The sequence below is a fragment of the Spermophilus citellus genome (genome assembly GCF_964194105.1).
Source record: "Spermophilus citellus genome assembly, chromosome: 15".
NCBI lineage: Eukaryota > Metazoa > Chordata > Mammalia > Rodentia > Sciuridae > Spermophilus > Spermophilus citellus.
In genome coordinates, this window is record NC_138195.1 from 84922539 (window position 1) to 85065639 (window position 143101).

At 48.7% G+C, this 143101-nt stretch overlaps 1 protein-coding gene and 1 long non-coding RNA gene across 4 annotated transcripts; one reads left to right on the forward strand and one right to left on the reverse strand.

The window, feature by feature from the left end:
* Positions 1-4984: 4984 nt before the first annotated feature.
* On the reverse strand, positions 4985-63760 carry LOC308634024. 2 transcript variants are annotated; one of them, XR_014018951.1, is made up of 8 exons: positions 62943-63760; positions 46445-46582; positions 18358-19361; positions 17208-17336; positions 11961-12051; positions 11519-11676; positions 10056-10347; positions 4985-5992 (listed from the first exon to the last, which is right to left on the reverse strand). It is a non-coding gene; the product is annotated as an uncharacterized lncRNA (long non-coding RNA). The 2 variants fall into 2 exon arrangements; XR_014018952.1 differs by lacking the exons at positions 4985-5992; positions 10056-10347; positions 11519-11676; positions 11961-12051; positions 17208-17336 and adding an exon at positions 17947-18041.
* A 162-nt stretch (positions 63761-63922) lies between these two features.
* Positions 63923-70300, forward strand: EMX2 (empty spiracles homeobox 2). 2 transcript variants are annotated; one of them, XM_081267598.1, is made up of 3 exons: positions 63923-64479; positions 66438-66622; positions 68789-70300. In XM_081267598.1, exons 1-3 carry the CDS (start codon positions 64071-64073, stop codon positions 68954-68956), a joined length of 762 nt encoding a protein of 253 aa, XP_081123724.1. In that variant the 5' UTR covers positions 63923-64070; the 3' UTR covers positions 68957-70300. The 2 variants fall into 2 exon arrangements, with proteins under 2 accessions (XP_081123724.1, XP_081123725.1); XM_081267599.1 differs by lacking the exon at positions 66438-66622.
* The last annotated feature ends 72801 nt before the right edge of the window (positions 70301-143101 follow it).

Sequence of the window (143101 nt, forward strand, 5' to 3'; positions counted from 1 at the left end):
TTTACTTTGCCTTTTCTGAAGACTAGTTAGTGGCTGAGTGTCAGGGCTGCTCATCTGTCTCTCGATGGCCCCAGATTCAATCCACATGGAATTAAATCTGGAATGAAAATGCACGGCTTGTTCTGACTGGAAGGCCGACTCAGCCCTTTCCCTCAGGGTACGAGGAAAGCCCAAGACCGGCTTGAGAGGGCAGTTTGGCTGGGGTCTGCTGGGGTGATGGGCTGTCTGCTGCAGGGTGGGAGGAGACAGAGCCCCTGTCATCAGGGGATTTACACATGGAAGAGCCCAGAGGGGCACAGGAGGCTAAAGGACCACGGCTGGAGGCAGCCTCCCACCCTCCTGCAGGGAGGGCACCTCTGCCCCTGCCTCATGGCCTCCACTATAGGTGGCCACCTGCTTTCCCTTCTCTGCATCCCTTCCCAGAAAGCCCTGTGCCCAAGGCAGGAGGAAGGCAGGGGCCAGGGAGGCCCAGGCTGGAGGCTGCAAGGCTCTTTTTTAGACCTGGGTGTCTTCTTTTCCCCCCACTCAGGCCAGCTCCCTGGGTACCCGGTGTGTAGGCCAAACCTGGGGGATCCCACGTAAGGAATCTGCTCTTGGCAGGAGGCGGGGTAGTGGAGTGGTCAATCCCAGAAGAGCTGCTTGGGTCCTGGGTCTACCGCACAGTGGCTGCTCACCCAGGCAATGCAGCCTCCTTCCACATGCTTCACTTTTTTTGTTTGTAAAATGGGAAGGACGAGGGTCGCCATCCTGCGGCTGCCCCCAGTTACTGTCATTAATGCATCAAATAATTCAGGAGGGGAAAGCTCCTGATTTTAGAGCTTGAACTGCAACACTGGCTCTGCTGGGTCTGCTGGGATGGGGAGGCAGCACAGGATGGAATCAGTGCTTTTCAGAGGCCCTCGGTTGTGTGGATTGTGATATCCTCATTTACTGTAATTGGCTAGAGGAGGCCCTGCGACCCCATGGGTGGTGTCATCAGCTGGCGGAGGTGATCCCTGCACAGGTTGCCTGGTACGCGACCTGGAGCCGCTTTCTGAATTCCCCTTCCTTGCTTTTTTTCCTGGACAAAACTCCTATTGGTTGGAAACTCCTATTGATCAGGAAAGCCACAGAAGTGGAGTTGATGGTGGCACCATGACAGAATTCCCGGCCTGTTTTGGAGAGGCCCCACAGATGGAGGCAGGCAAGGTTTGGTCTCAGGACTCGGAGTGACATTATTGCCACATAGGGCCTGCCAATGGTCAAGGCCCTGCAAAATTCAAGAGAGACTTATTTTCAAGTCATTGTCCCCAGAAAGAACTCACAGAGGAAGGCCCCATGCCCCGGACACCAACCCCAGCCTAAGTGGGGCACCCAGTTTTTAGCTCTCCCTGGTTTCAAATGGGCCCAACTCTTTCCCTCCAGATTTGGAGTGGATCTTTGCCTTCCGTTTTCTTCAGATGCCTGTATTGCTTCATTTTGTCACTTTACTGGGCTGTGGGGTGCCCAAATACTGGATCACATTATTCTGTGTGCTACAGGAGATTAACATTTGAACTGGAACACTGAGCTAAGAAAATTGCCCACCCCTATGTGGGTGGGCTTTGCCCCATCAGTCCAAGGCCTTCCCTGTGTAAGGGGGGACTCCTGCCCGACAGCCTTCAAGCTGGGACACCGGTTTGTTCTTGCGTTTTGTCTTAAACTGAGACAATGACTCTCCTGGTTCTCCAGTTTGCCCACTCTTCCTGCAGATAGTGGGACTTCTTTCCCTCCCAAACTGTGGGAACCTTCTCACGGCTTCTCCTAGAGGCCCAGGACTCCTGCATACAAGGCTCCTCCAGTGTCCTACGGCTTCCAAAGGGGCCTGTCCTTTGTGCCCCTGTGCCCACGACCTGCCTCACCTATGAATGCCTATTTTCTGAGGCATTGGTGGGAGCACCCTGCCAGTCCCTGCTCCCTCGGGCTTCCTTGCAGGACAGACAGCAAATCTGATGACTAGAACCCACGAAGAATCCTGACCTGGTCTTGGTGGGAAGGTCCTGTGACAAAGCAAAGTCACCCTTAAGTAAATGAATGACCTCTATTTGGAGACAGTGTTTGTCCAATTGAATCTTCTGTGGGTTGAATTTCCTCATATGTGTAAAAATCATATTTGGGATTAAGTTTTCACTGCGCTGAATGCATTACTGGATTTCTGCTTCTGTCATTAGGAAGGGGGCGTCACCTTCGCTGCTGCGGTCTGCGGGGACCCTGGACGGCTGGCGTTCTGGCCGAGCGCTGACTGACCACGGGGATTAGGGCCGAACACAACTCATTTCCCACTGAAAATAAGCCGATTTGTTTTTGTTTTTAAATAAGCCTTATTAAAAACTGGCTGCGCTCATGTAGGATCTGCAGAAGCATCCTGGGGCAGGCTGCGATTTCCCAGCCTTGGCAGATAGCAAAACAATCGCTTTTTCCTGCTCCAAATTCAGGAATAATCTAGAAAGACTTGCTACTGTCCAGGGTCCTGGAGGAGGTCCAGAAGCTGGAGTCCCAGGGAGTGGTGGAGCGTGGGCAGCTTTGGGCCTAGTTGTCAAATTGAGGGAGACCCTGGGCGTGGGCTGGGTAGGCACAGCCAGCTTCTTGGGTCTTCTTCTCTCTGCAGCCATTGGCCTTCCTGTGGGTCCCCAGGGCGCGTCCCATTAGGAGGCTATCTTCTCCCCTTCCCCTCCTCGCCGCTGTCCGGCCCCTCTAGGACCCAACAGATGGGCTGTTCCCAGTGTGTTCTGGGGTGCACGGGAGATCTCAGGAGATTCCAGGAGATCCATAAAGTGAGAGCTGTTTCCTTTTCCCTTTCATTCCTTCTCGAGTGAGTGGCAGAGTTTTCCAGAGGCTGTAAGCCACGTGGCTGATGTTTCCCCTCCGGCAGCCGATGGAGGGGCTCTGGGTGGTTCTTGTTTGCTAAACATTTCCTAGTTTTAATATTGAATGTGAAAAATGTCAATAGATACAAACCATGCAATCCCAGATTTTGGGGAGGGTTTTAATTGTGGTTTAAAGAATGTTAAAAAAAAATATTGAGATCAAAAACTTAGCCCTTGTTCTAGATCTTTCTTTCTTCTCTTCAAGGAGAGGTGCTGTATTTACTTAAAGATTTATGTATGTCTTAACTGTTTACTGCAAGTAGAACTGCATTACTGTTTTTATTAGTGCAGAATCGAAAGAGGTTTTCCTTGTGGCCTCAACACCTTCTTTCTCATGAATGCTCTAATTTTTATTGTGTGATTTTTGATCACTGTTGTGTCTCCAGAGCGCCTTTCATCTGGCAAAACTAAATCTCTGTGCCCCTTAAACCCTAACTCCCTGTTGCCCCCCACCTCCAGGCCCTGGCAACCTCCATTCTGTCCTCTGTCTAGGAACGTGACCTCAGCATGAGACTGAAATGCCTTAGATTCCTCCTCTGTAAAATCAGGACTTACTCCTTTCTGGGGGTTGTGAAGATTAAAAATAAATAAATAAATACGATGGAGGAGAAGGAAGGGATGTTGGTGGGTGGTGTCAAGAAAGCCTGGGAGAGGAAGAGAATGGCACAGGGAGGGGCTGGGGACAGGAGCAGGTGGCAGAAACTCAGCTTGCCAAGTGTGGAGTCAAAGGTGAGAAGCACTGAGGCGCCACATTGTGAAGGGTCCTGTGGCTTTGTGACTTCATTCAGAGGGCCATGGGGAGCCATGGAAAGCTTTAGTCAGAGAGAAGACCGTCAGATTTGCATTTCAGGAAGGTCACCCCTTCAGTCCTTCACTGGAGTGGACAATGCCTTGCTGGGGGTCCAGTGAGGGACCAGGGAGGAAGCCACTGCCGTGTCCTGGGTGATAGATGTTAGGATTCAGCAAAATGCTATGAAAGTCCCCTTGAAACCTCTTTTTTCTTTCCTCAAAGTTCCTCTTCCCTTCCTCTCCTTTCTCTTTTACTCTATGGTCTGTAAAACCTTCTAGATTATTCTGAGCAATCCTGCTTTCACTCTTGACTCTCACTCCCTTTCCAAGTGAGTTAAGGGCTTAGCTGGAAACCACCTCTGCTTCCTCAAGCATGTCCTTGGGGGTCTCCCTGCCCCCCACTCCAGTCGAAGAGCTTATCAAAGTATCCACCCAAGAAATCGGCTGCCTGTGAGGGCAGCTCGGCCAGCAGACTCGGAGTTGACGTGGGTGCTCCTGATTTCCTATTGTCCTGTCGCCCTCCCCCATTTGGGACAGTGGGACCGTCACCTCCAAGGAGAAACATCACCCTGCAATGCAGAGAACAAGAGTTACATTTTTGATGTTAGATTTTGAAAGCCAAGGGCAAAGTGAAACAAAAGATCTGGAAGACTGATCCCTGAGCCTGTCCCCTGCTCCTCAGAGAGGAGACCCAGTGTGCCCAGCAAGGGCTGGGCAGGGGCCAAGAAGGGAAACATGGGCTTTAGTTGTAGGGCTCCCTGCCCTGGTCAAGTCCCTGTGTACATTTTGAGCAGGGAGAGGTGAGACAGAGGGACGCATCAGAACCTTAAGTCAGGTTTTTTTTTTTTCAAAGTACAACAACTTTTAATACACCATTAATACTAATGATTAAAAATTATTGCATAGTCTTATGCATTTACCCTAAAACATTTTCTGAAAGTTAACGAATTATATAAAAGACAAATAACCCTTTAAAATATGGATGGCCTTTACTACCTCGATCTTCTCTCTTTTTTTGTCTTTTCAGTACTTTTGTCCATTGTTTTCTCATTATCTCCCCTGCACTTTGGGCAATACCATTTCCCCTTTGGTTTATAGGTAAGTGAAACACATGAAAAGTGAAACCATTCAATTGGACACTGTTCATTGTCAATTGTCACTGTTCATTGTCACATTTCCCCATAAGACACTTGGTTACACAAACAGTATGTAGGTTCATTGGGATCTATTGCAAACTCAACAGGTGAGGCTTCCCTTTGCTGCTTGGCCTTTGAGCGTTTCTTTTTCTTGGCTGACTTCGATTTCTTTTATTTAGGTGGCTGATCGTCACAGTCTTCAATCCCATTTGTCATGTGACATAAATCACGGCTTTCACTGGTTCTCTGCCTGCGGGGTCTTCTTGAAGATCTTTCTGGCTGGCTAGAATCCATTTTTGCTTTATCTGATGCTCGTTCATTTTCAGCAGGATCTTGAAGACACTGTGAGTGTAACTCCATTTGTCTTGCTTGATTTTCCACCAATTCGAGCATTTGTGTGACAATCTGAATTTTTTCATCTCCTAATTCTTGACTATTGATTAATGCTCTCTGGAGATGCTGCTGTAGGCGTTTTTTCTGGTTTGAATCATCTTCTTTCTTATATTTTTCATAGACATCATCAATTTCCTTTAATGTTTGCGGAGCCAGGGTCAGCGATGGTCCCAGTAGCAGCGTCCCCGTCGATTCATTGGGTGGCAAAAAGAAAAACGAAACATCACAACAAACACATCGCCAGCCCCGCTGACTAACTGTTAGGGCCCAACTAATGCCTCTCACGGCCCGGATCTCCCTAAGCAGTCAGCATCGTCCTCTCCTGTAGCCACCAGCCGTGTTCGAGGCCAGCGGGAGCGCGCGCGTTCGCGCCCCTCCCTTTAAGTCAGGTTTGAGGAGCTGAGTGCATGTGCCTGGGAAGGGGGCCAGACCCTAGAGTTCCCTCTGTCCAGTGTAAAGCCAGAGAAGTATCTGGACAGATGATGATAACCAAGGACTAGATGCATTCTGACCCCCAGGAGTGCTTATGGGACAGATGAACAATCTGTGTGATGTAGGAGGCTGCTTCTCAAAAGTAACAGGAAATACTCCTCTTGGCTTAAATGATAAAGAGATTTTATTGGTTCAAGTAAATGAAAAGGTCCAGAATAGGACGGTCTTCAGGTGCAGTTTGATCCAGATATTCAGCAAGGCATCAGGATGTGGCTCTATTTCTCTCATTCTCTCAGCTTTGTGTTCCTTTCTATTGTCTTTTGCTCATACTAACAAGATGCCACATGCTTCTTTGTCCTGGGGGTGACAGCAGAGAAAGAAAGAGGTTGTATTTTTCTTCCCCTAATGATTGAACAAAAGCCCAAAATTTACCCTGTTGAACTAACATGCCTGTGGCTACGATCTGCCGAAGGGAAGGAATGGTGGGAAGTGAGGTCCCAGAGGTGGGAAGGGGTCTGCTGTGGTCAGAAAGCCATGGGAAGGGTTTGAATTCTACTCTAATGACTGGGGAAGACAGTGGGTTGGGGCTGGGTATGATAAAAGCTGATTTGCATTTTTAAAGAACACTCAGCTAAGGATGGAGAATGCTTAAGTGTATGAAGCTTTTGGGTGTAGGAAGGAGTGAGAACTTTCGGCTACTTACAACCCTTGGGTCTGTCCTGGTAAGGGAGAATCCCCTTGCATGAAAGAACTTTCTGTCCTGAGCTGGCAAACTCAGGGAGCAGAGGCTGGTCAGGACTGAATTTCAGTGTGTGAGAAAAAGGAAGGATTGTATTGTAATTTTTAGCTGCTGTTCTTCTGAGACAGCGGACAGGGATTGGGGGAGAGAGAGATGAACCAAGTAGAAATCAGAAGGCTATCGCTGGGGCTTCCAGAACTTTGGGGGCAATTAGAGAAATAGGTTTATTGAACTTGGACTTTTAAGTTGTATGGATCCTAAGCTGTAAATCCTTCCATTTCCCTGAAGCTTCAGTAGTCTGCACATTTATGAATAACTGGATGTGAGAGAAGTGTGTGTTTGTGTGTGTATGTGTGTGTGTATGTGCACGCGCACACAGATGCATGTTATGGAAAAGGGCTCAGTCCCAAGTCCAGGTTAGTGTCCTCTGGACAGACTAGCATGCATGGGATTAGAAGGTGGATCCAAATGAGATGATTTCAGGCTCATCTAGAATGAGGAGTCACAGGTGACCCTAAAACTGCAAGCTCTTTCCTCTCCCAAGAGGAATTTCCAGAAACCTTGGTTGGGGCATTGACTTAGGGAATCTGCAGAATGGGAATTGAAGCTTCTAACTTAGAATTCAAGGGGAAGCCACCACCAACTGATATCTGAGCTGTAACTGCTTTAGAGTTTATAAAGTAATTTCACATGTTTTACCTAAAGATGAAGTGAAATTTAAAAAAGGATTTCCATGAGAGATTGATGGTCACCCTCTGGTTTGAGAGTTGAGGACTTATTCTGAAGGAGTGAGATCACAAGATCTTTCTGGGCTGCTCTCTAGTAGCGCCTACTACCGTTTAAGCACCTGTCGCCCCTGGTGCAATAATCTCACTTGTAGGACTCTGACCTAGGACATAAAACCCCATCCAGCAGGAGGAAATCCACAGTGAGTGCTCAGGGTCATTTACAGAACAGCAAAAACAAAAACAAAACAAAACAAAAAAACAATAAACAAAAATAAAACTCAAAAAAGCCCCCCCCAACCTCAAACAAACAACAAACAAACCCCACCATTCAAACAAATCCAAAACCCAACCTGAAACAATCCAGATGTCCTTTAACAGGAGATGGAGCAGTTAAGTCATGGTACCTCCACCCAGTGGGAGGGGATGCAGCTGTTAAAAAGGGGGCGGGAATATAGTAGAGCGCTTGGCTCGCACAGGGCCCTGGGTTTGATCCCCAGCACCACACACACAGGAAAGAAAGAAAGAAAGAAAGAAAAGAAAGAAAGAAAGAAAGAAAGAAAGAAAGAAAGAAAGAAAGAAAGGGTCAGGCCAGCACTGTGACACATGGCTGTAATCCCAGTGGCTCTGGGAGGCTGAGACAGGAGGGTCGTGAGGGGTTCGCAAGTTCAAAGCCAGCCTCAGCAAAATAGTGAGGCACAGGCTGGGGCTGTGGCTCAGTGGCAGAGGGCTTGCCTCACGTGTATGAGGCACTGGGTTCGATTCTCATCACCACATAAAAATAAAAAATATATAGGCATGCTGTCCAACTACAAAACAACAAAAGTGAGGCCCTATGCAACTCAGTGAGACCCTGTCTCTGTATAAAATACAAAATAGGGCAGGGGATGTGGCTCAGTGGTCGGGTGCTCCCGAGTTCAATCCCTGGTACCCCATCCCCCCCAAAAAAAAAAGTTGGGTCAGATCCATGTCTCATGAGCCAGAACAATAGAAAGGATGTATTGTCACATTTTAGAAAAGCAAGTTTTGAGATAACACGTGGCCTACCTAGTTTTGTCAGGGGGGAAAAGACAGTAAGTGAATGTGTATTTATAAGTATTAAAAAACAACAAAACACAATCATTAATGATGCACAACAAACTAGTAATTCTCAGAGGGGCGGGACTCAGAGACAGGGGAAAACCACGAACTCACTCTATATACCAATATAAAACTTTATTTATTATGTGATTTGATTCCATATTTATGAAAAAAAAATCCGGACTCACTCTGAGGAGGAGCTGCCATTGTATTGTGGGAGAAATGTTCTGGGCTCTGTGGATGGCTGGTACTTTTCTGTGTGTCGCAGCAGGAAGTATCTTCTGTGCAAGAGGGTATTAGTGTATGTGTGGGGTGCGTGGGAGGGAGGGCCTAGCTCAAGCCAGTAACTGGAAGTGATTTATCTCACCCATCCTTATCCATAAAACCTTCTGAATAACAAATAAACAAAAGAAGAAAAAAGAAAAGGAAGGAAGAAAAGCCAATGTTGAGGGTGGGGTTTCTAAGATGGAGGCTGGTTTTCCACAGCTTAAATTCTCCTCATCCCTTCTCAAGGGAGACCCACTTGGCAAAGGAATGTTCAGCCATATTGGCTCCCCCATTGGACAATTTCCACTTCCTGTTTCCATCTTCCATTTTCCTTCTTGGTCTCCACTTCCTGCCTTTCTACTTCTTGCTTTTCTTCTTCTTCTTACAGGTATCTGAACCTTCTGATCAATATTGTAGGAGTACAGATCCTCCATCTTGGTCTCAGTCCTTGTAGAATTGGGCCCTTGAAGGAGGATTGTGCCCAGGTAAAGGCCTCTTTGATTCCACAGAGTGACACGGATTAGAGTTTAACCAGCTGGATTCCTTTCTGTCTTTAGTACTCACCCCCATTTTTTTTTTTTTTTTTGAAGCACCAGGGGAAGAGAGGTTAGGAAGAAGAGAGGCTTTGAGAGACTTCTCCACTAGGTAAACTAGGACTTGGACTGGAAGAAAAGCTGGGTAGACGTCGGGGTAGCAATGGACAGCAGATGGCTGAAGGTCCCCAGGTTTCCCCAACCCTGAAGGTTTCACAGGAGGCCACTGGACACTGTCTTTTTAGACAGTGTCTGCCAGGAAGCTTCCTAAACTGAACCTACTGCCCAAGGGTCCCGGGTGGAGCCTCACAGACCCAGGCTTGGGGCCTTCCGCATACAAACATATTAAATGGACAATGCCTCTGCAGTGAGTGGCCACTTTCCACTGGGGAAAATTTGTTTTCCCCTTGAAAAGCTAATGAAAAGCAGTCATGGTGAGAAACTCAGCCAAAGAAAGAATTGAAGCTTGTTTTCTAAGAGGAGAACACTACCAATTTCCGGGTGGTTCTTTGTGGAATCCAGACTGAGGGAGAAGAGGCAGCTGGGCCACTCAGAGTCCCTCAAACTCTGGGTGGAAGATGGGCTTCAGGGCCAGTCCGAAAATGTACTGGGGTTGGCAAAGCCCAGGGGAGCCCAGGAAACATGTGCGTTCTTCTGGGTATGATGAGGAATGCCTGTGCGGAGAGGAATTCCGGAGCATCTGAATAGAGTAAGACAGACAGTGAGAGAGCCTGAGCTGTTTTAACAAATCCAACACATTCTTGCCATGCCTCCTTGCTCTGGGCGGGGGCCTGACTGGAACCATCAGAGTGCCCTGTCTCCAGGAGCCCTGGCTCACCCCGCCTATTGCTCTTCTCCCACATCACCCAGAGAACGGACAACAGAGCCCACTTCTGGCCTGAGATCTTTTCGATTCCTGCTTAACACCTTCACCATCTCCCTGTTGCCTCCAGAAATTCCACTTTCTAGGTTGCTGTTCAAAGCTCTTTGTAACCACACTTCTGTCTCTGTTCACCACTGCATCTCCTCTACCACCTCACAAGCCTCTTGGGTTGCAGAATTAACAAATGACTCACCACACCCAGGTGCCTTGCACACGATGTTCCTGCTCCAGGAATTTGCATCTCTTCCACCTTGTGCTGGGGATCCCTGAATGCTCCACGAGGCTCAGGTCCTGTTATTCCATTAGTGCAACTTGTACTGCCCTGAACCATTAGAGCAGGAGGCTTTCAGAGTCAGGATGCCCATGGTTCAACTCCCAGCCCTTCCAGGAACAAGCTGCTGGGCCTCAGACAAGACTCTTGCACTCTTTGCACCTGTTTACTCATCTGTAAAATGGGCACGGTAATGGTGCCTGCCTTGCAAGACCTGTGAGCATCAAGGAGAGAATGCACATTCAGTGCTTGGTGGCCATCCAGCCTCCTAGAAGGCCTTTGCTAAAATTAGATGCATAATTGACAGCTGAGGAAAGGGACGCTTGGCCTTGGGGTGACCTGCTGCCTCCCAGCTGCCCCTGATGCAACATCTTTCCTTGCTGGCCAGACATAACTTTCCAGTTCCTAGGAAGCTTGTCTGGCTGATGTAGCTGGAGCTCTAATATGCATTCAGCTAAAAAGCAAAGCAAATGAACAGCTGCAAGATCAAGGTGAAGAATACTATGTACAACATGCACATCTGGATTAAGCTTCTATGGACGCAGGTGCTTAGAGATGCACGCAAGCATCTCTGGGAGGTCAGCAGGTCAGCAGGGACAGTGGCTGCCTCTGAAGAAGCTGTCTGGGGTCTGGGGACCAGGAGGGGTACGCTGCTTTCCTCAGCGTGTCCTTTGTTGCTTGGATCACTGTCCACACTCCCCACCTTCCCTGTAACTTCTCCCACAGCAAGGGGGACTGGGAGAGGTGGCTTGAGCTGGTGAGGCCAGGGCACAGGGCCTCCTCACTGTCCCCTGGACCCGGGTGATGACACCTGTGCCTGGCCCCACCCCTGGATGTCCAGGCCTCTGCTTGGTGCTGTTGCAAGAGCTCTGTGGAATTCCGAGTCAGGGCACACAGTCGCCAGCTCAGGGCACCAAGGGCCCTGAGACCTTAGAATTCTCCCACTGGCAGCTTTCCTCTTTGCTGAGCACCTACTGAGTGCCAAGGTTGAGCACACCCCGTGGAGTTGTCGGTGGTGGGGATTAGGACAATAGAGAAGTGGACACCCTGACTGTGTGGTCAGTGTCCCGGTCAGGCATGCTGCAGCGGCAACACAAGAGGGCCTCAGGGCTGTGGCCGCAGGGGTCAGGGCGAGCAGGTGATGTTCAGGCTGAGAGCTGAGGTGAGAAGGGGCAGCAGGGAGAGGTGGGGCAGAGCGCTGGCTGAGGGACATGCATGGTGGCCCCATGGAGGATAGACCAGAAGGACCACAGGCAGCCAATGAGGCCAAAGAGTGATGAGTAGGGACAGCAGGGAGCCCGGTGAGCTGTGGGGAGGGAGGAGGGAGGCCACAGTCCTGCAGATCTGATGGGCTCAGCTGTTGGGTTGGGGCTATGATGGCCCACCTCCCTAGGGGCTGCAGGTGCCTTTTCTTGGCTCCCCCTGACCCCGGCTTCCATCCAGGTGGGTGTAACCGCCCCACTGTTCCTAGGAGGATGGGACTCTGGCTAGTTCCTGCCCGCTGGCTTTGCTCGTCATAAGAGGCATGTTCTGGATCCAACTTCTGAGAATGGGGTGATGTGAAAAACAGGGTGTAAGGGCCTTGCTTAGCATCTGGACGGCCATCATAAGTGACAGCCACCATTTTAAGAAAAAAATTCACTTTCCCACCCAAGGCTGTCTCTGAGAAAGGCTCCCCACTCCCTCCTACCAACTCCACCCTTCACTGCTGGCATTAGGACCCGCCCAGCTCTAATCCCTGAGCCTGCCCCATAAAAGTACCGAACCCCAAGCCTGTTTTGCCTCTCTCTGTCTGTGGAAAGATGGCCTTTGTTTGTCACTTCTAACCAATAAACTCTGGTGTGTATCTCTGCCTGGTCTCCGTCGTTCATTTCTCGCTCGCCAGTCTCCCAGTTCCTCGCTTTCCTTTCAGGGGGCTCTGTAACAGATTGGTTAGATTACGTTTGACTGCATGGGACAGAAAATGCTAGCTCATGTAGCTTAAACAAGATAGATTTTTTTTTCAGGTCAACAAGATCTGGAGGTAAATCTAGTCCAAGATCACCCATGAGAAACTAACTCATGATTCAAGATAGCTGCTCAAACACCTGCAATCACAACTACAGTTCAAACAGGAGGAGGAAGGTGTGGAAAAGAGGAGGGCATACCTCTTCTCTGTAAGGCCCCTTCCTGGAAGTCATACATGATTTACTTCTGTCTGTATTTCATTGTCCAGAAATTATGGCAGGGCTGCACCCTGCTGCAGGGAAAGCTGGGAAATGTAGTAGCCATATGCCATGCTAATAATACTGGGGATTGTATGTCTTAGAAAGGAGGGGAAAATGGAAAATGCAAGTCACAACGTTCTCTGTTGCATGTGAGCAAATAAATTTGAGAACTACTTGGCTAAATAAAGTTAAAGTGTTCCTTTACGAGGAAGCATCCTGTAGTCTTTAGGGCACCAACAGGCACTGTTAACCTGCAAAAGGGGCTGTAGTATGGAGCGTTTGCAAAATGCATTAAGTTATGGAATTGGGGTGTGTGTGTGTGTGTGTGTGTGTGTGTGCGCGCACGTGCACACATGTATGTGATGTGCTTTACAGAATTGTTCTGCAGAATACACTCAGGTAAACTCAGTCTTTGATGATCCAAAAATGACAGAACCAGGCAGCACTCTTCATTTTCCAGACCAAATGCAAAGCCTTCAGTAAACCTAGGGTAGCTGCCCTGGATCAGAAGGTCTTGGCGAGGTGCTGGCCGGTAGAGAGGGGTCATGCTGGCAGGTAGATATGAGTCATGTTTTCCACTCTCAGTAAGTTCAAAGTCAGGTGAGACACAGTCTCAGCAAAAGAATTACAACAATACCCAGTGGAACGTGAACTTGGAGGTGTGACATTGGCCTGCAGAAGCCGGTGGTGATGGAGGTAAAGGGGGAAGAGGGCTGGCGTGGGGAATGAGGGACCTTGCAGAGTGGGGCAACAGCACGGACTAGGCGGATGGAAAAGGGCTTGTTAATGGGGACGAGGGGCAAATGCCTCCCAGACTGGAATTAGCCTATGAAGGTACAGAAGGGCCATTGCCTAGGAGTGAAGTCCAGGCCTCTCCTGCTCCCCGCCTCCTGGCTCGCGGCTCCCAGCCCACTGTCAGTATTGAGGGCTTCTCCCTGCCCCACCCCAGGCACTTTGGTCCAAAAGCACACAGCCCTTGGCAGGTCACGCAGCTCTGTCACTTTCCTTCCCTCGATCTCATAAAGAACCAGAACCAGCAAGGACGGGGAGGCCATTCTCACCCCCACTCCTCAGAATTTGGATGGCGCCAACGTCACCCCCTTCCAGGGACAGGGTGCAAAGGGGGAAACTTCAGCCGGTTGCTGGGGAGTGTGGGGCGAGGAGGCTGAGGCTGAAGTCCCTCTGAGGCCAGCCTGGGCTCTGCAGACTCTTCCCAGCCCTGACGAAGGCGCCCGGAGGCCGCTGCACTGGGCAGCAGGAAGGACTCCCGTCTGGGTTTCCTGGGCTGCCAAAGTGCCACAAACCACGTGAACAGACAATTGAAATATGTCCTCTCCCTGTTCTGGAGACCAGAAGAATGGAGTCAAGGTGTGGGCAGGGCCTGCTCTGAGGGACCTAGGGAGGAGACCTCCTGCCCCTTCCAGCCTTTGGCCGTGGGGGACTGACTGACTACCCTTGGCTTATAGATGCGTGGCCCCAATCTCTGCCTCTGCCGTCTCACACGGTTCCCTGTGTGTGTGCATCTCTGTCTTCGAACAGCTTCCTCCTCTTTGGGTGTCTGCCCAAAGTTCCCTTGTCTAAAGACCTTGGAGGAGAGCCCTCTGAATCCAGTATGCCTCCCCCTTACGTGGTTACCTCTGCAAAGACCCCATTTCCACATTCAGAGTCTAGGACTTCAACCTTTTTTTTTTTTTATGGGGATACAATTCAGCCTACAACAGTGGTGATGTTTCCCCTCTTGGACTCACACTCCAGCCAGCCCAGAGCCATGGAAAGGACCCTGTGCCGACACTGGATCCTGCAGCTCTAACCACCAGCAAATCAACAAATCCCACTTATTTCTAATTTATTAGCTTTGCATTGATCTAACGCCCTTCAGTACAAAGCCCTATAAACACACACTGTTTTCCTACTGACTCCCGGCCAGGTATGTGGTGGGGAGCTGGGCCAGCTGGCAGGGAGCACCACCCTGGCCAGGGAGGCAGGCAGGGATGCAGCCAAGTTTTCCTCCTCTGCTCCTCTGCCTGGCCAGGGCACTCATCTGCAATCAGGCAGGGGACAAGCTGGTTTTGTAGGCAGCCTGGGTAACCCCTGCAGCCCGGGTACCCCCTGCAGCCCACCTCCCCACCCTGGTCAGCTGCATCACGTTTAACAGCTTTGCAAGTGACAGCCATGGGAGGGGTAGGGGGTGCTCAGGTTCTGTTCATTTCAACTGGCAGCAAGTTTGCTTTCTGTGTGCCACACAAATTCCTGCTGTCTGTCGACACTGTATCAATTTGCTAGTGCTGCTGTAACAAAGATTCACAAGGTAAGTATTTCAACAACAGAAATGGTAATGCCTCTGTTCTGGAGGCTGAAGCCTGAAATCAAGGTCAGCAGGGTTGCTTCCTTCTGAGGTTCTTGTCTCCTCCTGCTGCCCATGAGGGAGAATCTGTTTCATGCCTCTCTCCCAGGTTCTGGCAGGATTAGGCATTTCTTGGCTTGTGGACGCTTCACCTGATCTCTGCCTTGTCTTCACATGGCATTCTCCCTGTGTGCATGCAGCTTACCCCCAGCACAGGGTAAGCAAAATGACCCAACCCTGGAGGAGAGTGCATCTTTGTTTAAAACAATCATCAGTTTTTGGAACCATTTGAGACTCTCCCTGTCTGTTTTGGGTGTCAAGGGAAGTGGCCAGGCAGAGCCATCTGGGGCTCTAAAAATGCACATAAACACTGGCCACATTGAAGGGCCCCTTTGGAACCTGGATTTAGGAAACAAAGTTGTCTTCAAATTTAAACTCTAAGACAAACAAAGCTAAGGTCAGAGAGCGACCAAGACTTTGTTTCACTAGATTGACAGACAGTATTAACACCCTCCTAAAAATGCGGTCGTCAGATGTAAGTGTGTGTGTGTGTGTGTGTGTGTGAGTAGAAGCATGTCTGTGGATGTGTGAGTTTGTGTGATTTGCACAATCGTGTGTGCAATCATGTGTGTAGCGAGGGGACAGCCAGGGAGGCCCAGGACAGAGTAGCTACCCTTCCCTGGGGACAACCGTCCCTGTCTCTGATTAACTGGTACTTTGTTCACTCTTGGAGTGGACAGTTAGGGCAGGAGTTGGATACCAAGTTCTCTCAACAGCCATGTGGGCTCCTTCTTCATTAGTTTGGAGGGCAGTGTCCCTGAGCATGGTTGGCATCCTCTGATTCCAAGTGTGTTCCAGGGACCAGCAAAATCAACCTGAGCGAGGGGCTTGTTCAAAATGCAGAAGACAGGGCCAGATCCATGGAATCCCAGCCTACCTTCCAAGCAGGTCCAGGGTAGCCATGTGCATAGTAAGCTGTGAGGCTGCTGCTCTGGAGGAGGCGCCATGGGGACCTAGAGTTTGGTCATTGCTAAAAGAAACTCCAGCATTTGAGAACTGTTCCTTCTTCCCCCTCCAGAAGGTGTGTCCACGTAACAGATCCACCCAGACAAGGCAGCCCTGGGTAGGTGCAGGCCCTGGCTTTTTGCTTCTTGTCTCCCCTCTCCCCTCCCCTCTTTTCAAACTCTTTCACCTGTCAACAACCAAACTGTTACTCTGGTCAACAGCCTGGTTTTCCTCATGATGATAATGAAACACTTCTCTGCTGTCTGCTGACTGATTGGTCTCTACTGATTTTAAATTCCACGGGAATCATCGTCAAGGCAAGTTATACTGCAGACAGTTTTACTGTCCCTCTGTGGGACCGGCCCAGGCCCTGGCATGCACCTTGTGATGCCTGAGGAGCTAACGGCCTCCTCAGCCTTCCTCCGCACCTCGCCTCCCTCCCAGCTGAGATGGGAGGGAGATGGCACCGGGGCACTCCCTGCCTTGGTTCTTCCCCCTCTTACCTGCTTTGGAAAAAATACAAGCAACGACAATGGCAATACACTAAAACCTGATGACAGCCAGAGAACTCCTAAATCTTCCCAATTGCCACCTGCACTTCCTCTAACTTGATGCCCTGGCATGCCCGCCCCGCCCTCCCCCATCGGGTCCCAACTTTGTAATCTGCCGCCTGCTCCTCCAGCCGCTTCGGGGAAATGCTGGAGCTCCAGGTGCCAGCCTGTTCCCTGCACACCGTCCCAGAGTGGGATGCAGGTAAGGAGCGGGGACCCCGTGGGGTGTCAGGAGACAGTGTGGCCTAGAACGCGCCCAGATCCAGCTCACTGGGAAGGCCCCTTTGGCTTCCCACATGGAAAACCAGCCAAGAAATGAAGGAATCCAGTGCATCTTTCACAGGTCAAAAAAAGAACTCCTGGTGGGTGGGAAGGGAGCAAGGAGAAGCTACCTTCTTCCTGCACAGCCCCATGCTAGGTGTGGGAACTCAAAAGGAAGGTTAGAATTTTCCTCCAGCAACTAGAGATTAAGCCTCTGCCCGGGGTTCAAGTTGAACAGAGAATCTAGTTTTCTGGTGTCAACTTTGCCAGAGAAAGGGGGTGGAGAAAGCCCTTGGCTTGGCATTGACATGACCTGCAGCTGACTCCTGGCCCCAGCACTGGTAAAGGGCTTTGGGAGACCTGTGCTCCCCGAGGGCCCCTCACTCGTCATAGGTGCAGAGGCCAGCCCTTGACCGCCAGTGCTCCTTTGATTTTAGAGAAGGTAGGGAGAAGCAAGGCCATTTAGTCTTCATTTCTTAATGAAGAATGTTGTTGTTTTAAACCTTCCTGTCCCTTTTACCAGTTGACCCTGTCATTACAGCGAGATCACTCTTTCTATGTCATCTCCCCATCGAGGTCCATTAGTTAGGACCTAAACAAGAGGGCACTTTTATATCAGGAGGCTTTAAGGACCATTTACAAGGGTGTGGGTGAGGTACTGGGAAACTAAAGGGCATGCTACAGGGTCCGGGGGTCAGTAACTTACCGTGAGGCTCTTTCCACCCTGGACCTGAGGGCTGCTGACAGGGGCGCACTTTCTGGATTAGGTAGAAGATGATCAAGGAGAGCCTCAGAGGAACCTTCAGCCCAGGGGTGCAGCTGGCCTGAGATGACCCTGCGAGGAGGGAGACAAGGAAGTGATCCTAGCCTCACCTTCTCCCTTCCCTGCTGTCTTATACCAAAGTTCCTTGTGACTGGACTCACCCGAGAGGCAGGGTGGGAGGAGCCTGGGATGTGGCATGCCCAGGGCAGAGGGCAGGATGGAGAAGGTCAAGAATGGATCAGGAGGGGCCAAGAGGAGCCACCTGGCCCCCAGGCTGCCCTTCCATCCATCCATTCTGGCCCCATCGGATTCAATCCGTGCAGCCATGTAGACAGCTGGTCATTTTACTCTTGCACTGTCCACTTCTTGTCATCAACATCACTGTACACTGCCAGAGAGCCCATTGGCCGAGGCAGCTCATAAGCTTTTCAGGGACAGAGATCACATCTACCTTAGATTCTTTCTTGGTCTTGGGTGCCTCCTTTGGACAAGAGAGGCCAGTGCATGTGTACACACATGCACGTGTGCACATGGGAGCATCAGCAAGGATAGGTGATATTGCAGTGACTACCACTAGATCTCAGTAGCTTTGTACAATAAATGTTTTTTCCTGTTCACATTACCCATCTGTCTTAGTCCGTCTTCTGTTGATATAACAGAATACATGAGACTGGTAAATTATAAAAGAAAAAATTTTATTTTTCTCCATGGTTTTGGAAGCTGGGAGTCCAAGAACATGGTAGCAGCTGGCTTGGCTTCATGTATCACGTTCGTGTGCTGAGTTATAACATGTTGGGAGGCCAGAAGGAATCACATGGTAAAAGAGGATGAGAGAAAAGCCAAGGAAACCAGTCACTTATCACTTTCCCACTAGCTCCCTCCACCTGAGAATTAACCCTCTCCTTTGAGAAAGGAGTGACTCCCTCTTCACCTGATCGCCCTTTAAACGCCCCACCTCCCAATGCTACCCCCAGTGACCTCCAAATTCCACAAGAGCTTGGGAGGAGGCAAGCCACATTCAGTCCACAGCGACAACCATTGTGGCTCTGCAGGTCATAATACTTTGGGACCTGTGATGGCTTCATCGAGATACCTGCATCCACAAGAAGATGAAGAAGATGGAGCAGATTGCATGCTGGCCTGAAGTTTCTGTCAGGTGGGTCACTTCACACATTTCATTGTCCAAAGCTTCATGGCCACACCTTTTACAGGCAGGAAGGCAAAATCCTTGCATACTCAGAAAAGAGAGCAGAAATATCTTGTGAGTAGTCCCCACAGTGGGTGAGGGTGGTCTCCACAGGGAGCTATGAAGGAGTGGGTGATGTTTTTGAATTTAATTTAACAGCAATTGTTAATAAAAATTAAACTTAAAACTAACCTATTGTCTTTTTGACATACTCAATTTTAGTTGTTCTCAACAATAGCAACAAAAAGTTAAGTGTTCAAGAATTACAGAAATCAGAAGATTTTTTAAATGCACAGACTGGTTTACATTACAATGCTTTATTTTGGGCTGGTTTTCACATAGTCTGTTTTGTTTGATAGGAATTGAATTGTCCCTAGAGAATGGATTCTTCACCCCTCCCCCCAATCAGGTTATCATTTTCCAGATTCTCACATCCTTGGCTGTTCTTTAAGTCTTGAATAGATTGACATAGGTCTGCTTACCAGCCTTGATCCCTTTGGCTCAGATCTAAGGACACTCCCTTCTCTGCCACTTGTGGAGCACACCCAGAAATGGTACCTGCAATGTCCCCAGGTACTGGGTTTTAAACTTGCTCAAGTCTGGGTCCCCAAGAAATCCTGGACCTTGCAGGAAATCACCTTATCTCAAAAGGGGGGAAAAGTGAAAAGATGTGAAGACCTAGGCAATTGCTCCATTGAATGAAAATTTTAAAAGCCAACAGACAGACAAATACCCCCCCCCCAAAAAAAAAAACCATCAAAACCAGTTCTTACCATTATTGTCAAAAGTAGAAAAGCATCTTCACCCATCTTCAGAGATTTTCCACATCTAGGAACTGTTTGGGTGGTGACCCTAGCCAGCTGGGGTAATCATCCAATTGGCTCATCCAATCAGTTTCCCAAAGGGTTTACCTAATGAAAACAGGAAGAGATTGCGGCTGAAGGTGAAAAAGATGGTTATATTAAGAATAACAAAAAACAAACAATAAAAAACCCTACAAAAAACAAATATCTCTTCTCTGTTCTCTCCTACTTTTTAGTTATCTTTTAAGCCCTGAAGTTAAATGCCAACACTACTTCCCCAAAGTGTCAAAGTAATTTTGATGGGTGGATTTAGAAAGAAGTTTCATCTAATTCATGGGATCTCAAGGGGCTCTCCACAGTGAGGAGAGAAAGTCTGAAATGGACCCTGGGGTTCAGGGTGCACAGGACTTCAATGATAAGGTGTTTGCTGCAACTATTACAGAAGCATATGCCAGTTGAGTGGCTAGCTGCATCCTCCCCCGACCCAAGGCCTGGGGCAATTTAGCTCTGGGACCTCCTGGAGGGTCATTTTGTGACCCTGCTTCTCATCCTCAGTTTTTTCACTAGTTCAAATTCTGATATAACCTGTCAGGGAGGGTGGGAACCATCAGAAAGAGCAATCCTCACTTTTATAATTCCTTTACTTGATGGTAAAAGTAGTGTATGCTCATTGCAGAGAATTTGAAAACTATAAAATGTAAGAGGAGAAAATAAGAAGAAGCTGTGTTGCTCCACCTAGTGATGATCACCATTGATTTTTCTCGTATCTCCCATCCCCTTTTTGATTTTTAAATTAAATATTTTAATCATTCACCCATCTTTACTTATTGATCATCTACTTTTGCCCTGTTCTCAGTTTGAGTGATATAAATAGTAGAAGAAATGGACAGTCCTGTTCTCACGGGGATACAACCTCAAATATTTTGAGGTGATTATTGAAATTCAGTGGACAGAAAGACAACAAGAAAATCTCCAAACCCTCCGAAGTTCAACAGCATATCACTGAATACTTCATAGGTCAGAGAATCTCAAAGAAAATAAGAAATGCTTGGCACTCTGAGGTGCAACTAAAAATGCTAACCTTAGAGCACAGGAAATCAACCAATAGTCAAAGTTCTCACTTCAGGAAATGAGAAAAAAAGGCACAAAATTACAGTCAAGACAAGTAGAAAAGGGAAATCAAAATAGGAGCAGAATCAATGAAATCAAAAGTGGGAAAATAATAGGAAAAAACAATGGAACAGAAAGAGCTGATAAATCTCTAGGAAGATGGACACAAGTTAAAAATGAGTATTAGCAACTACTAGTATCAGCAATTACACAAAGGATATCACCACAGATCCTGCTGTCATTAAAAATATAATAAGCAGATACTTTGAGTAACTCTATGCTCATAAATTCAACACACCTTAAAAGAAATGGGCCAATTCCTCAAACACTGCAAATTACACAAATCCATCCAAGATGAAGCAGACTACCTGAATAGCCCTGTAACCATTACAGAGGCAGAGTTCGTAATGTAATAGGATTCCAAGGTAGCTTTACTGGAGGACTCTTGCAGACGTTTAAATAATTAATACTAATTTTACACCCCTTTTTTTCAGAAAATAGAAGAGGAAGGGACATTTCCCAACTCATTTTTGAAACTAGTGTCACCCTGATTCCAAAATAGTTATGGATGGTACGAGAGAACCACTGCCCACCATCTCTCATGAACTTAGGTGCAAAAGTCCTCAACAAAATAGGAGCAATTTGAATCCAGCAAAGTGTACTGAGAAAATGAAATGGCAGGCCGAAGAAGTCAGTGCAAGTTATCATTTTCCATATTTGTCTCTGTTTATTTCTTAAAGAGAAATGGAATGTCGTGGATATAGTCAATGTCTACTTCCATGGTGGGTGTTAGCATGAAGTGGTTAGAGTGTATCTTTCTGTTCCAGATTTTAATAGTATTGCTACTCAGATATATGCTAGGTGTAATTTGTACATCATTATGTGCCTCTTTTAAAAGAACATAAGTGGCATTATATAGTATCTATCTCTTAACAATCATTCTTTTAATGTGAGTGTAGACCTACACATAGTTTTAACAATCAGGAGCATATGGAATATGTACTTTAGAAGACTGAACACCTGTTTTTGAAAATTCAACATTGTATGCCAGTCAACCTTACATCCAACTGGAATATAACTTATTATGTTTTCAGCACACATGGGCATATGGCACATAGTAGGTGCTCAGTAAATATCAAAGACATGAATAATGGATTGATTTCTTTATTCCCCACAACTACTCAGGAGTTGGGTAGTGACCTTCCCATTGAGGTGGAACCAGGGAGATGGGGTGGAAGTGGCAGGGCAGGGAGTCGGAGCCACACTACTGGCCTCCCAAGCTTTCACCTCTCTGCACTGCAGCCAGTATTAGTCAGGTGTCCAGTGAGCCAGCAGATGGTCACCTCATTGCAGGCAGGGCCGTAAAGGTCTCCCCAGCCCTGCTGCCTCCATGGGAGCCCAGGTGGAGGCCTGGCTCCCGTCCTCAGAAGGGTGGATGGTGGAAGTGCGAGGAGCAGGAGGAGAGGCTGAAGAAGAGGGAGCACAGCCTGCTGGAGGCAGAGGATGGGCTGGGGCTCCTGGGCCTGGGCAGAGGTGTGGGGACAGGAGAGGTGGGGCTCTGGGGGGAGGCCAGCAGGTTCTGGGAAGCGGGTGCTCAGGCAGGTGCTCTGGGTGCAGGTTGCTGTGTGGGGCCGGCGCTAGGGACAGAATGACGCCTCAGATCCTCGGTGAGCGTTTGCTCAGCATCACACCCATCATGGTGTGAGGTGCACCCAGTTCACACCCACACTGGCACAGATGGTTTGACTTAGTTTCCCCCCATTTTATTTACATATTCACAGAATAAAGAGACTTGCTGGAGGGGCCAGTGTTGTTGATGTCCAAGTTTTCTGGATGTCTTGGCGTTGGGGTCTCTCTCTTCCTTCTCTGCAGCAAAAGCCAATGTTACAGACTCACAGTTGGTCCTTCCCCTCTAGATGTGCGCACTGAGGAAATGCACAGAGAGAGGGAAGTGGTCTGCAGGCCAGGAAGAGCCCTCCCGGAAGCCCAGCTGGCCAGCACCTCCCTGATCTTGATCTTGACGTCCAGGCTCTAGAACTGTGAAGAAATAAATCCTGAGTTTCTGTCACCCAGCCTGGGGTATTTGTTACAGCAGCCAGAGCAGACGAGTGAAGCCAGGTTCTTACCCGTGGCCTGTGAGACCCCACTCTTCTCTCCAGTCACCTCTCAGACTCCTCCTCTCAGGCTCCCTCCCTCCAGCCACCAGCGTCCTTGGGACTCCCTGATGCAGGGAGTCCATGCCAATCTCAGGGCTTGGCACTTCCATCCTCTCTGCTGCCGGTGACTCTCCTTCCATGGCGCAAATCCCGTCACTTCCTTCAAGTCATTTCTCAAAAACTGATAACTACTTAAATTTGCAACTCACCTTTCCCACCCCCCAGCACTTCCAATCCCTTTGCATATCCTACTTTTTAATTTTTTCCATGCACTTATCACTCTGCAAGAATATTACCCAGAAGAACAGGGATATGCATCTGTTTTGCTTTGTGATAAGTCCCCAGCACCCAGGACTATGACCTTGTTCCTTTTCCGTCATTATTTCCGTGGCTGAGTCAATGAGCCTCTTCATCTCCGGAGAATTAGCCTGCCAGCTGGGAGACCATGCCATGCCAGCACTTCCCAGCAGAGGGCAGCCGACGCACACCAGACTGGAGCTCAAGGTTTTCCCAAAGAAGTGTAAGAAAACCACCTGGGAGACGAAATCCTTTTGGACTTTTCTCCTAACCCAGACTCCTCTGTGTGCCCAAGAGGCTGAATGTAGGAGGTGAGCTGGTGAGCCAATAAAGCCATTAGCTAGCACAAGAGGCTGTTTACCCAAAATTCTGAGGTAAAAATTGAAACTGCTGTTGAAAAGAAACAAGCTCATTCTTCTCATGGTGGAGAAGGACTGTGGTCATGGATCTGTGTCACTCCTCCAAATGATGGGAAAATGACACTTGCCCACTACTACCAAGGAAGAAAAGTCAGCCCCTAACCCACCACTGGGGTGTGATGATTCTGGTCGTACCCCCAGCACACCAGAAGATGCTTGTCATGGGAACTTCAAGTCTCCCTCTGGGTGCCTGCAGAGGTGACCTCTTCCCAGGTGCTTCTGTTACCCATTCAATCAGGAACTGAGTAGCAGTTGACCATAGGCCCTTCAAAAGCCAAGTTCAAGCTGAAACTACCTTAGATCCAAGTCAGCATTCGAGTGTCAAGTTAGGGTGAGGTTCCAAGGCAGATACTGCTCAAGAATCTGAGTCTAGGGGGCTCAGTTGGTAGAGTGCTTGCCTTGCATGCACAAGGCCCTGGGTTGAATCCTCAGCAACACACACACACACACACACACACACACACACAAAGAATCTGAATTTACCAACCCAAAACAATCCAGCCAGTTGCTCATCTTGTTACTACTACAATGACTACGAGAGCCACAATTTATCGAGCTCTTTCTTTGGGCAGGGTGGGTGTGTCACCTGCATTGCTGGGCTCATTCTCCTGGCAACTCTCTAAGTCCACATTCTTCTCCTCCTCATCTTGCAGGTGACATAAGATAGGTTGTCATTCACCCAGGGACCCAGCTAGTTGCTTTGCAGTTCAGCCTCAACCCTTGGGAGGAAAGAATCTGCTGAACAGATGCACCATAGGTGCTGTCAATGTCGGGGAGCACCTATACCAGCCCCCTCTGTGACCATACGAGAAGCTGAGGAAGGGAACTGGCTCCAGTTCATACAGAGAAGCCCAAAGCCTAGGCACAAAGAAGCATCCTGAGCCTTCACATCCCCGACTAGCAATGTGAGGTAAACCGCAGGTGTTTGTTTTGCCTTCCATATTTGCATCAGTCTTTGCTGGCACTAGATTCTTCTAAGATTTGTGAAAACAACAATTTGTCTTTTACTTTAGGAGTTTTGTCAACCAGTAGACTGTCCAGCTGGAAAAATCCACTGGCCTCTCACATGGTGAATTTGCTTCTGTGGCTCTTAGCTGGTGTCCTGGTCAAGCCCGTCAATCTGCAAGCTGGTTCATTCATTGGGAAGAAGGTTAATGCTAGTCACCTAAGGATGCCTTGGATTCTAGGCCAGGGATTCCAGCGCAAATGGGAGCTGCAAATGCAGGCCACCTATGTAATCTTAAATTTTCTAGTGGCCACATCAAAAAGAAATAAAAAGAGCAGGTGAATCAATGCACCTGGCACCACTCACCAGCTTTAATTTTTACAATTGTTTTACTTAACTCAATATCTTCAAAATATCAGCAGGTCAATAGGCAATTGTTAGTGAGATCCTTTATGTTTTGATTTCACATCAAGCCTTCTCGATCTGGTGTGTATTTTTCATCAACAGCACATCTGATTTGCACCAGCCACGTTTCAAATGCTCCAGAGGCACGCATGGCTAGTGGCTACTGTATTGGACAGTCCTGTCTTAGGTCCTTCTCTGACCTCCGCAGGTACCTTTGGAAACCGTCCCTGCCCAAATTCCTCTCCCCCAGTGTCACCGACAGGACTTGTGGCTTCCCTGCAGAAGTTCATCTGGTCCTCTGTCTCCCTGCAGCAGGAGTTTTTGTAATAAGCAGGACAGACTGTGATACAGGGAGATGGGAAGGCCCAGGAGGGTGAGGTGATGGGACAATTGGAAGAGTCAGTCCTTCCCAAGGAGGGGGCTGGCCCCAGGGGTCCTGGAGCCAGGGCTCTGGGCACCATGAGACCTGGGCACTAAACCAGCTTAGAAGCTCCCCTCAGTCCACCCCACTCAACTCTGTGGCCTGAACAGAAACACCCTCATTACAAGAGCACCCCACCTCTGTGGCCATTCTGATATTTGGTAATTATCGCGTGGAAGGCCTGCGATTGTGCATGGGCTGCGCTCTGAGAAATGTAAAAAGGCCCAAGCCAGGCTTCAGCCTCCAGGGGTTGGGGTGGGGGATGGGAGGCAGTGTTGCCTGGGTTCTCCTGATGGCAGTGGTTCCTGGGCCTCCTAGAGAGGGTCAAGGTCAGGCCAGTGGTGCTGGAGCCACAGAGGACTGAGAGCCCAGACTGGGACCTAGTGGGAAGCGCAGATGGGCCTGTTCACACACAGGGCTTTCCAGCACACCTGGGGATGACAGACACCCATCACTCTCCCTTCACCCCCAGCTTCCAGATGGTACCTCCTTTTTTCTGGAAGGCAGTGGCTGGTGCCCAAAGTCTGCATTCAGACTGCCTGGGTTCAAATCCTAACTCTTCCACTCATTGTGTGAATCCAGCAATTATCTCTCTTAGCCTTGGTCCTCATCTGGGACTCCTTGCTGGGGTTTCTGAGCATTAAATGAGGCAATAATGTGAGGCTTAGCATCATGCCAGGCTACTATTATTATATTTTACTGGGGAGTGAGCTGGTTCCCCAGCCCTTCAGCTTGTCCAGGATAGAGGCATCCCATTATTTTTTTCAATTAACACATTTTATGAGTTAAAAGCACAACATTAATGTAATTCTATGCTGATGGAGAACAATCTGAAATGCATCGTCAAGTTAAAAAAGGAAGTGCAGCTAGTATGTAATATGGACCGACATGGTGCCATATGTGTGGCTTGTATTTGGAAAGGTAGAAAAGGCACTGTGTTTTGTAAGGGGTGACTGGGGTAGGGATCTGGGGACAGATCCCTGCCAGAGAGTTGACTTCCCATTATCCAGTTCCTCATATTCCTGTTTTACTATGGATGTGTATTATGACTTTTTAGTTAAAAGTAAGCATTAACCCCCTCACACCTATCATAAATGGTTGCTGTGGAAAATGTCTGAATTCTGAAGGCAGCTCATGAAAACATAGTGCATTCCCCTGTGGAGTGTTTGAGGATCCAGGTCCCTAGTGGGAGAGAAGGCTTGTCTGATCCTAAGTTCATTTTCTGTGCTTCACCCTTTGCGCTTCTGTCAGGATATAAATCAGGCAAAAAGAAAATATCAAAGGGTCCATTCATACGTGTACATGTAACGTACATGGGGCCACTCACACATGTGTGTCCAACATGCCTGGGATCATCCACGCATGTTCATGTAACAGGCATACACTCAACAAAGGAAGCATGTCACATGCTCACACACATGTGCAATGTCAGCTACACATGCACCCCTCAAACAAACCACTCCACACCTACATATCAGCAGCAGAAGGTCTACCTCCACTTTACCCACCCACGTCCCAGTTCCCCAAAGCACTTTGCACCTACAACTACACACACACTCCAACAACCAAGCCTGTCTTCACATGCCCATCAACCAAAGCGCTTCACACACCCCGAGTAATCAAAGCACTCCATCCATGCACCAATACAGGGACACACACACACCAATAAACAAAGCATGTCACCACTATACACACCCCAAAGAGCTTTACTCCCCCAACCAAGTGCTTCATACCTAGCCCCCAGCAACCAAGATATTTCCTGCCGCCCCCCCAGCCCAGCTCCCCACGCAGCCCCCAGCCCCCAGCGCGTGGGTTTGCTTTCTGCAGCAGCAGATACTTGAACACTAAAACACTAGGCTGCGACTTTCTTTTCAGATTAATGAGCAGAAAAAGATTGGAAGAAGGGGGGCTGAGAGTGGCGGGAGAGAGCAATTACACCCAAATCTTTTCTCTGTTGATTAGGGATTCCTTCTCCAGCCTGCTTTGGCTCTGGCTAAATCTTTTTCTAATGAGATGTGGCTTATCCAGATCAGAGCGCTGAGAAAAAAGTTGCAATTAACTTTAGGAAGAAAAGGAGTGAGTGAGAAAGAGAATGAAGTGCGGGGGTGGGGTGGGGGCAGGGCCTGTGCATGGGGGGCAGGGACAATGGGGCAGACAGGCAGCCCAGCCAGGAAGGGCTTCCGGCAGGTGGAGGGACACAGGCCAGTCTCACCAGGACCTCCAGCCTCTCTGAGGCCACGGCTCCTGCCCCTTGGATTCCAGAGCTTAGGGAACTCCCAGGAGGCCTCCATGTGTCTGGGTCAGGCCTCAGGGCCTCTTTGGGCACAAGTAAGGCTGGAAGATGGCAGGTCTTCTTGGGTGGGGTCTGCCCACGCCAGAACACCACCCCTCAGCGCTTCTCTCCCTTTTGCTTGCCCATCCTCAAGAAGACACGGGCCCTTGACCACCCGACAGGACCCTAGGGCCCCACGTCAGGAGAGCACCAACTCTTGTCTTAGGAGCTGCTGGGGTTGGGCTGCCCACTGGTGGGCAGGGGCCATGGTCCAGGAGGGGCCTGAGGATCCAGAGCCACTGCTGGGATGGCCCAGGCCTGCCTCACTCTTCCCCCCTGAGGGGGGTCCTCAGTTTTATTTTCGTATGAGCCTCTTGAAAGGGCAGGGGGGGCTGCCACCGAAGAGGTGCAAACGCCCGCGGCCCCAAGAACCAGCGCAGTCCACCCGAGTGCACCTTTCCACAGTGGGGCCCGAGTGTGGCCAAGCCACAGCTGCGGACAAGTTTCTCCCGGTGCCCAGCGTCTTCATCTGTAAGAAAAATCAAGGAGGAAGACAGCGGGCTCCACAGCCTCTGCCGGTCCTGACACCCCTCGATCAGGCACAGACGTGGCTTCTGCGTGTCCCCACTTGAGTCACCGAGCCTGTGTCCCCTGACTTCCTTTCTCTGTTTGCACATACACGGGAGACTTTTACCTTCCTGCAAGTTCTTATCCATGAGGAGACTGGGTTTGGCCCTATGTGGTCATAAATACCCAGCAATGCCTGACGGTGGGCTCCAACCTGGCACTTGTGTGGGCTCTGGGGTCTCAGGTCATAAGTGGACGTGGGTATGCCAGTGGAACTGGGGACCCTGAGCTCGGACCAGCTGGAATTAGGTGAGGAGGGGTGGGTGGAAGGACAGGAGTGGGGTGCAGCCTTCGTCCTCTTCGGTCACACATGCACACACACAGCCATGTATGCTAAAGGGTCCAGGCAGGTCATCCAAGGCGGAACCCTCTACTCTCCTAGTCACGGCCTAGGTTTTTCCAATCCTCTGTCTTCCCAGTGTGACTGGGAAGGGCTTTTTATCGATGGCACTGCTGATGACTCTGTTGGAGCCAGTGAAGCTGGGCCTCTGAATTTTGCTCCACCTGACGAGCTTGTCTGATGCCCAAAGAAGGGCCCCTGTGTGTGTGTGTGGCCACCCGCAGACACACAGCACTCCCCATGGCCCCAGACTGGAGACACACAAGCTGAGGCCATTTTTCCTAAGTTCCAAGAGTCCCAGAGTCCCCACCTTCAAGCCTTGAAGCCTGGTACCTGGGTCCCAGGTAGCCCTCCTCTCTGCCCCCTGCCCTCCACGGCACGAGCTATGGGAGTCAATCCTGGCTTTCCTCCACCTCTGCCTGGCCATCGTCAATCCAATAAGCATATGTGTTAGAAATACTAGCCGGAGTGCTAAGTTAGAAATTCCCCTTAAACATATAGCAAGGTCAGATGAAGGGGGAAAAAATAGAAAACAAAACACAAAACCCCGAAACAGAAATTGGACACAGAAGGGCAGATGTGGACTGAACAGGAAGTGCCGGCCCTGAGCTAAATGAAACAGCTGTCACCATTGTTCTGGACCCGGGACAGCCTCTGCAGGCTCCATGCGGCCCGGCTCAGAAAGCAGATGTTAATAATTACAGCACATGAAACGAAGGGCACAGGATTAGGCAAGTGACGAAAAAGAAATGGTACCAGTAGATTTATAACTCACTCAGGCAAATCTGCCTGCATTGGGGTGGGGGGGGTGGGCCAGGGGCCTCACAGCAGAGGCCCCCTCAATCCCCTCCCTAGCTCTGCCTTTTGGCTCCCGGGATGGTCTCAGAATTGGGGGGTTGTTTAGGTTGTTTTATGGCGGAGGTCTCTCCTAGCTGCTATCCCAGGGACCCCATGACTACAGGGCCACAGCCAACTGCCTCTAACCTACAGGAAACAGATACAATCCACAATATTCCGCCTAAGCGCCAAAAAGGGGATCTCAGGGCAAGTTAGTAGTTGGATGGCTTACTGGTGAGCAGCGTCTTTGAATAACACGGGGCTCTTGCTCTGACTGCGGGGTTCATGCTTTAAATCCAGCAGCTGACATTCTTTGCAGTTCAAGTTGATTCAAGTTTTCAAGTGGGCCAGCGGCTCATGCCTTGGAAAAAGGCCAGGTAGCGCTGGGAGAAGGCTGGGACCGTTGCAGAAAGGAAACGAGTCAAGTTTGGAGGCTAATTACGTAAGTCGAAAAAGCAGAGTCTCCACATGTTTTCTGAACACTCCTCTGTGCTTTTCCATGTGAATGGTAAAAAGCAAAACACGACAACACAGTGACACCCACCAAAAAATCCTCCTCTCCCGCCGCCCGCCGGCAAGAACGTCTCTCAGAAAGGTTAGAAAGAAGGTAAGGCATGTGTTTACCATCTTTCTGCCTGATATAGAAACCATATGCTTAAATACACTAGCAAACATACTTAATATAACACTCTCTTTTATTAAATGTGGTTTTATAAACGCTCTCCCCAGCCAGGGCACCTCTGCGGAGCTGGAGGCTGGAGCTTGGCAGAATAATCTTCCCACTGTTCCATCTATTGATACACATTTTTTTGAAAATGAGTCTCGGACCCTTGGAAAATAGACTGGTTCTGATTATTATTGCAGGAGGGAAGGGGCGCACGAGGGCATCTTTTTTCCTCTGATAAATTAAAAGAACTGTAACGGGTGCGTTCTGCAACCTGCAAAAGGGCAGCGCCATCTGTGATTCATTTAGCAGCCCCTTACAGAAGATTTATTTGATTAATTCGGTCAGAAGAGAGAGAATATGGATTTTTCCTCTTCTCGGAAAGGCACATACACACACACGCTCCCACCCATGGGTAGATATCTTAGGAATGAAAAATGACTAATCATGTTATTGGAACCGGGGGACGTGGGGCCGGGTGGTGAGAGAGCAGGCACCCGCCCTGCCGATGGGAGGGCTGGCTTCAGAGTAGATTTAATGTCCTCAGGCCCAACACCACTGAGCGAGCCCAGAGAATAATGCCAGAAGGCTGGGTGGCTTGGATTAGGCGTGATTACTGGGTGCCAGGCACTGCCCTGAACTCTTTGTATAATTGTCTCACTGCTTGGTTCCAATGTCCTCACTGGGGGCTTAGTGGGGGTGATGTTATCGTCACCACTATCCAGACAAGACAGCTCCCTTCCCAGCATACCTCTGCTCAAAAGTCTTTCACTTTTTTTTTTTTTTTTTTGGTGCCAGGGGTTGAACCCAGGGGTGCTTAACCACCGAGCCACATCCCCAGCCTCTTTTTAAATATTTTATTTATTTAGAGAGAATTTTTTAATATTTATTTTTTAAGTTTTCAGCGGACACAACATCTTTGTTGGTATGTGGTGCTGAGGATCGAACCCGGGATGCACGCAAACCAGGCGAGCGCGCTACCGCTTGAGCCACATCCCCAGCCCTAAATATTTTATTTAGAGACAGGGTCTTGCAGAGCTGCGTAGGGCCTTACTAAGTTGCGAAGGCTGGCTTTGAACTTGTGATCTTTCTGCTTCAGCCTCCCACACTGCTGGGATCACAGGCGTGCACCACCGTGCTCAGCTTTTTTCACTTTTTTTTTTTTAGATGGTATTTGGCTTTCTCTGTCTTCCTCACCTAAACTGGGCTCACAGTGTGTATTATTACCATGTCTGCTTTCTGATCTGTGGGTGTCAGTTCAGTGGTGACCACAGAATGCCTCTCTTTTAGGCTTATTTCTGGTCTCCAGGACAGCTAGCCTCCCCAACCTTGGTGGTCTGTAACTCGCATGGCCCATCCCCTCAAACACCGTTCTTACTTCCTGGTGGATGGGTGCTCAAAGAAAGCAGCAAAACCAAGAGGAATTTTAAAATCCTACAAGATAAATACACATGGCAAGTAAATGTGCCCCTTCTCTCTATCCTTTGCCCAGAGCAGGCATTACTAATTGATCTCAGCTATCCTTCAACATCTTCTTAACACAGCCCCCCAGGTGGCCTCCACCAATAGGACAGCATTAGCACCTGAGCTGAAAGTTGGTAGCAGTTCCTTTTGGTTGAAACAGGAGGGAGAAACAGGAGCCCGGGGAGAAGTCAGCTACAAAACCAGGTAGGAACAGGTAGGAAGTGGTTCCAAGCCTCCCTTCTCTTCCCCCCCCCCACCATTTTTTTTTTGTATCTACTCCAGTGAGGCGGGACCAAGCCAGGCTCAGTGGGTCATGAACCTCTGGGTCTCTGCTCCCTTTCCCAGTAGATAGGCACCTAAGCTACTCACAGACCTGGTAAAATCTTTCCCAGGGCAGAAGACTGAAGGTCTCTTTGTTATTTTAAAGTAATTAACCCCAAACCAGGATGGGGTGGGGCGGCTTGAGCCCATGACATGTTACAGCCCAGGGTCCAAGAGTCTAGAAAGCAATGCAGTTTTTCACTGAGGGAAACTCTGGGGTCAGCAGACACTCCCCACTCCTCACTGGCCTGACCACAGGAAATGCCAGGATCAAAGGCAACCGAGGCTCAATAGGCTTAAGGTATTGAGGGCTTGTCTAGCTGCGGCTGCTTTTTCTGCCAGGCAGCCTCTCTCCATGGAAAGAACAACAGGGTTCTGAGAAAGGAAGAGGGAGTCTCACGTCCAGATTCCCCTCTGCAGCCCCTGTCCTGCTGACCCCGTCTGGGGCCTGACAGTAACTGCTCCTCAGCCTGGGGCGGCTCCAGGGACTTGGGGCTCACTCCCTGAATGTCTGATTGGCAGGAATAAAGCCTGTCCACAGGGGAAGGGACACTGTGACCCAGGGCTCTGGTCCTGCGAGCCAGAGGGTGAGTCTGAAACAGCACATTGCAACGAAGGCATAGGTGGTCAGCTCACTGTCCAGGTTGCCTGGGGTGGGAGGGGACGGACCTGCATGAAGCTTAGATGTGAGTGGGGGGGACTGTCCTCGCAGTGCCTGGGTGCGCAAGTTGCTCCTGCTGTTTCTGCCATCTCTGAGGAGGCTTGGAAACACTTCCTTTAAGCCTGATTTCTACAATCTTGTTTATACTCTGAATTTCTGCCTTTTATGAAGGAAAGTTTACTAACCAGATCCCACACTAGCTCCGCACAGGCTCTTGAAAAGAGCACAAATATTGAGTTAGTGAGGTCCTAAAGAATGAAGGACTTTACAGGGATCAAATAATACCCCTTAAAGGGTTTTGTAGACCAAACATCATTTGTTGACTAAAGATGTTTGTCTCGATAGCAGGAGTGGTTTTTCTAGAATGTTCCTGACTGAGGGGGTGATTGGATAGCTCAAAGAAGGAGCCAGATTGCAGGGGTGGTTGTGCCATTTTGGATTCCACTTGGGGATAAGGAGTGGACTTAAGGGTGGATGAGTCGTCCCTGCCAACGGGTAGTCACAATCGAACTCCGGGGCTAAGCCGATATTCACTAGCTATGTGACCTTGGGCAAACTAGAGAACCTCTCTGTGCTTCAGTGTCCTTATTGGTAAAGTAGGGGTAACCATAGCACCTATCTCCTAAGGTTGTTGTGAGGATTAAATGAGATGAAGCACTTAGAACAGGGACTGGCACATAGTATCAAGAACACATCATCTCCCCAGCCCACCCAGGACAAGTGGACACAAAAGGTGGTATATTCACACAATGAGACTTTATTCACCCAGTGAAGTATCCACACATCCTCTAAGGTGACAGATCTAGAAAGCATTACATTAAATGAAAGGGCCACATGCTGTCTAGTTCCGTTCAGATGAAAGATCTAGAACAGGCAACTTCACAGAGATACAAAGCAGATCAGCAGTCACTTAGGGCTGGTGGGGAAAGTGATAGCTAACAGCAGGGGGCTTCCCTCTGAGGTGACAGAAGTGTTCTAAAATTGACCGTGGTGGGGGTTGCCGGTATCCAGTTCACCACTGAAGAGCATCTATTGACACCCTAACTGGATGGATGGTGTACTCTGTGACAATCTGAATTAAGCCATTTTAAGATGAAACCAAGGTCTTCCTTTTGACAGTAACAGGGTGGTAGAAACTGATAACTGGAGAGTGCTTGTCCCATCTAGAGACCCTCAGAAGGAAAAACTCATGAGACAGGCCTGGGGGGCCAAGCCCGGCCTCCATGTCCCCATGTTCTAGAAGGAAAAGAAGTTCCTCCCTCCAAGGGCTGCTGGAAGGAAAGATGAGATAGTTCACAAGAGCACTCGGCACACCCTAGGCACTAGGGAGGCATCCTGTTAGACTCCAGAGTTCACGTGGCTGGTGTCTGGGGGACAATCCTGTTGGAGAGTGGGGGAGTCACATAAGGAAGTGGTAACACCCGCAAATCCAGCCTACAAATCAGCCTAGGTCCTGGGTGACAGTAACAAGAAATTTGCAGTTTTCTAAGGTGCTTTCACTCTCACTTTTCATGAGGTTGCAAACACATCTACATCAAATAATAACTTGATTATTTTTTAAAACTTGGGGCATCTTTGATGGGAGGCTGGTGCAGACTCGGGAGGAATCCATGTCTCCCTGCTCCCTGCCTTCCACCACCCTGTTTAGGATGAAGTGCTTACAACAAACAGCATTACAAAGGGCACCAGAGAACCAAGGGCTGACTGGACCCAACTCTGCCGCTCACTGACTGCGGGACTCAGGAAAAGAACTTCCCTGGAATCCGGTGTTTTCGGCTATAAAATGGGAAAATATGGGTGCCACCTCTGGGTGTCCTTCAAGCAAAACTCTTCAGCATCTATGGCAGTGGACTGAATCTCACCAGTGGCCAGGGGAGCCAACCTGTCTGCTGTAGGCTGGGACCTGCCCCTTCTGTCCCAAGGGTCTGAGGTTCTAGAATCTCAGCTGGAAGCACACACTGGCTATTGCAGCCACCAGATTCTCCTCCCAAATCCTGTGCTCCAGAATCTGCGAATGTGACCTGGTGTAGAAATAGGACTTTTGAAGATGTGATCTAGTTATGATGTGATCCTTAGGATGGTCCCTAATCCAATGATCAGGCCCTTCTAAGGGAAGGGAGTTTGGAAGCAAAGACACATAGAGACACAGAGGGACATGCCATGTATCAAGGGAGGCAGAGATGGGAACGAAGGTGCTACCAGCCTGGGAACACCAAGGATGGCCAATGCCTCCCAGTAGCGAGGGGAGGGATGGAGGACAGATTCTCCGGAAGGAACCAGCTTTGATCCTGAACTTCCAGCTAAGGATGTACCAGTCCTGGGCTGCAGGGTTGGTTGAGATTGTTCTGTAGATTCTTGAGCATTTTTTGCAATTTCTGAGTCTAATGGAGATGGTGGAGCTACTCCCAGCCGGGTCACTCGGGCTTCTGGGCACGTCACATTCCTTTGCAGTGATCCGAAATGATATCAGCTGCACACAGCGTTGCTCATTCTCCTGCGGGGGCCAGAGCTGCCCAGATGGCAGCACTGCAGCCAGAATTAACTTCTTGCATCAGCAAAGTAGTTAGTACACCATGAACGCTCAGCAGATAGACACTTTCAAACTGTGAAACCCACTGTAGGAAGAAACAAAGGGATCTCGGGGAAAGGAAAGCCTTTGCACTTGATTTATAAAACGCCTTTGATGGCACCAGTGCCAAGCTCTGTGCTTGGTGCTGGGAACAATGATACACAGGGCAGGGAAGGTCCCTGCTCCCTTCGAGCTAATGCACTCACTACAAGAGAAAGACAGTCCATGGGGACAAAAACATGTTCTTCTTAGGCACTTAATAAAGGGTACCAATATAAATGTCCCACGATAGGGTGCTGGTTTGGTGTATTTTAATATACCCACACCTTGGACCATTGTGCAGCCACCATAACCACAGTTATTGAAGAGCATCTATTGACACAGGAATGTGCTCATGGTTCATTCATTCATTCACAAGTATTAGTTGAGCACCTATTTTGTTATGGCCCTGTCCTGGGCTCTGGAGACAGAGCAAGGCGCAGCTGAGACCCTGGACAGATTCCCTGCTGTTCTGAAATTTATATCCTATCAGGGGTAACAACTACCAGCCTTATGGAAAAAGATCCAAATGGGAAAAGATCAGATGGAGGCAACAAACAGGGTGCCATGGCAGACTCCCAGGGAGACAGGAGGGAGCTGCTGGAGCAGGTGATCAGGGAAGGCTGCCTGGAGGAAGTGACCCCAAAGCTAAGACTGACCAAGAGGTGACCAGCAAGCAGTTGAGGAATTCCTGCAAATGATCATCTCTCAAGGGACAAGTGAGGAATCAGGGGTCTGGATTTATGCTTAGCCATGGCAGGTCAGAGAGTGGTGGGTCCTGCAGGACCAACTGGCTTTTCTTTTTTAAATATTTATTATTTATTTGTAGTTGGACTCAATACCTTTATTTTATATATTTACTTTTATGTGGTGCTGAGGATCAAACCCAGGGCCTCTCACGTGCTAGGCAAGCGCTCTACCACTAAGCCACAACCACAGCTCCCCAACTGGCTTTTCTTTAGGGCTATAGATGGGTACCCTGAGGTGTTGCAGTCTGTCTTGCATTTCTCAGGAGGTGGGTAGCAAAACCAGGACGGAACCCTGGACCTGGGCTCCTTGGATGGTGCCCTTCCCAGGCTGTGTACCTGCCTCCCAGGAGATGTCCCCACTGAGTGCCTCTAGGGACATACAGAGGGTATGTGTCTCCGTGAGGAAGGTCCTACAGTGTGGATGCTGCTGCGCTCAGAGCCAGTAGGGAGACCCACACCCACACAGGAAAGCGGAGGCAGCAAAGCCAGGGAGCCAGGGTTGAGGGGGCTGCGCAGGACGGGGCACGAGGGGTCTCCTGGGAGGAGAGGCAGGCGGCTGGGCTGCAGGTGGAAGCCATTCATTCCCCGGCGCCTTCTCAACCCTGTGTCTTTGGCCCCCAGGCCCTGGCACAGGATGCGGAGGTCCCGGCTGGAGCCCCAGGCCTCGCTGTGCGCCCAGGTCGGGTGTCCTGGACCTCCAGAGAGGCCCCGCCCTCAGCACAGCCACGGGATGTGGCACAGCCCAGTCCCTGCACTTCTGTTCCTCGTTGCTCCGCCGTCCCGCTGGCTTTGATCTCCGCCCCACTCAGCTTGGCCGGCTCCGAGGTCTCCTGCTGCGACGCCTCAGGACGGGTCTCCAGCTCCCGACTCTCCCTGTCTCTATCATAGTCCAGATCTGGCTTCCTGCTTGCTGCGCTGTCGCCATGGGACCCCTCTGGGGCCCAGGGGGGCGGGGACGAAAGAAAAAGGTAGCTTTGGGCGAGATGGGGGAGGGTTCTGCAGCCAGGGGACCCTCTGGGATGGCCATCAGGTCAGCAGGGGTCAGGAGTTTCAGCTCTGGGTGGGAAGAGCTGGTCACGGGCCAGTTTATGCCATTTCTTCCCCGGAAACCATGATCAAGCTCATAGAGCCACGTTGTGCCTCAGTTTGCTGATCTTTAAAATGGAGATAAGAGCGGCCATTGATCGGAATCGCAGTGGTACGTGCAGGCACCTGGCTCCCGGCGACTGCGCAGGGCCGGGCTGTGTTTCATGCCTCCGTGGGCTTTGGGAGGGATCAGGGCCAGCCCTCAGGAGCAGAACGGCCGTGGTTCTCAGAGCCCTCTGCATGGTGGGACTCTACCTCCCCTTTCCCTCGTCCTCTCTTCCCCCACTGGCCCTTGGCCCAGGTGGGCTCTGCCAGCCTCAGAGGCTGAGCACCTGCTTCCTTCATCCCTGCCCAATCCCCCACCCTCTTTACGCTCCAGCTTCTCCTGTTTGCAATGGACCCATGGAGCTTGCAGACCTGCTCAGAGTCTTCCATGGATCTCAGGGACTGCAGAGGAAATAGCCACCTCCCCAGTCTTGATTGAAGACCCTCAGTAATCTGACCTTTGTCTTAACATCTCAGCCTTCTGGGGGCCTGGGAAGTCCAAGCCAGTGCTTGAAATGGGGTTCTACTGCATCTGAGCTGTGAAGTCTTGGCAAATGCACACAACGTCTCTGTACCTTGGTTTTCTGATTTATAAAATGGAGAAGATGATACTTGCCTTGTCGACTTCATGGGGGTGCTTGAGGATCCATTGAGTGGAGCTGAGGGTGCTGTTTGTAATCTGGAAAGCGAATCACTGTTTCTGGATCATACAGTGGCTTCCTTTCTTGAGACCTTGGGCCATGATGTTCCCTCCCTGGGAGTGCCTTGTGACCCTCAGGTGCCACCGTCCAGGTGGGGATATCATTCAGAGCCCTGGAGGAATCAGCGTCTCTGGTGAAGTTGCCCTGTGTCCTCCACCAGAAGTGCTCCCTCCTGTACTGAGCTCCCCCCATTTCCAAACACACCTCCTGTGTCTGCCCAGCTCCCTCCTTTGATGGGGGGCGCCTGGGGGTCAGGGCCACGCTGGCCAGCGCTTCCCTTCCCACAGCACCTGGCCCTCCTCACGGCAGGTGATGGGGAGGGTGCTGCTAAAAGGATGGGCAAGGAGCTGGGAGGAGCCAAAGGCGGGGGTGAGGTGGCAGACTGCCCCCCAGGTCTGTGTGACCCTCCATATCTGTCAGACAGGTAGCCAGTTCCAGTGTGTGACCCAAATGTTTATACACAGCAGATCCAGAGTGTCTATATGAGAGGGACCCAGGGGCAGAAACTTGATTGGCCGTCAGGGAGGGGGCTTGTGTGGACGCTGTGATACGGTGACCAAGTACACACACACACACACACAAACACACACACCCCCACACACACACAGGAGCGCACGTCTTCCTTGGGGACACAGGAACATGTGTGTGGGGTGCGTGCGTCCCACACCAGCCCAGGGAGTGGAGGTGAGTCATTATCCTGCTAGGGAGTCAGTCTCCTAAAGTGCCTTCCTGAGGTGGGGTGGGGGACGGGCTGGGGAGGTGACTCTGGGTGACCTGAATCCTGTTCCACACACAGGAGCCCTGATACATTATCAGGGACTGAAGTACAAAGAACAAAGGGCCCTGGGGACATCTGTGACCCCTGCGTTCCCTCTGGGTTCTGGGTGGGGCGTAGCACTCCGGGTCATTCTCAGGGTGTCTGCTCTGCAGGAGCCCGGGGCCACCCCCACGGGTGTCCCTCCACACATTCCTCAGGCCATGCCAAACCTGAGTGTCTGAAAGCCTGATATTTATCACTGTATGGAGTTTTGTTTTATCATGAGGCCATAGAAAGTTTTTTTTTTTTTGATATCTCTTTGAAACAGATGTCAGCAAAAGCTCCCTGCACAGATCAAGGGCAGGTTAAGGGCTTTGAGATGGGTCTGAATGTCCCTTTAACATCGTTCAATCTAATACCCAAATATACCTCGAGTCATTACCCTGTTTTTATAAGAAGCTCTGAACCAGATGTTCGGGAACTAATTAAGCATACAAATCAAACCCCGGGATCAGGTGGCACTCTGTTTAAATATCTTAACCTTTTATGATTATCTTAATTTAGAGAAAATTCAAAACACATTCAGAAGTCTTAGAAAATGAACTAAGTAGGAATTTACTGGCCGGGGCTTTTCTTGATGTCAGGATCCTTTCTTTACGAGCCCAGCCCGGGTTCCTGGGGAAGTCCTGGGCGCTCATTCCCAGCTCCCTGGGATCCGGAGGCTTTGAGAAGGGGCCACACCTGACCTCACCTCCGCAGCGAGGCGGAGGCTTCTCTCAGCGGCAGCCCCCCACCTCCTGTGGCAGCCCCCCACCTCCTGTGGCAGCCCCCCACCTCCTGCAGCCACCCACCTGTCTACCGGAGCCAGCGGGAGGAAGAAGAGTGGGATCTGCACTTGGGGGTTTTATCTTCTTTTTAAATAAAATAAAAGATGAAATTAGTAGGTGGGAAATATTCCTGCAGCCTGAGGTGTTTGGGGAGCTGTGGAAGGGAGCCCAGGCTGCGATGGGAACTGCCCAGGCCTGCTCCATGGTTGCATGTTGGCTGCAGGTGGCTAAGGGAGAAGACCCGAGCACAGGAGCTGCCCTCTTTCTTGATTCTGTTTCTTCTAGCAGTGGAAAGTGAGGCTTGAGGTTCCATCTTCTGCCCTCCTTAGGCAGAGGAGACGCTCAATCCAAAGGACACATGTGAAATATATATACTTACCAAATCCAACTGTCTCATGACAAATTCTTACAGTCTCTTAGCTGTACATTAGTCCACACATTTTTTTACTGAGCACCTACTATATGCCAGCTCTATTCTAGGAATAGTCTGTAGGAGGACATTAAACTCCCCTCTGAATCAGGTGCCCAGTTAGTCTAGCAGGACTGGACTGGGTCTCTTTTCATTCTTAGGACAATTTAACTTTTACAACAGGGCTTCCAGACAAACTACAGGATGCCCGATCAAATATAAATTTCAGATAAAAAATACATACTTCTTTACTTAAAGTATATCCCAAATATCACATGGGACATAATCATATTAAATAATGATTCATTATTTATCTAAAGTTCAAATTTAACTGGATGTCCTGTTTTCATTTGTCAGATCTTACAATCTAACTTTAGAAAAAGATTAGAGTCGATGGGGATGGTGTCTCAATCTTGGATGCTAAATACTAACTTTGCCTGGGTGACCTCCTTTAGATCTCACCGCCACTCCCCAAAGTAGGTTCTATTGCCATCCCCATTTTGCCCATGGGTGATCTCAAGCTCAGAGAGGTTAAGTGATCTGCTCAAGGTTGCCCAGCTGGACTTTTTAGCCCAGCTCTGCTGGACTTCAAAGCCTGGGCTGGTTTCATGGCACCCCCTGTGCAAAACTGATGGTTATCTTTCCAGAGTTCTCAGGTTCCCAGTTTGCCCTGGCTTCTCTCAACTTCTCCTCTTTTTCCACAAATGTTCAAGGAGAGATTCACTCTGTCAGATCAATGTCACTGCCATAATGAAAACCTCCCAAGCCCACGCAGGACGAGATCTGTCGGACCCTAATGAGAATGGTTCCGATTAGGCAAAAAGCAACCTCATGGTTATTCTAATGTTACAAGTAAATATAAAACATTTAGAAATACTTGGCTTGGGAGTGTTTTTTTTTTTTTTCCAAGTACAGATGTCTGACTCGCTGCCAGTTTGTTATTAAAAATGCTACGGTGGTTTGGGTACAAAGATTGCAGTAAAAATAAAAGCTGATGTCCTCTCAGCATTCGCTTTGACTTTGCGGGGAAGTCGGAGACGGGGAGGCAGGAGCAGATGGTGAATAACAGTGGCCCTAAAAGTGGGGACCCCCATGTTCAGGGCTCAGTCACTGCCCTGCCAAAAGCCCAGCCGGAGTCTCCCATTGCCCCTCCAGTCCCGGGGGGCTCCTGCTGGCCCAGGTTCCTGGGCTTCCCGGTTCCCAGCTCACCTGCACCTGCCCTTGCCCAGCTCTGTGTGGGGAGCGTCTCTCAGCTCCCCTCTGCCTGGCTCCTCTTGCCTTCATCCTCGGCCTCTCTGACTAACTCCCCTGGCATGGTTCTCCTGCTTCTGCCTCCTGTCCCTCTGTCCCCTCACTCTGCCGGCTTCCTTTCTTCCCCTCACGTTCCTCTGGGATGATCTTGATCACTTTGGGTCTTTCTCACCCATCAGTAAACCCTGGGGAGGCCTTTTCCTTCTCTGTTTGGTTCATCCAACACCTAGAGCCAGGCTAGCCACATGCTAGTTGTTCAAAAAACATGTGCTGAACAAATGAGTCTATCAAAGCACCTGAAATCTTGCCCTGCCTCGTGCCCTCTGGGGCCACAGGCAGAAAGGAAAGTGGCAGCCTCTACAGATTTTAATCAACTCCTGGAAAACACTGGAACTTGAGAGAGTCCCAAACCTCTGTGAGTGATGGCGTAGAATCCTGCGGGAATTTCCAGGACAACATTGCGAACTGCAGCAAGGAAAACCCTTGGTTGCCACTGAGTTTGCCTACGTGTAGGAGGAGGAGTGCAAAACAAGATCCAGGAGTTCCGATGCACCGACATGATATTGTCACCCTGAACAGTGACTTTGATGTCACTGAGTAGTCTGGGAGTGTGGGCCCAGAGGTGCTTCTTAGCCCTGCATTCGGAGTCCTTCCCACTGGTGCCTCCCCCTCCCCTCCCGGATTCCTGCTCACCCTGTCTTTGTGCAGCCTGCCCGCCCTGGTCCTGAAGGGCTCGCCATGTGCCCCATCCTTCATGCTTCCCCTGCCGGCCTCTGTGTCTGGCCGTGTATCTTCCCCTGTCCTTGCATGTCGGACCTAGCCAGCCTCACAGCCAGGCTCGCACTCCATGTCCCCCCAGACCCCATCACAGCCACCCCAAACTGGCTGCCCCCTCTTCTCTGGGCATTTTTGCCTTTTCCTTCTCACCGTCTTCCTGATATCAAGCCTGACTTCAAGCTGCTTCCGGGCAGGAACTGTGCCTCACTTTTGTGTCTTCTGCTGCCCTCGGCACAGTTGATTTTTGTGAATGAATGATGAGGATGTTGCTTAGGACACGCCACCTTGGTCAATATGGGCAATAACAATTGCCCACATAGTGTGCGATCGCTGAGGCTGGACAGAGTCCATAACTTCACCTCCCCCTCCCCAAGATGGGAAGTGACGTGGCTCATGGACAGGGCAATCCAAGCCAGTGTCCCCACCCCCCCCACGTCTCCAGATAAAAGGCCCCATAAACAAAAAATCCAGAAAACAGCCTGAACCTTCCCTGTTCCACTCACATGTTTCCTGTTGGGTGGCCAGAAGCCTGAAACAGCTGAATTCCTGGGTGCTCTACAAACCTCTCCCATCCCCAACTTCTTCAAATGTTTTATTCCAAAACTTGGTCCAAGCAAAAAAAAAAAGTCCCTTCAGAAACTCAAGTGCTAACACTGAACACATGAGCTGGAGAGCCAGAGATCCAAGTGGAAACAAACGCCCAGTTCTTGCTAGGTGAGTATCGTCGAACGTGTGAGCAGGCAGATGGGTTTATCTCAAGTGGGTTCTTGCAGAGGATGCCTCTCACCAGGGATCCCAAGCACTTGCAAAAGACAGCAACTGCTTTTGGAGAATCACATGCTCAGGAAGCAAGGATCCCTCCTTTCAGCCTGATCTAGGAGATGTGGAGGGTTCTGCAGGCAATGTGGCTTAAAATGAAGCCCAGTGCAAGCTTTTGATCTATACAGGATAGTATGTGCTCATGCATCACTGAGCCGGCGGGCTAAATTTAAACAGTCCCCTCATGGACAGAATCTGGATTCATTACTTTGTTTTGGGACACATGGGTCATTTGAGTTTCTACATATAGGACACAGAGGTGGGAGCAACAGGAACAGTTTTTGTCAGGCTAACACCGTGTGTCTTAGCTGCAATAGGATCATCGCATCGTCCTATGTCAAAAGTGATTGCTGTTGGAGAGAGCCAGCGGGCTGGTAGAAAGGTTTCCCCGAGCTCACAAAGGACTGCAACAGGAGGAAACACTCCATCACCAGGAAGTGACACTAATATATTCTATTAGATTTGCTTATCATGTTAAAGAATGTATTAAAAGAAAATGTTTGGAAAAGGGATGCCCTAACGTGGGATGATGGATGGAGAATTCCTAATTTGGAAAAAATGTGCTAAGAGGACATGATGGATGTGAGTGACCTACTTTATTTTATAAGAAAGACTGAGTTGCCTGGGGCCCATTGGTACACATATTTGGAAAAAGTTGTGTTTTTTTCCACATTAAGTTTTTATTAACATTTTCAAAAGAGCGAAAACACCATAGAAGAATATAAGTTTTGACTTGTCAACGCAGATGTGTTTGTAATCATTTGCTGTTTGGGAAAACGTGTCCCCTTGCTCGAAGTACTTCTAAATGAGGAGTGTCTTGCCAGGGGAACACCTGATGGGGGGAACAACATGACATCCTTTCTGTTGATTAAAAGTGACAGGGAAAGGGTGTTTTTATTGAAAGCCCAAATGGATCCTCTGCCACATGTAAGTAGTGACCTCTTACAGTGGTGAACACCTCCTGGAGGCCCTGCCCTTCTGCTGCAAGGGACAAAGGATCAAGGCTGAGTTAACCATTCTCATTCCACCCTAGATGATGGAGCACAACGCTGAGAATCCCCAACATGGAAGGAAACTCCTTTGTCTGGAGTCAGGAACTCTGGGGTTTGTCTAGGCAGCAGAAGGGACTGCCAGGGTTCTCCAGGGGACTGGTGGCAGACAATACTCCGTCACCACTGTAATGATGTTGTCAGAACCTAAGAAATACCTGTGGTGTCACATTTACTGCAGCAAGTGGAATGGAAGGGGAGAAGAGTGCCAATTTGTCACAAATTGGATTGCTACGTATCTGGTTCTAGAAATTCTTTAGGAGATACAATTAAAAATAGTTACCAAGATTTAGCCAATAAATTGTTTACTATAGAACTATTTATAATAATAATAAATAATAATAAGAGATAGACTCAATCTAAATGTCTGAAGCTGGGGGACTGCTTAAATAAATTCAAACATTTAATGCAGCCATTAAAATGATAATGTAGAAGAAGAATGTGGAAAAACCTTTAAAGCATCGTATTAAGTAGGAAAAGTGGGTTATAAATATTATGCACGTTATAATGCTCTTTGAAAAACTTATGTAGGTTTACTGCAGCAGTTAGATGTAAAATGTTGTATATATTATGATTGACTTTTATATTATATATGTGTATACATATAGATTTTGATGAAGGACACTTCACAGTTAGAAGTGACTGTGAAGAGTAGGTTTTATAAGCACTCTTTCATTTCTTTCCTTCTGAATGTTTGCATTTTCTACATAAGACATGCTTTACTTGGGTAATAAGTAAATCAGTTTCAATGGAAAATCTAAGAGATGCAACTGGTTACTTAGTAGAAATAATCAAGAGAGCTTGCAAGGATTCCCAGACACAAACTAAATGGTTTTCTCATACAATAATAAGAACTTAGAAATACAAAACGGAAAATTACTCCATTCCCAATAGCAAAACCAAAGCCTAAATCATTCACAAAACCGAAAATACAATGACTCATTCATGCAAGACACATCTAAGACCTATTTAGAACCGAATAATGAAACATATCAAAGAAACTCTAAACAAATTACTGTTTCTGGTTAGGAAACCAAATATTGTGAAGGTTTCAATTCTCTTCCAAATTTGTTTATAAATTTTAGACAATTTTAGGGAAGTTTCTGATTAAGATAGCTGGCAAGTAGATTTTAGACATTATCTCAGAGCAGATACATAAAAACAATTTTTTTCTGAAAGAAAAAAAATGAGAGAGAGGAAGTTTACCCTCTTGGGTTTTAAAAGATACTACAAAGTGAAAGTAATTAAGCAGTAGATAATCTAGGGATACCAAACAAATAATGAGTAAAATAGAATGCAGAATAGAATAAACTAGATTAATGGAATAAAACATGGGCACCTACCATTTGATTAAGATTTAATTTCTTGTCAATTGAGAAAGGCTCAATTGTTCCATAAATTATTTTGAAATAATTAGTTACTCATTTGGAGGAAAATAGACTTTTTGTTTGTTTTTACTTCATGCCACATTCATAGGGAAAAAATGCCAAATGTATCAGATACATTGTTAAAAATTATAACAGTTATAAAGGAGGCTAAAGAATAATCATTTCATATTGGAGGATGAGAAAGACCTTTCTTGAAAAAAGACAAATCTCAGAATGCATAAGGGAAAAATTAACAATTCTACCTGCAAAAATATTTAAATATTTAAAAAAGGAAATACATACTATAATTAAAGAGTAAATTAGGAAGGAAATGCAAGCAATAGATGAGGGTCTTTACTAAATAAAGTGCTGTTCTAAGACAAGAAAAAGACCATCATATGCACAAGGTCCTGGGTTTGATCCCCCATACCACAAACAAACAAAGAAACAAACAAACAAAAAAACAGTAAAAGATCATCGTTTCAACAGATGTATTGGAAAGACACAAGCAAGCTTTTTACAGAAGAAGAAATACAAATAATCACTAAGTACACTAATAATCAAATAAATATTGAACAGAAAAAAAATGTTATTTTCACTTACCACTGTTAGTTTTAAAAAGGAACAATAGTCAATATACTTAGGGCTTGGAGAAAGACTTTTGATGCAGTAATTTCATCCCAGGGAATTGACCCTGTGAGGACTCACCAGATGGTCTGGCAGAGCTCTGGTGGTACAAGGCGGTTGAATGAATGAGCCAGAACTGTACCCTGGTGGAGGCAAAGTCTGAGAGATATTGACAAGTACAGCCAGAGAGCAATGCATCTTTGCTGCCCCAATCTCTCTCTCCATGTGTGTGTGTCTCTCTCTTTGTCTCTTCTCTTTCTCTATCTCTCTTGTTTTTTTTTTTTTCTTAGCACCAGGGATTGAACCCAGGGGTGCTTAACCAGCCCCCTTTTTAAATGTTTTATTTTGAGACAGGGTCTCGCTAAGTTGCTTAGGGCCTTTCTAGGTTGCTGAGGCTGGCTTTGAACTTGTGATCCTCCTGCTTCCTCCTCCTGAGCCCCTGGGATTATAGGCCTGCGCCACCCCGCCTGGCCCAATATCTCTTTAAGAAGCCGATGGACTATTTGTGTGTTTGGATAATTCTGTAGTAGATTTTTGTCTTTCTTTTTTGTCATAGATTTTTAAAGTCGTTCTGCTTTTATAATAAAACCTGACAAAATCTGCCCGTTGAGGTGGGGTGACTTGCCCAAGGTTGACAGCTTGTCAGGACCAGAAGGAGCTGAGTCTCCTGATGCCCAGGTTGCTGGTGCTCCTGCAGAGTCCCCTCTTCTTACTGAGCATAGCCTCTGAGCCAAAGGGGGCCACAAATGCCCCCAAATTTGCCACTGGCAGCCACCTGTCAGCTTGCAGAACACCCCAGATCCCAGGCACAGGCAGCTGGGAGGAGCACATGCCAAGGCAGTTTAGTGAGCCCCGGGGAAGGGGGTGTTGCAGTCTCAGTGGTGACTGGGCTTCTCAGCCCCTGCTGTGGTGCCAGCTGCCCATGTGCCTCGTGCTGGTGTCAGTGGGCTCTGGAGGGACCCCTGCAACCCATGAGAAGGGACCGGGCCAGGAATTCACCCCCAACCTCAGGCTGCTCCTGCATTCACCACACTGGGAAACCTCACACCGATGACTGGAAGGGTCTGGTGGGGGGGAGCTAGGCATGAAGGAGATGTAGGAAGGGGAGGCAGCAGGCAGACACAACTCTTCCGGGACATAATATCAGCTTATGTTTAAAGTGCCTTGTCATTCACTTACCCACCCACTTCCTCAGCTGACCTGGAGGATCATTTATCTCAGGGAAGAACAAGAGTAACTGTTACTATTCCATTTAGAGAAGGAGAAACTGAGGCACACGAGGAGATTGAGCCATCTGCCTGGTGGCAGAGCTGGGACCTGTGGACAAAGAATAAGAGGCGGGGGTCAGCCGGGGCAGCTCTTCTGCTCCTGCCACATGGCCTTCTATCTTCTCTTCTGGGTCAACAACACCCACCCTCAGCCTGTGGGTGCTCCTGCCCACCAAAGCCCTGGTTGCTAAGCCTGACCTATGGTTGATTCACTCCTGCACTCCCACAATCTGGCCAAGTGCTTGGTATACAGCAGGTGCTCAACAAGGTTGCTGAGTCAGTGGAGTGACCAGAGGAATTCTGAGTCCATCTCGGTCATCTGAGAGCTCACCCTGACGTTAGGCCATCCTTGCCCCCACCTGAGAGTCTTCTCCCGTACTGTGATGTGGGTGTGAAGTCGTCACTAGGTCCTGAAGCCACCTGGCGAGATGAGGGGCTCTATCAATTTTATTTTCAGAAGTGAGAGGCTAGAGGACCAGCAGCCAGTGTTGCCGGGGAGATCCAGAGGGAGAGAAGGCGGGGAAGTGGAGGAAGGGCCCACAGTCTGCTCCGAGTCTTTCTATTGGTGTCACCAGCTTTGACACCTCTAGTTATTTGTTTTGGCCATGAGCAGCCTCTTAAGGACAGGGACCTTGCCTCTTGCTCCTGTCCCCAGGGGCACATGAATGAAAGAATGACAGTGAGCTCCTGCCATGGCTTGCCATAACAGAAATCAGAAGCCCAGGACTGGAGCCACAGTGTAGGCCACACCGCCAACTCCCTTGCTTGGAGACCTGGACATGGACGACTCCATCAAGGGTACAGAGGGAACCAGGACAGATCCGGGTAGGAGGCGTGAGCTGGTTTTCCGAGATCAGATCAGTCAAAGCAAGGCCAGCTGCCTTGGCTTGTTTTGGGAATCAGAGGGACTCTGTTGGGAGCCACCTACATGCACTAGAACCCCCACACTGATTATCCCAGAATCTCCATCACCAAGGGGAGAGACCTGATGCTCTCCTAATGACATCACACCTATAGCAAGGATCCTTGGGGCTACTTAACGGTGAAATAATTATATGTGCCCAGAACTGGGAGAGCAAGCGTTTCTGTAGAGCAGCCCATGATGCTCTTAAACAAGGTTTCACTATAAACTGCAGGTGGGGTGGGGAGAGGCAAGATTTCCAAGCCAGGACTCCACGTTTTAATTCCACCTTTTATGTTTTGGCACCTTCCCAGCTGTGTGTCTATATTGCTGTAGAGACATATTAAAACAACATTAAAGGAGATTAAAAGAGTAACAATTGTCATCCATAATCATATTACTATAACTAAATTGTACGCACATGCATGTGTCTCCTTGTTTAATGACGCCTGTGATACATGAATGCATTATCATCAGTAGCAATTAAACAATCAAGAAGGACACACTGCAGTCAGTAAAAGTGTCCAGTCCACGCCAGACACACCCATTCCCTTCTCTCTGGAAGCAACACAGTTGTCAGCTTAGTGGCTGACAATTACAGTGTATCTTTCCAGAACTTTTCTGAGTTCACATCTAAATATACACAGGTAGCTACCCAGTGTGCAAACACACAGTGTTTATTTCAAACATTAACAGGATCATAGTATGTGTTGTTTTAGAACTTGCTACTTCTCCCCTTCCTAGGTCTTAGAGATCTTTCCAGGATACTACAGAGATCTACTTCCACATTTGTAAATAGCTACATAGTTTTCTATAGTATGGAAACATCCTAATTTTTTTAAAAAAGTAGTCACCATTAAGGATATTTAGGTTGTTTCTGATTTTTCAATATTCCAAAAAAGGACTACATGTAGCCTCATCTTGCTTTAGGCTCCTGCCTCCCTCCCAAGGCTGATCAATCTTTTTATTCTCGTCAGCAGAGAGTCCTGTGGGGGAACATCAGCTCCACGAGGGCAGAGGTTTTGCTTTATCCCCAGTGCCCATAACCATGCCTCGCTCAGCACATGTTCACAAGAAATGTTTGTCGAATGAATAATTGACTGGCAAGACAAAGACAAAGCTGCAAATCATTTTAGCAATTACTGCTTGTCTAATTCTACATTTTGCAAAGTGTTTCAACTCCCTCCCTAGAACCATTCAATGCTCAGAACTGCTTGAGATCCTGCACTGTCATCGCCCCTGACCTCCTGATGAATCCTGGCCTGAAGTCAGGGTTTAGGAGTTGGAAGACAAAGGTCCAAAGCCTTGTGCTGTCATTTCTCTGTGTGTCTTTGGAGAATGCACTTAACTTCCATGAGCCCCAATTTTTTAACTTATAAAACAAAGACACACATACCTCTCCTTGAAGGGTTTTATGACAGTTACTGTGATTGGCCATGCAAAGTTCCCATACACAGCAAGCACTCCATAAGTGATGGTTCCCTTTTGTCCCTTTCTTGGTCTATTCTTTCTGCCTGTCCAGGGTCAGCCACCCATTCCCTACTTGTCATGTACCTACCAATGACAAAATGCCCTACTGTTTTCTCTAAAGGACTCCTGGCAAACTTACAGGAGTTTCCTGGGGTGAGGTGCAGGAAATATTTGCCTGTCTTATTTAAATATGACATCAGCACCATTTTCCTGAGTATTTTATATTTGAACACTTATCACATTAAATTATATGGGGCTGACTAGTTCCCCAACTAATTCTTGAGGGAGAGAATCATGATTGACTAACTTTGTTAAATGTGGGTCAACTGCAAGTTTCCTTATAAATAGTAAATGCTCAGTATGGGTAGGATAAAGAAATGATCCCCAAATAGCATGAAAGTCTGGTCCTGTGCTTCTAGACTTCTGAGGGACAGGCTGACATGCTCTGCTCTCAAGAGCCTTCCGGAACCAGGCTGCCTGTCCAGGGGCTGGTAGAAGGAACAGACCTCCTCTCTGCCCAGTGCTGGGTTGATGCTTCAGCCTGCCTGCTCCTCAGTCAAACCTACCCCCGGCCATGCTTCTGCTGGGCTGCTAGTCCGTCTTTCCTTTTCCCTTTGGAATTGCAAGACTTGCCCATTTCTACACCCTTTAAATAATTTGAAAGTCAAAAATAATCAATACACTCCAGTAGAGACTGGGGAGTTAAACTGTGATGCCCTCACAGCAGTGAAAGGAAGACATTTCCCGCGATACCTGAGACTGTGTGCACTTAAGTGCCTACAGGGGGGTCTTCTTCTACTGGACTCTGAGCTCCTTGAGGGCTGGTATCATAGGATTTGTCATTATTGAACCCCCAAAGCCAACAGAATGCTTGGCACCGACAGGGGTGTGTTTTGGGGATAAGGATATTGCTGTCTAGTCAGTTTTCTTTTTATTTTCATGCCACACAATCACTATAACTCAATATACTTGTATTCTTACCAAATTTAAAATTCTTGTGTTTTTTATGAGTAGGTCTTTTACAGCCTTTTGGGTGGAATCTTAACCAACTTTTATAGCATGGTTTTTACGACAACATACTCAATGCCAGATAATGACTAGAAAGAAACTTTTGGAATTTGTGTGAAAGTTAAGGTTTTCTATTGTCCTGCCCTGCCTTAGTTTGGATTCCTTCCCCCACCCCCCAACCATCTCTGTTCCATTCAGTACTGGGGAATGAATCAAGGAGTGCTCTACCACTGAGCTACATCCCCAGCCCTTTTCATTTAAAAAAAAAAAAAAAAGTTGTTGATAGACTTTTTTTTTTAAATTTATATGTGGTGCTGAGAATCGAACCCAGTACTTCACACATGCCAGGCAAGTGTGCTAACGCTGAGCCCCAGCCCCCGCCCTCAGCTCTTTTCATTTTTGAGGTGAAGTCTCACTAAGTTGTCCAGGCTGGCCTCAAAGTTGCCATCCTCCTGACTCTGCCTCCCAGGAACTGAGATTAGGTCTGAGCCACAGTTCACAGCTCAGCACAGAGCTTAGCGGTTCTCCAAAGGACCCTCACCCCTGCCGGAAATACAGGACGTCCCACTGAACATATCAGAGGAAAAACCAAATCTGGAAGATTGTGGGTCCCAACAGCATCTTAAAATGGCATCACTCTTTGAAGGATGCAGCCCCCTTAGATTTAACTGGACTGGAGTGAAGGGGCCCTGCTGCTCTCCCTCTCCACAGGGCTTGGTGTGGGCAGTCTGTCTTAGCTCAGCCTGTTATGCTTTGAGCTCAGTCTTTTTCTTCTCCACCTCTCCGGTTGGCCTTTTACTACAGTATCTAAAATTCCTTCTTTTATTTTTCTCTATTAAGGTATGATCATTTACTGTAAAATGCTTTAAAAGTCTTGAATCCAATGAGTTTTTATAGTTGCAAACACCCTTCTAACCATTACCCAAATCAGGATAGAGAACATTTCTGCAAGGCTGAAAGGCTCCTTCTGGCCCTCTCCAGTCACCCCTCTCCAGGATGCGGTCATATCTATAGATGAGATTTGCCTGCTCTGAACTCATAAAAACAGAACCACAAAGCCTGTTCCTTGCCTTTCATTTTTTTCCCTGGAACAACAATAACAAAAATCATTAATAATAACAATAATGAAAACGTATAGACATAATCTAATTTCTTTTCTTTTCCAAGATGTTCAAAGTTAACATTCTAAAATGTTTGGCAGTGGTGGCTTCTGGGTAGAAGGAATTTGGGTTATTGTTACGGACTTCTTTATAGAGTCTGGTATAATATAAACAAATGCACATGATTTTGTAATAACAAAGGGAAAAAGGTTTGTGGAGGGACGTGGCTCTTGTGGAGAAGTGAAGAAGTGAGGTTCGGAAGGGGCCTGAAGGGGGAGCCTTGGCCTTCTTGAAGCCTGAGAACACTCATCCTTGGTAAGCTCTTGCTGGTGGTGGTGACCGAGGCGGGACTTGGCATATTATGTCAAACTCACTGACCTCTCAAGCCATTTCCTATCTGGATTCTTGTTTGTCTCTTTGGACATGGAACCATTTGACTAAAGGATTCCTCCTCCCTCAAATTCTTCCCTTGGACCTTTTTGGAGAGAAAGCACCATCTAAGGATAAAATCCTAAGTTATTATTAGTTATATCATAAATGTCTAAGTGAAAAATATTATGAAATCATGAAACACTTACAGACACACACAGACACACACACACACACACTTTAAACCTTTGATCCCACATTTGAGTTTTAGTGGTCTCTGTAAGACAATAACTATGAAGTGAAAGTCACAACTGTAGGTCACAGCTGTACACCACGATCTCTGAACCCCACCTGACTACAGATAGCGCCAGCCCCTCTTCTGTTTCCTCAATGGCTTGTGATACAGACGAAGAAGGAAGGAGGAGGACAGCGGCATAAAGCAGAGGAAGTCTAGAACCCTGAAGCGATGGTCACAGGAACCCTCAGAACATGAAAAAGAAAAGACAATACGACAATTTCACAACAGAATGCAAGGCCTCCCTCCGTTGGCTAAATGGTCCCACATGTGGTAATCTACAAAGTGGGGAGGCTTGAAGTGGGCCCCCTGGGCGGTGCCAGGGCTCGGCACAAACTGGCTGAGTGGTGGGCAAGCTGTGCAATCCACTGACCCCATTTCTGTCTCTGTACCATGGGGTAATGATGGTGGGGTCCACCTCCCAGAGCTGGTGGGGGAGGTGGCTGGAGGGAAGCGTGGGTCATTTTCCACCTACTAACCGTCCACTGTCTCTTGTGGACGGGGGATAAGTGCTCTGAAGAGGAAGTGAGATCCAGGCTCTGTATCCTAGGATCATTTTCTTTTGTGGGCACTACAGAGCTCCTCACCCTGTGGGCTGTTGCTTCCTCAGTGGGGAAAAGGTGGTATTTGATTAGGAAATTAGAGGAGGAGGGAAGATAGGAAAAGCTGTTGGGGTCCTGCAGCCCTGGGTGGAATCCTGACTCTCTCAGTGTGTTTGACCTTGGGTGAATTCCTTAACATCTCAAAGCCTCAGTTTTCTCACGTGGAAAATGGGGACAGTCTTAAATGGATTCAATGGACTGCATCTGTGGATTGGGCTGGGAGGACTGAGTGAGATAATCCTTGTAATAGGTGCTTAGCACAGCACCTGGGACAGGAGCCATCAGTGATAGAAATGGATTTCCTCTCATGCGAGATGCCCTGGCAGCAGGCAAGAAATGAAATAGGCTCTGTCTTCTTTCTGGCACACCTGAGCAGCTCTTTTTCATGGGAGCTCAGAGAAAGGGGCAGAAATATGGAGCTCTGCTGCTCACACCACCAGAATACAGCTTTCCATCGAACTGCGAGTGGACCAGATGGATCACCTGGATGAGAAAATGCCACAGAGGGGCCAGGTGTGGCCAAGCCCATTGCGGGCAGAGACACATGGTTGGCCTTGCCATCGGCATCCACTCCTCAGCCAGAAGGCTTGGTCTGCTGCGAATGTTCAGACACCTCCCCAGGCAGCCAGGCCCGGAGGCCCCACCACAATGAAGGGGGACCAGGTGTTTTTTTGTTTTGTTTTAGCAACAACAGGATCTTTTTCTCTCTCCTCTTACTGCTCCATCCCCCCCCCCCCTCAGCTCATCTCTGCAGATGCCTGAGAGCTTGTCAGGGACAGAGCAGGGACACACAGACTGCATTCCTCCATCTCTACAAAACCTTCCCCCAAGCCTGGGAACTGATTGGGCCAGGGCTTTGCTGAACAGAATGCCAATAGGTTTTGCTGGAACTGGGGTGCCAACCTGGACAGGTTTTGGTTTCAGTCTAATGTTCTATACCCATGGGTGGGGCAGGAGGGAGGCACTATTTTTAAGAAATAGTGTCTCTTCCCCCTCCTGATCCTCTTTGGGGACACCCTTTCCCAACCCCTTCCACCCCGATTTCCCTTCTCAACTCCTATGCCTCTGAACAAGTAGTCTCCTGTTTTAGGGTAAAGTTAGTGGATTCTCATTTCTTCTTCTTCTTTTTTTAGTTTTCTAGTTGTAGATGGTCATAATACCTTTATTTTGTTTATTTATTTAAGCGTTTATTTATTTATTATTTTTTTAGGTGTAGATGGACACAACACAATGCCTTTATTTTTAGTGGTGCTGAGGATTAAACACTTGAGAGGCAAGTGCTGTACTGCTGAGCCACAACTTCAGCCCAGTGGGATTCTCATTTCTGATGCTTTAGTTGGCTCTACCTGACTGCCCCCTCCCCGCCCTCTGCCTCCCCACCCTTCTTAAACTGAGTCCCTCTCTTGGTTCTGGTCTTTTAAAGAGGGGATACCTTGTGCACATCTGAAATCCTGACTTTATTTCCCTGGAGCCTGCCTAGCTCCGGCCCTTGTAGGGGAACTCCCAACTGCCTACCCATCTTAGCCCTTAAATTGATATTAAAAGTGGGCTGGAGCTAGAACCATCTGACTTGTAAGTGGCTGGGGTGGGGGAGGGCAGCGAGCTGCGCCAAGGAAGCAGCAATTCCCTCAGGCGGCTTGTCGTCTGGAGCCCAGGACCCGAGGTGAGAGGCTTCTGCTACTTTCCCAGACGCCTCAGTGAGTGTATGCTGAGCTCCCAAAGTTCATTTTTAATTTATGACATCAGTTTAGGGACCGTTTGAACCTCTAAACCTCCTTTTACAAAACCAAAACCGCTGCCACAGCGGAATATTGTCTCTTTGGTCCCTAGAAAAGGGTCAATTGGGAAACCACTTTGCAGAGGGGACCTGCTGTCCTTCACCATAGAGTTTCTCCTACCTTACCTTTTCTTGGAGATGAAATTGGACCCCAAGGTATTTGTTATAGGATGTAGCTGGTCTCAAAGTGGTTTCAATTAGGACTTTATAAAGTTACATCAAAACGACCAAATATGTACTTGCAAGGGATATTAGAGGCTCCCCCGAAGATATTCATAAATCCCCACAAACATCCATATACACACAGTATAGTACAAATGCATATCTAGAATGGTGTACAACACATAAATGTCCAATAAAACAGGTTAGATAAATAACATAACAATAAAGGAGCTAGATGTTATATTAAAACGGTAGTTTGAGACCATAAGATCCATTTTATATGTTAAATGGCATATAATAAAACCAGATTCTATACATTATAGAACATTTATGTGAAACAAAATGCCCTTTTCTGAAATATCCAAGGTGCTGTGCAGGAGCTTCCTCCAGCCTGGAGCTGGCTCAGTACATGGTGCCGCAAAGGATGAAAAGCAGCCACCACCACCGTCTCTCCTGTCTCCCCGTGTTGATGCTGTGACTCCATTCCTTGCCCTATCCCAGCTCCCCATAAGCCCACCTGTCTTTCAGGTGGATGAAGATTCCAGAAGACTTTATTGGGTTAACTACCGAACAGATTATCTCTTACAGGGGTCAGATTCCAAACTGGGGGTAGTCACAGTGCTATAAATGACACTATGAGGGCAGGCTACTTTAAGTCCTGTGTGGCGGGCCTTTGGTCCCTGGCTCAGAAACCTAAGTGTTGTGTCTCAGACATACAAAACAAGGTAACAAGCCATTTTCCAAAATAGGCATTTAGGGACAATTTGGAAATAGAAACGAATTTTTAAATGCAAGACCTAGAACCCTCTGGGGGCCTTTTAAACTGCGGTTGGAAAGGCAGTAGGGGATGGTGGATGGGCTGCCGGGAGACAATTCAAAGCACAGCAAAATGCACACTTAGAAATTTGATATTAACTGTGCTGCCACGTGTAAAGCAGCTTAATAATAATTGCCGCATGTGTGTTTACTCTTTCAATGCAGGAGAAATAAGAGCGACAGTTGGACAGAAAAGTTACACTAAAGAGCGACACCATTTAAAAGGGGAAATATTTCAGTGTTGATGTTGACTTACTAGCAACCTAAAACGGTCGGTGGGAATTGATCTTTCTCGAATTCTCTAGAAGCGGAACCTCAGGATCATTTGGAAGATAGGAAGGGTGTTAAAGGAGGGCTGTTTTCGAAGGGAATGCGCAGCGCAATTCCTCAGAACCGCCCAGGATCCCAAGACTCTTGGCGACCCCTAGTTCTTCAGTGCGAGGCCTGGGCGCAGCCGCAGCCCGCGCGCCGAGGTTCGCGGCCCCGGGACGCGCCGCGCGCTAGCAGCTTTTATTTGCAATCTCTTTAACTCTGCATTTCTGCTTCTCTTCCCCTCCAGCGCCCTGCCGCGGAGTGTTAGACAAGCCCTGTCGTCTGTGGGCTCTCACCTCAGAGTCAATATTATCTCAGATGGGCACAATAGACTGGAATGAAAAGCTAATATTGAACCAATGCGGTCCCTGCCCGCGCAGCGCCAATGCCACCCTTTGTTGCATAGCCCCGGCGGGCAGCCGGCAGCCAGGCTAAGCAGAGGGTGGCAGGGGTCGGGCCTCCTCGGGTCCCCGCTGGGGGAAGGGGTTCACTTTGGGTCCCCTGCGCAGGCTGCTGCAGGCCCCCATAGGTCCCCTTGGGCCCCAGTTGTGGCCTCTTCCCGCCCCGGGAAGGGCGAGGAAGCGAGGCCCCGCTAGAAGCGGGACACCCTGCACTTCCCTTTATTCGGACGCCTAGGAGATGCAAATAGGGGCACCAGGAGTAGTGTATTCAATCACTGGCTCCAGGGGCCCTGGACAGTGAGTGTGGTGTGGTGGCCAGATTAGGGCTCCTTACCTCTCCTAGGAGGCTGGGCTGCAGGGTCACTTGTATTTAAAACCTCCAGGACTGCAGGGGGGGGGGGTCTTCGTGTGTGTGTGTGTGTGTGTGTGTGTGTGTGTGTGTGAGAGAGAGAGAGAGAGAGAGAGAGAGAGAGAGAGAGAGAGAGAGAGAGAGATCCCAGCCCCTGTCCATTCAGGGCTCTGGGCTCCACCAAGCAGGATGGACGAATAGGGGAGACCAGGGGGTTGCTCCTTACTCACATTTTTCTACCTGCAGCACTAACACCATGCTCTGGCTACATCAGGAGTTTCAGGGTCATTGAATTCCTCACACAAGTGACATGGGTACACTGGGCACATGGAGTCTCAGCAGTGGGCAGGCAGTACTGCCCTGCCTGCGCTTCAGCTCATAAGTGGTGGCCAGATTACCAATGGCCCTCCAGTGCTAAATCCTGGGCTTGAGTGAGCGGCAGGCGACCTGGGGAAAAAGAAGGCAGGAGGCAGGGCCTGGAAAGCAGCCTGGAGGTCTATGGTGGGTGACTGCCTGTGAGGCAAGAGTTACCGTGATGTAGGAGGTGTAGGGCCTCCTGGATGTGGGGTTCCAGGATGGTTTGGGCACAGACAACGAGGGCCATGGCTCTTCCCTGCCTTTTCTACTTAGCTTGAGTGCAGGTGCATGGAGACTGGGTGGGGAGGATAGGTGGAGCTGTCCTAGGGTTCCTCTTGGAGTGACCACTGCATCTATAACCAAGAGTTGGAGTATAGCCAGGGACTTTGTTCAAGGTCCCTGAGCTTCAGTTTTCTTACCCAGAAAATGGGTACTACTGCTCCTTTCCTAATTTATCACACCAGACTTCGAGGTTCAGGGAGATTATGGGTGGGAGCACACATATTTAAAGCTCAAATTCCATGTAGGTGAAAGGAACTGTTTTTTTTTTTTAAGTCTTCTGAGCATCCTCCCTAATGTTCAAGGAGATCGCTTCCCTCCTCTTTCCTCTTTTCCTCACAAGGCCATGACCCCCTTTCTGAACTCAGCCAAGCCCTTGGAGAAATTGAGGAGGTACTAAAAGAAGAGAGGATCAAGTCGCGAGAGGGGCTACTGGGTGTCTGCTTTGAAAGTTATAGGTTGGAAGGTGAATTGCTCCACTAAAGCAAGTCTAGGAGCCAAAGAAGGTGAGGACCGAAAGAAGACAGAACTCCAAGTTAGGAGGCTGGGCTGCAGTGGTGGAGAGCCCTCTTGAACTAAAGGATGAGAAAGCCTGCAGAGGGTGAAGGCGCTGGGTTCCCAACCCTGTACCGGGTGTAGGGACTCCAGCTGCACCCTGGCTCTGGAGGTACTCAAGTGACCTGATGGAGATGGAGCTTTGAGGGCGATTGCTGGGGTGGTTGGAGTGCCACATTTCCACACACACACACACACACACACACACACACAGCTCCTGGGAGACTGCAAGGGAGACTGCAAGGGAGAGTTGTCTTCTCTGACGGGGCACAAGGGTGTCGGTTTTCCCTTGTTTCTGCGTCCGGTCTGTCTTCCCTTGCTCGTCCTTGCTCCGTATTAGGCTTTCGTTTGCAGGCAGCTGAGGGAGAAAGAAACTGGGACCTCCCTTTGATTCGATTTCTTTGCTTTCAATATTGAATCAGGTCAGCGCAGGTCGACACATGGACGAGTTTTGACGCGATGAAGAAAGTAAAACCCGACGGCGCTGCGTGCGCCTGCTGGCGGGAGAGCGGAATTCTGAGCGCAAACGTTGGGTCTCACAGGTTCCCCAGCGCAGAGGCCAGGACTAGGGTCCAGACTGTCCTGCCAGGGCTCGGACCCCCAGGTCGGCGCTCCGAGCTTACAGTAAAGCCGAGGGCGGCACTTCATATCACGCGGGTTTCCAGCAAACCCTAAATAGATTCCCGGATTTCACCTCACCGGAGGAATCAGGAAGGAACCGGGAAGGATGGGGATCCACGCACTCTAGGAGGCAGGGGCGAGGCATCTGAACCCTATCTCAGAAGTCCATTTTTGTCCTTGGAATGTGTCGCTGGTGATCAGTCGCCACTGCCCCAATAGCCAAGCACCTTCGGTCTGGAGCGTCCTCCGCCAGCCGCAAGGGGGCGCGAATCTGGGAGAGCTGCACTCGGAAACCCCAGCTCTACCCCAGTCAGGGCTCCGGCAGAGGGTCCTGGCCCATTCTCTGAGCCACCGTGGTTGGACGGGGTGATCTGAGTTGTGGACGCCTTTGCGCGATAGCTGGCCATCTCCTTGGTTCAGGGGGTCTGAACCAAGGAGAAGAACCTGTCCTCTCCTCCCTGTCCCTTTCGGAAGGGAAGTCTAACTCGTAATGAAGCTGGAATTCCAGCGCGGATGAACTCTGGAGCAGAGCTGGAGCTGATAGATGGAGGAGGGACGCATTTCCAAGTGGTTATCTCTTCTTTAGCTAATGAGCCTCTTTAGTCTTTCTTCTCTGGCTTGGATTTCGGTCTCTGCGAGATGTTTGTAATGGGGGTAACCCTGTCGCCCCGCGCACCGGCTCCGGGACTGCGAGGGTATCGTTCCTGCGCGGGTCCCTCGCCACTAGGCGCCGCTGCGCGCACACCGATCGAGGACTTGGGCCGCCGCGCCCGCCTTTCGAGAGGCCTCTGGGGAGGACGCCAGAAAGGGATTTGCCGTAATAATTTTTTAAAAAAATGTTTTAAAGGTATTAATTTCACTTTTTGTTCCTCAACACTGCCCTATGCATTCAGAGAGATCAAGGTGACTGGGAATCACAGTAAGTTGGAGGACTTCTTAACCTGTCCCCAGGCCTCGCCATCACCGGACACCTTTTGCATGTCTTGGGCCAGGAAGGGGTTCACCCTTCGCTGTTATCGGCGCTTCCCTCGCGTCGCTGCCGTGGCACAGTAAGGACTTATGACTCTGGCCCACTGGGAGGATCCATACCGGGGCGACCCTGTCACAGAGGGAGAACTTCGGGTGGGCCTAACAGAACAAGGCCATGGCCTAACAATAACCAAAATTCGGTGAAAGCTATCATGTTCCAAGCCTACCTATTCCTCTCCACAACCGTCAAAATATTGATATTTCCTTTTTACAGATGGACAACCAGAACTCAAGAAGGTGGTCCAACAGGTAGTGACCCCAGATAGCCCCCAAGCACCTGAAGTGTATAGGCTGTGCACCCACTCCAGATAATGCTCAGACCTAGAAGGAAGCAGGTAAGGGAGAGAGACCGGGGTTTGCTCCTTTGCAGCATAGGGGCCTTACAGAAACTCAGAGCAAATGGTTATGAACCCCCACCTCCACCCCCACCCCCAGGAATCACTGTCCTTTGATGCCTCCAGAGAGCCAGGAATATAGGCTTCGCTCACCCTAACAACTCCTGAGAGTTGAGAGCCTTTGAGAGAGTATGGAGGAGCTTGGCAGAGTGTGAGACCAGCATTAGTGCATTCATACATCTTTATTGTTCACACTCTGTGAAGCCCAACAACAAGCCCTGGTGGTGGGTAGGTAATAACAGCAATATCCAGTTCAGGTGATTTTATTGAAGTTCATTTGTGCCGGACACTGAACACTTTGCTTATCAAACAAGTCCAAGGGACAAGGTACTATTATTTATTCCCATTGGAGAGAAAAGAAAACAGAGGCACAAAGAGGTTAGGTAACTTGCCCAAGGTCACACAGTTAAGCTGTGAATGCAAGCCTCTTTGGGCTTATTATTATACCTTAATAATAAGGTGTAATTACATATGGTAAAATTACACTGTACTGTACAATTCTGTGAGTTTTGAAAAATAGTGGTGTAAGTACCATCGCAATCATAAAGTAAAACAATTCTACCCGGCCCCCCCAAAAAAATTCCAGCTTCATTACTACCCTTTACTACCTTCCAGACAGTACTGGCTGTATTTTTACTTATGACAAAATGTTTGGAGAGGTTGTGGTGTTGCCCAAGGTCGTTCAGTAAGTGACAGATCCGGGTCAGATCCTTAGCATGTGTCTGCTAGGCCAGCTGCCTGAAGAGCGTAGATTCCGGAGTCTAGAGTTAGGCGACGGCTTGGGGCACACACGCAGAAGGGAGGAAGCCCCGATGCACGCATAGGTTTTGTGTGTTGTTTTGTTTATAAACCGGAAGCCCACTTCTTTAACAGCGGAGAAACAAAGCCCGGGGGCGCATTTTACCACGCCTAAAGCCATGAGTAAAGTGAAAGGCAGCCTTATGGACGAAGAGCTCAGGGTCCGAGCCCAGACCTGAGCTCCCAGCGCCCCGGCGCACCTCGGCCGGCCCATGCGATTAATGAGTTACTCTGCTAGTTAATTCCCCCGCACGTCGGGGCCGAGCTGCGAACCTTCCCGGGAGCCTCAGGTCCGGCGCATGAATTAGCATAGATTACCCAGCTTCCAGGGCTTCCGCACCGCCCCTGACTCACCGGAAACGCACTACTTCTTCCAGGGGGCCTGGAGCTCGGCTTAGGGTTAGCGGCGCTTGGGGAGGAGGCATGACTTGCTTCCTTCTAAAAGGCGGTCACTAGACATCGCTGCTCCCTCACTCTTGCCCACCTGCCCACCAGCCAGAACCCTTGGGGTTACCCTATCCCTAAAGGGCAGTTTGCAAGAGGCGGGTGGGCTTTGGAGGATGTCACAGGACAGAAGACAGAACAGTTTGGCCCCTGCTCCAGCCAAATGTCCCCCATTGGGCATGAGGCTAAGGGGCCTGGCCTTCAGTCTGTCACTCACTTAAGACATTCTCCCAGGGTCCTGGCCCAAAAGGTGAAAGGTTAAGAAAGTACCAAATAAACTTGAAGCACTTAGGGCTGAAATTTTTAAATGATGGAAACACCTTCCATAGCATACACTATTGGGATCTCACCCAATCTCTCAGACAGGACTGCATTCCCTTTGCCCTCAAGGTCAATGACTTTTACACTTCCAACCAAGATCACTAGTGCTAGCTGTGCAACAAATGACCATTCCATGCCCCATGGCCTGGGCAATACTTTAGTGACCCTGCTTTGGAGCTTCAGAGTCTCAGGCCTAGTGTGGAGGCCTGGTCTAGATTTCCTACAAGGATCACACAGAGAAGGTGCCCCCTCCTTCTCTCCCTCTCTTGCTTGCTGGCCACAGGATCCAGGATCCACAGTTTACCCAAATTGGATGTCTCCAGCTTCAGATACCCCAGGACTGATCCCTGGCTCCACTGGGGCTGCTGGCTAGGCACAGCTCAAAGATCTGTACCCTTCATCGTGGCTTTAGGCTCCCTGCCAGTGAGGGCTTGGTGGGGCTATTTCCATAGCTTCATGGAGGGAAGGACTTCTGAGGTGGTTTTGTTTTTGGTTTTTGGTTCAAGTCTGAGGAGTGTGTAGCATTTGAATATACCCCTATCCCAAGATCCAATGCCCAGAATCTTTAAACTTGGAAAAGGTGTGTGTGTGTTTGGGGGGGGGGGGTTGACAAAGCAAGGCAGTATGGAAAAGACAAAGGGTACAAACTGGGCCAGGACTGGGGACTGGAGCTGGTGATGCAGATTTTTGAAGCCTGAGATAGGAGGAAATTTTTCCCATCATGAAGGCAAAGATGAGGCCTACACCTGTCGCGCGTGTGTGTGTGTGTGTGTGTGTGTGTGTGTGGACATGCATGCACATGATCTCTGTGGACTCCCTACTAATCTGTTTAAAACCCCAACAACACCAGAAAAACACTTCTTTCCCAACGCCTCTTTTTCCTTGAAGATTTCTCTCTTGGAGGAGTTTCTGGACAATTCCCTCAGCAAGCACAACACTATAGGTGAAATAAAGTTCAGAAATTGACACAGCCAAGGGAAGTCAGATGCAATCGGGAGAGGTAAACAGGAAGGAAGGGAAGGAAGTAGCTGAGGAATCTGGGGGCATGTCCTAAGACCCAGATCCTTGGCTGAATCTGGTGGCATTGCAGCCTCCTTCTTGAGGACTTCACTTCTCCCCCATCCTGAAGGATTTCTAGGTTTCACGGAAACCAACCTAGTCTTCAAACAGGCATTTCTTTCTCCTTAAGATAAATGACGTGGGCCTGGGAGTAATAGATTTAAAGGATGCCAGGATTTTTTTTTTTATCATTAATTGTAAACGTGCAAAATACCTGCTGGTACTTCACTTTAGAAGAATGTAATTGGCAAAAGGGTGGGGGGAGGAAAAAAGAGGCGGCTGATGAATAGATAATAGATCTTTAACCACCAATAAACAGAGAGCAGCGCCAGCAGCCTGGGGGATGTGATCATAATTATGCCGCTACGCGAGCCAATAGGGACAAGAGAACTGGGCCCTAAAATCATCCCAAAACCGAAGGCAAGCTCGAAAATGCGGACACGGTCTGGGACCGGAGACACCATCCACAGTCCTTCTGGTTTTGCACAGCAACTCAGCTCAGGGACAACAGATGGCAGAATAATAATAGAAATAATAATAATAGCAGCAATAATAACAATGTCAGCACTAATAAAAATAATTCCGGCAACAGAACGGTAGTAATAGCACCGCACCAACTGCTCCCTAACCTTGGTACCCGGGTCCCGGATATCTCAGAAGGAGTCGTTTTTTGGGGGGGAAGGAGGTGCGCGCTTTTCCAGGCTGAAAAAACTAGAGGCTGTGGTTTGACAGCGGCGGGGAGGTGGAATCGCACAGCCCGGGAATGGTTAGAGGCTCCGGTCTCAACTTGCAAACGAACCAACCGGGTCAAGGATCTCGAACGCGCGGATCCCGGAACCTCGAAGCTTACGGGTGGTTAGAAGGGTGGGAGGACACCCTCCATCCCCCACCCCAGCCTAAGAAACCGCCGGGAGTTTGCTGGGGGTGGGGATTGCTATAACCGAAAGGCGCCTTCGGTCCTCGCCCGGAACCAGTCCCCGCCCGCTTACCCTCGCCGTGCTCCCGGGGCGATCCCAGCTCCCCAGACGCAAAGCCGCGGGGTGCAGCTGCGGTGGAGCGCTGAGCGCGAGGAATCTGCCTGTCGGTCGTTCCTACAAGCTCCAGTGCAGCAGGCTTGGGATCCAGGGGGCTGCAGTGGAGGCGGCGCGGGCCCGGGACTCTGCAGGGACCCGGGTGCCCCGGAGGGAGTGGTGGTGGAGGAGGAGGAGGCGGTGGCTGAGGGGGAGGAGGTTGGGAAAGAGGAGGAGGAAGAAGAGGAGGAGGAGAAGAAGGAGGAAGAGGAGGAGGAGAGGAAACCGGAGGAAGAGGAGGAGGCGAAAGAGGAGGAGAGAAGCCTCAGCGGGCGCCGGGGGAGCGAGTGAGCTTGGAGAGCGGGGCGAAGGCACGAAGAGGTCGAGGGACCGGGCGGGCGGCAGGAGGCACGGCTGGGGCAGCGGCGCCGACTCCGTTCCACTCTCGGCCCAGATCCAGGCCTCCGGGTTCCCAGGCGCTCGCCTCCCTCTGACGCACTTTAAAGAGTCTCCCCCCTTCCACCTCAGGGCGAGTAATAGCGACCAATCATCAAGCCATTTACCAGGCTTCGGAGGAAGCTGTTTATGTGATCCCCGCACTAATTAGGCTCATGAACTAACAAATCGTTTGCACAACTTGTGAAGAAGCGAACACTTCCATGGATTGTCCTTGGACTTAGGGCGCCCTGCCCGCCTTTTGGAGAGGAGAGAAAACTTTTTTTTTTGCCTCCCCCAAGAAACTTTCCCCCCCTCTCCTCCCTGCTTCTAACTCCGATCCCCCCCCCCTCCACGCCATCTCGCCAAAAAAAAAAAAAAAAAAAATCACCCCAATCCACGCCTGCAAATTCTTCTGGAAGGATTTTCCCCCTCTCTCCAGGTTGGGCGCGTTTGGTGCAAGATTCTCGGGATCTTCGGCTTTGCTTCTCCTTCCCCTCCCCCTCCTTTCCTTTTCCTTTCCTTTCTTTCTTCCTTTCCTACCCCCACCCCCACCCCAAACAAACGAGTCCCCAATTCTCGTCGGTCCTCGCCGCGAGCACCGGGCGGCGGAGGCAGCGTGCCACGGTCGCCGGGAGCAGGGAGCCTGGGGCGCCCGCTCCTCGGCGCAGCATGTTCCAGCCGGCGCCCAAGCGCTGTTTCACCATCGAGTCGCTGGTGGCCAAGGACAGTCCCCTGCCCGCCTCGCGATCCGAGGACCCCATCCGTCCTGCAGCGCTCAGCTACGCCAACTCCAGCCCCATAAATCCGTTCCTCAACGGCTTCCATTCGGCCGCCGCCGCCGCAGCCGCGGGCAGGGGCGTCTACTCCAACCCGGACTTAGTGTTCGCCGAAGCGGTCTCGCACCCGCCCAACCCCGCGGTGCCAGTGCACCCGGTGCCGCCACCGCACGCCCTGGCCGCCCACCCCTTGCCCTCCTCGCACTCGCCACACCCCCTCTTCGCCTCGCAGCAGCGGGACCCGTCCACCTTCTACCCCTGGCTCATCCACCGTTACCGATATCTGGGCCATCGATTCCAAGGTACGTGCCACGTCGCGGGACTGCGGCGCGCCGCTCCCGCCGCATCCCTCACTGCGCCCGGCCTACTCTCGGTGGGCACTTAGCAAGGCCTGGGCGGAGGTTCCACTGGCTCTCCGGCCCACGCGCCCGGTTTGAAAACTGGGCAGCGAAGGGCGGCGGCGAGGGTGTTGATCCCCGCTCTCCCAAACTATGGCTGGTTTGGGGTTCTGGCCCGCCGGCCGCTTGACCTTTTGAGAAGGGGCGCGGACAGAGTTGTCCCCGTGTGCGCTTGAGTCTGGACACGCCAGAGCAGCCTGCTCGGCGTGCCCGTCGCCAGGGAGCCCAGAAACCGCTATGTCTTTAGACTCGCGGTCCCCTTGGTCCGAGGGCCACGGACAGGGCCGCCAGGTTCACCTACGACTGCGTTCTATTCTGTTCGCCACCATTCCACGCCCCTTCATCCCAGACCCGCGACTTCAGTCTTCGACCCTTCTACCCAGACCAGGGGACTCTTGTGACCCCGGAGCAAAGTGTGTTTCCCCCTGCTTTTTGGAGGCCCAGCGAGGGGCGGAAACCCGAGCGGGTAGCAACCTCCTCCGGGGCTCGGCTCTCTCGCAGCGACCTGCTTAATTGGGGCGCGGAGCGGCCCCGGCGGGAAAGCAGGTTCGGTCTGGTTTTTGTTTTTCTTTCTTTCAAAAGAAATGAACCAGGTCGAAAGACGGCCTGGGAGGGAAAGATCTGTTTGGGTGTCTTCGTTTCTCGCTATTTAAAAATTTTGTTTTTCTCTAGTTGGGGGTTGGGAGGAAAGTTAAAACTTCGGAAAAAGCGGCGAATAATTAGTTTGCCGATTCGAGTCGGATCCAGTTCATAATAGACCGACCTCAGGCAGCAGCCGATCAATACTCAGAGCCTTGTCGACACATTAACCCTTTACATTCCCTCCAGAGTCTGGAATTGGGTAGATGTCACACCCCTCCCCATAGTTTAAAAAAATGAAAACAAAAAAGCAATCCAAACCAAACCAAAGAACTTTTTGCCCTTACTCCTGATCAGAATTTGCCTCCATTCCCGCCTGGACTGTCGGTCTGTTTTCTTTTTTTGTTGTTGTTGTTGTTGTTTTTTTTTTTTTTTTTTTTTTTTGGTGAATTGATTTCCTACTCAAATGAGTGAACCCAAAACATTGGATTTCCGCTCAAAGTTCAGGGCTTCCCTTCTCCATTCTCTGCCAGCTGCCCTCTTGGTCGCCCCAACAGATCTGGAGCAACCAGGATCTTCCCGGGCCGCAGACCGTCCTGGCTGGTGCCGGCAAATCGTAACCCCTGGGTTTGGATCCCATCGCTCAAGTCTCTCCCAGTTCTTTGGAGCCGGGGACCACCGGAGCCAGGTCATCCGGAGGCAGCAGCGGTAGAAACCGGGCACACCAGCCGTGAGATTCTTGTCGCAGTCGGGCTACAACGACTCTTCTGGCCTCTGTACTTTCTCCGAGGCATAGCAAGACAAAAATAAAAAAATTGAATAAGTCCGCGAAAAAATTCAGGATAGCGGTCCGCTGCCTCTCCACACTGAGGTCAAAGTTTTCTGACAGGCTAGAAAGAAGAGAGATTTCTGTGGGTGGTGGGCACCAATCTCTCGGCCGGTCTCTGCTGCTCCCTCCTCTGCCTCGGGCGCCGGGAATTGGAGTGTGAGGCCCGCGGCTCCCGGGCGGCTGCGGAAGCCCGCCACGGTCCGGAGCTGGGGACTGGCCCCACTTGAGCAGCTTCTGGCTGTGTGCGGCACAGGTGGATCCCCGGCTGTCGGGGCTTGGCAGCTAAGCCGGCCTCCGTCTCGCGCTCCTGGGGAGGGCCACCAGCATTCGCAGGTCTAGAGCCGCAGACTAGGTGGAGGCCTTGAGCGCTCTGCCCCGCCAGCCCGGCTCGGGAGAAGCGCGCGACTCTGACCAGAGCCGCCACCTAATGGCACTTCTACTGTGCCCCCTGCAGGGAACGACACAAGCCCCGAGAGTTTCCTTTTGCACAACGCGTTGGCCCGAAAGCCGAAAAGGATCCGAACCGCCTTCTCCCCGTCCCAGCTTCTAAGGCTGGAACACGCCTTCGAGAAGAATCACTACGTGGTGGGCGCGGAAAGGAAGCAGCTGGCTCACAGCCTCAGCCTTACGGAAACTCAGGTGAGAGCAGCCAGGAGCTAGGACATCCCGACTAGGCAGAGGCCCCCTCATCCCAATATAAGGACCCTGGTAGCTGGCACCCAGCACACCCACAAGTGCTGAGCTCCGACAGGGCCTTTGCAAAGGGCCCTGTGGTTCCTTTCAAGCCAGGGCTCTGGATTTATAACTTCCCTGTTGCCCAGCTTCCCTGGGCTCCAGCAAGGAGGCTCTAAGAGTCTAAGCGCTGAGTTGCTCCTTCTGCCTAGCTGTACAGGCCTTGTAGCCTCTGGCTAGATACCTCTATAGTTTTGATGAGACTTTTGGTAAGTCATGGGGTCCAGGATGAGGGAAAGTGAAGCAGCCTGTCTGGGTGATTGAGGCTCAAGGTTGGAGAGGGTAGAGAGCCGGTTAAGGGAGAGTTCTGAGCGACTCAAGGCCCAAGGCTCTCATCATAAGCCCCAGTTACTCTTCTCAAGGAAGGAGAGTCTTGGAAGCTGGAGGTCAAGAGTGCTGGGTGCAATCGAAATCAGAGAAATAGAATTTGAAGATTGCAAAGAGGGCCTGGGGGATAGGCCCTTCTGCTCAGCAGGGTCCCCAGGCCGGCCTGGCTTGGGCTTGTCCCAAGGCGGGGAGGGGGCTTGGGGCTACTGTAGGCGCTACTGTATGGGAGCCCCAGGGCGGGGTCAAAGTTCCCAACAAACAGTAACATTTTCGAGCAGATTAAGTTGTAACACTTTTTCTGGGAAGCGCAAAAAGGTCGAGGCTTTTGTTTTTAAAGCGGTTCCCCCCCGGACAAAACTGAAGAGGGCCTCGCGGGTTTGTGCGGGGCGGGCACAAGGCGCGGCCCGGCTGATTTCTCCTGGACAGGCGAGGCGGCGGTGGTCTTTGTCCGCCTCGCTGCCCACGCTGCCTGGAGTCTTTGTGTGCGTGTCAAGCCCCGAGCGCACCGACGCGCGCCTTGGGCGAGCGCCGGGGGAGAAATGAACCGTCCTCCCCCTCAATTAGCAAACTCAAAGCAAATTAAACTCAGCCTTGTTCCCGCTCAGCTTTTCCATGGGGCACTTTGGGGGACTGCGGCTTTCGGGGAGAGCAAGCGGACCCGTGGTGTCTTAAGGGAGAGAGTGGGCGCGGGACCTCGAGGGCACTGCTCTGATATGACTCCCAGGCATGTGGAAGGTGCGGCAGTCACGTATTTCTAACCAGGACCCACTGCGGGAAGCTTGGACAAGGGCTACTGTTTAGTCTGGTTGCGGGTGGGGACCCACCACCCAGTTTTCCCAGGGGGCCATCGAATCTCAGCTGACTCCAATCTCATTGGTCTCCGGACCTCTAGCAGTTGCTCTGGAGAGGCCAGGCTGCCTGCTCTGTCTGCCTTGGTGGGAAGTGATGTGGCCCAATCTGAGGTTGACCCCTGGCCTGTTCTGAGCTGGATAGGAGGGAGGAATATGGGGACTCTCTCTTTCCCCTTCCTCTTTGTCAGTTTCTCTTACTTCCCTCTATTCCACAGTCTTTCTGGAGCTTTCACTTTTGAACCCCATTTCCTGGCTGGAAAGGCAAGGCTGGGTTAGTCCTCAGTCCCTTCTCCCCACTGTTCCTTGGCTTGCTCCATCTCAGCCCACTTTTGCTCACCTGCAGGGTCACTCAGCAAGGAGGCAGTGGCTGAGGCACATCCTGATCTTCTACCCAGGGCCCAGCACCTTACAGATGAGGCTCTATATTTAGGCTATGAAAGACCCGCAGAAAATGGAAAGCATATTGGGCCCTCGGGGAAGTTGCTGCCTGGACTGAGATCTTCTTGCACTCACTTGTTGGAGGGAGTTAGGGACATAACTCTTTTAAATTTCTCCTACTTATTATTTTATAGGGGTTCTTGTTCTTTGCAGTTTGCTCTCAGAGGGAAGTGGGTACCTGGGCAGGGCCAGGCAAGAAGGGGTTCAGTGCGCTGTGGGCAGTGGGGCCCTGGGGAAGGGCTCTCTAGGGGGGATTCAGAAGGGCAGGGAGCCAGGCTTCCCACTCATCACTGGGGACCCTGCTTCCCGAGGGGAGGCCCTGGGCGGCCAGCCTTTAGGTATGCATTTGAAAGACTGGACTCTCAGTCTTGCACCGGGAGCCCTCTAAGGGATCAGGCACTTGGTACCAGGATGCTGCTAAGGACCTAATGCACAGCACCTGCTTCTGCCCCTACAGGTAAAAGTATGGTTTCAGAACCGGAGGACGAAGTTCAAAAGGCAGAAGCTGGAGGAAGAAGGCTCAGATTCGCAACAAAAGAAAAAAGGGACACACCATATTAACCGGTGGAGAATTGCCACCAAGCAAGCAAGTCCGGAGGAAATAGACGTGACCTCAGACGATTAAAAACACAAACCCAAACCCACAGAAATGGACAACATGGAGTAAAACAGAGACAGGGAGAGGAGGGGAAGAAGGAACAACAACAACAACAACAAAAAAAAAAAACCCTACAAAACAAAAACAAACCGCGCACACATTCACCGAGAAAGGGAGAGGGGATCAGAGAGCTACGGCAGGCTTCGCAGACTTTGGACAGCGAGGGCTCTGGGTCCCAATCCGAGACCACGCCAGGATGGCAGAGGATCCAGGCTCCTACATCAACTTGCAACCTTCGTCTAAAGAGGCAGCTGAGTGAGTGAGAGAGACAGAGAGAGGAAGAGAGAGGGAGGGAGAGAGAGGGAGAGAGGGGGAGAGGGAGAGAATGAAGGAGATCTCCAGATCCAAATGTGGTAGAGCTGAAGGCGCACTCTGACAAGGAGAGCTGTCAGTCAATTGCCAAACAGGGAGACAAGATGATTGGCAGGTATTCCGTTTATCACAGTCCACTTAAAAAATGATGATAATAATAATTTTTTAACAACCAACCCAACCAGGCACAGGACTTTTAATTTTGCACTTCGCAGTTTTCCCCCAGTCTTTAAAAATAATTAGTTATAACAAGCGAAATTCCATATCTAGCCCCATCCCACACCTGTTTCAAAAACTTGAATTGCATGTAGCAGTTGTTGGGCGAATGGTGTCTAAAGACAAAATGAATTGTAATTTTATTTTCCTTTTAAAGACAGGTTCTGTGTGTTTTTTATTTTTATTTTTTCCGAGAAATGTGCAGTCTGTAAACACTTTTTGATACCTTCTGATGTCAAAGTGATTGTGAAAGCTAAATGAAGTAGGCTCAGCGATAGTGGTCCTCTTACAGAGAAACGGGGAGCAGGACGGGGATGGGGGTGGTAAGGGAGGGTGCCCACCAGACGAATCAGGATTTGTGCTAGGGGAAAATAAAACATAAATTAATTCTATTTCTTGGACATTCCCTTTCCTTACATTCTGAGGCTCAAAACCACCAAGTTAACTTTTCCTTGTAGTGGTTGGAGAAATTGGCTGAGTTCAACCATTCATTGTAAGGGCCGTTCAAAACTTTAAATCTATGTATTGCAAAAATGGAAGGACTGTAGTTAGCGGGGATGATGTTAGTGTGGCCAAGGACATGTGGCAAGTTTTCAAGCACTGAGTTTCTCTTCCAAGACCATAGACTTACTAAAGAGAGCAACAAATGCTTCCTTAATGTCTTCTATACCAGAATGTAAATATTTTTGTGTTTTGTGTTAATTTGTTAGAATTCTAACACACTATATACTTCCAAGAAGTATGTCAATGTCAATATTTTGTCAATAAAGATTTATCAATATGCCCTCAGAGTAGTCGTCTTGGGAAACTGAATTGGATCTTTACAAAAAAGTACCTCTATGATTTGAGTGTGGTCCTTTCCCAAATGGGCTCAAGAAATCCTGGCTCCCCACCTGCAAATGGGCCGTGTTGTTGGCTTCCGGTGACATTTTAAAGAGAGATGAAAGTAGAGAAGGGAGTTGATTAGGATAACTAAAGTCTTTTAGAAAGAGAGAAAAAGTTTTTTTTTTCTTCAAGCAGACTTTTGCCTGTAGGTTGCATGCCCTACTGGAGGGGGTTCCATTTGAACTTCAGATCCAAAATTGGCACTTGTCTTTACCTCTGTTTTTTTTTTTTTTTAATTTAAACATAGAACTATGACTTGAAGAACATTCTCCCAGTATTGGGAAAAACACTTAGCAGAATCAGAATCCTGGGACTTCTAAACTTGGTTTCTGACTTCAAAACCCCTTAAGTACAAGTCTCCCCCACCCCCTCTCCCTTCTTTCCTTCCTTCCTTCCATTCTTTCCTCTCTCCCTGGCCCCAATCTGCCAAAGGTGATGGGATGAACCCAAAGGCCTCAGGAACCTTATAAGGCAAGCATTCTGAGAAACCTCCAACTCTTAATTTTAACATTCAAGAAAAAGTTGTAACCATTCTTGGAGGAAACTTAGCTTTTCCCTTCCTCCTTCCCCCTTCTGGGGGTATGAGGTTGTTTTTGCATGCTTCATTTGCTTCTTATCCTGATAGGCTGCATTAATCAGTTTTATTTCCATTGATAGAGAAACCTCGTCTGTTCTGTTCGAGCTACAAAGCGTCCTGCGAGCTTTTGTGAAAGTGCAAATCAGTTTAAGCAATTATCATACCAGGAATATGAAGGGGAAAGAGGAGGCCCTGCCCAGTGGTCTCCTTTAATCTCTTAATCCATGGATCCAGGGGGGCTGCCTGGACATAATTTAGGACAATCTCCCCACCCTTTACACTGTGATAAGGCCAAGTTACAATGCAGGGCAAAAATACAAGCTTTGTTAACATCCTGCCTTGAAAAGTTAAGATTAGACATTCTGTGCACGTGTGGGGACTATAGGGCACTATGGAAATTTTCTTTCTGTTTTTCCTCCCCTCCTCAAAAATAGAATTCATTCTCCATCTCTCCCCCATCCACCCCCCCATCTCTGCTTGTCTCCCCACTTTCCCTCAGTAGACCTAGTTGCTCATAGTGCCTGTACATAGACCCCTCTTGGAAAGTGTGCTATGCCAGGGTGAGAGGGGTGGGCTTAAGGGAGATCCCCCACTGGCATCTTTCAGGGACAGGTGCAGCCCTGGTATCACCGAAACCCGAAACCCAAGTGGTGCTTTCGGCTGCTTGGACAGCAGGACTCTCAGTGACTGCTAGCTGTCCCTTGGCAGGCAGGCAGTGTTCTCCAAACGCATCTCTTTCACTTGAACTAGTCCAGGTTACCTTTCAAACCCAGAATGCCTCAACCACGGAGCTCTCTCCCAGTAAAATTTACACTTGCCTTTCCAGAAAAAAAATTCTCACCTTGGTTTATGGCTAATTTCTGTAGAAACCATATATATTTTTTTTAAGTGCAAGAAGAGGGAGCAGTGGTGAAGATTGTTTTTTTTTTTTTTGTTTTTTTTGTTTTTTTTTTTTTTTGGTAAACGTCCTATGTAGTGTAACAGCAATAAAATCATCAGAGAATACTATTAGCTTTGAGGAAGAAAAAAAAAAACTAAAAGCTTTATTACAAACCAAGCTTTGAAAATAGGGGGGATTAGGTGGCTGAAAGGGTCCCACAATGGTAAGAAGAAAAGGTTTCATGCTAATGAGGTTAATGCCCTTTGTATCTCCGGCCTCCACATCTTCATTACGCGCTATCTCCGGCTGCACGGAGCGGCTCAGAGCGCTGCAATCCACTCCAACGCCCCCCTTCCCGGCCCAAAGAAGGATTTGATAGCAGCTCTGTTCAAACTAGATAATTATATCTTTTCAAGTCGGAATTAAGATAAAGAAAGTGAAGCAGAGGCGGCTCGCCTTGATCCACTGCAAACAAATTTGGCGCACTTTCGAGTCCTTCCCCCCCGCCTCAAAAAGGCAGGACAGTCAGCTTATTAGCCGCTCGTTTGCTTTATTAATTCATCTATTTAAAGTGGCAGGATTAGAGCGTCTAATGTGGACGCGGGCTGCTGTGGCGCTGAGGAATATAAATATTTGCGAGATGCCATCCCGCGATGACTATCTGGGCGTGGGGCGCCGCGCAGGGTGCGCGGGACGCGTGTGCTCTACGACTGCGTCCCCTTCCCAGTATGCGCGTGCTAGGCTGGAGTCTTCTGGGAGCTGTATGCCCTCTCCTGTTACATAGGTGCTAGGCCTGAGTGCTCCTGGGCAGGGCTCTTTGGGTACCGTGGGCCGGACTCTGCGTTCCTTCCAGCACGGGGCTAATTGCATGCATGTTGCCATGTGGTTTTGTGACCCGAACAGGGATGTAGGTCACGAGTTTGATCCACGTCCTGTTTCCTTGTTGGTTACTTGTGGGCCTTTCCTGTGCACCACCCTGTGCTAAGTGGATGTTCCAGAGACGCGGGTTCCTAGTTTGGGTTGCTCGGAGAGGGTCAAACGGAATATACAAAGCAAGTGGGCCGAGGCGACTCTCTCCTGCGTGGCACACACACTTGGGTTCCGTATGCGTTTCTCGCTGGGTAACCTGTTCCTCCGCGAAGGCTGCAGAAACTCTAGGGGTGGCAGAAGCCTTGGACCTCCGTTAGTTACCCTTCCTAGCTCTTGTTCTGGTTGTACGGTACTCCCAGCTCCCTCGGACTCTGCTTCTGGCAGCCGAGCCAAACCCGAGCGGTGCGTTGGCCACCGTCGGGAACCTGCCGGGCCACTTTTGTGCTGGGGGCGGATTGTGGCAGCTGGAGAGGCCCGCCAAGCGGGCCGGGCAGAAAGGGAACTCGGGCCTGAGCGTGGCTTTGGAAACCTCGGCTCCTCCCCGTCCCCAACAGGAAACAAAGTTGTGGGCGCTAGGGCTGACTGGGGAGGGACTCTGGCAGTTCGGAAGCCTGGCCAGGGGCCCCCCGCTCTGAGGTGGTGGGGATATGGGCTGGGTTGCCCAAGTGTGGGCTGTGGCAAGTCGGTATCAGGTCGAGTTAGGGTGAGGGTCAGCGATTGTGAGTTTGTAGAGGTGTGTGTACTAGTTAGTTGTGATGCAACTGTCTGCGGATCCTGGAAATGCAATTGTGTGTCTCACTCGGGACTTGAGTCAGTTTGTGTCGGTAATGGTAGAGGGTGGAGGCTGCTGAGGCTAGAGCTACTTGTGTAGATGTTGCGAATGTGCCAAGATGTCGGTCTTTCATTTCTCATGCGGATTGTTTTGAGTTAGGGCAAGAACTTGCATTTGTAGGACTGCGGAGTGCCTATGAAGGTGTGAACATGCAGTTTATTGGATTTGTGTGTCAGGGTCTGGTCGCCCGGTTGAGTTCTGTTGAAGTTCCATCTCCAAGGATGGAGTGGCCTCAGGGCCTCAATGTGTGTGACTTGGGGGGGGGCATTTCTTCGTGTTTAGGTGGGAGCTCCTGCGATGATCATCCTAGTCCAGCACTAGGGCAGCATTCGTATCTGTTCTGGGGGCTCGGTGCTCCTGTGTCTTGTCAGGAGGCTTGGGGTGTTGTCCGTCTTACCTCCGATCCCGAGTTGGGCAAAACCACCGTTCCCCCCACCCTTTAAACTGCGCATTTTTCTAGTCAGCCTTTATTATTCCGGCAATCAGCGACTGATTTATTTGGGTGCTGCCACCCGGCAGCCGCGGGTGGGGCAGAGGATGCGGGCCTACAGCGTTGGGCCACCGCGCCCGGATACAGAACTGCGTCCGCGGTCCGCGGCTCGGCCCGCTGATTTATTTTCCCCACTAACCAGCCCCGTAGCGAGCGGGAAGTGGGAGTTTTGAGAACCCTCTGACCTCAGCCGTGACCCCGCTCCAGGAGGCAGCTTCTCCCAGCACGACCCTGTGCACCAGGAAACCCCAGGCAGTGCCACACTTGAAAGCGAAAGGTCCATTCATCAGCCGCGCCCCAGCGTCTAATTGGCCTTTTGTTTATTAGTGCCTGTTGCCCGGCGGGGGAACTTGGGAGGGCCCTGGGGCTGCAAGTCGGGGTGCCTGGGGTGGGCAGAGGGCCAGTGCCCAGAGCCAAGGTCTCTTTAAAGCAAAGGCGCGTCGCACTCCTCCAGGGGGGCGCCAGAGAGCGCCAATGATCACTACCACGTGCGAAAATGAGCTCTCGGCCTGGTCCTGGACCTGGAAAACCCATGGCTTCTTCCCTGCCCCACCTCCACCTGCAAACCAAACTCTCCTCTCTCCTCCGATTGCAGGTCCGCCTTCCTGTCTCTCCCTATTTTCCAAGGAGGCGCTGGTTTTGGGGCTGAGTTGGGCTCACATCCTGCCCTTCTTCATGCATCAAGTTCATCTTCCTTGTTAGCTTCTTACCCAAGAGAGACTCTGGGCTACCCTCACCAACTAGGCACCAACGGGCACTGTCATGGCACTCTTCTGCTGAGTGAGGAATTGAGAGAACTTTTGGCATAGCCAGGGAGGTGGGAGTTCCCCCAATTTTCATGGATCAGGGGGAAAGGAAGACCAGTTCTCCACCACTCCAAACTCCACCTCCTTGATTCCTACCTCGGATTCAGTGTCCAATTTCCAAACCTAACCTCCCAGTCCCCCTTTCTACTCCACCCTCTCTGCCCTTCCACACACCTGCCAGAGGAGCCCTAGAGAAAGCACAGGAGTCCTACCAGAGGCCCAAAGGCCAAGACGCACCTGAGGGGTCTTGGAGATGCCCAGGTTGGCATGGGATCGCTTTTGGAAAATGAGCAAAGAGGACCAGCTTTGCCTGGTACTGGCCTGACTGCCAGCAACCTCTGAGATCTGGGTGCCTCAGTCAGGCCCCAGACTGCCTCTGCCCCCAGCAAACTCCAGGTCCTATATATAGCCCGGGTCTCTATAACCCTGGCTGGAACCTGACGTCAGGAAGAACTTGATCTTGCCTGCTTCACTCCTGCTTCTGAAACTGATCCTTGAAATGAGAGAACAGACTCTACACAATTCCCATGGCCTTGACATAAGGTACAGCGATAAATATACACCACTAATGAGCAATTACCATATAATCACCTTCCAATTAGCTCGCATAATGATGAATTAAACATTCTAGCAGGCGGGATTAGGTTTCTTACTTTGTATATTATTTACGAAGGCTATAGCTTCTGCAAAGAACCAAATATCAAATTAGATGGGGGAATTTTCACTGGGGGGTAATTATGCACTCAGGCCAGCGGCTGTGTTCTGGTCACTTGTCAAATGAGGTCTCCTGCAAGGTACTGACTAGTTTATTTTCCCTTTTCCTTCTCTCTTTAGTTTGCAATTGCCTTTCCTTTTCCCTTTTACCACCCTGGGCAGAGTGGGACACGGGGCTGGGTGATGACTAGGTGAGGTTTGGGGAGGGACCTCAGTCTCCAAGGAGGATGCGCTGTAGGCATAGAGACCCTCCCATCACGTCTTTGGGGTCCTGTACTCCCTGGTCTCTGGTCGCATTTCTCCAAGCCCAGGGTGGGCGCTCCGTCGTTCCTGGGGGTCTCTTCGTTGCAGTTGCGACCCCAGAGCAAAAGCGGCGGCTCCTCGCGAATGCAGAGCGTAGGGCCAGGCGGCTGCCCACTCCCTCCACCGCGGGCTTCCCACCGCGCCCCGGGCGCCGCCGCCCGCAACCTCTGGCCTCCTGGAGGCTTCCTTTCGGTCTTTCCGACTTCTACCCCCACTCCCACCCCAGTAACAGCGAGAGGAAAGGTGGCGATTGGGGGGGGGGACAAGGAAACAAACAACAAACCTCAGCCCCGCCCGCAGCCACCTCTCTTGTTCGGAAATGAATTTTGGCAAGAGATTAGTTCCTAATCTGATCTAACGCGGCTGACATTTGGGAAGAAGATGAAAATGGCAGCTCAATTTCATTCTGAAACGGGGTCACTTCGCGGGGCTCTGCTCCCCAGAGAACGTGGACGCCCCTCCCCCACTCTCCCCTTAACCAGAGGAACTGGCTTGGAGCTGGAGGGGCGCCAGCGCAGGGACTGTCCCAGCCCCCGACCCCGGGGGTTGAATGTCGGTTGAATGTCGCGGGTAGGAAGCTGAATGGGTCGGGCAACTCTGTTCTCTGCCACCTCCTTTCAGTACATTTGCTTGATCAGAATGGGGGCCCCTGAACCCCCATCTGGACTCTTCATGCTAGAGAGTCTCTTTCTTGTGGCAGGCTCATGGAAGGTAAAAAAGTTCCAGGAGTGATCAATGAAGCAATTAAAATGCAGTGTCCCCAAGGCCTGCCCGTTTCTTCCCTTGTGTTCTTGGGGCAGGTAAAACTGCATCCAGAGCTGGATGGCTAGCCTTGGTAGAAGGTCTGGCTTACTAGGAAGACATGGATCTGGTGATAATACTTCTTGCACTGGCTCCAGGAAGCTGCAAAGTCCTGGGAGGTAGGAGCCAGGCCTCCTTGGAGAGAGAGGTTCCCTTTCTCCCCAGACCAGTTCACACTGCAAACCCAGAAGTGGGAGGGCCATGTTCTCGGTCACCCAGCAGGCCTCATAGTGCCCAGTCTCTGAACTTAGCTGGGACTGTGCCAGTTAGCAATGGCTTCATCCTGGGTCAGGTGAGAGGGGGAAGGTGGAATTGATTGTTAGGGGACCTGTTTATTCCCTGGATCCTGTCCTTCAGGGAGGATTCCTGGAAGCCTGGCACTTCTGAGGCCCTGCCTGTGGAGTGCAGGGCCTGATATGGTAGTTGAAGCCATTGTCTTCAGTGCAGGCCAAGGAGCAGGGAAGAATTTGTGCCTGGATCCCTGCCAGTGAGCATGGTAATGAAGAGGGCTCTGTTCCTGACTTTGGCCTGGAACCTTGCGTGCTGGTGTCCACAGAGGCATGAGTGGCTGTACCTGAATGTGCTTGTACAGCACGTAGCTTTCAGCACGTGATCACATACTGTGTATATAAGTGTGCATGGGACACATAATTGCTGCAGCCTGTGCCATGTATCCTTTCTTCTGGGTGGAGGGTTGCTGTGGCCTGGCCAGTGACATCTGGATTTCAGTGAAGCACCCACACTCAGCCCGTATACAAGCTGTAACTTTGGTAGGGATATCTGGGTGTTGGATGTGATGTTCTAAAAAAATGCTTTCATTATTGAGAATCAGCTTTTCTCTGAGCAGTCTCACCTTTACTGGTGTACCCCTAGCTGAGGAATGTTCCTGCCCCTTCCAGTATGGAGGATCTAAATAGCAACCACCACTGCCATCTGTGACCCTCAGGGTTCCTGGACATCATGCCAAGGCTGGTAACCACAGGGACCTTTGCACTTGTGAGTGAGGCTGAGCAGCTGGGAGTGCACATGCACATGTTTGGAAGTGTGTAAGTGTGAACATTTGAGTGTGTGGGGGTGTGTGGCACAGGTGTAATGGCGGGGTGAGGCATAACTGAGCATGCGTTTTTTTCCCCCACTTGTTGTACTAGACATGAAATCCAGGAATGTTCTGCCTTTGGACTATATCCCCAGCCCATTTTTAATTTTTGTTTTGAGATAAGGTCTCCCCAAGTTGCCAGGGCTGGCCTCTCACTTAGGCCTCCCAAGTGGCCGAGATTACAGGCATGTGCCACAGTTCCTGTCATGACCAAGCATGTTGGTCAATAAAGTGCATGGGGAGGTGCTGGCTTTCCTAGCAACCTTGTCGACCTGCCCCCTTGGTCAAGGCAGTCTGCCTCTGCAGGGCTCACCACATCCCCCTCCTGCTCCCCCCACACCACATCTAAGTGACTGCAATTATGCTCTTCCACAAAAAACAGAAGTGGAGTCTAATACTGTAGACCACTTCAAGTGGAAGGCCACTGCTTTGTTAAGTAAATGATGCCACGCAATTCAGATGTTCTTCTCCTACTTGTATAGGAACAGCACAGAGGGACTTCTGCACCCCAGGAGGGGGCTTCCAGTGCTGAGGTTTAAGAAAAGCCAGAACACTGTAAAGACCCCTCTTCTCTGCCCACACCCCCTGCCACCCCATACCCTGCTCCCTCAAATCTTAAGCTTTCACAGCTGATAAGGAGATTTTTAGAATATGCTATAGGTCAGTCCTGTTTGTCCCAGCCCCAGGAGGGGACAGAAAGAGATTGTGTGTTCGCCTGTGTGTACTGTGAGATGTGTGTGCCATCAGTTGTAAGTGTAAACCCCTGGAAGAACAGTCTAGAGAGGTCACTCAGTTCTCACCCCCTTGAAGGAAATAGGTGGGCCAGCATCCGACCTCATGAGCTCTCAGGAGCTCTCTCCCTCTCCTGGCCTCGGGCCTCACACAACCATTGCTTTTGCTCCAAACACCTACTACGTGCCAGGGCTTCAAAAATATGATGTTGGTTCTATCCCCCTGCCCACACCACAGGTCAGGTCCTTGGCATCTGTCCTTCCTACCACTATTCTCATGGGGCTTTCTTTCTAGTGCAAACTAGAGGAGCCATGGAAAACACGTGGGGGATGGAGAGAGAGAGAGAGAGCTCTGTGTTCTCTCTTCCCCAGGTCCCTGACTTGCTCTCTCCCACCAGTGAAAGGGACCAAATAAGATAGGATCTGCAGTAGGCCCACCTGAACCCATGTACTGTCTGCTGTTCTGTCTGATTGTGGTCTTCGCCCATGTCTCCATGCCTGTGCTCTGCTTGCTTGGAGCCAGGGAGGTAGCTGTGTCCAGCAAGAGTGGAAGACAGACCCCCTGCCCCTTCTCTGGGTGTTCTTTCCTCCCTCCCTCCCTCCTTCCTTCTTTCTTTTCTCCTATCATATCTGCCTGCCTGTCTGTCTATCCATCCATCCATCCATCCATCCATCCATCCATCCAACTTATAGAATTTATTGCACAAATACATTCATATATATGTGATTAATTATAATTATTGTTTACTACAGGAAAATATTTGAAGCAATTGAAATGCCCATCAGTAGGAAATTGGCGAAATAATTTACCTTAGGATTGGGTGTTATGCATTAGTTGAAAAGGCAGAGTTCATGTTCTAAAATGGGAGTTCCTCTCAGATATGTAAATGTTAATTAACAGAAGCAAAAAGAATGTGCAAGGAATATCAGGAGTGTGATAGAAATACATACAAGGTGTTTGAATTCATTGGAACTTGCCCATAGTCTTTTTTAGGAGGAGACAACAGGAAGTGGTAAGTGGATTCCGTAGTCTGTTCTGGAAGCAGAGGTGTGGTTTCCAGCTCCCTCAGCACCTGGCTCCAACCCTCCAGATTCAGGTCTGTCTTCTTGAATGCTAATGTTGCCTTTGTAACGGGGATATGATATGGAGGCTTAGGATCCTGGAGGTTCCCTCCAGCGCTCAGTGGGCCCATCCCTTGCTCTAACCACTGTACTTCTGTGAATGCCATCCAAGGCTTAGTTCCAGAAGTTAGCCAGCCCAACTTTCCCTCCATGAAAGAAACTTATAGGAGGCCTCCCTGGAGGTCCACAGCCTGGGTTTGGAGATTTCCGGTGCTGAGAAGCTCATTACCCACCAAAGTTGCTTTGTCTGTTCTGAAATAGCCTTGAGTAGGCTTTTCTCTGAAGTCTGACCTGGCGACACGACAGTTGTTTGAAATACTCCCTCTGCCCACTCCCTCTCATTATTATAAACAAACAAAACATACAAAAAATACAAAAATACAAACAGTGCAGGTAGTGTAAGGTACATACCTAGCCCAACTTTATCATACTGTCAGTGAATTGTGTCCTCTCTCCAGGTTTATATATTGAAATCCTAACCCCTAGTAATGCAGACTGTGACCTTATTTGGAGAGAGTGTCTTTATAAAAGTAATCAAGTTAAAATGCGCTCATTGGAGCGGTTCCTAATTCATTATGACCAGTGATCTTAGAAGAAGAGGAAATTTGGACACGGACAGACATGCAGGCTAGATGATGAGAAGACTCCATCCTGGAAAGTTACCCAGGGCTGGGAAGAGCTCCAGGGCCTCTGGGAGGACCAACACTGCTGACACGCCGATCCTGGAGTTCCAGCCTTGTGAGAAAATAAATTTCTGGTGTTTAAGCCACCCCGTCTGCTGTGCTACTTAGTTCTGGCAGCCCTGGCAAGTTCATACGAATTATCTGCTCAAGGTCAATCTCGTTCTGTCTGCACTTCCTGGGCCTTCCACATCTCAGGCTATTTTGAAGAAAATTCCAGACATTATATCTTTTCCCTACTAACACTTTTAGGATATACCTTTAATAGAATGCTTCAAAAATGTTAACCACGAAACCACGGTTCCTTAATAATTTGACCGTCTATGAGGTAGGCGAGGCACTGATTTGTGAGTACACTCAGGTCCGGCCAGGCTGGGCTCTGGACTCTGGACTCCTTCACAATTCAGCTTCCACTTTCCTTGAATGTGAGGGTCTTGTGGATCCAGGTGAACCAGACTCGCCAGCCCCAGACCCTGGGAAGGAGAATCTGGCATCTGCCTTCATGTTGCCCACGTCCCCCGGTTAGCTTGTACCATAGTGACACAGTGAGAACACCTGTAGGTTCTCTGAGTCTCATTAGGCAAGATGTTCTCAGAAATTTCCAGAAATAGCAAATGTTTTGTAGAACTGAAAAAAAAAATATATATATATATATATGTGCAATCCTTCTGCTGGCTGGGAGGTATGAGAGCATGAGACAAAATATCCGTTCTGCCTGTTTGGAAACCTCCATGATAATGGACCTGAATCAAAATGAATGAATAAGATGAGTGAATAAAAATAATTTTAAGAGCTGGCTCTTGCATGCCATGTACTTTCCATGTAATGTAGTAGATCTCATATCAGTGTGGTGAAGGCAGTGTCATAGGATTATCCCTACTTTGCAGATGAGAAAATAGACCAGGTAAGTTTTTTTGCCCAAGGTCTCAGAGCAGGAAGTGGCTTGGACAGTACCTGATTTGAGGTGAGTTGTGACCTGAGGGCTCATTCTCTCTATTCTCAAAATCATGCTTGTGCTCCTATGGCCCAGGCTCTGAACTGAGCTTTTCACATGTCCTGTTTCATTTACTCTTCGCAGCATCTCCACGGGGTGGATTCTGTGAGCACGCCCATGGTACAGAGGAGGACACTGAGCTCGTGAGTGATGGGATGGCCTCAAGGGGCCAAGGTCAGAAGTGGGAAAGAACTAGGACAGGAACTAGGTCTACCTCGCTATAATGTCTAGATTCTTAACCCCAAATCCTTTATCTAGAACCTTCCATGGCTCAATCAAATGTATTAGCTGTGACTCAGGGAGGGACCTCCTGGTGACATCAGGAGATAGATAGGAATACAGTTATGGGCCGGTATGCTTCTTCCCTAAGATGTGACTGAGGAGGCAGCTTGGACACAGGGGGAGCCATCAGCACAGGTTGGTGACTCCCTCCCCACACAGGGAAGGAGACACTCAGCGGAGGCAAACAGGCTCCCCATCTCGTCCTCGGCTGTGCTGCATTGCTAAGTAATTACACCCATGGCAGCTCGGCTGCACCCTCAGCAAATCAGGTGCTGATCTGAAGGTGTAATTAAGCAACAGTGAGTGCAATTAGCAATGGCGAGTGCCTTCCCTCGCTGGTGGGGCAATCACGGGTGAAGAGCCTGTTCAAAGACCTGGTAGATGCCCCCGGTCCCACCCTGTTCTGAGCCTTGGCAAAGAGATACCTCGAAGCCAACTTCTGTTGGGTTTCTAAATTTTGGGGAGAACCTTCGGTTGTGTCAGGGTACTAAACATAATTAGCATTCTTGAGGAACAAAATACACACAAGCCTGCTATTGTTTTCTTAATTATATGCCTTCAGATATAAAACAATCCCTTGGTGTTGGTGATGTGTTGATTAATTACCCCAAACAGTTCCTTTTGAAAGTTAGGAAATGTGTCTCTTGACCTCCTTCTCCATTTCACAGGAGCCAAGCTGGCCGGGTTCCTCCTTACTGGGCCGAAAAGGAGGAGGAGCAAGGGATACCTTGGGCAGGGGGGGCCAGGCTGGCTGGCAGGCATTTGGGGGCTTTGCTGGACTTGAGGTGCTAGTGAGTGGTGCTGGGTGATTCTCTGGGCAGACCCAGGGAAGCCAGGTCTGCAGCCTGTGGGGAGGGACCCGTGCTCTCCTGGGTTGGTGGGGTGATGATGGAGCCAGGTGGTATGCCCTGGTAGCTCAGTGAGCATCCTCATCTTGCCCCTCAAGCCTTGGGGAAGCAGGCCATGGTCAGGCAGCAAGGGGCACATGCCTGGCCTGAGAGGGTCCACAGGCTGAGCCAGGAAGGGCTTTGTCAAGTGTGTATAAATAACACTGTGGGTGCTGAGGGCGAAGGAGAGGCCCCTGCAAAGAGCTCTGGAGGTGTGTGTGTGCAAATATGTGCATGGCTGTTTATGTGTGTGTGTGCACGCACATGGGTTCTATGTATTTTTGTGTTTGCATGTATGTGCATTTGTGCATGGGTGTTTTGTGCATGTTGGGGATATATGTGTGGTGTGTGCATGTGTGTGCTATAAGTGCATGTACACACGGGCCTGTATAGGAGTATATGTGTATAGGTGTGTGTATTTGTGTGTTCTGGGTGTGTGTATGCATAAATGAGTGTGTGTTTGGGGGTGTGTGTGTTTGTGTGTGTTGGGGCGATGGGTCAGGATGGGTTTTCTTTGAAGTGCCAGGTTTCAGCCATTGCTCACTCGGGCCTGGAGTGCCTACCTCTGTCCCCCTCCTGGGGATATGCTCCTTGCCCTTCTAGGGCAGGCTCACACTCTCCATGCCCAGGAAGTGCTTGTGGGGCCTCTCCAGCATAGAGGCTCCCATCATTGCCCCATCCTGGTGTCCCATGGGGTCACCTCTCTCCCTTAGGTCACAGGACTGCAGGTGGGGACGGAGCCAGGCCTTGTCCATCTCTGCTGCCCAGTATTGCCACTTCCCCCAGTGCTGCTCAGTGCACCCTGTCCTCTCCTGCCCCCTCTCGCAGTCCCGCCTTCCCACATCTCTCCTCCCCGTCACTTCTGCCTGCCTGTGTATTTCTCTGAGCATCTGCCTTTTCTGTCTCATTACTAAAAATATTTGAGGTGGCCCCATAGGGATTATACTTAAACTTAATTAATGATACATAAGAGGTCTAAACACATTATAATGTACAAATAAGACAGTAAAAAAAATCCATACTGGGGAAGCCATAAATAAAATAGTCAAGGCCGGGGGAAAGTTGGCAGGAGACATGTTAGATCTTATCATCTCTGCCTTGCGGTGACAGCGATCACGGCCAGCAGTCATGGAATGTGCTTGGTGCTGGGCTCTGCACTTCATGTGTATCATCTCATTTCAACTTCTTGCTAATATCCCCAGAGCCAGGAGCTCTCGTTAACCTCATTTAAAAAATGACCACACTGGACTCAGAGTGGTTCAGTGTCTTGCCTGAGGTCACACAGCCAGTAAATGACACAGCAGGGATTTGAGCAGAGATGTCTGGTCTTTGGAGAAGTTCATAAGCAGGCTGTACCAAGGAGTGACAGGCTGGGCGTCTGGGAATGTGTGCTGGGGGGGGAAGGAGAGCTTACTGGGAGCTCTTGAGGAGCAGGATGCTGAGACGGGTGGAGAGGAAGGAAGGAGGAGGGTCACCTTGATGACCCAGGAACATCAAGAGGTCAGTGAAAACCAGAGAAGAGAAGGTGACTCAGGCAGCCCTCGGGCTCGTCAGGAGGGCATGGGAGCAAGCAGACCTGAGCAGAGGTGCTTGGAGGTAAGGTCACCGCAGGGTTCTGGTAACCCCACAGAGGAAGCAGAGTCCCTGTGTCCCCTCCCCAGTGGGAGGTCTCTCCAGGAGAGGAACACAGCCTTGTCTTGGGCACACCTGGTTGCCCCACTGACCGGCTTGGATTTCAGGAAGGCCAGATAACAGGCTGGGAGCCCTCCCCAAGGAGGGGCCTGTGTGCGCGGATTCTCTGGCCAGGCCCAGTCCCCTTAACTGGCCACCGACCAAAAAACTACTTACCCTCCCGAGAGCAAGTGAGGGAACTGTATACCCGTGGGGTGCAGGGGCGCTGGGAAGCGAGGCTGCTGCGTGGTGGGAAGTCGGGGTGGGGCGTGCGGCTGTACAGAGAAGAGTCTTTCAGGAGGAAAGGAGAGAAAGTGTTGGTCTCAGGGGGAGAGTTGAAAGCCGGGGCTTACAAGGGGAAACAGGATCACTTCCTGCCCCCTGCCCAGGGCAAGTCTTGGGAAATCTCTTAGCAACGTGCGTTTACAAATCTTAGCTGAAATTATTGACTTGGGCAAGACAAATGGCCGGGAGACCCAGCTGCTGGCTCCTGGGGATGAATGAAGTTCCATCCTAATGGCCCTTCCCTCATTCTGGCCTGGAAGCATCCGAGGAACTGGCTTGTAGAGTCTATTTTCTTGGCACCCAGAAGCCAGCTTCCCACCCTGGCTCAAAGGTCACTTGGACTATCCGGGCCGCTCAGCTCACCTACCTGCCACGAGCTGCTCAGCCTCGCTTCTTCAACCACAAACAAGGGCAACAAGAAGACCTACCACACGGTGGTTGTTCAGATGAAGTGAGCCGAGTACGCAGCAAGATTTCAATGCAAGGCACTCTGAGTGCTACCAGCCACCTGGGGAGCAAGGCCATTCCATTACCAGGAGTTCAGCTTTCTCTTGACCTCGCTCTGCTGTCACCCAGCCCTGCTGTCAGACAGTGTCAATTTCTGCAGGGAGATGAACCCTGGGTCAGAGCCAGAAGACACGAATCCAGCTCCAGCTCTTTGTCTGTATGACTTTGGGCCAGTTCCTTTGACTCTCTGGGTTCAGTTCTTTCACCTGGGTGGCGGAGGAATGGACCAGGGAGTGGCCTCCTGGGCCTCTGAGCTAGGCCTGGCAGGATGGATCCTAAGCTATAAGGAAGATCCCAACGAGAAGGGAAATACCTTTCCTCCCAGCACAACTCAGCCTGCGTCCTGGGGCATCTTTGCTGCCATGCAGGCTTTGTCTGAGTTGGGTGGGGACGATTCCTTCCTATGATCTGAACAGGTCTAGCCTCTGAACACATGCAGCACTGGAATTCAGAGAGCTGCTCCCCTGAGATGTCTTTTGTGGAAATCATTGCTCTGAGCCCCTGCCCAGAGTGGGGTGTGCTTGGTGATCTTGGAGCAGCCGAACCCTGGACTGGCATGGCCAGATTTAGCAAATAAAAACATAAGACGCCCAGTTAAATTAGAAGAGCTCTACTGGATTGTTGTAATTTATTGACAAATGGTGAACATAAGACATTTATTGTGGACCACCTTGACATCCCCCCCCCCCCCCCAGGACACAGGACACATCTAGCAAACACGGGACATATCTTTGTATCTAGGATGCCCGGCAACACTGCTCCCAGAGGCACCCAAGTCTGTGACATTTGGACTGAAAACTGCAGAGAAATTCCCAGTTTGGAAAACAGGCAGGTCACCTGAGGGAGTTTTGGGGAAAGAGGAGAAACGGAAGGAAAAGGTCCAAGGTAGGTCCTAGGGCTTTGCTGGAGGAGGGGGCCTGAATGCACTAAGTCCCAGAGATGATCCCTTGCCTTCTTCAGGGAGAAGTGCCCAGCAGCCTGCTTACCACACCACTGACCTGGTACTTTGGGGGCAGCTGCCTGGGGAACCATTGCTAGTGAGCATGGGAAGGACCTGGCTCAGGCTCCACTTCCTGCCCCTGTGCTCCAGCTTGGATCAGCCCTCTTCCTAATTCTTTGTTCATCCACCATCTCAGTGGGCAGCGGGACCTCAAGCTTTGCAAATGATTAAATTGAGGCCCAGGGCGATTCTGCGAGCACCTCTAGGATGTTTGCTGTGGAACTAACAAGAGGTTTCTATCCTCCCATGAGCCATGCTGGACAGGTCTCTCCGGCCACATGGGGCTGGAGCCTGTGCAGGGTGTGTGAGGGCTGCAGGTGGTACCACAGTATATAGGGAACTGACCAAGCTGTGTGGCAGGGCTGAGGCTTGGGTTGTTGAGTTAATGCAGGAAACGTCACCTGTCCAGTGCGTGGACTACACACAGGGGCTGGGAAGGATGTATTTATACTGTCAAGTGAAGCTCTGGCTGCCTTTATCCCATGCACGTTTATAAAGCAGTTTTGATCAATCAGGCACTGTGCTAGAAGCCAAGGGGATTCTTGGAGCAAGTATTGAGCACTTATTGTCTCCAGGGAGCTGCTGACAGGCTGGGAGGTCAGGGAGGGCTTCCTGGGGGAGGTGAGGTTCCGGCTATGGGCCCAGCTAGCTCCCAGCCCAGGACATACTCTTCAGCATGCTGAGCTTTAGGGCATGCTGGAGGGAGTTGCCTGGTGTGCCCACAGACTGGACAGACACTCTTGGGTGGGAGAAGAGGGGAGTGAGTGTCTATCCTTGGCTAGAGTTTTGAAGGCCTGGGATGACATCAGCTCTTCATCTGCACTGTGACTTCCCAAGGCCAAGAGGGGAAGTGACAGGTCAGACCCAGGTGTGGGCCATCTTGTCCTGGCTGGAGGCTGCTCTGCTGAGAAGCTGCCAGCTCCTCCCTAGGTGCCTGCTGTGGCCTTTGTTCCCATGTGTGGGGATGCATTGACCCTCTTCTCACCTTAGGGATTCCATGTGGTCTTTATTTTCATGTGTAGCAGTGATGGATGTTACTACAAAACATCAACAACAACAACAACAACACACAAGAGAAAATGGCAAGAGAAGCCTACCTTCCCCTGCCTGGCTCTTTCCTCTGTTCTTCTGTGTGGCCTGACTGATGGAATTTGACAATCCAGGCTCATTAGCTCAGGAATCGCTTACAACGAGCAGCCTGCTTGGGGAGGAAAAAAGGGCTTTACTTTGGCGTCAGTGAGAACTTTGGCCTCCAGGGAGAAGATGCTGGAGGGGCTCACCCCCATTCCCAGGCTCCCCCTTCTGCTCTGCACAGGCTTCGTCCAACTGGGCTGTGACCCCTTTTCCAGGGAGGGGAGTCCTAGGTTCTGGAGGCCAGCATAGGCCTGCCTCCCCAGTCCATCTCCCAGCTTGACACCTGATTGTCACATAAAACTCCAACAATTTTCAGATGGGGAAACTGAGGCCCAGAAAGTGGCATGAAATGCCCAGAGTCACCCAGCATGTCAGGGAAACAGGAGGTGTAGACAGGAGTGTGGGGTCTGAAATCAGGAAGATGAGGCCACAGAGCCTGCCCCTACGGCTCCATGGCTGTGTGACCTTGGATAGTGCATGCCTTTACCTCAGAGGACTTCGAGAGGATCAAGATAACACACCTAAGGCACCAGCTCTGTGCCTGACATGGACCGAGGGCTCAGTGCCCCACTTACCCTATTCCTCTTGTTCCAACTGTGGTTGAGCCCAGACTGCCTGATTTCCTGTGTGGCCCATTAGTTCAAGGTGAGGCCTTTTCACAGCCTTGAGTTGTCCAGCAAAAGTCAAATAGCAAGCAGCAGGGTCACGGAGCACCCAGGCCCGCTCTGTGTTCCTGTTTTGACCTTCTTCTGAAGCATCCAGGGACTGGACTTCAGGGAAGCCAAGCTTCAGTGGGTTCCAATGTCCCCTGTGGGCAGCAGCATGTGTCCCTGTCATCACCCAGCACCCACTGAGTTGGCTTTGTAATAGCCTTGTCAAATGAATGAACGAATGATGGAAGGTTTTCCCATGGTCCTTTTCTCCAGACCCAGGCTCCTTGAGGGCTCTCTTCCAAGGCAGAAAAAAGCATGAGTTTTGGAGCTAATGGTCCTATTTCCTCATCTGCAGGAGGAGCATCATGTATCCCTTGGGACTCAAGAGAAGATGTGTTTGGAGAATTTGGCACAGAGCAGGTGGATCCAAAGAGGGTGCCCTGGCCTCACCCCATCCTACCTGCAGATGTGCCCCTGCTTTGCAGGCACCTCTCCTTCCTCTCTGTTCCTTATGATGCTTTTGGACAGGAAGGAGACATACTGAAATTCTCAGTGTACAGGGAGGAAACTGAGGCCAGAGAGGTAAGTGACTTGGCCACAAAGTCAGCAACAGAGCCAGAGACTCAGGCCACACCTCTGCTTGCAGTTCAGCAGGCTGACACAAATACAGTCACAATGAAACAGCTCAGCAGTTTCTCGGCCCTTTTCTTCACCTGCCCTGGGGATCTGCCGAGCTTTCCTGTTCTGAGGCATGAACAGTCCCCTCAGATGGAGGGCATTTTGGGTTTCCACCCCACAGATTTGGGTCAGGTTCCACAAAAGGGAAGGGGTCCCCAGGCATAGGGTGGGCAACGTGGACAGGGGGCTGAGGCCCCAGGCTGGGGGTCCTGCTCAGGCCAGCGTCCAGGGCGATGTGCTTGATTTCCTCCATGCACCTCTCCCATAACCCTGGACAAACAGGCCTCTCCACCTGGCTCAGAGTCCCGGTGATTAGGATTTAATGAGCTGGCTGCAGAGAGCTCAGCGGCTGGGGTCAGTCTTGGAGGCCTGTGGAATGCACCTCCACCATGGGCTGGGGCTCTGCATCTTGTGTTTGGGGCCAATCTGATCCTAGTGTATCTATTTGGAACCAGCGAGTCCCCCCAGAGCATTTTATCAGGTTATTTGGAATTAGGAGTTTAACAACCCACAGTGCAGATGTAGAAGGCTTGAAGGAGAGAGAGAGAGAGTAAATGAAGTTGGCAAGGGACAGCCTGCAGGGGAGAAAGGCGGAAGTCCCAGGCTGAGTGTTGGAAGCGGGCTTGATGATGTTGGTGACAGCAGGCTGCATCTTCCAGAACAGGAATCCCCCTGTGGTTTACAAAACACTTCCCCCGACATAATTCTACTTACATTGCACAATGTTGAGAGGTAGACTGGGCTTGCCTTAATATCTTGATTTTACAGACTGTGAAACTGAGGCTCTGAGAGGTGCTGGCTTCACGAGCCCTCTGGTTTTCCTGCCCTCATTGGGTTTCAGCGGGGTACTGTGGTGCATGCTGGTGGTACTCTGCCAAGGTCTTCCTGTGGGAGCCAGACAGAGGGGCAAACGGGCCTGAGAGTGAAGGGCCTATGGGGTGACTGATGGCAGCAGGAGAGGTGTGGGCCTGGCTTCCTTGCCCCAAGTTAGGAGGACAAATTCTGAGGTAGCATTGGCCTCCCGGCTGGAGCTGGGACTTTACCTGGAAGTGCCCCTTGCAGGGTTTCTGTCCTTCTCTGGGCCCCAGGCCTTCCTTCCACCTTTGCTGGGTCATTTCCTTAATAAGTCACTAATTATGCAAATGTCACCTCCAGGTCTGTATCTGACCCCTTTCCCCCAGACAGCAGCTGGGGGCTCAGGGCAGGGAGTACCAAGATGGTGACAGAGATGGCATCTGAGGGGGAGGGGAAGCTTTCTTGTCAAAACCTAACCTGGGTCAGGGAGTCCTCACTGTAGCTGCGGCTGCATGGGGGTGGGGTGGAGGTCTCTTGAGAACCCGCTCCAGTCTGTTCCAATCTGGTTGAGCTTAGAGAGCTGGGGACAGGGCCACAAACACATAGGGTACTGCCTGGGGTCTGAGAGAGAGATTAGTAGGTGAGCATGCAGGACATCTGTTACCCCGCCCTCCCCACACCACCGCTTTTCTTTTTTTTTCCTTGGTCAAACAAGTCTGCTCAAGTTAATGGTAAGCCGTAGAAGTGCAATTACACGAACAGCCCCGTAGTTGACGCGTTTAACTGGTTTTCATTGTCTTGTAAGGTGTTGAAGGCGGGACCCACTCTGGAAGATTCTTTCTAGTAGTGCAGAGGAGGGCACGGTGATGCAGCATGGGGCACCCTGAGTTTATGCTTTGTCCAGAGTTGTTGACAAGCAGGTGGTTCTATGGTTGGAGGACCATCTGTCATACGGGGAAGGCCATGTGCCAGCACCAGGCTTCCACCCACATCTCAGAATGTTTTCTGTTAATTTTCGTAGCATATATGGCTCGTGGTGACATCCTGAAGGGAATTCGTAGATAGCGCTTTCCAACTGTTATAGCCTGCGTTTGGGGACCTACAGTGACTCCAGCTTGTCCTGGGGGTGCTCTTAGGCACAAACCTGTAAGAGTGAGGGCAGCAGGACTGGGTAGAGGGAGATGTTGGGCTGTGGTACAGCAAAACCCAAGGCCTCTGCTGGCCCCATGGGGTCTCTGGAGCTAGGATTGCCCTTCGGAGATGTCCTGAGTTGGGGTCGGGAGGCTGGGTCTTTGCACTCTTGTGTTGACCACTCCCTGGACACCGACTGCTCCAGAGAAGTGTGAAAGCTTGAATGAAGCAGCTTTCGCCAGCTCAGGGCAAGTTCTGCAGAAGGACTCAGCTGAGGGCTCTGGACAGGGCAGCACAGGGCTGCACAGCCGTGAGCCTGCTGCTGTCTGACCTGTGCCCACTCACCATGTTCTTGTCCCTGTTTCATCAGATCTTTGGTACAGAGTCATCAAAAGGGAGGAAACATGCCTCTTCCAATCCCACTTTAGTCAGTGTGAATTTCTGGGGCACTTCTTATACACTGGGCCCTGCAGGCACCATGGAAGCCTGAGTGTCAATAGGACACCTTCCCTCTCCTCAGGAAGCTCAGTCCTGCTGGACAGGCAGCTCTTGCCTGTGAGAAGGGACTGCTCAGGAGGGCTGCTGTCCTCATGGCTCCTGTCACCATGTGCCAGACACTGAGTCAGATGTCAGCTCATTTACCCTCATAACAACTCTGGATACAGGAGGGTATTTTAGCCTCATTTCTCAGAAGGCTTTACTGACTCTTCTGTAAAGTGGAATAGTAAGTGGACCTCTATCTACGCTGTCTATGAATTCCCTTCAGGATGTCACCCACAAGCCATATATGCTACCAAAATTAAAGGAAACGTGTTCTGAGATGTGGGTGGAAGCCTGATGCTGTTGCATGGCCTTCCCCGTATGACAGATGGTCCTCCAACCATAGAACCACCTGCTTGTCAACTCATCTGGAAAAAGCATGAACTCAGTGTGCCCCATGCTGTAACACCGTGCCCACCTCTGCACTACCAGAAAGAATCTCCCAGAGTGGGTCCCGCCTTCACCACCTTACAAGACAATGAAAATCAGTTAAATGTGTCAAATATGGGGCTGTTCGTGTAATCGCACTTTAGTAAGTGGACAAAATAGGATTTTAACTCACACATTGTGACTCTAAATTCTGAATTCTCAAGACCCATCCTCTACTGTCTGTGTAGAAATCACTGAGTGATTCTGGAGCTTTCTGCAGGGTGAGGAAAGGAGTACTGGGAAGACAGCCTAGAGGTGGTGGCCCAGGGTCTGAACTTGCAGCATGTGCTTTCGAGGGGAATTGGGTTTGCACAGAAGCTCCTTAGAAAAGAGGCAGCTCTCGTTGAATCCCTGGCTTTACAAAATTCACCCTCATCTGAGAGTCCACCTAGATTAAGCAGTAGCAGCTTGATGGTTCAATGGAGTCCCCTCTTCTGAGTAGAGGAGGGGCTTTGTTGCCTACCCCTTTGACTTGTAGTGACCACTGCACCTCAGCAATTATACTCTGTCTCCATCACTGCCCAGTGACGTGGTGGTAAGTGTTCAGCAACTTGCTCATTCCATAATGTCTGCCAGTTTCTGGGATAAAATCACTTCTGTCATATCTGATTCAACTTAGCAGCATGGCATCACTGGGGGGCGCACTGGGAAGAGATGTGCTCTACGGGCCAGTGTGAGTTGGTTCTAGGGACCACCGCAAGTGACTTTCTTCTCCAACATCTCTATTTCCAGAGTTGGATTCTGAGAACCAGATTTCAATTTTTCTCATGTCCAGGAAGACGGATGGTTCTCTTGGCAGGTGATGTCTCACATTGTCATAATAGGAAGCTGAGGATGTGGATTTTGTTGTGAAAGGCCACTGTTCCCACAGAGTGAACACATTTCAGTGCCTGCCCTAGGACATCACGCTGTCCACTCACCTCCTTCCTCTGTGTCAGATGCTCTGTGGTCTGGGGCCTACAAGGGGGCAAGGACTTCACAGCCATCATCTCAGATGACGGTCCTGAAAGTGACCGAGCTGAGGCAATGACCATCCCAGGCTGGGGAGGTGTAAGGACTTACTCCATGTCACACGGGCTGGTGAATGATGGCAGAGCCCGGCCTAAACTTTAGCTTCTGAGGCTCATTCTAGCATTTTCTTCTCTTTTAGGCAGGTTGAAATATCATGAATATTCTAGAATACACCATCAATTGAAAGCTGTATAAACACCAACATGCCTGGACTTATTTTAATTTAGAAATATTAACTAAAAATCATGCCGACATATGTCCAATGTTTTCTCCATTGCTCCCCTGTTGATTTTCGATAGCAGTCGGACACCAGGAGTTTTGGGTGGAAAATGGCCTTCTTTGTGCGTGCTTGGGTCCCTCCTTGACCCGTGCATCTTCTCCTGAGTCTCTCCCCAACCCAGACACTGCCGCAGCAGCCCAGGTCACGGTGGGGGGGGGGCAGAGGAAATATTTCAGCCCAAGGTGTTTTAGATCAACAACTTCTTCAGTCAAGATGACAAAAGTATTTATTACAGGAAATCCCTGGCAAGGACGAGCTAATGGTTCTGGGAGAGCAATAAAGGCAAACTCTTGCCTGGAGCATCCGACTTCTGAGGCTGAGCTGCCAGGATCTCACTGAGGCGCCTCAGCATTCCTGCAGGGGGCGGGGCCTGCTCTCCTGACCAGGAAGTCGTGAACAATGGACACCCACCAGTGCAGCCTCTGGTGGAGGGAGATTTACGTCTGTTCTTCCCTCCTGACCTGCTGTCCCCTCACCTCTGGGCTGGAACAGCTGTTATGTTTGACTCCACTTTCAGGAAAGATAAACCTGCCATCTGCCAGACACACCCACACACCTGCTCACACCCTCCAAGCTCTGTGAAGTCCCATCCTGCTTCCTTCCAGCGCAGGAGTGAGGAGCCTGGATGAATGCTTGTAGAACCTGTCTGATAGGACATTTAGAAATACTGAGTCCAGGTTCTGGCTGCCCCTTCCCTCAGTGGAATTCAGTAGCCCCTGTGGGGGGGTGGGGCAGGGACTCTCTGAGAAGGAGGCCTGAGCCAGATCATGGGTGGTTCTTGTGATAAATTCCAGAGGCAGCGGGTGTGGACCAGAGGGTCTCCAGCAGAGCAGGCACCTGGGTCAGCAGGAGGTTAAAGAGAGCGCTGACACTCCTACTGGGCCTGAGAATCTGCATTCCCAACACCTCCCCAAGCTGTGCAGTGCCATGCGACGGTTGGGGACCCTCCTTGGAAAGCTGCTGCTGTGGTTAGCAGCAGAACTCTGGGGCCGGACTTCACCTCCTAAGCCGCGATTTCATCTTATTCTGTAATATGGGCTGATCATCCTACCTACCCTCTAAGCAGGGCTGTCATGAGGATCAAGTGAATTGATATGGGTCCAGCACCTACAGCAGAGTCTTCTTAGTATGACGTTTGCTAAATTGGTTATACAAATTGGCAGCCTAAGTGAGAGGTTTCTATTCATTTTTCCTTTCAACGAAATGTTACTGAGTGCCGAAGTCTGGCTGGGCACAATTCAGGAGCCACTTATCAAAAGAAACGAACTTTATTTTTAGAACCACACACGCCAAACAAAACAGCTCCTCAGGAAAAACCCTCAGAGCCCAACTGCCACCACCGGCTTCCCACAACCCTCTCACACAAACGCAAGTCTCACCACCTCCCACAATCCTCCTGCTCTTGAGGCTGATTGGCTGGGTCGCATAGGCGGAGCCAAAGAAGTCCCCCAATGAGCATCACCACAGAGGAGCCAATCAGCTATCTGTTGATGGGGCCTCTGTGAGCCAATCATCAGCTGGCAGTCTGAAAGTTTGCTGGCAGCTGGAAGTTTGCTCGGGCCCCTTGGGCTGTGGCTCTCAACAACTGAGCACTTACCCTGAGCTGGAGCCATAGTTAATTGCTATGATATGGATGTAATTGACTATGCCCTGCCCCCCCACAGCCCCCCATGGTTCATGTGCTGGAAGCTTCATTCCCAGTGTTTAGCTTAGTTTGGGAGATGCAGAGTGCAAGATCAGGAGGCCCCATCTATTTGGCCTCTAGTGAAGACTCTCTGGTGCTGAAGTGGTGGAAACTTGAAGAGATGGGGCCTAGGACAAGGTCATGGGGAGCACTGGAAGGGATTAACTAGTATTAACAGGTTTTGTGATGTGAGTGACTGCTCCGGAGAGCAGATTGTTATAAAGTAAGGTCACTCCACGTGCATGGCCCTTTCTGCATACAGCTGGCTCATTTTCCATTTCTCTGCCATATTATGATGAAGTCAAGGGGGAGTTCACCAGGGGCCAAATAGATGGGGCTGCCTGATCCAGTACTTTGTTCCCAAACTGTGAGATAAATAAACCTCTTTCCTTTATAAGATACCCGGCCTCAGGTATTCTGTTAGAGCAAGATAAAACAGATTAACACAATAAGTATGGGACAACAACGTGGTACAGGAAGCAGATGCCATACTTTCTTGTTTTTTTGATAAGAAGCAGTGAATTTTTTTTGGTTACGGATGATGCATTTTCCCAGCATGTCACCGTTGGGGCTCTATGTATCTCCCCATAGTCTTAAAAACAGTACTATGATCAACATCAGAACCCTGTTCTCTCCTAGTACTTTATCTCCATAGAACCCATCTTGCTCTGTAATCACATGTCCATTTGTGCAATGGCCGACCAGTTGCTTCCTCATGGACTGCATGCTCTGTAAGTGCAGGCTCTGTCTTTGTGGTCATCCTAGCACATAACACCTTGCTGGGTGTATCATAGCTGATCAATGAAAACTTATTAACTGGATGGGTAGATGGTGGTGCAGTGCAGGAGGACCAAGGCCCACCCTAGCCTTCTCCCCAGTGCTGGAGCAGTTTCCTGATCAGGCTTCCTGCCTTATCTCTTGGCCTCCTAAATCCATCTCCTCTGGAGCTGTGGAGATGGTACTAAAAGCCAGGATTGATCTGCTCCCTGTCCAGTTAACCCCCTTTTCATGGTACCCTCTTTTAAGAACTATTTTCCATGGACCATGTGTTGACTAAATCCCATGATTTCTGAATTAATTCACATCTCTATTTGCAAATAATCAAAGCAATGTGGCTACCATGTAGAATTTCCCCTGGGATTGGAGACCTGGGTATATAGGTCTTTCCATGAGCCAGAGAGACCTGCAGGAGACAGTTGGTCTTAGCTGGAGGGACAATGTGACCCCAGTTGAGAATTTCTGAATGGGAGGAATCTCTGGAAACACAGGGTTTGGTGTCCTCAATAGCAGGAGAAGGAGCAATTCCCAACAGAGGAAACCAGAGAAACCCAGAGAACCCCTGCTGCATGTCAGTCCTGAGCTGGGCCTGTCCCCAGGGGTCAGGTGTCTTCCATAATTTTGTGTGCTCTGTGTATTGGTCAATTCCATGTCTGTGTGAAATGCTATCATGATTGATTGATATGCTGCTGGCCCAGGTTAAGAGTTCCCTTTTCTCTGAGCATTTTTGGATCTTGGGCAGCTAGCACAGTCACACGGCTAGTGCATATGAGAAAGGTGATTGGGGACCAAAGTAGAGGTTGTGCTGTGGAGGGGCCAAATGGCCTATAGCTTGATTATTTGGTAAAAGAGGTCCCCTTGACTTGGTTGAGTTGCGGGGTGCACAGCTCTGCCCCTTTCCTCCATTCCCACCCTTCCTGCATGCTGCCTATGTGGCCAAGGGAACCCTGGTCATGTCTCCCATGCCATTTAGCGCTGTGTTAGGTACTTAAACCCAGTTCCCCTGAGATCTCATGGTGCTGTGCAGGGAGGGTGGGGAGGAGCCAGTGCCCGGATGCATCTGTGTACTTGCTCAGGATCTTGCACTAGATTTAATGCTCTGCTGTTGCCAGCTGGATCGTATTTGAATAAGATACCCTGCCTTTTCAGCTTGCACCAGGCCCTGCAAATTATGGAGCCAATTCTGGTGGGAGCATCTTTGTAGAACAAACCCTTGTGTCTCCCTGGAAGCCAGTACCATAAAAATCCAACCATGTTGTATGTAAAACTGTTAAACAGCAGAGGTTGAGCTGCTGGGCATGTGTGTGGCGTGCAGGTGGGTCTGTGAGGTGTCTTATGCGTGACCCAGGAAGAAATGGGGTGTTCAGGTTTTTGCCCAATGGTGAGAGGAGAAAGTGCTGTTACCTGGAATCTCACTCAGGAAGTTGCTCTTCTCAACTAGAGGAAAGGAATCAAATGCTCTCCCCAATTTCTATGCCAGAGAGGGACTCCAGAAACAAATACCCAAAGCCAGGCATCTGGCCACAAAGCCTCTAAAACAGAGACAAGCCATCCCATCCCCTTGGGTAATCAGTAATTAGCAGCAGGCACTTTACTAAAAGGATCGCGAGGATGCAAATCTTCCTCAGTAAGCGACTGAGAGAGAACTGGCACTTGCAGTAGACTCCGAACAAGTGAATAAGCAATTACAATTAGTGTTCTGCAAATCTCAAGGGTCCTATATACCAGGTGACCAACCATCTGTACGATTAGGGGCTGACCAGGAACCATGCCAGGTACTTATAACAGAGGGAATGTAATACAGGGAATTTGTTACACAGGTGATGTGGAGGAGCCCAGAAGCCAAACAAGGTCACTTCAGTGAAGTACCCTAGGGTTGAGCAAGGCAGGAAGCCACAACCAGCCCAGGCTGGAGAAACAAAGGGAAGAGACAGTTATTGGAGCCCAATGTGGTCTGCAAGCCTGCTGGGTGGCAGCTGGGGATACAGAGGAGCTGCAGAGAGGCTGCGGGACCCTGGGTCTGTCTTCCCTGATCAGTCGACCTCTCACCGGTGCCTCCCATTAGCTAGTGCAGAAACCTGGGGGATGCAGCTTGTAGTGTGGACCCTGCTGTGATTCAGAGCAGGATAAGAGGGCAGTAAAGATCTGAGTGTAGACAGTGCAGCACGGTCCAGCATCCTAGCACAGAACAGTAAAAGGTCACTGCATGTTGGACCACTGTCACATCTCAAGAGCACCAGAAAGCCAGACAGGGTGTCAGTAACAGTAACATGAACCATTTATTGACAATTTACCATGGGCCAAGTGATCCTTGACTTCATGGAATCTTTTTGTTTGTTTGTTTTTGTTGAGACAGGGTCTCTCTATGTTGCCCAGGCTGGTCTTGAACTCTTGAGCTCAAGGAATCCTTCCACCTCAGTCTTCTGAATAGTTGGGACTATAGACATGTGCCACCATGCCTGGCTGCACAGAACCTTTTATGACAATTCTATGAGGTAAATAGTGTTAGCTCTATTTTATGCAGGAGGTGACTGAGGCTCAAACTAAATAACTTGCCCAAGGGCTCAGTGAACTCAGTGGTGGGGATGGAGCTGGAGGCCAGGTTCATGTTACTCAGAGTTTTGCTTCTAACCACCATAATGTGACCCTTGCTTAGTTATATGGATTAAGGGAGGGGGACATCGGTAACATTAGAATCCCCTGCAGATCATTCACGATTTGTGTGTACAATAATATTCAAGAGGACTGTGTTTTGAAATGCTTAGAATTTTCACTTCATGACTGTTTCAGCAAATTCTTCACATTCTCAGCAAATTCTTTTACTGGCATCACTAAGTCTCAAATCAGTAACCCCTCCGAGAGTCTTGGCCAAGTACCCGAACTGAGGAGATGGCTTTTGGTAGTCCAGATGTGTTCCCGTTCCCAAAGTGGGAACTTCCAGGGGAGGATAATAACCTCAACGTGGGCGTTGCTCACTCCGATTTGTTGGTGTTTAACAGTAGTTGTGGTTGTGTAGTGCAATCTCTTTATCCTTTTAATTTTCATTTCTCTAATGACTAATAATGTTGAGCATCATCAGTGTCTTTTTTGTGAAATTTCTATTCAAATCTTTTGTCCATTCCCACCCCCACCCCGGCCTTGGATTGTTTGTTTTCTTACTGAGTTGTAAAATTCTTTATATATTCTGGATACACATTCTTTGTGAGACATATGTGTGGTATGTATGGTAAATCTGTTTTTCTCTCTTTCATCCTTCCTTCTTTTGCATACCATTGAGCTACATCCTCAGTTCTTTTTTTTTTTTTTTTTTTTGAGACAGGGTCTCCATAAGTGGCTAAATGGCCTTGAACTTGTGATTCTCCTGTTTCAGCGTCCCAAATTGCTGGGATTATAGCTGTACACCACCATGCTCAACTTGAATTTTTTCTTACCGTTTGTTGCTTGCCTATTGTTTTTTAAATTTTTTTTTATTGGTTGTTCAAAACATTACATAGTTCTTGATATATCATATTTCACACTTTGATTCAAGTGGGTTATGAACTCCCATTTTTACCCCGTATACAGATTGCAGAGTCACATCAGTTACACTTCCACTGATTTACTTATTGACATACTCATGTCTGTTGTATTCAGCTGCCTTTCCTATCCTCTACTATCCCCCCTCCCCCTATTGTTTTTCTTAATAGAGAAAAGCAGAAGTTTAAAATTTTGATTAAATCCACTTCATTTAAAAATGTGGTGTGTGTGTGTGTGTGTGTGTGTGCGCGCGCACGCGCTTGCGGGTGTGTGTGAGCATGTGCCCCACTTAAGAAATCTTAGCTGACCTCAAGGTCAGAAATTTTTTTCTTCTGTCTTCTAGAAATTTTGTAATTTTAACTTTTATGTCTAGGCTTATGTTTCATTTTGAGCTTATTTTTGTGCATACTGTGAGTTACGGGTCAAGATTCATTTTTTCCTAATTTATGGATAGCTATTTTTTTTTCCAGCACTGTTTGATGAGAAGACCTTCCTTTTCCTGTTGAATTGGCCTGGTGCTTCTGTCAAACATCAATTGACCATTACATGCATATCTGCTTCTGGACTCCATATGTCTGTTCTTACCCTAATGCCACGCTGCTTTAATTACTGTAGCTCTCTAAGGTGTGTGTGTGTGTGTGTGTGTGTGTGTATGTGTGTGTGTGTGTGTGTGTGTGTGTGTGTGTGTTTATGACTTGTATAAATTACAGTTATAAGAAATCAAGTAATGCAATTTGCTTAGCTTATTCTTTATACTTCTGGCTGTCCAATGGTCTTTATATTTCCATACCAACTTTAATCATCAGCATTTCAATCTCTACAACAGAACCTGATGGGAGTCTTATTAGGGTTACCTTATACTGGTAGATTAATTTGGGGTGATTCAATAGCATAACAATTTTGAGTTTTTCAAAGTGAAGACATGGTCTATTCCTCCATTTACTTAGTTTTCTTCAGAAATTATTCATTTCTTTTGGCAATGTTTGGTAAGTTTCAATATAGATATCTCACACATTTTAAAACTTTCATTCCTGTTGCTGTTATAAATAAAATTGATTTTAAAATCACATTTTAAGTGTTTCCTGCTAATACAGGATTTTGATATATTTGTATAACCAATCAGTTGATTTTTATTTTTTTAATGTGTATGTCGTTTAATTTTAAATAGTTGAAAAATTTCCAGGCATCTTTTTGTTATTGATTTCTAATTTGATTTTTGCTTCGAGAGAACATACTCTATATGACTATCCTTTTACATTTATGAGATGTGTTTATTGAGCTGGTAGTTGGTCAACCTTGGTGAAGGTTCTGTGTGCACTGAGTAGTTGTTGATACAGTGTGTAACTATCAATTAGCTCGAACTGGTTGCTAGGGTTGTTCAGAATTCTATATTATTACCTACATTTTACTTATTTGTTAATAAGAGAGGAATGTTGAAGTTACCAACTATAATGAATCTGTCTATTTCTCCTTTCCGTTCTGATTACTGCCTCTTGTAATGTAAGGCTCTGTTAGTAGCTAGGTAGACACTTAGGATTATTATGTCTTGCTGATTAATTGACCCCTTTATTACTAAGAAATGTCCTCATCCTGAAGTCTAATTTGTCTGACTTTAATACAGACACTATCTGTCTTATGCTTACTATTCTTGTGCATGTTTATCCATTCTTTTAAGTTTTGGGGAGAGGTGGGGAAGGGGTCAAGGATTGAACGAAGGACCTGCCACTGAGCTACATCCCCAACCTCATTTCTTTTTTACTGTTGATGTATCTGTGTCTTTATCCTCTAAGTGTGTTTCTTGGACAGACTATAGTCGGGTCTTGATGTTTTAATTTTGTTTGACAACATCTTCCCTTTAATGGGTGTGATTATTCCATTTCAACCTAATGTAATAAGGATATGGTTGGGTTTAAGTCTGATATCTTGCTCTTTGTTGACTTTGTGTCATCTGTTTTTTTCTTTATTCCTGATTTTTTAAAATAGTTCAGATATTTTTGGTATTTTATTTTATCTTCTCTATTGGCTTCTTAGTTATATCTCTTTCTTTTTTCCTTTTCTTTGTGATGGCTCAAGGGCTTACAATATGCATCTTTTTTTTAAGAGAGAGAGAGAGAGAGAGAGAGAGAGAGAGAGAGAGAGAATTTTTTTAAAGAGAGAGAGAGAATTTTAATATTTATTTTTTAGTTCTTGGTGGACACAACATCTTTATTTTTGTATGTGGTGCTGAGGATTGAACCCGGGCCACACGTATGCCAGGCGAGTGTGCTACCGCTTGAGCCACATCCCCAGCCCACAATATGCATCTTTAATTTTATCACCATACATTCTGAACAGGTTTATTTCACTTCTATATAGTGAACTAATTTTATGATCAAACATTTCCAATCTCTGCTCATTTTTCTTATTGGATGTATATAATAAGCCCCACAACACAGAATCATTACCTTCATGACTTTTCATCAATTTTCTTTTAAAGAAACTGAAAATGGGAAAATATACTTATTTATCTGCATATTTATTGTGTGTTCCTTCTGATTCCTTCATGGAAGTCTGAATTTGCCTGGTGTCTTGTCATGTTTTTTTCAGTTTCTTGGGAGTGCAGATCTGCTGGCTATATACTTTCTTATCCTTTTGTTTGTGGGAGGGCATGAAGATGTTTTTATTTTTTCTTCTTTTTTTTTTTTTCTGGGGGTAGGGTACCAGGGATTGAACTCAGGGACACTCGACCACTGAGCCACATCTCCAGCCCTATTTTATATTTTATTTAGAGACAGGGTCTCACTGAGTTGCTTAGTGCCTTGCTTTGGCTGAGGCCGGCTTTGAACTCGGGATCCTCCTGTCTCAGCCTCCCAAGCCCCTGGGATTACAGGCATGTGTCACTGTGCCAGGCTCATCTTCCTTTCTGAATGATTTTTTTCTTACTGGATACAGACTTCTTGTTAGACAGCCTATCTATCATCCACCCACCTGTGTTACTTTCAGCTTTCCAAGTTGTTATTCCATTTGCTCTTATGTTACATTTTTCTTCAAAGGAGTCATTGGTCCTTTTTACTCTGTTCTTTTGCAAATTTTGCTTGTCTGTTTTCTAAGATTGTAATTAATTAATTAGTTCTAATTAATTAAATTATTAGTTCTAATTCATTAATTAATAAGATTTCAATTAACTTGTTCCCAGCAATTTGATTATGATGTGACATGATATGGTTTTATTTTTGTTCATTCTTCTTGGGATTCACTGACATTCTTGGGAATGTGGATTGAACTTTTCATCAGATCTGGGAGAAAAATTTCAGCCATTATTTCTTCATGTATTCTCACCCTTTTGAATTTTGGAATTCCAGTTGTGTGCCTATTGGGCTGCTCAGGGTTGGGCTGAAGGTTGCTTTGGTTCTGTTCATTCTTTTTACCACCTGCCCCCACCGGCTTGAGGCATCAGATTGAGTTGCTTCTGTGACCTGTCTTCTAGTTTGATGATCTTCTCTTCTGTTGTCTAATGTGCTATTAAGCCCATCCAGTGAACTTTTTATCTTATATGTTAAAATTTTCAGTTTAAAAGCTTTGGGTTTTTTTTTCCATAATATTTCCGTTTTCTTCAAATTATGTTCCTATTTACTTTGGGTCCTTGAAATTATCGTTATTGTTTTAAGATTTTTTTCTCTGCTAATCTTGTCATCTAGACCATTTATGGATCTATTTTTACTGACTTTTTTTTTCTAGCTATAGGTGACATTTTCTTGCTTCTTTGTTGCCTAGTGATACATGATTGGATGCTAGACATGTGATTATCATGTTCGGTTGTGGATTTTATTGACTTCATTTAAAGAGTGTTGTCTTTTGTTCTCCAGGGATCTCCTTTACTTGAGGGAACAGTGCAATCATTTTAAACAATCTTCATGTTCAATACCCTTTAGTTTAGGACTTATTTAGACATATTCCTAAGGCCTGAGATTTCTGGGTGTCCCTGGGATGCCTGGATATTGAAGGAAATGTGGATAATCTGACTACTTGGTACTTGAACGTCTCCCAGTCCTGCGTGAACTCTGGTAGCTTTTCTTATCCTGGGGATTGTTCTTTACCTGGCCTGTGGAGTCTCACTCCATGTACGCGCTGCTTAGTAGTAAGACAAAGGTTTGTGGGGTTTCTATAGCAATTTCTAAGCCTTTCTTTGGGTGGTTTCTTCTTCTCTAGCGTGCTATCTCACAAATCCTGGCTAACCTAACTGCTCTGAACCCCAATCTCTGTTTCCTTACTCAGCATGACGACTATGCTCTGCTTGAGTTTTCTTTTTCTGTGCCACCATCTAAAAAGTGCCCCTTACTCCCCAGACAGAAAGTTGTATTTATGTAAGTGCAATTTTCATCTCTCCTTTCTCAGGGACCACAGTGCTATAATGCCTATTGTTTAATGTGAAAAAAAATTGATTACCTTAATCCAGTTTTTTAATTGTTTATAAAGATAGGCCTAGTTATTCCATCACAGACGGTGGAAGAAACCCCTTCATTTTAAAGCATCTGTACAATATTCCTTTGTGTGTACCAAATTTATTTAACCAGTTCATGATTGATAATACTTTATGTTTCCAATCCTGACCTTTTATAAACAACGTTGTAGAGGAAGTCACCATACCTAACTCATTTCTGAGTATATTTGTCAAGTGAATCCTCAATAGATTAAAGGGGGGCTAAATGGCATGTGCATTTTTACTTTTATTTTTTTGCATTTTTAGTTTGTTAGACATTTTTATATTGCTCTCATCAAGGGCTCTGTTTATATTTCCACCATTGATGTGAGTGCATATCTCTTTCCTACATTTTTGGCAACTTTTTGATCTTTACATATTTGGTGGGTAATCTTCATTTATTATGCATGAGGGTTAGCATCTGTTCGTATATTTAAGAGCCATTAGTAGTTCTTTTCCTGTGAAATATCCGTTCATAACATTTCCTCTAACTCTTGTAATTAAAAAAAATCACACATAAATAAAACATAAATACAGGAGAGGGTTGCATTGGCTCTTTTAGGCCTCAACATGCTCAAATTTTAAAGCCAAAGCACTCGGTGCAAGTCAAATCAACAGCAAACAAATCCGAAGCACACAAATGGCTCTTTGCATATTGCAGCCGAGCACTGAGTTGAGGAAGATGGAGGATACCCAAGGTAAGCATATGATTCCATATTTGGATTAATCCAGATGCAACCACCTAATGTAAAACAGGGGCGTGTGATTTATCAACACGTGGGAGACAGAAAGAAGGCCCCGTGTGAGTTGGAAGTGGGTCAGGAAATGCCAATCCACTGTTAGGACAGAAATGCTGCTGCTGCAAAGGGGAGGACTTCCCTGCAGAGGGCTGGTGAGCACTCGCCACTGGCTTCTATCCGTGGCTTTGTAGTTCCGAGAAGAAGTGGAAGCCCATCCAGAATGCCACAGGTGGGATGGGAGCGGAAGATGGAGATGAGAGATGGAGGTGCTGAAGACTTGGAACCAGATCATGAGATCAGTGCTGGGAAGGATGAAGGGTGTCTAACAGGCAGAGAAGAAGTTCAAGGGTCTCGTGCAGGTCAGACCTACCTATGGAGGAACACACTCTGCCCATCTCAAGAGGGAGGTCAACCATAGGGGCAAGCAGAGAAATAGATATCAGCCTTCTGTAAGGAAGAACCTTCCAGTGGACCTGTCCAAGGAGGATAAAGGCTTCCCAGAGAGTGGGAGTTCTCCATCATCAGAAATATTCAAGGATAGGCTCCATCTCTTCCACTGAAATGGACTTCAAGCATCCTGCGGCTGGTTGGACTAGACGGCCTGCAATCTCTCTGATAATTCTGATGTCTTCTGTTTTTACACTCTCTCTACAGGCGTAGAAGACCAGGCTCCAACAGAAGGGCTTGCTGAGAGTTAAATGACTGGAAAGTGGTGAAGCCAGGCCCAGAGCCTCGTCTGGGGAAGTTAGGATGGGTTCATGTTCATCTATCTCCACTATGTAATCTTGAGACAAGACGGAGCAAGACCCTCCGGGAAGGTTGTTAGCGAGAGGAAAGACTCTGACATCCTGGATGAACCTGGGACCCACATTCAGTAGAACTGAGTGTGAATTCTGGTTCACAAAGCTTGTGCCAGTCAGGTCATCCTTCTCAGTCTTAGTCCCTGTACATCAAGCATTGATGAGTCCTGTCCAGTCAGAACCCCCCGCCCCATCCTCAAGTCTCTTACAGGATTTATCATCTGCACCAAGGGCTGCCTTCTCTTCTTATGATTCTACCTTGAAAGCATGTGCTGTGAGGGTGAGGACAAGGCCTTGTCATGGCTTGTGTCCCCAAAGCTCCTGATACAGTGCCTGGCATTTAGCAGGTGCACCCCAACATGTCCTTGCTTCCTAGCATCCCCAGCTCTCAATTCCCAGGGCCTGGGGAAGCTCTTTGAGCTGATGAAGTGTATCTACCCTTACACAGGAGAAGGCAATAAATCAATAAAGGTGCTCAACAAGATAAAAAGAAGACCAGGGCATCCGCTCTAAGCAGATGGTTGAAATCAACATGTTTCCTGAGGAAGTTTTGACCAATCACCTCAAAAATGTACTGCTGTTTCAAGTATTAGAAGAGGTTTAACAATAAAAATATGCCCCAGACAAGAGTCTCTGTCAGATACGGAGCTCAGCCAATATCCCTGTGTTCAATCTTGTCCGTAAGATGTTGGTGACACTGGATACTAGTAATGAGTGTCACAATCGGTGTAATTGGGTGCTCCTCTTGTGAAATGTAGCCTCATGGCCTCAGAACTTTCTCCTCTGTGGAAAGATAGAATTTTACCCACATATCATCTTTTTGGTCATTTCTGTGGTGGCACCGGGGTACAGAAAAGCTTCAGGGGGGATGCTGTTCCCCTGCCAAGGCAAGGCTGGCTACCCTGCTGGTTATCTCCAGCTTCAAAGTGATGGAGATGGGGTTGGGGAAATAAAGGTCTGGAGGGACAGGGAGGCATGTTGTGGCAGATTGAATAGTTGGACCAAATTCTTACATGTCCCTGTAGGAGTCTTCTATAGCCACACCTGGTCATAGTTCCATGAGAGGGCGGTTCTTTGACATTGAGTTTAGCCATGTAACTGGCTTTGGCCAGTGGAATGATGTGAGCAGAAGATGGAAATGTGATTGCACATTGGGTGCTCTCCCTTGTACCACTGCCATTTCCAGGAGAAGTGTGTGCTCTCTCAGTCTAAACCTAGAAGGCGACATGGAAAAGGCAGCAACCTCAGCTGAGCCTAAAACAAAACTGAGTCACAAGTGACTCATCTCATGGATTCATGAGCAAGAAAGGTGAATATGTGATGTAAGGCATTGATGTTTCAAAGTTGTTTGTTATGCAGCATTATGTGACAATAGCTGACTGATACACAGGGGAAAGCTGTGTGTGTGTGTGTGTGTGTGTGTGTGTGTGTGTGCGCGTGCACGTGTGGTGCATGGTGAGTGCACATAATCATGTTGACAGATTCAGTTCCTTTCTCAGGATTCCAGCCAGACTTGACAGCTCATAGGCAGCTGCTTCTTAGTCTCCCTGGTCCCCTGGTGGTCTATGATGCTATGCTTCTCAGAGAAGTTTATGGGATGTGGGCACAGTCAAGCCTTCTGAGTTATCTGGTGTGGTAGGTTGTTGCATTAATGACCTCCAATGAATTACGCCTCCCGTGTCAGTGACCTTCTGTGGTCCTTTTCCAGATTGACCCTGGGCTTGGCTGTGTGACTCACCTAGCCAGTAGATGGTGACAGCATGACGCTTCTTTAGTTCTTGTGTGCAGAGATTGTGTTCTCTTGCTGCTGAGAACTCATTTTCCAGCTTGTGAAAAGACTGAGTTAGCATCCTTGAGAATTAAGAGACCAGGTGGAGCGAGGCCCAGGCACCCAGCAGTCCTAGACACAGGAATGAGGGTGTCCTCCATCTTCTAGTCCAGATCAAAAGAACGGCTGTCTAGCCACAGAAGCATAAGAACTAGTACTTGTTCTAGTACATTGCTGGAGTGTTTGCTTATACTGCAAAAGTCCATGAACACACCGAGGCAAAAGATAGTTTGGAAAAGCAGTGAGGCCTCATTCATGCACATGCACTTAAGCAGTTCTTACTGTGTTCTAGACATTGTGCTATGGGCTAGGCTTGAGATTTGGAGGTAGGGGACAAGTGCTATTTTTTATAGAGACCCAGAAGACAGATAGCATGGCAGAAGCTTTGTCCAAAGGAGACCTGTGAGTGGTGGACATTGACACAAGGGGAAAATGGGCCATCCAAGGCAGAGAAGGCCAAACCAAGAAAATGGTGACTATGGCCCATGCAGAGGTCTGAGCTTCAGATTGGGCTGACAGTGCAGATTGGGCTGACAGTGTGGTGGCAGGTGAAGAAGACTAAAGGACCTAGAACTTGGAAGAGCCTGCTCCAGGCAGGAAACTGTTGTTCTTTAACTGCAACAGCAGGGTAATGAGAATAATCCTCACATCTGTTGAACAGCCTCACATATCATTTCCCATTCAATTCTCATGAGCCTGTGAGTAGATGGGCCAGATGTTCTCGGCTGTACTTCACCCAAGTGGACCTGAGGTACAGTGACCTACCCAGGGCCACCTGGCCAATAAGAAGCAAAGCTGGGTTCTGACCAAGTGTAGGGCTGCCTGTGTACATCCGTCCATGCACGGAAAGATCTCGTGGGATCTGGAACTCAGCATTGGTTGTTCAGTGGCCCTGAAGACCCTGAGGATGCAAGACTTGGAGGAAACAGCAAATATTGGGGTGACATGGTAAGTGCTGGCTGTTGGTCAGAGTAAAGAGCCAGGCTGAAGGGAGTTGGTTGGATGTCTAGGATCCTGAAAGAAGAAGCTGTGTTGTGAGCAGGGCAGATATTAAGCCAGTCAGTGAATGAACCAACCTCTCTACTACCAATCTGCCAAATCATCAACCAATCCTTCATCCACCATCCATGCATCTAACTATCCAACCACTGACTCAACCAGTCAACTACCCATTTACCTGTTAACCAGCTATCCATCCAGCCATTAACCAACTACCCAGTCAACCAACCATTTAAACAACTAAACCACCACTGAATCTGCTAACAGACAACCAAGTATCCAAGTGACAATTAGTTCCTATTGTGGGCAATGTATGTGCTAGCAATAGGGGACAAACAGAAGTGACTTTGAGTCTCACTAGATTCCTTTTGCTCCCCCACCCCTCCCACTTCAACCCCATGTGCAAGGAGTTAAAAAATATTGGTTGCCACAGTCTGGCTGGGCACAAAATAACTAAGCCCCACGAGGCACTTGTAGGTTCAAAACAGGAACTCCTTTATTATCGGAACTCCCGCAAACACCACCCACATGGCCCTTCCAGGAACCACCAATCGGAAATCCCTCCTCTGACACTTCCCCAACCAACTCGAACTCTCCAGGAATCCCCTGGAGAACTCCAAAGTAGAGGCCTGAGGCAGACAGCAGGGGTCTAATATACAATTGAATACACAGTTTAACATAACCATCATCATCTCAATGGCTCCCTGGCAGTCACCTCTCAACCACTCCTGGCAAAAATGCCATGCGTCATTCTGACTCGGCTGTGGCCCTCAGCAATTGGTCTTAAAAATATCTTTTGAAGTTGACTTCCCTGTCCATCTCCACTGCTCCTTTCCAAGTCTGGGCTACCACCACCTTTCCTTGGCTCCTGGAAGCCTCTCACCTGGTTCTTCAGGTTCTGCTCCTGCCTTTTGACAGAGATTGATTGCATCCCTATCCTTCTTCCAGATTCTAGTGGTGTCCTCATCATACTTGGAAATAAATCTAGGCTTCTTGCCGGGGCCTCCGACTCTTGCCGTGAAAACTCCAAGGCTGACATCTCTGATCCCCCTGCTACCCCTTCGTCACCTTCCCTCACTCCACCGATTCTGGTGTTCTCTTTTTGTTACTCCCACTTGGAAGCTTGTCCCTCCCTTGCTTTGTGCTCTGGAATGATCCATCCTCAGATCTCAACATGGCTGCAGTATCCTAGGAAGTCTAACCTCAATTCAGGTTATCACCTCATCAGACAGGTCTTGCCCAACTGCCTGCTCTGAAGGCCACCCCTGTCACTCGCTCATCATTCTGCTCCGGGTTCTTCCCAGCACCTGTCATTCTTCAGTTTATGTGTTTAGATATGGGTTGTCTGTCTAGTTCTGTAGAATAAGCTGGACAAGATCAAGGGCCTTGTCTGTCTCATGCACCACTGTATCTCTAGAACAGTGGCTGGCACCTCACAGGCCCTCAGGAAATGGCAGTTGTTCATATTGTGCCCACCACCCAATTTCTCCTTGTTGCCTAATTTCTCGTGTTCCAGAATGCTCTGCCTGATGCTTCCTTCCACTTCAACAGTCCTAGTTATTTGTGAGAGAAGACATGCTCTTTTCTTGTTGTCATCCATCCCACAGGTCCCCAGGGAATGTCCACACCATAACAGGTATCCAGTCATGAGCCTGAGGGCAGTGTTGACTGACCTAATTTTCAGACCCAGACCTAATGGAATTTGGTCTTTATGATGTGGTAGACTTGCTGTTCAAGTACAGGCTACACCCTCCAAGATGGCGGCTCATCAAGGTCTCTGTGTTTGGTCCTGTACAGCAATGGTGGCCACCGCCTGTCCAGGAGGCAGCCTAACCTGCATGACAGTGGATATGGTGACCTTCTGGGCACTATGTTCCCTATCCCCATTCATCAATTGTCCAGGGGACCTGGCCTCAGAGAAAAAGAAATTCTATTAAGGCATTCAAATGAGAAGAATCAATGATCTGGGAGCATTTTTTTGTGAGAGAGAGTAGAATAAGAGTCCAGGAAGCTATATTTTGCTTAGCATTGATTAAAGGTTGCTCTCTGTTCCTGTGGAATTCCATAGTCCTCCCAGGACACAAAGCCTGGATGTCATCTTTATATGAGGACATCCTTCACCTTCCTTTCTGGGGCCTCACCACTCCACAGAACTCCCCTTCTGTCCTGTGTGGGATTAACCAGATGGAGCCCAGGTGGAGTCTTGGAGGGGCACTGGCAAAGCTCAGGCACATTTGAGCAAGTGGCCTAACTGGAGAATGTGACTCTTGTCAGTGAGGAGTGTTGTAATGCCGTATCCATGTCAGGAGTGCCGCAGTGAACATAATATAGTATGAGAAGTATAAATTCCCGATGTAGAGAATTTACTAGACCACTGAGTGTTTTCATTCATGTATTTCCAAATGTCTTTTCCATGTTCATTTCCTTATTAGGAAGAACCTACAGAACATAGTCTTTGGCTTCAAGGCTTGGAGCTTGCAAGATGGGCAGCAGTGTGAACCCAGTGACCACAGGGCCAAGCGTCTCCTGGTTGGAGAGCAGTGGGAACCTTGGGTCTGCTTTCGGTGGCTTCTGATTTTGCTGTCGACCATCATCACTCATTGCCATTGAGTCTTCCCTTCAATATCCTGTTTCTACACATTAATTTCTTTTCTAGTAAAATGGGGATCAAAGCAGTTGCTTATTCAGGTGGCTTGGACCCTCACCAGCAGACAGCGTGTGAATCCCTCCTGAGCACACACTTGTCACGGGAATGGAGATGCCCAATGCCACATGGGGTCTGTACCCTCAGGGAGCCCACGCCCAGTGCTGGCAACCAGACATGAGCATCCAGAAGGAGTCACCACAGGGGCTGGTTTTGGAAAGGCTCCCTGAGGGGTCAGTGAGCAATGGCGAAGAACTGGGGAGGCTATGCTCTCCAACCTGGGCATAGCTGAGCTCACTGGGGGAGCAAGATGGAGGTGGCCTGGGGACCTTCCCAGGTTGCTGATATGTGACTTATAACCAGGTGATGACAGATTCAAATGAGACTTTTCTAGAACACCTCTGCCCTCTGTATATCCCAGCTAGTCCCCTTCAAATGCAGTTAATAGATTGGGGCCAAATCTCTGTGACTTAGTGTCCCATCAGGATGGGTGGACCTCCTGGTGTCATTGTCAGGAAAACACTTATTCTGAGTCCATCAGGTGCAGGTCAATGCCCTTGAGGACCAAGATGGCAGGATGTGGCTAGAGAATCACACATACTTGTTTGAGTTCTACCCTATTCCTTCCTGGGTGTTTATGAGATTTAAAATATAATATTTCAAAAATAGTACTTTTGCATGGCTCAATGCTCCAAGGTATATCTGATGAAATTCTTACCAATTTTGTCCTTTGTCTACCCAGAATTTCCTGTCTGGAAGGCATCTATTAGAGGTGTTTTCTTTTCCCCTACCTTGTATATACTTCAGGTATTAAAATATGCACAAGCAGGTGTGAATGTGAATTCTTACTTTTTTTCAGTTTTATGATAATAAAGGTAGATGCTCTGTAACTTTTTCACTGCAGAATACAGCTTGAAGATATTTCCATTCCTGTTCAGAGAGACCTGGCCAATGTGTTTGGTTATAGCTACATAGCATTCTATTGTACGACAGATCATTCATCGATGTATAAAATACATATATTTTCTTATTTTTTAAAAAAATATTTATTTTTAAGTTGTAGTTGGACCCAATACCTTTATTTTATTTATTTATTTTTATGTGGTGCTGAGGATCGAACCCAGAACCCTGCATGTGCTAGGTGAGTGCTCTACCGCTGAGCTATAGCCTCAGCCCTAAAATATGTATCTTTAACCAGGCTCCTGCAGAGGGACATTTGAGCTGTTAAAGTAGCAGTTTTTTGTTTGTTTGTTTGTTTTTTAAAATATTTTCCCTGGTTGTACATAGACACAATACCTCCATTTTTATTTATTTAAAAAAAATTTAGGGGCTGGGATTGTGGCTCAGCGTTAGAGCGCTAACCTAGCATAGGCAGGACCCAGGTTTGATCCTCAGCACCACATAAAAATAAAGGCATTGTACTGTGTCCATCTACACCTAAAATAAATAAATAAACATTAAAAAATTTTAAAATATTTTTAGTTGTAGATGGATACCTTTATATTTTATTTATTTATTTTTATGTGATGCTGAGGAGTGAACCCAGTGCCGCCCACCTGCTGGGAGAGCTCTCCACCACTGAGTCACACCCCAGCCCTGAGAAGAGGTTTCAACAGCCTGGGAAGGCTCTCCCTGTTGGCCTCATCCATGGTAAGAACCTCCCTCTTGGCAGGTGGCCTGCAGTCATGGAAGGCTGGCCACAGTCCCTAGAGAGCCATTAGGGTAAATGGGACTAGGACCAGCCATGGAGACAATGTCCCCCCTCAGGGAAGGAGTTATGAGACTCTACCAGTGGCTAAAGACTCGTACTTTGAAGGCAAAGAAGAAGGACCTGTTGTCATTCCACCTTTGGGAAGCTGTGTCCTGGTGAGTCTTGAATTCCTGGGTGCACCTGGAGACTTGTAGGTGGCCCGGACAGTGCTCAGGGCAGCTGCATACACACACTTCTATCCTACCGCAGCCCTAAGACCTTATGTGCTTGGAGGGGCACATGGAACAGAAGACCTAATGTGTGGGTGGGTGGTGGTGTGGTTGACATTGAAACTCTCATCACTGGAGTCTCTTCTTTATTAAACGTGGCACTGAGTCTGAAATTCTCCCATTTCTTACTGCTGGGGTTGCAGGGTAGAGGGAACCCTATTTACCTGGCAGCTGAACTCACAAATTCATTGTCAGTCATTGACATCTTTATGATTGGCTCATGAGATGGAGCAGTGGGGTCTTGAGCAGAGGAGGGGTCTTGCCAAAGGGGCAAATGAGATACAGGAAGGGGGCTGTCTGTCCTTCAGCCCCAGAGTGAGCACAGTTCATTTGTGTTATGTAGGTCATGCCAAGCCCGGATAGTGAGGGTCTTTCAGAAACCGCAGATAAGCTGGCAGCATCTGTGCCAGCATGAAATCCTGGCATAGCCACTTCCAAGCTGCATGGCCTTCAGTAAATGACAACCTCCCTAAGTCTCAGTTTCTTCATCTAGAAGAAACTTCTAGAAACTCTAATCTTCATGTTAGAACCCTAACATGACATTAAATGAAAGATGGATAAGAATACCTGCCTAGGAGCACATTCAACACTCTCACGATTCCTGCCCCTCCCTGCTACAAAGTCAACACGTGGTCCCTTCCCCTCTTCTCTGCATGGGAACCACACACATTTTACTTAAATGCTTGGTAAATCATGAAGCTGGGAAATGGGTCAAGGAAGCCCTGCACACCTGTTGTCTCTCTGTTGATTGAGTACGTGTGTCTGTGTGAATCAGGAGAATGGGCGAAGAGTTCCTCTTCCCTAATTCTAACCACAGACATACACTACACACCGTTACTTCTGTTTCCTTTTTGTATCTCAAATGATTTATTTTAAGGCCTGCTATAAAAGAAGACATTGCTTAATTGTCTTGCTATAAAATATGTAAAGTATTACACTATTGGGGCTCATTAGCCGAAGCAGAGCTGCCGTTTAGCAATCCACGAGGTGCTACTTGTTAATGAATGCTACAAATGATTCTCCTAACTACCTGAAGAGTAATAATAGATATGTCAGTGAGAACAAACAAGTCCCCAGTCCCCAGAGGGCGTGGAGACACTGGATCATAATTAGACAGAGGGACGGAGCAGACGCTTGTATTTTTGTGGATCTGGCTCTTGGTGTGCATTTCCATTGTCCGCCAGGGCTGGGGAGTGGCACACCACCTCTGAATCCTTCTTTGGGGAAGGATCTCTCCTTGCCCAGTGGAAGTTGCCAAGGACGTTACCGAGAGTCCAAGCTCCATCCCCACATATGGGGCAGTTCTTATTGAGAGGCCTTTGGGCACAGAGGTGTTTTTGGTGGCTCTCTCCATCCCTGGAGGCTAGAGCTGAAGCTCATTACTGTAATCCATCCCATGGTTCTGAAATAAAGCAGGCAGGTGGAGAAGGGGGTATCTTAGGCACGGGTGTGTTGAAAGCCACCTGAGTGTTGGAATATAGTGTGGCACTTCCTCAAAAGATAAAATATGGAATTACCATACAAGGCCACAACTCATTTCTGGGTATAGCTGAAAGAATTGAAGCATGTATTTGAACATATATTTGTACACTTAGTTCATAAGGGTATTATTCACAATCGCCAAAAGTTGAAAACAATCCAAATGTCCATTAAGGGGTGAATGGATAAGCAAAATGTGGTATGTACGTGCATAGGAATATTATTCAGACATACAGAAAATGAAATCCTTGTTGTAGCGTGATGCATGCTGTGACATGAACCTTGGACACACTATGCTACATGAAATAAGTTGGGCACAAAAGGACAAATACTGTATGACTCCACTTACACGAGGGTCCTAGAGCAGCCAAATCCACAGGGCTAGAAAGTGGAATAGAGGGCAGCAGAGGCTGGGGGAGTACAGGAATGAGGCTATTGCTTAGTGGGTATAGATTTTCAGTTTAGGGTGATGAAAAGTTCGAGGTGGACCGTGGTGATGGCTGCACAACAATTGGAGTGTGCTCAAGGCCACTGAGCTGTTCATATAAAAATAGTCCAGGCAGGCACGGCGGTGCATGCCTATCACCCCAGCTACACAGGAGGCCAAGGCAAGAGGATCACAAGTTCCAGGCCAGCCTGAGCAACTTAGTGAGACCCCATCTCAGTAAAAAGGGCTGGAGGTGGAGCTCCTTTGTCTAGCATGTGTGAGTCCCTGGGTTCCATCTTCAGTCACACACACACACACACACACACACACACAACACACATACACACACGTCAAAACAATAAAGTTGATGCTACAAATATTTTGCTACAATACAAAAGCCATTTGGTCCTAATTTAGGCCAAACAGGTACCCTGTTGTCAATTGTAGACAGGAATGGGGGACCACGTTATGTCCTGACCCAAGGGCTATGTGGAAGGGGGCACAGGCGTGGCAGAGGCATTGGCAAGGATACGGCTCTTTGGTGGGCAATGAATCAGGTCAGACAAGGTGAGCTGGGGTGTGATGGTTGGCAGTTTCTCTGGCTCAGTGCTGTGCTCTTGGGTCACTGCAGAGATGGCTCTGGGATTAGTACTGCCTCTGTTTGCTCTAGTTTTGATAGTTGTTGCTGGGCCCTTGACATATTGTGAGATCCTGGACAAGGGACATCCCATCTTAGTCCCCATCTGTGAGTGGAGGGGGCTGGTGGAGAGGATCACAGGGGTCCCCGACCTCTGGCCTTCTAGGATGCAGGGACACCCCTGGAGGCCTTTAACGATGAAATGGTTACTGTGTCCCTGGCTGTGCTCATGCAGAGCTTTGAGGTCCTGGAAGCTACGGGTGTGAGGGAGGTGTCCTGGACTCCTGCCCAGGCTGGGGAGCTGGGCCAAGGCAGAACCACCTCTCCAGTGCTTTTTGAAGTTTCCAGATGAAAGTGATTAAGAGCAAGGACTCAGGAGACAGATGGTGTTCCTGATTCTTCAACATACATACTGTGGATTCTGTATATTAACCTTTCTGGCTTCCTCATCTAGAATTATGAGATTGTGAGAATTAAATGAAATAATATAAATCATAAATCAAATGTTTAGGAAATATTGTCCATCATGGTAATTAACAACATGTATTGTTGATGGCAGTAGAGAGTATGCCTACTCATGCAAACTCTAACATCTACCTTAATTCATGAGCTTGAAGGGCATAACTACAAATTTATGAATTCATACAATAGAAATAGATAAGTAAATAAATAAAGGGAAACTTTTTCATTATAGTTGCTTTCAAATACTTGATAAAGAAGGATGGAATTGAAAATTACAATTTGACAGCTACTACAGTAGTAATTGTTTCAGGCAAGATTCATCAATGGATGATAAAGTTTTGGCTGAGATTATGATGAGAAACAGGATATCCAGGTAGTTTTAAAGTCTCTTTCCACAAGATGCTTATGGATGATAGAGGGGAAATGTCTATGGTACAGAAACCTGGCAGGTACCACAGAACCGAGATCAGTGTCACCATTAGCAGGAACAGGGACAAATCAACATGGTGTACCCTGATATGATGCTGTGAGAAAGCTCAACTTCCTACTGTGACATTGTTGCTGAAAGTGCCCAGCCTAGTCTGATCATGTGATCAGGCACACTTAATGGATGGTCATTCTACAAAATACCCATGCTCCCTCTTCAAAATGGTCAAGAAAGAGACAGAAAAGCTGAAGGCTGTTGCAGGTTTAGGAAGACTAGAGAGACAAGAGGAGGCAATGGAACATGTGACCCTGTGTTGGATTAGATAATGCTATTTTATCAAGGCCAGATTCATGATTTTCATAATTGCACTGTGGTTATATATGTAAGTGTCCCTGTTTTTAGGAAATAGACTTTGAAGTATTGGGAGATAAAAGGACATCATAGTTTCTACTTCCTCTCAAAAGTTTCAGAAGAAAATTAAATTTATGCCCATATGTTTATACATATAAGGAGGGAGACACAGAGAGATAAAACATGGGTAAATTTACACTTGCAGGAGCTAGAATATGGACGGGTAGATGCAATTCTATATCCCACTCATAACTTTTTGTAAGCCACCTATTCCAAAAGAAGCAGTTTAAAAAATTGTGAGCATTATTCGACTACATAGTTTCTTTTACCATTCATTTCATTCAATTAAGTTATTCCCCAAGGCCAACATGGGACTTTGGAAGGTAGGCGCTGATATGTTCCCCACTTTACAGATGAGAAAACAGAGGCTCAGCAGGATTAAGTAAATTGCCCAGAGCCATCCCAGGGCACATAAGTGGCAGAGCTTCAGTGGCAGGCAACTCACTCCAGCGTCTGAATGTTCAAACACTTCATAACAAATATTTATTGAGTGCCTATTAGGTGCTAAGTACTTTTCACATAAGGCTTTATTTAATTCTCACTGTAACCCTTTGAAGTAGCTATTATCATCCCGGTTTTATGGACGAGGACACAGCTGCTCAGTGAGGTTAAAGGATGCGCCCGAGTCCTATGGTTAAGAAATGGTAGGTCCAGGATTTTAACTCGGGTCCCCTGGAGGCCAAGGTGCGTCTCGCCATGGTGCGTGTGTGTTCAGTCTAGGTCCAGGCTGGGAACCATCAACAGAAAATTGGGACCCACACCAGGCTTGTGGGTGTGCTCTCCCTCTTGCTGGTGAAACAAGTATCTCTGTCAAAATCATGGGCTTGCCCTCCCAAAGTCGGGGAGCAGAGGGCTAGACGCATTGCCAAATGCACTGTCATTTGATAGGAAGCCACACTGTCATCATGGTTGGAAAATCTGGAGATTCCTGGGGTGCCAATGTCTTGGCTCGGCACAAGATCACGAGCCACCACACACCTTGTAGATTCAAACAGCAATTCTTTATTCCCGAACTCACACCGGCCTCTACACACGTTCTGGGGAAATCCAAGTTCTGCTGCCGCCCAATTCACCTACTCCACGAGGCTTTTTGCCAATATCCCATTTGAATCTCACGAGAACTCAACGGGAACAAGCAGCAGGAACACCCTAATCTGGGCAGCAATAATCTTCAACCTCCAACTTCCCTAAAACCCCTATTGTCTTAAACTGGGAACGCCCTAAACCCAAGGACCGGGATACTTCCTCAAACCTGATTAGCTCTAAACCCGGATCCGCCTTGGTCCTTGAGCAAGGTCACCTTACATGCAATGTCAACAGCGAAATCCATTTAACATAGGGTACGCTAGCAAGGAAATTTTGATGCGTCATTCCTACTTGGCAATGGCCATCAGCACTGGGGGAAATCTGATTATGCACATCGTGATCTGCATGACTCCGTGCCTGGCTCTTGGCCATCCTCTGTGGAGTGGGCTCAGGAGGGGGACCCTCTTCCCCCAGGGGCATTTTTTTTTCCTTGGGGCCTGTGGGACTTGGACTCAGGGACTCCTCATGAAAGTCTGCAGGATTTATCCAGGTCCTTAAGCCCCTCTCTTGGAGGAGTGGCTGTGGACAGTTTGTGCTCACAACTTTGGCAAAGAAGCTTGGTCATGAGTTAGGTATAAAAATATTCAGGGGAAGACAATGACTCATAATTGGGAAGTTAGAGGGGACACGTGTGATTCTTGTCATTATTGTGGTTTTAGTACAAAATCCAAGTGGCCACCATGGTGTGAAAGAAACTTGATCCTCACAGGAAGAGGCCAAGGAGGACAATTAATTACTTTAAGCAAGCTATAGATGTCATTTGGATATTTTCTTAAAGGTATGTATGATGTTATTAGATGTGTGTCTTAGAATATGCAAATAAATCAACTCCCCAAACAGATTCTTAGACTGTTTTCACTTGCTGGAGCCCAGAAGGAAGGGGGTCTAGTGCCCACATGCTGGCCAAGGAAACCAGGCCAGGGAAGCCCCAGGGTCCTGATGCCCAGAGGGCTGCTCTTTAGTCCAAACCTCTCCTCTGGCCTCTCCACCCAGCCTCATCTCCACTTCTCACTCCTGCTGGACCCAAGCTGTTTCGCATTACAGTTCTTCCAAGCTGTGATTCTTAAACTTCTTTGATTGTGACCCACAGTAAGAAGTGAATTTTATGGTGTGACCCAGCACACACATGCACATGCGCATACATTCACAAAACCTCATTCTCAAACACGCTCTCACACATGCACCCACACATTCATATACATGCACACTATGTACACACACACACACATACACACACGAACACATGTACACGCTGAACCAGCACAGGTCCCAGTCCCAGCAAGCAGCAAAATTCCCTGAAGTGGTTCCATAGCTTTCATTGAAGGGGGGACTCCCACAGGTTGGGCTGGGTAAAGGGGACACACAAGGTTGCAGGGTCACTCTCAGCCTAGTAACAATGGGAAGCTGTTTCTATAGGGCTGAAGGGACAAGTTGAGGGTAACTGGTGTCTAGGGAGAGCTGGAGCCTCAGTAGGAGCTGCGGTCCTGGGGTGCAGATTTTATGGAGGTTTTGTGGTGGGACCAGGAGAGCAAGCAGAGTTATGATACCATCAAATTAAAGTAGATGAGATTAGTAATACACTGGACATGTGTACAGGCTCGAAAAACAGCATGGCAGTTATGAAGACACCACCACCCTGGGGACCCTAGGAAGCATCGTCCCCTTCTTAGCCAGGAGTCGAGGACTCTGGGTTCCTGTAGTCTTCGGAGAGTGAGCCCCAGCTTCCGCTTTACCAACCTATGAACTAAATAGGTCAAAGATCAGCCTCTGGGACCCTGGGAGGACAGGCGAGGCCCCACATCCTCTTTAGTCACACCTGCGGACTCCAATTTACCTAGCGTCCAGACTGGAAAATCCGAATATTCAATATTTTTTCCCTACAGTTTGCTTTTAGGAGGGAGAGATGCACAGATAGAGCTGAGAGCAGATAGCGGTGCGGTGCAGCTTCCTGGGCGGGTCCTGGCGTGGGTGCAGAGTCCGCCCCGCACTGCGGGCCATTTGCCTCTGCAGGCACCCTAAAGCCCACTGTGCTCTCATCCCCGGTCCTGGTGTGGAAGGGCCTCGCTACAGACCCAGCCTCCAGGCAGCACCAGTGGAGTCATGGCGCCAGCTGAGACCGTCACCAGCTACATTCTTAAGGGGGGACAGCATGTCGCCCTTTCTGTACACTTTGTCAACCACTTGGTACTTTTAGGTCTCACCTTAGGACTCCTCTCCCTTACCAGGCTGGTCTGGGTTAGTCCTGCCTCTGCGCTCCCAGGCTGGCCACCAGGATTCACTCTCTCGCTTACAGACCTGCCTCCTTAGCTTGAGGGGCTCAACGGCGGGCGGGGCTGCGCGCGGCGGGGCTTGCCCCATTCACCCCCAACTCCACCCAGGAAGGAGCTTTGAGGGGGGTGAGCGCTGAGTGGAGGGAGAAACACTCAAATGAGGAGTTTTCCAGCTTCCTGCCATTTCCTCCATTTTCTGTGTGACCTTTGAGAAGGCCACTGAGTGAAATTGAAACCTAATGCAAACCGGATCAGATCCCATCCCCCCCACCCCCAAACTTGACATTTTGTGTAAAGAAACATCAGTCAAAGTAACTTTGGGAGGAAAAAAAATCTGGGCACCATGATTCCACATTTCTTCTTTGGATTCTTGCATTTTATTGGTGAGAGCTGGTGGGTTCTTCCTCCCACACTAATTCCCAGGCTACTGGGGCTCACTGGCTCTCTCCTTTCTTAATAAAAACAGCTGTGTTCTGATCACCAAAGTGGTATATTCTTACAGTAAAGAATCTGAAAACATAGGAGGGTGAAAACAGGAAGAAAATCAAAACTACATTTAAGTGTGCTCCCGAGAGAAAACCCCCACCATAAGAGTTGGGCATAGTCTTCCAAAAATTTCCTAGCATATGCAAACACATACACATTTAAAAATGCATCTTTGTCATCACTTAATACTGCTTTATAACGTGCTTCTGTCAGTTATTGTCACACTGTGGACATGTTTCCACATTAATAAACTTAACCATGTCATAATTTTCAAAGGCTTCTTCATGTTCTGACTGTAATATGGCTTTACCATGCAGTTCATCAGGATTGGGCATGGAGATTATTTCCACTCCTTTTGACACTGAAAATGACAGGAGCACCTGCTTGAGACATAACATAAGATAAGGACAACATGGAACCTCAAATCCAAATGGAGAATGAGATTTCTTGTTCTAGAAAAGATTCAACAATGAGATTGCCTATTTATTCCCCACTAAATAGACTAATTAGTGTGTAGACAGCTTTGGAGAGGGAAAGCAATTTTCTCTTCTGCCAAGACCAGAGCTAACTAGATCAGAAGGAAGAGGAAGACTCTTGGAGGAAAGGGTGTGATTTCAAGTGTGTGGGAGAAAGGATGCAACCTTACCTGGCTGGGTGAATTATGGGGAAGGGGTGGCAGTTTTCTCTGTGGCCACCTTGCCCATGGTAGGGGCTGCATCCCTCACCGTACCAGGACACAGATGTGTGTTTTACTCTCTGGCTTGACAACCTACTAGGGAAATAACAGAGAGAAAGCCCCAGAGAGTAAGAAAACAGAATAAACATGCCTATATCTAGAGGGTGAGAATTAAGACCAAGATCTAAAAATTCTCAACTTCTTCCTTTCCATGGAAAAGTGTTCTATTCCAATGGCCATAATCAAATGCAAAAGCATGCATCACAATGACACAAAGGCACTTAAATTTGTGAACTCAAAGGAAAATCCTGGTGATGTAAGTTGATTGTGTTGACAAATTAACCTAATGAGAATAGTTTCCCACCACGAATTCATTAAGCAAAAATGTGCAAAGATGGTATTTGCAGCCTGTTAACCCTTAATTGGCTCAACAATGAAAACACTTAATTGTGACGTGTCACCAAAATCCCTAATGTAGTTAATCGCTGTTAGACTTACAAAATTATACATTTTAAATGATGATCTTTAATTAAAAATTATTTGGGATTATCTTTAGCCCATGCTTTCAAATGAGCAGCTTTGGTACACTTGAGAACATGGTGGCAAAGAGAGTGGCAGGAGGGTTGCTTTTTGCTTGTAGCCCGACTTTTCTATGTGGAAAATATGGAAACAAGAGACAGGTGGTTTTGAAATAAGCTTCAAATATTTCAAAGGGGTATGGTGGAAAGGACTGGGCCAAAAGATAAGAGAAGCCCTGATTTGATTTCTGGGCTTTCTATTTTTGAGACTCAAATTCATGATCAGTAAATGAAGAAAATTGAATAAGGTTGGATTTGGAAAAGTCTGGTGCTCATGCCAGAGGAGAGGTGAAAATAAAGATTTTCATATATCTGTTGGCTCATCCAAAAGTAAGACACCACGGACAAGCCTCTCACCCAATGGGCCAATGAATGAAAGCTCTGTAGAATTTAGAACGTGCCAGTGAAACTTACAGAAAATGAGAAACACAAAAACAGCAGCACTCAATTATGAGTTTCTTTCTGGCTCTGACACCTGTGCTTTTGGAACATGCAGTGGTACAAACATCTAATCACCTTCCTCCTTCTTTTCTGGTCCCCATAGGTGGGGAAGAGACTGTTCATCCTAACCAACAAGCCCATTTTGCAAAGAAAATACTTCTTCTCCCAAGTTAAAAAAAAAAAAAACAATTAAATTCTGAAGTTGTGCTAATCCTCCCTACACCTTCTATATCCTACACCACCCATTTCAGAGTTCCAATTCAAATTATAGTAGCATCTTAGGGCTCCCTGGTGACCCATCACCACGTACACAATTTTAATGATCTATATTCTAAGGTGCTTGAACAGTGGTCTCCCCCAAGAGGCTTGGGAGTCTCTGAGGCCTGTGTTCAAAAAACACAGCTGGTGGCAGGCCTTGAAATCCCACTGGGTTTGGATGGGGAGCAGGTGGGGGAAGGGAGAGGCTGGCGAGATGACCCAGCCTACACACGCTTGCTACCAACTGGGCACAGGACGGCCTCTGGTGTAGAAGGAGAGCGTGGAGTGAAGTGGCCCAAACTCAGGAAGTCATATTCAGAGGGCAGTTGGGTGCTCTTGTCTCCTTGTTGTGAAATAGACGAGGACAGAAGCTTGCCAGGGTCTTTGGGTGCAGCCCTGCCCTTGGCAGGTCAAGTGACTTCATTTTCTTTGACTCCACAGTGACCCAGTGTCTCCCATGTAGGAGGCTCCATGCTGGCTTCCTGTGAGGAGGCCACAGAGCTTCCCACCTCCATCTACCTCCCCTTCCTCCTTCTTCCACTCCTGCTCCAGTCCAAGGGCTCAGTGGAAACCCACCAGGCCCCTGTCCAACACTAATGTCCCTGAGGCCTGTCCCCCACGGGCTTTAGGCCTGTCACCCACCCGCCGCCCTCTTTCTCACTGGGTGGACTCCTCAGCTCTTAGGTAACTGTGGTCCTGGACAGGGCTGTTTTTCTGGGCCCCCTCCTGGGGCTGTGGGTGAGGGGCACCACCTTGGCCACCAGACTTTCCCTGCGGCTGGATCCATACCCCTTGCCAGGGAGAGGTCAGATGGAACACCAGGGGGCATTGCCAGGGACATGAAGTGCAGCTCTGACTTCATGGGCTTCTGGGCTGGTGGGAGGGATCAGGACACCCAATAACCAGACAGGTGTGGCACAGGCCTGGGGACGGGGGGCGCAGTGAGGACAGCTAGGGGGAAGACCTTTCCAAAAACCAGTCAGTATTCATTCTCCCCCTCAAATAGCCAAGTAAAACAGACCAAGGCGGAGGGCACAGCTTCTCAGTTGAAGTGAGAGATGGGAATTTCCAGAGAATATTAAAAAATATATCCATTATTCAATGAAGCCATATATATTTAAATAGAGCATTAAAAGATTAAGTTGGGGGCTGAGCTGAGGTTGTGGCTCAGTGGTAGAGCGCTTGCCTTGCACATGTGGGGTCCTGGGTTCAATCCTCAGCACCACATAAAAATAAATAAATAAATAAAAATAAATATATTGTGTCCATCTACAACTAATATCTATATCTATATTTATATCTATATCTATCTATCTATCTATCTAAAAGATTAAGTTGGAATGTGTTGACCCTCTGGGCCCACTGTCACTGTGTCCTCTGCGAGGTGACCACAGTTATCTGTCAGTGTATTTCTCTAGACCCTTAAACTGTGTTTACATGCAAATCTATATTTATCCAAGCATCGCTGTGTGTTTTATTCAAAATTAAGAAACTGTCATCACATGTACACCTGAGTCATTTCTTCCACCCACCACATGGCTTTCTGGGGGAGGAGTTCTGAAGGCACAGGGCTGAGTGGCAGCCTGTCACATCTGCCAGAGTCCCTGTGGAGGGTGGGCCTCTCTGCTCAGGACCTACAGCGGTCAGCAATGCTCCAGGAAGTGAGGACTAGCCTGTGGGCTTCGGGGGAGCAAGGGCTCTTGACATACTAAGGCTGGGAAGTGGGGAGCAGGGGGTTGACAGGCAGCTGGGCTGGCATTGTGTGGGCCCCAGGTGTTGGTGGATGGCTTGCCACCATGTCCTGTGGCATTGGGGTAGTTTCTAATAACAGCACAGTGTCAGCTATGGGGTGGGCACAGGCTGGGGCAGAGATATCATCCAGTTGCAGGGGCTGGGATGTCCAGGTGTTAGGGACAAAGATCAGCACTGTGGGTGGGTGCAGCAGGAAAGACATGAGGCAGGAAGAATTCTAAAAGACTCAGTGACTGTGCCTTGGAAGGCACCACCCATTGGCCTGCTAGGCCAGCCCCTGCCAGCTGCCTTTGCTTTGGGAGAGACTGCGAGTGAAGGAGACGTTTGTCAGGTGGATGAGTAATTAAAAGAGCAGAGCTTCTAACCTTTGAAGCCCTTAGCAGTCCCAGGTCAAAAATAATGGTCTGGTCCCCAGAGACAGCTAATGTCAAGGTAACGGGAGAGGTGCCTCCTGGAAGGGCAGGGTGAGCAGCACCTGGCACAGCCTCCAGCCACACCTAAGACGAGCTGTGTGCCCCAGAGCAAGCATGTGACCTCTCTGAACCCACATTTCCTTATCTGTAAAATGGGGACAGTGACAGCCCTGGTTTCCTTGTTGTGGGGGGATTCGCTGAGATGAGCAAGGTGCATGCTGACAGGGAGCCTGGCACACAACCCACACTTAACAAATGGTCCCCAAAAGGACATCTTGGGCAGCAGGTACTCACAGTTCCCTGGGACTCTCCCACGCCAGCTGCCCTGAGGTTAGCATTTCCTTAAGCGGTTTAGACTCACCTTCCCTACCTGTGAATTTCCCCTTTTCCTCACCTGTCAGAGGTATTGAAAGCAGGTGATTTCTGGAACCTGGGGTTGGAGAATTATGTCTTTCTCTCTTTCTTATAAGGAACTAGCAATTTTATTGGTCCAATGCTGACAGGAACCCAGACAAAGGCTTTGCCAAAAGCAGTGACATGCTACCTCTCCACCAATTACACAGCTCTGAGTACAGTGACCCACATACTCCTCTTGTCATGGAGTCTGCTTCTTCTTGGCATGAATGAGGTGGGTGCTTGCCCAGCATCCTGCTGAGAATGGAGGGGACTGGTCTTTGGAGCCTCTGGGATGGAGGATCTCAGAAAGGGAAGAGGCTTGGGACATTAGGACAAGGACTCCGACTCTCACTGTCGGATGGAAACTGTCTTGCAGAATGGGGTAGAAGCTGGCAGCTTTTGCACTGTGCCTCACAGAGAAAGGGGAAGAGGATGGATTTGGGGGTTTTTGTCCTTTGCCAAGGATGGAAATAAGGCGGGACATTGAGGTCCACTCAAAGTCTGATGGGGAATTTCTGGCAGAGAACCGAGCTGTCCCTACAACTTCAGCTGTCCAGGGGGTTTATTATAGAGGAAATGTTTGCCTCCTCAGTGCATCTGCCTGGATCCATCTGTGTCCCTGAATGTGTAGTAATGTGGATGGATGTAGGTGCAGCCATTTGGGGCCAGATACCTGTGCATCAATGATTGGAAGATTCTGTCTTAGGAATACAAAAAGACATCATGTGAATATGATGTCACACATACAGGGCAAAAAGGAACATTCTGGCCAAGAAGCCATGCCAACCAAGTCACAGATCTCTAGTATGGTGGGAGGCAGCTGTAGGTGATCAAGATAAATAATTAGTTCAGTATCCATTTTTCCTTAACTGGGAAACAGACCTATTTTATTTTTCTGGAACAAAATCATTCCTTTCTAGTCTCAATTCATTAGGTTTGAGTGGGCTGGTGTCTCACTCTAGTCCAGAGTGTTCCACTTCCCCTGGGCCATGGTGAGAGGCACCCACCCCAGCCCATCTGATGAGGTTAAATCCAGGATTTTTCTTGGTACTTCCAGGAGTGAGACAATTTCTTCACTAGAGGTTCTGGGTAGTATGCAAGCCTGAAAGTATTAGTAGCCAGAAGAGGGAAGCTGACTGAAAATGAAGCAATTAGAAAGGAGAGTGCAGAGACAAAGACATATCCTTTTGACATTGTTTGTATACCTGGATTCAGCCATGCTTGAAGGCCACCCATGGTTAAATGAGCTTACACTTTTTGACTTGTATTTTTGTCCTTGGCAACCCAAAGCATTGGCTCACTCAGGGTCCTAGGGGTGGGACGCATCTAGTTATCTCTATCTGAACCTCTTTGTGGATGGAGATCTCACTCCCTAGAATGTAGAAAGACCTAGTCTAAAAGCAGCATTCTCTCCAAAGCATCTCTTCTGGGAATTAATTCCTAAATGCTTCTGGTTCACCACTGTCTTTTCTATTCTTTTTGTTACTCTCAAAATTGATTGCCCTGACATGGGGGTAGAAAGGATGGTGAAATGAGACGGACATCATTACCCTAGGTACATGCATGATTGCAATGAATGGTGTGACCCTACTTTGGGTACAACCAGAGAAGTCAAAAATTGTGTTCCATTTGTGTATAATGAATTAAAGAGCATTCTGCTGTCTTGTATAATCGATTAGAACAAATAAAAAAATTGATTGCCCTGAGAACACTCTGACACATACCTGGCAATGCCTGGCATGTGACAACATCCAAAATGAGTTTGCAGTCCATTTTTCAAAAGGTAGTTTCTGGTACCAGTCACCTCCCAATCCCCAGGCTGGAGCTGTGAACTCATGACCAACTAAACCAGGGGCACAAATCTATGGCACCAGCAAATTATGTACCAATTCACATTGCCACATTTTTGTGTTGACCAAGGAGGAATTTTATTTCTTTAAAGATAAAGCTGGGCTCCTTCCGGGTCTACTTTTTCTTTGCTTGTTTACTGGTACTTGCACGTGAGGACTGAGGCTCTGAGGAGTCCCTTGGGGGCTGTTCTCCCTGAGGGTCTGTGGGGAAGTTGCAAAGGGTCTTCCTGGGGTCAGCTGAGCTCCTGTCTAGCCCTGGGAATTATGAATGGAGCTAGAGGGTGCAGGGATGCAGCAGCTGCGGGGGTGGGGTGGGGAACCCAACAGGTGCAGTGCCCAGGTAGATGCCGGGCAAAGCTGAGTTAGATGAGTCCCCAGCCAAGATGTGGCATGGATAGACTTGCACTGTGCCACAGAACGAGAAAGCAGGGCTAGCCCTGGCTTCAGGCCGACCGGATCCAGGGTCTAAACAATGTCACCAGGGTTCCTCTCCCCTCCTTGTCTCTGCTGTACTGCCATGTCCTCGCTCCCTGTAAGCCCAAGCTTGCCTCTTCCTCAGGGCCAGGATCCCAGAGGGATCATCCATCTGAACCCCCAGGAAGACTCTGATTGGCAAACTTGGGCAGCGCCCTTCCCAATCAAGAGCTAAGGAGGGAGACTGGGGTACACTGATTGGCTAGCTGAGGAAGTGGGCGTGGCCTCTACCTCGACTGCCGGGTCCAGTAGGTGAGGTCTTTCCTAAAGTAAGGGATGCCAGGCCGACCCAAGGCAGGAGGGTGACAACACAGTAATTGCTTTCTGTTCACATCCTAACTCCATCGGGTTGGCGTCACGTCAGTGGATGAAGACGCTGACCAGCAGGTGTCATGGGGTAGGACCTTGGTGTGGGAGGCACCTGCTCTGCCCTTTCTGCCTCTGAACTTCTGGAGCCTGGGGGGCTGGGAAGTCCCCACTGCCTTAGTTTGGAGGAAGCGCCCAGTGACACATCAGGGGAGCTGATCCAGAAATCCCAGGGCACTTCATTAACTCGCTCCCAGCCTCTCTCCCTGTCCCATTTGCCTGCGTCACAGGGGCACTTCCGGCCCTGAAGGGCCTCGGCATGGCTGGGGGAGGACGCTGGCTGTAAGGACCTTTCTCCTTCCGTAGTGGCCTGTGGCCATCCTTCAATCTTCCCTCGCTGGGAGGAGGGCTGGTCTGGGGCCAGGAGCTTCCCTCTTGCCTTCCATGCTGGACTGAGAGGAAAAACCAAGAAGGGAAGAGGTGAGGACTCTGAAGAATTTGGATGTTTTGCTCTGAGGTGAGTCTTTTCTCCCCAGGGGACAACGTGGTGGCTGGTGGAGGGGAAAGGGCAGCTACTGGGACAGCCGGGCTCCAGAGCCAGCTCTGATCTGATGAGTGGGGGCTGGCTCCTCCCCGGGGGCCAGAATTCCTGTCTCTAAAGCAAAGGGTCGGTACTTTACAGCCTCCCCATCTCAGGCTTCTTGGGGTGATTTCAGAATTAAGAAATCCAATAGCAGCTGCCACATCTTCTCACCATGGCTTCTCACACAGGGCAGGGAAAGCTGTTCCATTTACTTATACACTCATACATTTAAACCCCCCCACCTAAAAAAATCTCATTTTTTTTTAAACAAAGACATTCTTTACTCCACGGGGTGATGGTTTAATTGACCCCTTGGTCCTTTCTCAGTGATCATGGGGCATGAGTTATAATACCAACTTTGCTGTGTGACCTTAGGCAAGTCTCTTTGCTGCTCTGAGCATACTCTTCTTTCTTTGTAATGTGAGCATGAGGATATCCACTTTATTGGGCTGTTGTGATACTCAAATATGTTATAGGCCTTGGAAACCACAAAGAATTACACAAGAGACAGAGATGAGCTGTTATGGAACTCTCTGGAAACTGGCCTAAAGGTGGGCTAGAAATCCCTATTGGCCTGTTCCTTTGTGCCTCACACACCAGACATGCGGCCATTATGTGTTGAATGACTGGAATCCTGGGGGCTTGTGTGGATTGTAATGCAAGGAGACACAGCACTTGGGCTGTGCTATTTTAAGTCCCAGCCTCAGATTCTGATGGGGCTCCTGGAAGGGGGGTTGAAGTTCAAGACCCCAGGGCTGTCTGGGACACGGAGGGTGCTGGAGCTCTTGACTATCTAGTGCCAAGGCCACTTGCTGGCCTGAGCTGGGGGCATCTGCGAGCCCCGGTGGAAGGGCAGGGTCCTAACAGTGAGCAGGGTGCGGGTGTGCGTCTCCCCTTTGCATCTTAGGAAGTGAACCTGCTTTTCCTCTTTGGGGAGGAAGTCACTGTGCCTTCATAGTCCTTACAGGAGATTCTGGGAACTCCAACTAAATGAATCCCCAAAGCAAAAATCTTTCCTGGGTTTCCAATTCCCCCTGGCCCCTGTTTGGGAAGGAAATGGGGTCAGCATCCTTGCCTCTGATGGTTCATGCCCCAGGTGCTGCTTTGGGGCCATGACCCCTCCTTGACCAATATGCTGAGCCTCCCAGGATGAGCTGGGGTAGAAAGGCAGGTCCACATTCCGCATGCAAATGGCTTAGGAAGCGTCCCCCCCACCAGCCCCACCAGCCCCACTGCACAAGTGAGTCCTGTTCAGCCTGTCATCTGTAGCCCTGGGTCTTCGAGCTCCTGGGTTCTGTTTCCCTCCAGACAACAGGATAGAGGAGCCGAAATTTATGCCTTTGGAATCTGGGGCATTAACTGCAGTAAATCAGCCTTCAGTGCCCAAAGGTAACAATTACCGCTCTCATTAATAGATTTCCCCAGCCTCGCTCATAAAGCAACTCTGGAGATGTCTCCGGGGACAGGGCAGGGGAAGTGTGCCCAGGGATCATGAACAGTCCAGCACCCTGGATGAGGAGGGAGACTGAGTCCCTCTCCTCAGGGCCTGCCCAGTGGATGTAAAAGCCAGGTGCATGGGTCCCCAGACAGGGCTAGGTGCTCCTTGCAGGAGCAGGACGTCGTGAGGGCTGACCAGGACTCCACTCTGGAGGGGAGGCACCTGCCCAGGCCCAGGGCTGGAAGCACTGTCGAAGAGACTGGGGGAGAGGAAGGAGGGTCTCCTGAGAACACCAGGGCTGTGTGGGACCCTGGGGTCCTGGGGCCTACTCCTTTTGTACTCTCACAGGGACTGCAGGAACTGGGGAATGAGCCCAGGGTTGCCCAGGAAGTCAGTGGCCAAGCTAGGCACCAGGAAGAAAAACAGAGGACTGGCCAGACACAGCGTTGGCCGGGCTTCTCCAGTGACTTGGACTCTCATCTCTTTTTGGTTGGAACAAAATCTGGATTCAACCTGGACAATGTGCAGGTGGCACAGGGGTGAGAGTTCTGAGGCCATGACTCTGGCTGCTGGGAATGGGAGGTTATGGGGCTGTGCTCTGTCAGGAGCATATATAATAATAAATAATATATATTATTATATATATTTATATATATATGTTAATATATATATATATATATAATATTAGTGTTCAGAGATATCCATATGAATCTCCCCCCCCCTCTCTCTATATATATAGTGTGTGTGTGTGTGTGTGTGTGTTGTATGTGTGTGCGTGTCTGTGTGTCCACATATCACATATTTTGGGCATATACTTAAAAGTGAAGTGGATAGATATGTAGCAATTATGTTTCATTTTTGAAGATCCTCCGTAGCACCCTTTTTCTGGACTTTTCTGTGTGCAGCAGGGTAAGCTGGTGTCAGATGGGACCACCCACTGTCATGTGAGACCTCTCTCAAGCTGGGAGCTGTGGTTGGACAGAGAGGTCCCCAAAGTAGTCACAAGGGTCCCTTGATGGCTTAGCAATCCCCCCATCTTCCCCACTCCAGTTTTACACTAAATTCTGGGAGAGGAAATCCTAACTCTGCTCACCATGGATGGAAAGAGATTGTTTTTATTCTTACAATTAAACAAAAAGAACAAAACTCCTTACCCCATGCACAAACTCCCAGTTTGGTTTAGAAAGACAACTTAAGTTCTACAGTTTTGTGATCAAACACCTGGGCTTCAGAGTCCGTTACAGTTCTGGCTCTGTCACTTACTAGTTGAGGACCTCGGGCAAATCACTGAACTTGTGAGCCTCAGTTTCCACATCTGTAAAATAGAGACCACCAGTTGTTGTGATAAGTGTCGGAGAGACATCCTCATCTGTAAAGAGCTGAGCATACCTGCAGGGAGCTCTATCCATGGGGCAGAATTGTGTCCTGAGGCCAGAGAGGACATTGCTATGGGGGATGGTACCAGAGGCTGCCTGGCATTGGCTCTGGCCTCTCTCACCTGCTGGGCATCTGGAGGGCCACTTGTGACAGGTGCCCAGGCCCTACCCCAAGCCCTACACATTCACTGCCTGGCCTCCCAGGTCTTAGGGATGGCTCTTCCCCCCTGGGGACTCTCACCATGGGAAAAGTCCCACAGTGGAGGGATTTATTATCTCTGGACTTTGGTGCTTCACGGGTTAGGTGACTTGGCTAATCCTTAATTATCCCTAATGTTAAAGGTCAGACCACTTCTGGGATATTTCCCAGTTTGAAGGTACCCATGGAAAATTAGCTCATTTGTAAAATAAAGTGTCGGGTGATGGCCCCAAAGGCCTTCCTGATGGAGAGGATTGGCAGGGGCTGCTGGGGAGCCCCTCTGGGCTTGCCTCCTGCCTCATCGCTTCCTACAGCAGGTATCAGCTGGGTGTCCCTCCAGATTGAGCGTGATGTACAGAGGAAGGGAGGCTTCATGGGGCTCGGGAGGCCCTGGACCATCCCCCAGGTGGACGGGTGTTGAGCGTGGAGCTTCGGTAGGGTGGGGTGGCTCCACTTCGCTGTTCCTCCACCCTGTCCCCTCCAACCCTGTCTCCACTGCCCCTGCGCTTTCTGTGGGCAATGGAGGTGTTGCAGATGCTGAGGGTGCCGCAGCCACTGGCTGCATCCTGGGCCATGCCCTGGGGTCTGGAAGTCAGCACAGCCAGACCCCCAAGCTCCAGAGCAGAGCACAGCCAGACCCCAAGCTCCAGAGCAGCTCTTCTGGGACCACATTCTGGTCCTTCTAAGGATGGGCTGTGGTCACTCCCTAACTTATTGAGTCATCCCTTTTTTTCTGGGTGCTACTGTGCCAAGTATTAGTCTAGGATTTGGGGCTATATTGCAGGACATCAACCGACAAACCAGAACAACAACCCTCCCAGAGCTCACCTTCTCATGGTGGGAGGTGTAGACAGGAAACCGGTGAAGTTCAATGATGGCGGATGAGGGAGGCAAGTCATGGAGAGATGGGGGCAGGGAGAAAGGAAGCACAGGCCTGTGTGGGTGGCAGTGTCTGATAGGGTAGCTGGGGAAGGCCTTATAGAAAAATTGACCTGGAGCAAAGGTGAGAAGATGATAAAGGGATGAACCATGGAGAAATCTGGAAGAATGGCTGCTCCAGGATGGATGGACAGCAGGTACAAAAGTCCTGAGGCAGGAGGAGGCCAGGTTCATTTGGACAGCAGCACAGAGGCTGGAGCCGGGAAAGCAAGGGGAGGAGACCTAGGAGATGTGGTCAGGAGAGTCTCCAGCCTGTGTCCAGCATCGCCTGGCCTTGACACAGTCATGGCATATTTGATGCAGTGTCTTGGAGTAAGGGTCAGTCAGCTGCTGTGGCCCCTGTGCCCAAACTGGGCAGCCTCCACACCCAACATGTACATATTTTTTGCGACTGGGACAAATAGCACAAAATACTTACTGTCTGGCCCTTTAGAGAAAAAGTGCGTTGGCTCATGGTTTCAGGCTTTGGAGCTTCACCATGTTGGCTCAGACGCCTGCTCATTTAGTGTCCAGGTCACCCTGTGTGAGTTGTTTAGCTTCTCTGAGACGAACTCTGCCATCTGTAAAATGCTGATCATATCTATCCTGCAGGGTTTGTGAGGTTACATTCGATAAATAACCAACACAAAATGCACACAGAATTGTTATACACAAATATTCTGTTAGGAGGTGGTGTTAGGTGCACATTCTGGAGCTCCCACGGACAGATTCTTGGGTTCATTGGGCAATCTTGGAGAAAGGTTTTACCGGGCAATCTTGGTGAAAGGTTTTATTGGCCTTAGCCTCAGTTTTCCTGTCTGTTATGTGGGGATAATTACTCGTGAAACAAAAATAAGGCAAATGGCTCATGGGAAGCACACATTGAATGGAAGCTACTGTTTTCTTGTCATCAAGCCACCCTGCATCATCTAGATGCTGGGGCATCTGCAGATCCTGGGGGGCGGGGGATATCCAACATCTGTCTCTGCATCGGTGTGCCCCTGCCCAGCCACCAGCCTTTAGTGCATATCCCAGAAGAGGGGGCAGGAAGGGGTGGGTTTTACAAGGTCTCCCTTTCCCACAGCTTGGCACACAGCCTAAACCCACGGCTACCTGAAAGGGTGCCAGCCTGTCCAGCGCATTTGAATTTGCAAATTATCTCTTGTTTACTATCAGAGGATCTGCGAAGCTGAAGCTTGTCGTGGATTTCCATTATGCTGCAATCAGTCCTGTTGGGGAAGCTCTGTCTTTGCAAAGCCCAATTAGTGTATTTATTTATTAGACTGCTTCCTAGCAGGTGAGAGTAATAAAAGGATCATTAAAGGATTTTGCCCACTGGATCCGGTTTGAACATTTGCTGAACTGGGGGCTTGGGTGGGAAACGGCAGGGAAGGGGGTCTGGGATTGGAAACCACTGACTATTCGAGGACTCTGTCACGCTACTTGGCTGCGATGACAATCCACTTGAGTTACGTTGCATTTAAAAAACCATGGCTGGAGTCCAGCGGTTGAAATGCAGACGCCCGCGTGTATTTATATTCGCAGAGCCGAGGCCATGTGTGTGGTGACATAGCGAATGAGAAAGTGGTGGAACTGAAAATAACATATGTCTGTCTCAAGTGCCAGAGGAAATTGTAGCAGTGTGAGAAGGAGCAGAGTACAGTTTTAGAGACGGGGAAAGAGGCGCGCTCCTTGTTCCACCGTAGTGTTTACACCCAGGTCTCTGCACATGGAATGAGCAGCCCCAGACAGGCAGAAAACAAATCCAAACCCACTCATCGATTCTTCGAGAGCGAGTTGGCTTCATGGAATTCTGGGCCCCAAATGAAGGTTTTTCCTTCCTTCCTTCCTTCCTTCCTTCCTTCCTTCCTTCCTTCCTTCCTTCCTTCCTTCCTTCCTTCCTTCCTTTCTTGTCTTTTTTGGAACTGGGGGTCAAACCCAGGGCTTTTCGATTGCAAGGCAGACGCTTTGCCACTGAGCTACATCCCAGCCCCTAAATGAAGTTCTGGCTTCAGAAGGAAGGTTTGCTGTGGTTTTGAGTTCCTGGAGATCTTGTTCATGGGAAAGAGACTGGGGATCGGGCTGACGCCGGTGGAGGTGGCCACGGTCAGAGGGGCTCCAACCTCACCGCAAAACTTCCTGCACTTGAAAATGACTCAGAAGCCTCCAAACTTGCAGTCTATTGAGAGCCAGAGAATAGTCTAGAATTTTTCTGGAATTAGGGACCCCTAAGGTCATATTTCTTCTCCTGGTGGGGCACTATTTTTAAGACTTGGGTTACCACCCTCCAAGTCTAAATTCCATGTCTGTCTGTATAAATAGATGTGACAAAATTAAAGAAGAAATAATAGATTGGATTTGCATTTTTTTCTTTTAACTTTGTGGAAGCAAGCAACTGGTTTGGCTTCATTTTCTACATTTTGCTTTGCTGTTTTGTCATTCTCAGGGCCTGAGCCCAGAGCATGTGTCTGAAAACAAAACTCTGACACATCCCTCTGATTCTGGGAGTCATCCCTCTTGGAGCACCCTTGACGACCTGGAGCCCCAGCTCAGACCCCAGAGTGAGCTGGAAAGGTCCCACCTGGTCCTGGGTTTGCTTGAAACCGTGACCGCAAGTTTTCAACATACACACTGGCAAAGTCACATACATTTAACTCCACCTACCTCTGTTTTCAATACATAGAATGGATGTAATATCCGCTGGCCAGGGCCAGGAAAGGGTGGGGTACACTGGAGAAACACCCAGCATGGCTCAGAGGATCTGGTGATGTGAAGTGGAACCTGGTGGTCACCGGAGCTGCCATTTGCCACTTCTTCCTCCATAGCTACAACATCCACAATGCCTGGTTTACATGTTCTGATCACCTTTCTTGTTCTCACAGGAGAGTTCAGAAACACTGGGCCTGAGAACTTGAGGTGGGGTGAACTACCCAGCCTGAGCAGCTCCCGTGGCCCCACTCTTGGTCCTGGGCATATCACCTGGGTGCGTTGGGTTACGCCTTGCAATCTCCTGTGAGTGTGGCATTGCTGGACCCATTTCCCAGACTGGCAGACCGATAAGTTCCCTTAATACCAATTTCAGATTAACTCTGACAACCATGGTCATTTAAAAAACATTTTATAATCAACCAAGGAGAATTCATGCTGCTATTGATGAAGGAGGAAGGGCAGACTTGGAGGAGTAGGGTATCAAAGACTCACGTTTTGGGAGGAAAGCACCAAATCCTTCTACATCCTGTGAAGTGGGAAGAATAACATTCCTCCAAACTCATGCTCCCCCAGAAATCCAGAATCTGACCTTCCTTAGAAACTGAGCCTTTGCAGATGTTTAGGTAAAGATCTTGAGATGAAATCATCTTGGATTTAGGGTGGCCATGAAATCTGAAGATTGGAATCTGTAGAAAGAGAGAACGATGCAGAGACACCAAGGGAAGGAGGTAGAGATGGGGGCAGTCAGCTACGAACCAGCCAAAGCCAAGGGCTATCTGGAGCAGGAAGAGGCAAGAAAGGATTCTCCCCTCAAACCTTAAGATGGAGCATGATCCTGCTCACCTTTGAGTTGGGACTCCTGGCCTCCAGAACCACGAAAGAATACATTTCTGTTGATTTAAGCCAGCACGTTTGTGGTCATTGGTTATGGAAGCCAAGGAAACAAATACGTCCTGTGCTTCTGGTTAGCTGTTTACATTTGGTTGCTAGAAATAAAACCAGGCAGGAGAAAATGCTAAAAAAGTAGTTGACTATGTGAAGGGAGAAGCTGACATCTCTGCATAAGGCAGCGACAACCCTGTGCTCTCTTGGAGTGAGCCCGAGGGTCCTGGAGTCTGTGGAGGGGTTGGGCTGTGAGAGGTGCCGGATCAGGGGATGATGTAAGATGATATGATTTATTGCTTTGTTAAGCAATCTTTTCAGTCATGGATCTTGCTTTCAGGCTTAAACTGTTGCTGAAAAAACAGGCGGGCCACGGGGATTGAAACACACCAGGGCTCTGAGGTGAAGAGACAGCAGGGCCACATTACTACCAGGAAGGTGGGCGGTGAGCTGCTTGCAGACTCAATTCTGGAAAAACTATGTGAGGTCCAGACCACACCACTCATGATTTAGTGAGATGGAGGTTTGCAGAACATGGAGGTAGGTCAGTTGGAGCGTATCTCCAAGGGACTCAGATGAGAAGTCCTTTACACTGGGACGGTGAAGGGGGACCTCCAACCCAGGAGGTGGTGTCCTTAGCATTGCTGTGAACCCTGAGAGGCCCGGAAGGGTCCTGGCAAGTGTGAGGCTGGATGTTGAAGAAGACACATGATATGACAGATGGGAGAAGAGCAGCCAGGAGCCACTTACAGCAGTTCAGCTGGGAGATGACCAAAGCCAAGTCTGGAATGTCCTGAACAGTGTCATTAAGTATCTAGCCGTCACTGCATGCGAGTGCCTGTATTTTTACTTTACAGAGATAAAATAATAATAATAATTGTAAGACTTCATTGATGCCTCCAGAGAAGACAGAAATGATAAACCCATGTCCCCAAAGATACCCAAATTTCTAATCTGGGGTGGTTGGGATGACTCAATCTCTGGAAAGTCGTGACTTGTCCCTGGGGGAGGAGTAAATCATGGAGCAGATTGGGAGAGTGCTTCAGTGAGGAACTCCTCGACTGTGCCTCTGCTCAGCAGAGGGGACAAGCACTCATGCCAGTGTCTCTCTCTCTCTTCTGTGCTGGTGGAGGGAGCTGGGCCTCCCATCGGCCGGCCTCTCTGTGTCCAAATCCCAGAGGCAGATAATTATTCAATTTGATGGAGATGAAAATGGGACTCATCCTGACATAACAGCTCCTATGTAACAGGGGACAACACAGGGCAGGGGCTCAGAGCTTGTCCCCTGGAGTGGGAAACCTGCATCTAACCCGACTCTAGCTGTTTGATTTGGGACACGATGTCAAGTTCATCTGTACGGGAACTGGATTCTAGAACCCTGAGGCAAACGTTGAGTGGAAGGATCTGTGTGAACCAGACTGGCGCCCGGCACTCAGCAGACACCGATTGAACACTTGTTTTCTGTGGTCCTGAGCTCGCTCTGCGTCGGTGACATCCCCCTGCTTGATCTGCACCACTGAACCCGGTGGGGAGGCAGCCATTTTTGTCTGCCACAGAGGAGGCCGTGATTCGCCGAGGTTCCTTGATGAGGGAGTGGCGCGGCCAGGATTTGAACTGGAGACTGTGAGCTTCCAACTGCTGTGCGCTGGCTCCTGCCTTGAGTCAGGCCCAAGTGAAGAGCAGGAGCGGGACCAGTGAGTGGCCTCCCCATCCCAAAGGCACGTAGGAAGGCCGCAGCCAGGGGCTCCAAGCTCAGGGGCTTCCTGGTGTCTGTCTTAAGGTCTGTTCTCACTGCTTCCTCTCCATTACCAGTTGGGTGTTAAGGACAGACAAGGTGGAGATGCACACCCACCCTCAAAGGCCTCCTCTTGGTCCTGGTTCTGACAAGATCTGAGTCCCGTTCTGTCAGATTCCAGAGCTGCAGGCCTCTGAGAGGGTGAGCAGCCTGGAGGTGGCTGTCAGGCTGTCGGGTGGCAGTCCACCTGGGACCCTGCTTTTCTGGAGGAAGGACGCCATCCCAACACAACCCCTGCACATCCCCTTCCTTGGGGTCCATCCTGAGGCTCCCCTGGTGTCCCTTAGCCTCTCTCGGATGGTTTCTGCCTAGGCATGGAGGGTCAGGCAGTTCCCCTGGGGGCTGATGAGTCTAGAGCTTCACGTGGCCTTCCCAGCCCCTCCTGCTTCATTTTCTTGAGTTCTGGTTTTAGAATCAGGGCAGTGCTCAGGGATGCCAAGCCTCAAGCTGTTCCTGGTCCCCCTGACCTTCCTCAGGGCAGTGTCCCTCTCCTGCTCCTCCAGGCTTCTTCATTTAATGTGGCCTAGGACCCCACGTTCTTCTCCCCCTTTCCACTCCTTCCCTCCCTGTGAGTGGCCTCAAGGACCCAGAAACAGTCTTCTTCGTTTCGAGGCTGGCAAGGCTGAGTGCTCGTACCCACTCCCCCCGTCACCTGCTTAGAAGGCTCAGGACCCCGGAGTGGAATGACTTGCCCAAGAGGGGCCTCAGAGGTGTCAGTCCCAGCCACACACAGTGGTGTTGTCTGAGTGGCATCTCCAGGAAGTGTGAAGGCTGCAGACCACTTCCAGAGGGTCGTGGAAAAACCTGTGGTGGCCAAAGAGAGAGTCTGGCTGTACAGAGGGACATGGAGGGCTGGACCCGAGAGGGTGAGATGAGGGTGGAAGGGACAGCTAGGGGCTTCATGAAGCCAGCTTGAGCCCATTGATGGGGAAACCAAGAGCTCATGGATCCTTGGCTGTGTGTGTGTGTGTGTGTGTGTGTGTGTGTGTGTGTGTGTTTAGATGAAAACATTTTATTTGTTTTCCTTAATAACATGCATGCTTTTCTTTTTTTTTTCCAAATAAACAAAGTGTTAGTGGATTGGATTAAAAAAATGTCAGGCCTGATAACAAGAGCAGGGGACCACTTGTCGTGACACAGACTGATGTACTCTGTGGGTTGGTAGTGGGCCCTGTCACCTGGTTTCACTGGGAATTCATGGAAGGCTGGTACCAACCACAGGCATTATTGCTGCTGCCCACCCTGGGAATTGGACCTCTTCCTGCTTACAGGGGATTCCAGCACCCAGCCAGGTGCTTCATGTCTTTCTGAGTGGCCAGGTTGTCCTGGTCACCAGGAAAGTATTCTGTGCTTTGAACTCCATAGTGACCCCTTTTATTCTTGCCAAGACTTGGTGTTCCCTCTCTCTCTCTCTCCCATTTTCTTTTTTTCTTTCTTTTTACCCACTCCTACTTCTCCTCCTAGTTGTTCCAGTATGTGTATAGTGGTTTCTCTTTGTGATACAGTAAGCATTTCCTTAATGGTTATTCATGTTGAGCTTTTTTCTTGTGTGTATTGGCCATTGGATATTTACTTTTTTTGTGAAGTGCCTGTTTAAGATTTTGTCCTTTTTTTTTTTAAAATAAAGTTACTGCCATTTTTCTTATTGAATTCTACGAGTTCTTTATATATCCTGAATATAAGTCTCAGGCCAACTTTCTTACTTTCTTCCTGCTGCCTTTGTTAAGCAGAAATTCTCAAAGTTTTGAATAAGTTAAGCACATTTTAATAGATACTAATAAAGGTAAAAGGCTGAAACATAATATAAATTATTAGAATTTTATTTCCTACATTCATTTTATATTTTTTGATTGTGGAGTAATTCTTAATTTTTGTGAAAGTACAAGGTGTCAATTTTTCCTTTACGATTATTGCTTTTTATCTCCTATTAAGAAGTTTTTGCCTATCCGAAGGTCATGAGGATATTATCTTTGTTACCTTCCAGAAGCTTCTTTGTTTAACCTTCACATTTAGGTCTACCACACATCTGGGAATAAGTTTTCTGTATGGTGTGAGGTTGGGGTCACTAATAGCTGCTTGTCCATGGAGATGCAGCCTGACCACCAAGGTGTGTGGACCACCCTTCCTCCACACACTTTTACTACTAGCCAGGTGATCATATATATGAGCATCTGTTTCTGAACTCTGTTATGTTGATTCACTAAATACTTCAGGAGTGAACGGTAGCTGGCCCAGGCTCACCATATTTCCAAGGAAGGTGAAGCTGGGTACTCTGGACTACTGCCTTTTTTTTTTTTTTTTTTTGGTACTGCGGATTGAACCCAGCAATGCTTTACTACTGAAACACATCTCTACACTTTTTATTTTATTTTATTTTGCAACAGAATCTTGCTAGTGGCTTAGGGTCTTGCTCAGTTGCTGAGGATGGCCTCCAATTTGCTGCCTCAGCCTCTTGAATCTGTGGGATTGCAGGTGTGGGTCCTGGGCTACAGCTTTTTGAGCAGATTCTGTGCTTTCTCTGTACAATCACTTGGTCTTTCTCTGCCCTTTTCCTGACTTCATCTCACAGATAATACTAACTGGCTAGCAAAATCAATCATTAAAATGGCAGAGCCTTACATAACACTCACTGTGTGCCAGGCTATCTTCTGAATATGCGCTTAACTCATTTTTCACTCAAACTCATAATAGAGTTGCTATTAGCCTAATTTTCCTAATGAAAAAATTGGGGTGCCAAGACCACAGAGGTGGTTGGTACCAGAGCTGAACCCAGGGATCCTGCCTCATAGTCTCTGTTGTAGGCAGTCCCCATACTTTTTTTTTTCCCAGTCAATGGCAGGAAGTGGAATGTGGCAGATAAAGTCACCCTGGCTGAAGAGCACAGCCATCCGAGTTCCAAGCTGGGCTTCCGTACCTACTGTCTGGGGGACTTTGAACAGGTTGGTTAATCTCTTTGGATCGGTTTCTTCAACTGGAAAGCAAGACAGTAAAATGATACTTGAGGTTCTATTCAGTTCTGGCACCTTATGATATCATCTATCTGGAAGAGTCCTAGAGAGACAGAAGGTTTTTTGGAGGGAAGAAAATTGTACAATGAGTTCCAGGGTCGAGGTGTAGGTGGGGGAGTTGCCCAGGGAGGGTGGTGAGAGCCGGGAGGGAGGGCACCTCTTCCATCTGTGCAACCCCTGCCTGGACCCCAGAGCCAGCCTATCATGTTACACGCTGCAGGAGGGTGATTTCTCCCTGACCCCTCTTCTGGGAATTAGTGTGAGAGTCCTGTGGATTCCCAGGGTGTGGTTCCTGTGTAGGCCTCCAGGGAGGCCGAGTCTCTTCCCAGAGCTGGCTAATTGTTCACCCACCGTGTCCATTCTGTGCTCATAAAAACCACGCTGGGCTCTTCCACAAGACACAGAGGGTCCATGGGGGGTGGGCGGTGACCTTGGGAGCCTGCACAGCTGAGGCTGGGGGCCAGGAACAGCCTTTTAGCCTTTTATCATTAACTCACCCACAGGCACATGGCAGGGGCTGTTAAAAGTAACAGAAACTTCACACGAGTGTGTATATATATATAAGTTTTAGAAAATTCAGATAAACACAAAGAAGGGAACAACAACAAAAAAGTCATCTGTACTCCATTAATCCACAGATAACCATTATTAAGATTTTTAGAGTAATTCTCTTTGGACTTTTTTGGCTTTCTTTCCCTTGCTCTTACCGTGCGTATGATATTTATGTATATGAGCACACTTACATCGTTGTTTACTACATGCATGGATTGGTTCCACTCTTCCGCATCTAGGCTTTTATATTTCCTAATATATTATAAGCCTCCCCCACATCCTTCCACATATTTTACCATCTTTACTAGCTGCATAATAAACCCATAGAGACCGTTTGCCACAGTCACTCTTATACACAGTGATTCTCCTTGTTCATAGAACACACCTCTGATTATTTCCTAAGGAAACTTTAGACATGAACATGCTCCAGTATTATTTTCAAAGGACAATAAAGCCCTTTATATTATTTTGATGATTTTCAATAGATGTTTATTTATTACCCATAATATCAATAGCTACTGTTTTAATCGAGTGCTTTATAAGTGATCAACATTCTGCATATATTATTTCATTTCATTTTCCAGAGAATTTTATAGCTATTCTATAACTTATTCCCAATTTATGACTGGGAAAACTGAGGCCTCTTGAGGTTAAATGACTTGCCCCAGTACAGCAGAAGTGGGGGCATGTAGCTGTCCACTCTGCCCTGTTCCCTGCCCCATGCAGGCTGTGTAGGGCCTGTGCCACCAGGTCCTGGCTCACATATGCCACAGACGGGAGGCTGGTGCCTAAGAATAGACAGGAGATTGGCATCTGCCAAAGGAGAAGTAGGGTAATGTGTGTCTGGGGATCTGTGAGGAGAGGACAGCTGGGTCTCCAGAGGAGGGGGACAGGGGCCACCCAGACAGGCTCTGGGCAAAGGGCAAAGTCGAGACAGCTTGAACCTCCTCCCTCCTCCCTGCACAGAAGGCCTATTCCAGCACCTTCCATGGACACCAGCCCCCAACAGGGAATTCATTGCCTGTCTTAGAGAGCCGTGGTAGTAATGGAAATTGGCATATACATTTAAATAATTTCATTATACTCCAAGATATGGTTTCTCTTTTCTCATTTTCTGCAAACTGGTAATAGCCTCTTTGTCTGATTAGAAGAATGATATCTATTCATTGCAAAAAGTAAAATCTTACATAATATAAAGACAAAACCAGAAACCTCCACCTTGAGAGAACCACTCTTTTGGCTTCCAAGTAGACATGTGGGGGACTTCCCTTCTGTTTCACAGATGCGTACTCCTCTAGGGTGCTCCACCCCCACCCTATCCCCGCCACCCCAGCAATCTGTCTTGGGCACCTGTCCTTGTCATTACCTACAGATTCCCATCATATCTTAATTTTTATAGAGTATGACTTACAGTAATTCATAATGGTTCAATTTCTGATGTTTAAATGTCCATCACAGCAAATCTCCTAAATGAGGGTCTTTGAACTTCTCAAAATGACATAGGTTTGTAAACCACAGTGGCCCATGAACAAGTGACTTTCTGTTTATTTTTTTCAAAATGTTTGCTTCCTTATTGCACAGATTTTCAAAGTTTTAAAAGCAGAGAGAAAAGGTACAATAAATCCTCTAATCCTCACGGATTGGATTCAACAATTGTTAACATCTTGTTCCATTTGCTTCGTCTACCATGATTTCTATTTAATTTATTTCTTTTGCTGAAATACTTAAAAGCAAAGCTAGTTATCTTGTCATTTTACCCCATGACCTTCAGTGTGCATCTCTGGGGGAAAAAAAAAAAGAACGGCTATTTTCCTGTGTAGGCCCCACAAGGCCAATGTCACTAAATGGACCTTAGTTGGCTGGTGTTGGCTGGACTCCATTAGGTCTCCCCTAGGAACTCAAACTGTGGTTTTTACTCTTGTGTTGTTCAAACTAGGAACCAAACTTGGAGAATGCTCTTATTTCAGTTGTTGTGTTTCTTAAGTCTGTGTCCGAGAGCCATCCCCAGGTGACATGGAGTCACCTAGTGAGATGGAATCCACATTCTTCAGCACTTCAGGTGACATGAAGGGTGAGCTGGCCAGGAAGACTTTACCTCTCCAGACACCTATCTCCCCTACTTCCTCCCTTTCCCCTTTTCTTTTCTTAGCAAGCAGCCCTGGGCTCCCGTCTTCAATAGGCAGATTAACCAAGCAAGATTTTAATAAAGTTATTTTCTTTCCATAGAGGCTAGACGTACTGCTTTATTTTTATTTTATGGAAACTAACACTAATAACCCTTTTGGGATAGCATAGATTTTTTTTTAAACACTTCCTTGTTTTTTAGTACTAGGGATGGAACCCAAAGGCTCTGTATCATGAGCCCCACGCCCAGCCCTTTTTATTTTCTTCAAGACAGCACCTCAACAAGTTGCTGAGGCTGGTATTGAACTTGTGGTCCTCTAGCTGCAGCCTCCCTCCCGGGTAGCTGGGAAGACAGGTGTGCTCCACCGTGCCTGGCTTAGGAAAATAAATTTATTGGATTAGAACAAGTGGATCTGTTTAAGGAAAAGCCAAGGAGTGGATGGCCTGGAAACAGATCAGCCCCGGGGCACAGGGTTTGACAGGGAGAAGCTCGGGGCCAGGCTTCCTGGGGAGGGCCTCCCAGGGCCTCCAGCCTTTCCCCTGGAAACAGTGCCGAGCCCTGCGGCTCAGCTCGTGTGGACCCCTGTGCCTTCTGATCATTGTCCTAGGATGTGGGTTTCAGAAATGAAATTCCTGGTTGTATTGGGAACAGCAAAAGCTGTAGTGATGGCTTCCCTTCC

Excerpts from the sequence above, each read along its gene's own strand:
- EMX2 (XM_081267598.1), top strand. The coding sequence starts at position 64,071 with ATGTTCCAGCCGGCGCCCAAGCGCTGTTTCACCATCGAGTCGCTGGTG. Across the intron at positions 64,480-66,437 it reads TCTGGGCCATCGATTCCAAG|GGAACGACACAAGCCCCGAG; the intron begins GTACGTGCCACG and ends TGCCCCCTGCAG. Across the intron at positions 66,623-68,788 it reads TCAGCCTTACGGAAACTCAG|GTAAAAGTATGGTTTCAGAA; the intron begins GTGAGAGCAGCC and ends CTGCCCCTACAG.